A 144,179-nucleotide genomic window follows, 5' to 3' on the forward strand; every position below is an offset into this window, starting at 1 on the left:
CAGGTGGCGGCCATCCAGCTGAGTTGCGCCCACTCTTGCGGCTACAGCGTCTCGCTCACCATGTTGTTGAGTTGCTCCCACTCTTGCAGTGCAGCGATAGGCGGCTGCCACATGACTCTTAAAATGGCGGACGGCTCTTCGGTTTTGGGCCTGGTCCACTGAAATGGCCCTGGGACACCTTGGAACTCGGACGCTTGCCTGCTAGGGCTTGGGCTCCATTCTCGAAAAGCGTCCCCTAAGCCGTGAAGATTCTACAAAAGTCTTGGGGGCCCCCGACTCCCGCAGGCTTCCGGTGGGGAGCGGCTGCCATGATTGCTCACGGAATGACCACGACGGAGCCACGAGATGGTGGTGCTCTCATGCTGACGCCAGCTTCAGTCTGAATGATCCAGAAACAAGGTGGGGCTTTCATCGTTTGGGAAAAAAAATGTTCTAAACCAATGAAAAGTGTTATTTTTAGGTCATATGACCAAGCCTTCCATCTTTAGGAAACCAAAAGTAAAATGAACCAATGAAAAGTTTTATAAACAAGTCACATGACCTGTTATGCGGCATAGGGCTACAAAAAGCGTAGAAAATCCGTTGGCACGTGAGGCGGCGTCAGTAGCGGACCGATGTGCAAATAGGCCGAAGGCAGCACAACGCGTCGAGATCCGGATGGCACCGAGGTGGTGTCCAGCAAGTTGCCGCACTGGTGTGGCCATCCTACAATGCTGCGCCGAAAGACGGCGTGTCCAGCTGAGTTGCGGTCACTCTTGCGGTACAGTGACTCGAACGCGCCGAGATCCGGATGGCACCGAGGTGGTGTCCAGCAAGTTGCCGCACTGGTGTGGCCATCCTACAATGCTGCGCCGAAAGACGGCGTGTCCAGCTGAGTTCCGGTCACTCTTGCGGTACAGTGAGTCGAACGCGCCGAGATCCGGATGGCACCGAGGTTGTGTCCAGCAAGTTGCCGCACTGGTGTGGCCATACTACAATGCTGCGCCGAAAGTCGGCGTGGGGTGCCCCGTTGGCTTATGAGGTAATGTCAGTAGTGGACCGATGTGTGAATAGGTCGGAACCAGCACAAGGCGCCAAGATCCGAATGGCAAGTCCTGGATGTTGAGTGCCATAGTTGAGAGTTCTGAGCAGTGCTTGTAAGACTGTCTGAAGCTTATTTGCACCTGCTGCAGCTTCACTATTGCCCTGGTGTGGCCAAAGGTCGCACATGACATAGGCGGCCGGCTCCCGAGGTCCGGCGGAACTTTTTTCCTTTTCCTTTCTGCTTCTTTTCCTACAATCCGTTTCATCTGAAGACACGACCAGGTCCCTGAATGTGTGCAGGGGGACGCTATTGATTGAATGAAAATGGCGGCTTGACACAAAGCTGACTCAAGCGTTGCCTTTGATGCTATACAGACAAAAATTGGTTTTCAGTTTGTACATTCTTCAGGATTTTTTTTCCATCCAAGTCTGATTGAGAGTTTGTAGAAAAATGGCTTCAGATTTTCCACATACTACTCTTCAACATTCTTCCTAAATGTAACAATGTGAAACTCACTAGGAGAACGGCTGTTTCTGTTTCCTTTCAAAATGCTGCCAACAATATTTTCTGAATGGAAGACACCATCTTGTAGCATAAAGGGCCGAAAGGGGTTCTGGTCTGGCCGATGGTTGGTGGAGACATTTTGACTATATCTTGGACCTGCCCGGACTCGCCCAAAATGGCGCCGGTATAAATGGGACTCGTAACTCATTGTTGTGTACTAGTTGAACAACCTTGATATCATGAGATATGAATGCAGTTTTGATGCTCATGGCGGGCGGGGACGAGAATTGATTGAATATTTCGACATCCCTATTGATATTAAGTTCTGATGTGTTATTGATTACTGTACTATTGAAAGTTCGAATTAACGTCCCCCATGGTACTTGCACGCAAATGTATATCTAGATAACTTTTTGTAAGTGGCCCTGTCGTATTTTAATTACAAAATGTACGTCCACCGATTCCGCAACTGTTACACACCTTAGTTCTTGCAACCTAATGGCCCGCTCGTTACGTTCCTCTACAATGTAAATGTCTCCTCATCATATACGATTCCAGTTTGCTCCGTGGCCGGCCCACGTGGTTATAGGCCCGTATTTGTATACTGACATTTTCACAATAAAGGTTTTTAAAACAAAACATGGTAGTAGTATTTACATTGGTAAAGTTTTTACTTTTAGTCACTGTTTTCGAATCAGTAAAAGGCAAGTGAAATAAAGTAGTCCAATTACATGACGGATAAAAGGTATAATATGTAGGAACGCAGTAAAGATAAATGGTCAAGGGCAGTTGTGTTTTTCACTCCTGCAACATAAAGTGATCGATAAGAATCTGATATTCAGGCGTTTCAGCGACTAAGACAGCAGGCCGAGCCTCTTTTGCTCAACGGCTCCGTCATGGGACGAAGAAACGCCCTTTTTCTCGAAAAAGGAATATATTTTACTTGCAGGACAGTTGTAAATTTTCCGGGAAAGTACATTAGCCTGGAATATTATAACCTATATGTTTAAAAAAAATAATGTTCGAAAACAATAAAAAGCGTAATTTTTAGGTCATATGACCAAGCTTTTCATCATTAAAATAACAAAAGTAAAATGAACCAATGAAAAGTTTTATTAACAAGTCACATGACCTGTTATGCTTACGTTACGCGCTGCGCGCCGCGCCTCGGATCACTTCCGGGTGCGCTAACGCGGCGTGTCATATAACGCATTACGCGACAACGTAGGTCAAGAATATAGTCAAAATGTCTCCACCAACCAGCGTTCGGAACACAACCCCTTTCAGCAGTCCAAAAAGTTCTGTTAAATGACAACAGAGGGGACAGGCAACAAGAACCATCAGTCAAAGAGGGGAGGGCAAGTTCTTCTCTTCCGGGTCATGTTGGGGCGCTACCGGAACTGATCGAATTGGTAGTCTACAGTGTTTCTGGATGTTTCAGACTAAAGCTGGCGTCAGCATGAGAGCACTACCATCTCGTAGCTCCGTCGTGGCCATTCCACGAGCATACATGGCAGCCGCTCCCCACCAGAAGCCTGCGGGAGTCGGGGGCCCCCAAGACTTTTGTAGAATCTTCACGGCTGAGGGGACGCTTTCGAGAATGGGACCCAAGCCCTATCAGGGAAGCGTCCGAGTTCAAAGGTGTCCCAGGGCCATTTTAGTGGACCAGGCCCAAAAGCGAAGAGCCGGCCGCCATTTTGAGAGTCCTGTGGCAGCCGCCTATCGCTGCACCGCAAGAGCGGGAGCAACTCAACTACATGATGAGCGAGACGCTGTAGTCGCAAGAGCGGGCGGTAAACAGCTGAATGGCGGAAGAGGCACAGTGTAGCAAAAGCGGGCGGAATGGCAACTGAAATGGTAAAGGGGCGCCCCACTACAGCGTGTCTTCAGGTCAAATGGATTGTGGGACAAAGTCCAGAATTGAAGAGTCATCAAAAGGCAAAAAGTTCCGCCGGACCCCGGGAGCCGCCGCCTATGTCGGGGGCGATCTCAGGCTACACCAGTGCTATAAGACTTGGGGAGGGGGTCGGAGCCAAGCGTCTTCTCCGAGTCCGTGCCATCACACCGTCCCTCGGGGGCCTCCGTCAAGCGGTTTAGGGAGGTACCATATAACATTGTTTTCAAATGCAGTCAGGTCCACAAACGACCCTCACTTACTTTGAGAATAGTGAAGCTGCAGTAGGTGGAAATAAGCTTCAGACAGTCTTACAAGCACTGCTTTTGTAAACATTTTTTGTTTTTTTGGTATTTTTGCACAGTTTTATATATTTTTTTTGTTTTTGATGGAGGGGAAACAACAAAGCACAGGCATTGAAAAAGGCTCAAACTCAGAACTCTGAACTATGGCACCCAACATCCAGGACTTGCCATCCGGATCTTGGCGCCTTGTGCTGCTTTCGACCTATTCACACATCGGTCCACTACTGACATCATCTTATAAACCAACGTTATGTAAATAGTTATTTAATAAAATGTTTTACCCTGTTTCTTTGCTGGTGTGTTGTCTATATTTTTAATATTTGCATAGGGTTTGTCGTTATTTTGGGCGGGATGGGTGATGGAGCCGAGCTGTCTTGCAGCCCTCATGGTGTGGAGCTCAGTTCATCTCACTATTTTCGTATTTCTCATGAAGGGTTGTTTATAATATTTCTATTTTAGCGAGGTCAAAAAAAGATCCAATTAGTGGCGTACTGATTTTGCTCGATTACTTTTATTTTTTTACACGATTTTTCCCGATCTGCAAAGACTAAACAGAGTATTGCGACTTTGTGCTTGTTTGTAAACAGAGAATGAACCAAAGAGAATCAATTGTAAAACAGTAAATGCTTGGATAATAATCAATCAAATGGAGAGACAAGCAGGCAGGACGGATTACAACGGGGGTAAAGGCCTGCGTTAACTACTCTTCAGTATCTGCAAAGAGAGAGTACTACTAAGAGAAAAGAGGGGAGGGGGGCAGCGTTCAAAGCACATCAGCGTGCATAAACACGAAAAAGTTTTTATCTATCACGTACTTGACATTTTAAAGCTTTTCATATTTGCTATTAAAAAACCATTGAAATTCACTGAAAAAACCATAGGTTATAGTCGATATATAGTTAGGAATTTGCATTTACAAAACCTTGAAAATTCAATGAAAAAACCATTGGTTTTAGGCCATATATAGTTAGGGATTTGCATTTACAAAACCTTATTTTACTCGCATAAAACCATTGAAATTCCATATATAGTTAGATGCGCTAACTATATATCGCGCACCCGCAATCCACTGCTGATGATGTCACATATTACATCATTCATGACATGGTCAGTGACATCACTGATGACATCACTGATGACATCTCAAATGACATCACTGATGACATCACTGATGACATCTCAAATGACATCACTGATGACATCTCATTTGACATTACTGATCACATCACTGATGACATTATTCATATGATAATTTGATGAACCTCTTCAGACTCTAATAAAACCTTAGATACAATCACTGTAAACAGACTCTCACAGACTGTCACTCATCCATGGAGTTACTCACACACCTAGTCAGTCATGCAAAGAATCAATCACACCTTCATTTCCTCAACTATACAGTTATACAAACTTTACTTATTCAAACATATACTAACACATATTTACTCTCTTATACAATCCCTGATACAAGTTCACAATGATCCATACAGCCACTCACACATTCACTGGCTCTTATGCACAGTTATTTATATATGTCAACTCTCACATGTACTGTGTTTTACATATGTACTTACTTTGACATGTAGCACTGAGATATCCATTCACTCACCAATACACTCATGCACACAGTCAACCGCCCATACAGCTGTTTCCACATGCACTTTTGAAACCATACATCTAGTGAATCAACTGCTCACACATCTATGCACAGAGTCATACACCTCCCAGCCACCCACACACACACTCAGTCTCCCATACAAATACTTGGGCAACCAATCAATAACCCATATAGTTACTCATATAGCTACTTATCAACACATGCAACCGTTTACAGAACAACAGACATAATGATGCACAAATTAAGACAGTTTAGTCACTAACCCATGCACTCAGTGAGACAGATTTAATCACTCACTCACTCATACAGTCAGTCATGCACCTACTAAATCCTTCATCCAGACACTTATACATCCACTCATTCTTCAATATGTAAAACATATTTAAACTTTACAGAAACAGACAGTCACTGGATGATGTCATCAGTGATGTCATCGGTGATGTCATTTGAGATGTCATCAGTGATGTCATCAGTGATGTCACTGACCATGTCATGAATGATGTAATATGTGACATCATCAGCAGTGGATTGCGGGTGCGATATATATAGTTAGCGCATCTAACTATATATGGAATTTCAATGGTTTTATGCGAGTAAAATAAGGTTTTGTAAATGCTAATTCCATATCTATATATGGCCTAAAACCAATTGTTTTTTCATTGAATTTTCAAGGTTTTGTAAATGCAAATTCCTAACTATATATCGACTATAACCTATGGTTTTTTCAGTGAATATATCTATATATATATATATATATATATATATTGTTTTTGTCTTTGTCCTTTTGTTTTTGATTTAGAATCCTACATTAAGGATAGTACTGATTTTATCGAACAGATACCAAATACAGGCTGGGATAATACATATCTATTGGTAACTCTTGATATTACCAGCCTGTATACAAGTATCAATCATGGTCAGGGTGAGGCGGCTCTCAAATCCTTCTTAAGAACTAGACCACTTAGATATACTGAGCATAACCAGATGATCTTACAATTTCTTTCATTCTGTTTGAATAATATAAATGTTTTCTTTGGTGAACAACTGTATATCCAGAGGCAGGGTACCGCGATGGGCAAGTGCTTTGCCCCAGCTACGCAAATTTATTTGTGGGCTTGTGGGGGAAGCACGTGGTCTGGGCGGGGACCAATGAGGCGTGGTCTTAGAAAATAGGTATCTGGACCCGCTTTATTGATGACATTTTCTTTACCTGGACAGGGGATAGACAAGAACTAGAGGAATATATTGACAATTTAAACAGGAATTATATGAACCTCCACTTCACTAGTACTATCAGTGATCGAGAAGTACCATATCTGGACTTATTAGTGTACGCTGATGGTGGAACTGTAAAAACTAAATTGTTCGGAAAATCAACGGTGGGAAATGCGACTTCGCATTTTTGAAGTCAACACCCGCGTTGTCTAGTGAACAGCATCCCCTATGGGGAATGTCTTGATTTGAAGAGGAACAGTACCACTGATAAAGATTACCAAGAAGCCAGAATAGAATCAATGACGCGATTCAAACAAAGGGGGTACTCAAAGCAGATCTTAAAAACAGCAGTGACAAGAGCAGAAGGACGAAGGAGAAAAGATCTTTTAAGCAAACCTCCGAAAGGAGAAAGTGAAGACAGAACTAGATTGGTCTTAACCTTCTTCTCAGACTCAAGGGCCATATGTCAGATTTTAAACAACCATTGAAAGTTACTCCAAATGGATGTAACCATAGGTAAGAAAATAGGCAAGCCACCAAGCATTACCTATAGAAAAAATGTTTCACTTAAGGATTTATTGGTCCATAGTCATTTCATTAAACGGGAGGTAACCCAACATGAAGTTAAAGGCTCCTATCCGTGTTTAAAATGTAAGGCATGTAAGAACAGTGCCACCATAACAAATTATACAATTCCGGGGAAGGAACAAGCGAAAGTCATAACAAAGTTACTAAACTGCAATTTAGACAACTCGGTTTATTGTCTTGTGTGCCCTTGCAAACTACAGGTTATGGGAAGCATGATAGACCAGACAACGAACAGGGTCTTGGAGCACATGCAAGCTATAACCAAGAAGTATAGCATCTACCACCTTGGGGGGTATTTTGCAGTAATGCATAAAAGCAATTGCATTTTACTGAGATTCTTTTGCCTAGATCGAGTACCACCATTGAGAAGAGAGAGTGACAGGATAAGAGCGCTAAGGCAGTTAGAATCCATATATATAATAGAACTCCCCACCCTGGCACTGAATGTTCTGAACTGTGAGGAAGAAATGTGGGTACATGTAGGTTAAAATGAAGCCCATTCTCTTTCTTAGTGTGGGGGGAGAAGGGTAAAGGAATGTTGGTATGATAAAGATCATGTATGTCTAAGAAATTTCTTGGGATTAGAAGTAATGAAATTGTCTGTTTTCCTCTAGGAAAAGACTAAAAGAAATGAGATGATAACTGATCTAAAGGTAATTGGGAAGAAAAATTTGTTTTTACTTTTGCAAATAGTGACATTTAGATTTCAAGAGATGAATAATTGTTGATTGATGTATCCATTGCATCTGGGACCAGAACTGGATAGATGTTATGTAATCCTCATGAACAGTTAGTTTTTAACTTTTCGTGCATAAAATCAAGGATGGTTTTATGCATGAGAACATCAGGAAAAACCTCTAGGTTTCTGAATAGAACAGATGTGAAGTTGAGATGTTGTGGCATTGCCCATTCAGGGCTGTATACAGGAAAGTGTGAAATGAAATGAAGTATCATAGCAAGTCTGAAAGGTTGAATATTGCCAATACATGACTAAAATGTGTACTATATATACATTTTAAATAATTGTTATTTTGAATATATTTATATAGGAAATGGCATAGGATGGATGAGCATCTACATGAATTTAAGATGGCTGCCATATAAACACTTGTGGGACACCCCCGCGCCGCACGGCCACCAGCTGCTGCGTGTGTTCCCCTCTGCCTGCCTTCTGCCTCGCTGACGCCGTGGTCGCTCCCCTCTGGTTTCCCAGTTGTTTTGCCCTAAATTTGTGCTTGTCTGTTTCTGCCGTCTGCTCGCGTATTTTGCTGTTTTTCCTTGTTTTGCCCTAAATTTGTGCTTGTCTGTTTCTGCCGTCTGCTCGCGTATTTTGCTGTTTTTCCTTGTTTTGCCCGTAATTTGTGCTTGTCTGTTTCTGCCGTCTGCTCGCGTATTTTGCTGTTTTTCCTTGTTTTGCCCGTAATTTGTGCTTGTCTGTTTCTGCCGTCTGCTCGCGTATTTTGCTGTTTTTCCTCGTTTTGCCCGTAATTTGTGCTTGTCTGTTTCTGCCGTCTGCTCGCGTATTTTGCTGTTTTTATTTGTTTTGCCCTAAATTTGTGCCTGTTAATTTCTTTGTATCCCCTGTGCCGTGTCCAGTTTCCTTCCTGATTGGCCGCCTACCTCGCCGCCCTCCGCTCTCGCTTCCCGCCACCGACATTGGCCCCGCCCCTTTTTCTCTTCTGTTCCCTCCCCGCTCCCGCCTCCCAGCTGCTCCGCCCACCCGCGCACTTCGCCTTAAATGGCGACCGTGCGGACGCGCAGCGGTCACGCGCAGCGGGCGCGCCGATTGTGCGCCGAAGGCGCGCCAAAGGTAAGCCCGTCTACGCCCGTCCGCGACCGGATCACGACCAGCGCCAGGACCCCTGGCCCACGAAGACCCCGACCGACCCGCCTGACGTACTCCGCCGCCACCCTCACCGCTCTCAACACCGGCCGACTCCCAGAATGCCATCAAGCCTCTCCACGACGTACCCACGGACCCTTCAGCTGCCACGCCTGCAAGTTCACCTGCATCCGGACCTGCCTCGCACCAGCACCCACCAAGCCGAACACCAGCAGTACCCACCTCAAGTGCATCCTGCTCAACACCCGCTCCATCCACAGACATGCCATCGAACTCTGGAACCTCCTCGACACCACAGCTCCAGACGTTGCCTTCCTCACGGAGACCTGGATGAACGCCTCTTCAGCTCCCGACATCGCCATCGCCATCCCAGAGGGCTACAAGATCGTCCGGAGGGACCGAAACGCCAACCAGATGGGAGGAGGCATCGCCATCATCCACAGGAGCACCATCCGTCTCACGACCAGCACCGACAACTCCCTGACCACCGCCGAACACCTGCATTTCCAGATCCACACCAACCCGAACACCACCTTCAGAGGCACCCTGATCTACCGACCCCCTGGACCACGCACACAATTCAGCGAGGACATCGCCGACTTCGTCAGCCCACATGCCCTCCCCTCCGCTGACTACATCCTCCTGGGAGACCTCAACTTCCATCTGGAGAACAACAACGACCGCAACACCAGCACCCTGCTCGACAACCTCACCAACCTGGGACTCAAGCAACTGGTGTCCACCCCCACCCACCTCGCCGGACACACACTCGACGCTGTCTTCTCATCCAGCAAGGACATCAACTTCAGCCACACCACAGAGCTTCAATGGACGGACCACAGCTGCGTCCACTTCACCTTCAAGAAAACAACGACCCACCACCACCAGCAACAGGCCGCCCGCAGAAGCTGGAACAAGATCACAGCAGACCAGCTCGCCACCTCCCTGAGCCAGCACCCTCCTGCCAGCTCAGCGAACCCCAGCCAGGCCGCCGACAACCTCACGAAGTGGATCAGCAACTGCGCGGACGAACTCGCCCCACTGAGGACCCCGCCCAGCAGACCCGGCAGCAAGAAAGCCCCATGGTTCACCGACGAACTCAAGAGCTCCAAGAAGAACTGCCGAGCCCTCGAGAAAGTCTGGAGAAGGGAACCGACACCGGACAACAGGACCTCCTTCAAACTTGCCACCCGGAAACACCACCAGCTGATCCGCGCCGCCAAGAAAACAGCATTCAAGGACCGGTTGGACAACAACGCACACAACTGCAAGGAACTCTTCAACATCGTCAAAGAGCTTTCCAACCCCAGCGCAGGAAACAACGACATCACCCCATCGCAAGACCTCTGCAACTCCCTGGCTTCATACTTCCACAACAAGATCGCGGACATACACAACAGCTTCAACAACCAACCAACGCACACCATGACCGAACAACCACCCCCCACCACCACCCTCCGCGCCTGGACCCCGATCAGCACCGAAGACACCATCCGCACGATGAACTCCATCCACTCCGGATCACCGACCGACCCCTGCCCTCACCACGTCTTCAACAAAGCCGACGCTGTCATCGCACCCCACCTGCGAGACATCATCAACACATCCCTCGACACCACCATCTTCCCCGAGAGCTGGAAACACGCCGAACTCAGCGCCCTACTCAAGAAACCAACAGCGGACCCCACCGACCTCAAGAATTACCGCCCCATCTCGCTCCTCCCGTTTCCAGCCAAAGTCATCGAGAAGACCGTCAACAAGCAGATGGCCGCTTTCCTCGAGACGAACGGATCCCTCGACCCCTCACAGTCCGGCTTCCGAGCCAACCACAGCACCGAGACCGCCCTCATCGCCGCCACCGACGACATCCGAGCCCTGATGGACAATGGAGAAACAGCGGCCCTCATCCTCCTAGACCTCTCCGCGGCATTCGACACGGTCTGCCACCGCACCCTAGTACGGCGCCTCAGCAACGTCGGAATCCAGGACAAGGCGCTGGAGTGGATCACCTCCTTCCTCGACGGGAGAACACAGAGAGTCCGCCTACCACCGTACAAGTCAGAGGCCACCGAAGTCATCTGCGGCGTCCCCCAAGGATCATCTCTGAGCCCCACCCTCTTCAACGTCTACATGAGCCCCCTCGCGGCCATCGTACGCAAACACAACCTCAGCATAATCTCCTACGCCGACGACACCCAGCTGATCCTCTCCCTGACCAACGACCCCGCCGCCGCCAGAGCCAACCTGCACGAAGGGATGAAAGAGGTAGCCGAGTGGATGACGACCAGCCGCCTGAAACTGAACTCGGACAAGACGGAGGTCCTCATCCTGGGCTCCTCTCCCTCCGCCTGGGACGACTCCTGGTGGCCTCCCGCCCTGGGCACCGCACCCAAACCGACAGACCATGCACGCAACCTGGGCTTCATCCTGGACTCCTCCCTCTCCATGACCAGGCAAGTCAACAACGTCTCCTCGGCATGCTTCAACATCCTACGCATGCTACGGAAGATCTTCTGGTGGATCCCCACCGAGACCAGGAAGACCGTCACCCAGGCCCTCGTCACCAGCCGACTGGACTACGGCAACGCCCTCTACGCCGGGACCACCGCCAAGCTCCAGAAGAGACTCCAGCGGATCCAGAACGCCTCAGCCAGACTCATCCTCGACATCCCACGAACCAGCCACATCTCCGGACATCTGCGAGACCTTCACTGGCTCCCCGTCAACAAAAGAATCACCTTCCGCCTCCTCACCCACGCACACAAAGCCCTACACGACCAAGGCCCGAGCTACCTCAACAGCCGAGTCAACTTCTACGCTCCCAAACGCCACCTCCGATCAGCTAACCACGCCCTCGCCGCCGTCCCCCGCATCCGAAGAGCGACTACAGGAGGAAGGTCCTTCTCCCACCTGGCCGCCAAGACCTGGAACTCCCTCCCGACCGACCTGCGCCTGACCCAAGACCACCTCTCCTTCAGGAAGAAGCTGAAGACCTGGCTGTTCGAGCAGTAGCGGCTCCCCCCCCCCCCCAGCGCCTTGAGACCCCACGGGTATGTAGCGCGCTTTATAAGTGTCACTGATTGATTGATTGATAAACCTATGAGACATGTGAAGAGAGATACACTATACTCCTCTTTCTGTCACAATGGAATGATTACGCAGAGGAAATGATGCATATAAATTTATAAAAAAACATTGTTTGCTTTGACATTGATGAAGGCCAGCATGGCCGAAGCGCGTTTGTCTGTTGAGGGAGCGGAATAAAAGCAAATTTGAAAACCACGGAGAAGTGTGCGCCACGCCTTTTTTGCTAGGAATGTGCTTTTGGAGTAATATATATATATATATATATATATATATATATATATAAATATATATATATATATATATATATATATATATATATATATATATTCACTCTGCCAATTCCGTCAAGTCTAAACAGAAATATATATATAACAAAGCACTCCTCACAAAAAAGAGCAGAGGCCGCAGTAGGGGAAAAACTTTGGAGGCGTCTTTATTCAGTTATTCTGTATGGCGAATGCATTTCGGCTTCATAAGCCTTCCTCAGTGCCCAGAGTAGTCAGGAACTTTAAAGGTGATTGTGGTTATGAATGTCCTGCCACAAGCCGATAGGTTGCGGTCCGCTACTCCCCTCAGCCTGTGATTACGCTCACCTGTTGCCGATCACATGATGTATAGTGAACTGCAAGTCCCAGACTGCCTTGTTCCATCCAGGTAGGTAATGCGGGGGGGGGGGGGAATAATGCAAGCGCGGCAACCAGGACACCACAAGTCGATAACACCAATGTCCTGTGTGATGTTCAAACTCCGAGGCCCCCTTGGGTCCCCAGACGGCATCAACCAGCGGGGATCAAGGATTCCTTTGGCGGGGGCAAGAGTAGCAATCCATCTCGCCCAGCGTTGAGCTGTCAGCTCCAACACCACCCGATCTCCTCTTGAACTTGTTGGTGGGCCATGGCTCTTCCAATCCCTAGGAAACGTGAAAAATCCGCCGCAGCAGAAACCAGAGTCAGCCAGGCCAGCTTAGCGATGCGAGGGCCTCTGATGCATGCCTCTGGCTGGCATGCGAAATATAACAAAGCACTCCTCACAAAAAAGAGGAGAGGCCGCAGTAGGGGAAAACCTTTGGAGGCGTCTTTATTCAGTTATTCTGTATGGTGAATGCATTTCAGCTTCATAAGCCTTCCTCAGCGCCCAGAGTAGTCAGGAGGTTTAAACGTGATTGTGGTTATTAATCTCCTGCCACAAGCTGATAGGTTGCGGTCCGCTTCGCCCCCCAGCCTGTGATTATGCTCACCTGTTGCCGATCACATGATGTTTAGTGAACTTCAAGTCCCAGACTGCCTTGTTCCATTTAGGTAGGTAATGCGGGGGGAAATAATGCAAGTGCGGCAATCAGGACACCACAAGTCGATAACACTAATGTCCTGTGTGATGTTCGAACTCCGACGCCCCCTTTGGTCCCCAGACCGCATCAACCATTGGGGATCAAGAAATCCTTCGGCGGGGGCAAGAGTAGCAATCCATCTCACCCAGCGTGGAGCTGTCAGCTCCAACACCGTCCGATCTCCTCTCAAACCCATTGGTAGGCCATGGCTCTTCCAATCCCTAGGAAACGTGAAAAATCTGCCGCAGCAGAAACCAGAGTCAGCCAGGCCAGTTTAGCGATGCGGGGGCCTCTGATGCGGCCTCTGGCTGGCAGGCTAAATATAACAAAGCATTCCTCACAAAAAAGAGCAGAGGCCGCAGTAGGGGAAAACCTTTTGAGGAGTCTTTATTCTGTTATTCTGCATGGCGAATGCATTTCGGCTTCATAAGCCTTCCTCAGCGCCCAGAGTAGTTAGGAGGTTTAAACGTGATTGTGGTTATGAATATCCTGACACAAGCGATAGGTTGCAATCCGCTACGCCCCCAGCCTGTGATTACGCCCCCCTGTTGCCGATCACATGATGTTTAGTGAACTGCAAGTCCCAGACTGCCTCGTTCCATCCAGATAGGTAATGCGGGGGGGAAATAAAAAATGCAAGGCCGGCAACCAGGACACCACAAGTCGATAACACCAATGTCCTGTGTGATGTTCGAACTCCGATGCCCCCTTGCGTCCCCAGATCGCATCAACCAGCGGGGATCAAGAATTCCTTCCGCAGGGGCAAGAGTAGCAATCCATCTCGCCCAGCGTGGAGCTGTCAGCTCCAACACCGCCCGATCTCCTCTCGAACCCGTTGGTGGGCCATGGCTCTTCCAATCCCTAGGAAACGTGAAAAATCCGCTGCAGCAGAAACCAGAGTCAGCCAGGCCAGCTTAGTAATGCGGGGGCCTCTGATGCGTGCCTCTGGCTGGCACCCTAAATATAACAAAGCACTCCTCACAAAAAAGAGCAGAGGCCGCAGTAGGGGAAAACCTTTTGGAGGCGTCTTTATTCAGTTGTTTTCTATGGCGAATGCATTTCGGCTTCATAAGCCTTTCCCAGCGCCCAGAGTAGTCAGGAGGTTTAAACGTGATTGTGGTTATGAATGTCCTGCCACAAGCCGATAGGTTGCGGTCCGCTACACCCCCCCCAGCCTGTGATTACGCTCACTTGTTGCCGATCACATGATGTTTAGTGAACTGCAAGCCCCAGACTGCCGTGTTCCATCCAGGTAGGTAATGCGGGGGGGGGAAATAATGCAAGTGCGGCAACCAGAACACCACAAGTCGATAACACCGATGTCCTGTGTGATGTTCGAACTCCGACGCCCTATATATATATATATATATATATATATATATATATATATATATATATATATATATATATATATATATTGTCACCAAACCAAACTTCCCATCAAAATAAGGCGCTGACTCCGTGAATCATAATCCAAACGATATTTAATGGCTCATTTGCTGCATAGACGTGTTTCTGCGGCTTGCTCCCGCCTTGTTCACTACCTACTTTTTATGGACAGTTCCTTTAGGTCTTTTATCACACATTCCGAAAACATGTCCAGTCCATCTTTGGGCATTATTGGCATGAACACTGATTTTGGTTTGAAACCAGTTTTGATTGTTTGGCAGATGTCTATTTCTGAGTTTGCCGCTACTCCACTGGGGGTAATTAGGACAGTTTCGTTTTCTTGTTCAAGATCCATCAAATCCTGCAGTGCCTCCATATTTGCCACACTCAGGATGTGCTCTTGTTGTTCCCGTTCTGGAACTTCATTTGCTTGTTGGTTTTGATAAAAAAAATTTGAAGTTTTAACTTTCGGACATACATGAACAAGTCTATGCGGGTTTGGGCGTAGTCAAAGTTGGTTTTACTACAGTACGATAGACCCAAAGATAAAATGCCAAGTTCTTGCTGTGAAAGCTCTAGGTTCGTTAAATTGATTACAGTGTTGTCTCCTGCCATTATCGTCGTCGGTTGCGTCTGTATGGCTGTTTTGTTTGCTTTCCTGTTTGTTTTTCCCCAGCGTCTGTTTTTTCTCCGCCTGCTTTTTGTTGTTTCTTCCGATTTGATTGGCCACCTCCTTCCTTATATATGACACCAACTTCCTTCGTGGATACCTTTGCGAAGAAAGAGCGAAAGAGCCGAGGCCAAACTCTGTTTTTGCATGTGAAATGGATTTATTCAGTCATAAATCGGCAGTCCTGCCCGACGCGCTTCGGAGTCCAGCTCCTTGGTCTCGGGCAACACAAGTCCAACAATGTCAATCACTCACTCGTGATATAACTAATTGAGCCCACAGATGGACAAACCACACGAACAAAATGTTCCAAACTTCCAGATGCACTATCCTGGCAATAAAACAACATTCATAGAAGCGGTTCACGCTATACATAATCAGTATAATCAATTTTCATAATTCATTTTTTTATTTTCATTTTACATATTTCATATTTCTAGGGAAGGAAAATATACAAAAAGTTTTGCTTTCTATTTATCAAGCACACGAGGATTACCCACATCTATTTACATTTATTTAGTATTATGATGTATTAGGCATGTTAAGATGGTGTTCATGCTTCCCACTCCATTTGAGTCATTGATTGTCCTTTGTTGATTTCCATGCACACTGGTTAAAATTATGATTTGCGTGACGTTTCGGTAAACATAGAAGAAGGTTACGACCGAAACGCGTCTGTTTGCTGTGTTTTTTTCGCAATAAACTGATTCAAATGGACCCCGCGAGTGCTTTATTCCTGTGGATGATAATCTACTTTGGAGTTGGGAGCGGCAAAATATATATATATATATACATATATATATATATATATATATATATACATATATATATATATATATATATATATATATATATATATATATATATATATATATATATATATATATATATATATATATATATATATATATATATATATATATATACATGATTGCTTCGTGGTACCCAGTTTTCTAGTGACCTAAGGAGTTCCAGCTCTCGGGATCAACAGTATTATTGTTGTCGCTTGGGTATAGTACCCATGTTCTCTGTCTAAATAATTAGCTGGGTATAGTACCCTCACTAGTAGTAAATTACTGAGCCATTCGTACTACAGATTGTAGCCAACAATTACTATTTCTCTTGTATCAACATAATCTCTGTCTATCAATTGCATAAATACTTGTATGTTAACCTACTTCAAAAAAGTTTTGGAAGGTGTCATTATTATATCACCTATTGATAGTTATTTCTAATCAGCATTTCGACGAGTTTCAAAACAATTGAATACTATAAACTTTAGAGAGGAGAGAAAATTGCAAAAGATATTACCAAACTTATATAATATACAATAAAGAAAGGAGGGGGCCGTGCATTTTAGAGTGATTATGCCCCTTGCTTCGTGCTCATAATTCATATAATGGTGTCAGTCCTTTGGTGTTTTGCTTTTGCTTAAAGAAGGCAATTCCTTCACCATACCGGAATATCTACAATCATAAGAAGAGAGATATATAGGGTTATTAGTTTATCATTTCATACAATTTGGCCTATATACAGTAAAAACTTGTTCAATTCTTTCTTTAATTCCAAAATCATTGGCTTACAGAGCCATTCTAATATTCTGCAAAATACTATTGACACCTCCCTTTTAAACTGTTGATACCACAATGTCAGTTAACACTTGAATATTCCTAGAGAATTTGGCATGGTCTGGTTCTAAAAAAATTTCTTTATAAGTAGTTTAAAAACAGATGGACCGAGTTCGTAGGGTTTAGGAAGCTATATTCTCATCATCATAATTTTTACAAGTGTATGTACATCTCTTCATCGATGTTCAATCCCATTGGCGCTACGGTCCCTGCCTGGAGGATGACTCTAGATTCTGCTCTTTGCAATGCCATCTTTCTGTTCCCTCCTCTAGGATTTTTGGGGACTGAATCCAGGGCAAAATACTTTGCCTGGGTCCAGTCTCCGTCATGGTGTGTGTCGAAATGCCTTGCTGTGCTATATGAAAAATCCTTATTCGTGATGGCACGCCAGTGCTCCAATATCCGTTTTTTAATGGGAAACGTGGTCGACCCAATATACCATTTGTTGCATGGGCATGTCACCACGTATATCACATAGTCTGTACTGACTGGATGTTTTTGTAAATTTTTCATCTCTTGTTGATTCTGTTAAGATTCACCTCTCTTACATTTGTGCTATAGCTACAAGCTGTACACTTTCCACATTTGTGGAAACCTCCCCTTGCTGTCAACCATGAATATATATATATTTTACCTACTGGTGGTTGCCAGTAGGTAGTTATGGTTAGGACCTATTTGAAAATCGCAACATTCTAATCCCAATAACTTTGGCGCCAGTTGACGAATCTTCGCGAAATTTTCAAAACTTATGGTTCACTCCTATCTTTAAAGTTCCAGGGTGATTCGGCAAGTGGGGGCCAAGTAAAAGGGGGGGTACCAAAATGTGTTTTCACCATGCAATTTCCCATAGGAAACTTTAAACACGGCTATAGCCCGAACTGCTGAACGGAATTACATCAAATTTGGCAAAGAGGTAGTTCTTGGTTCAGAAAGAACCCTTTTTGTTAAATGGTGTAAATCCGTTCAGTAGTTGCTGATAAAATCAAAAGTAAAAAAGTTTCGATATCTATGGCTACGCAGGATCGACGCACCCTCCCAATCACAAGCTTTATGCTAATTGGCTGTCAACACTCCAAACCAGGAAGTGTTGGCAGCCATCTTGTGCCTCAGTAGTACCGAGGCACAGGAATACTAAAAACAAAATGCACAAACCACGAAAAGGAGGCAGGGTAGAAACACCCTGACTCCTTAGGCCTGCTCCCGGGGTCGCACAAGGACTGATTACGTCTATCTTAGTGAATACCTAGGTTAGTGAGTAATGTTTAAATATGTAAATATCTGTTTCAGTTTCTCACTTTGTGTATAAGTGACTGCATGGGTTGGTGAGTAGCTACATGAGTGTCTATATGTGTTATTACCTGGTTTTTGAAGTATCAGTATGAGTGTCTGAGTGTCTGTATGGTTCCATGGGGGGTATTACTTAGTGCATTGATTCATGACTGAGTGAGTCACTGTTTGTATGTATTGAAGACAGTATGTGTGCAGGACTGTATGGATGGATGAGTGTGTGTATGGGTGTGTTAGTGAGTGAATGACTGTCTCAATAGTGTCTTTATAAATACCTGCATATATTTCGAACTAGTATTGGTGTATATAAATGAGTATATGTGAGAGTGAGAGATTGGAGGAGTTCCTGTATGAATAAGTATGTGTTTCTATAAGTGATTGTTTAAAAGAGTAAGTATGTGTAAGTTTCTGTAGAAGCAAGTGTGGTGGTGTGTATATAACTGTATATGCAAGTAAATGGATGTTTGATTCTTTATTAGGATGAGTGACTATGTGTGTGAGTAACTCTATGGATGAGTGGTGGTGTGTAACAGGATGTATAGGTGTGTGAGTACATATGATGAGTGAGTACATGTATAAGTGACTATATAGGACTGTTGGTGAATGAGTGGATGTGTATGTACATCTTGGAATTACTGAATAGGTTGTTGTAACTGGTATTGGTATGTCCATTTTTTTTGAAAATTTTAGTTTCTATTTTTGAATGTGTGTATCATGGTTATTTTAGGGTGAGAGGTCTGCCACTCTATCACAAGGATGATGTCATCACTGATGTCATTTGAAATGTCATCAGTGATGTCAAGAGTGATGTCACTGACCATGTCATGAGTGATGTAATAGGTGACGTCATCAGCAGTGCATTGCGGGCGCACAAGTTATAGTTCGCTGAACTAACTATAACGGGGGAATTTCAATGGTTTTGTACGAGTGAAATGTCGAGCTAACTATACCACCTCCGAAACCTATGGTTTTTTCAGTGAATTTCTAATGCTTTTCAAATGCTAATTTCTTACTTTAACGTGACTGACATCTATGATTTTTGAAGTGAATTTCAAAGGTTTTTTAAATGCTAGTTTCTAACTATGCCTACAGAGGTAGGACATGTGAAGAAAGAAGAAAAAACACATGGAAGGAAAAAAAAAGAAATGAAGAAAGAAGTAACAGAAGTCCTCAAAGACGAAGAAAAGTGCAGGAAGAAGGAAAACGTGCTGAAAGAACAAATAGAGGAGCAGAAAGAAGCCTTGTTGCAAATGTTGTGTAAATGCGCCCTGTGGCCGTTTTAAGTTGGGAAATTAAGTCCCCTTGAATCCTGACGGTCCCTAGGGTAAAACTAGCCCACTCTGTACCTCCAGTAAGCACCACAGACCTACGTTGCATAGAGGTGTAAAAAGGGGAGTGGCATCTGAACACCTATCTGCAACGCAGCTCCCCTGGAGCATACTGGATGTACCTGGTGGGGTTTCTGGCCCTCAGGGACCCTCAGTATTGAGGGGGAATTAATTCCCCAGCTTTCAACTCAGCAGGGGGTGCGTTTGCACAATTGTGAAATGTTAGACCTGGCACCATTGGCGTGTGTCTCCCTTCCATTTTTACTGTTGCCTCATGTGTTTTTGCTGGTGTTAGATGCTTTGGGCACTGTACCACTGCTGTCCAGTGCCACAGTGCGAGTGCTTCCCACTGTAAATTGATGTATTGATTAGTGGGTCCATGATAGGATATTTGGTTTACCTGTCAGACCCTAGTACAGTGCACTGAGTGTGCCCAGGGCGTGTAAATCCAAATTCTGCTAGTGGGCTTGCAGCAATGGTTGTGCCACCCACAGAAGCGGCCTTGTAAAACATGTCTAAGGTCTGCCATTGCAGAGCCTGCGTGCAGTCTGGTACTGTCATGCTGACTGGGCAAGTGCACCCACTTGCCAGTCCCTAAACCTTCCCTTGACTTCATATTAGTCACCCCTATGGTAGGCCCATGGGCAGGGTGCATGTAAGTATAAGGTAGGACAAGCCCTGATGTGTGTTGCATGTCCTAATAGTGAATTACAGCAATTTTCGTTTTTCACTATTGCAAGGCTACCTGTTCTTCATAGGCCCGAAAGGGCTGCTGGTTTATCATATGTTTATAATCCTAGCAGACTCAGAGAACATGGTAGAAATTCGAGTTTGTATGCCTAGACTCAGAATAATAAAATACATCTTGTAGTGAAGTTTATTTTAATATTCTGCAAATCTCACTTTTAGATAGTAGGTGTTTGCGTGCCTAACCAATTGAGCCTGCCACAGCGAGGTTGTCTATTCCTTTGTCTGGTTTTGTGAGTGACAGGGCTGGGGGATTACAAGAGACAGGCTGGGGCAGCCCGGTGGTGAATAGGGAGATCTGTATCTAGATGGGAGGGAGGAGTTGCACCTGGGACCTGAATAGGGCTGGGCCTTCCCTCTACAATGTTGGTGTCACCTCCTGTGGTGCGTCTGATGTCTCTGCCCTGCACACTGAAAGAAGAGAAGGAAGACTGTCAACAAAGTGCTCCAGGACTGAACTTGCCTTCCACAATGCTGCCTCCACCTCCTGTGGGGCGTCTGATGTGCCTGTCCTGCGCTGTGAAAGGAAAAGAGAAGTCTGGTAAACAGAGTGCTTCAAAACCAGCTTGAACTGGGCACTGGCCCCCCTCCCCTCAAAGAACAAAGGATATAGAGGTATAAGTATTGGGGCCCTTATCCCATGAAATTAGATCACTTCTGGACTTACAAGATGAAACCTCTGCTGAGGAGAAGAAACATGAAGAAACTGAGGAGAGACTATTCCCAAGCTGAAGTGTTGCTTGGGGGATTGGCCTGCAGTGGTTGCCTGACTGCCAAAGAGAGGAGAAAGAACTCTGTGGACTTTTCTTTCAACTTGTGCAAAAGATCTCCAAGGGCTTGGAAGAGAGCTTGCACCCTGACCGAAGTCCCAGGACCAGTGGACTTCACCAGCCTTTGTGAATTGCTCCTGGAAACGCTGTTTCAGTGGCTGCAGAGGCAGGGAGCTGTGACCAAGTTTCATGACCGGCCCTGTGTCCTGTAGGTACCGCATCAAGCAATGTCCACTTTGAACAACGCAAGCTCTGCTCTTGCTTTCTCCGTCATGACGACGTCACCGAGCAGTAGCCTGCACCGCGACTGGTGGACACCGCGACGTGCAACTCCTCGCTACACCGCCTCATACTGGTCTGACCGAAGAGGTCCCTGCTTCTGATTCCGAGTCCTGTGACCGCACCAGATTTGAGCACCGCCTCACACGCTTTGAATCGCCCAACGCGCACCACTGTCCGGACTGATCGACGCCAGCTCCCGAACTTCGGCTCTGTCGCCGCAACGCAAGCTGCAAGCACCGTATCGAAGCACCGTCTCGCCCTGCAACGCAAGCCTTGGATCCCCCGACTCTGTCAATGGGCTGCTGCCTGCACCACATCGAGGGTCAGAGCGTCCTGCAACGCTTTGTTTCAGCACCGCAACGAACACCGGAACCGGATCGCACATCTGTGCCGGCCGCCTCAAGTAAAAGGTACTGTGACTGAGTCTGTCGACTTTTGAGTGGGCCCATACCGATGCGGTCTGCTGGATTTGCTAGACACTATGTTATTTTCAACAACGCTGTAGCCAGACCAGGCTACCGACTCACACAGAACCTTGATTTAAACCCTTTTTACAAGAACTCTTGAAATCTAATAATACTGTGGATTCTTTTTGTCGTTTATTGGTCTTGTGGTAACTCTATATAAAATATACTTATTTTTGATATAAAACCTTGTGTGGTGTCCATTTGTAGTGTTGTCACTGGGTTACTGTATGTGGTCACAAATGCTTAACTTACAACGCCTCCGAAATAAAGCCTTGCTGCTCTTGCCTAGCTACCAAGGGGGTGAGCATGGGTTATTTTAGGAGTGTAATCCCCTTATCCTGACTAGAGGAGAGGGTCCCTATTTGTCACAAGTACCTACCTGTGCCAACCAGAGACCCCCAATTCTAACATGAAGGAAGGGCGCGGGCCAGAGATGACATGTCTGCAAACACACAGGGAGAACCCCCCTCCCACCATTGACAAAGCCCCGGGGGTGGTAGTCCCCGGGGCTTTTGGATCCATCACAGACCACCCAATTTTAATATTTAGAGCCCTTGGGAGGTGGCAGTCCTCAGGGCATGTGGGGGGTTGAAGCCCCCCCACAGGTTTTTTAATTGTTTTTAAAAGAAAAACAAGCCCCCGGGCTGGTGGTCCCAGGGGCTGAAGGGGGGCTGTGAGCCCCCTGCAAATATTTTAGATAAGCCCCGGGCGGTGGCGCTCCCCGGGGCTTGGGGGGCCTTTGAGCCACCTGCCCATTTCATTCAAAAGCCCTGGGGTGGCTGGGGGGGCTGTGAGACAACCCACAAATATGTTTAAGAAGCCCTGGGGGTTGTGGTCCCCAGGGTCCCTTTGAGCCCCCAATTGCAATAAAAGATTTCCCCCAGGATTTATCCCAACCCAGGGGCTAAATATTAACGAAGCGCGGGAGCCCACACTTTGTTTTTTTTTTTCACGACTGGATCTGCTGATTTAAAAAAAATAATAATAATTGGGCCCTGGGGGTCCTTGTGGGACCCCTAAGCAGGCTTAGGGGGTCAGGGTGTTTTCACCCTGCCCCCTTTTTATGTTTTGCGCATTTGTTTTACTGATTCGGGAGGGTGATTGGATCCTGCGCGTCCATAGATATCACTATTTTTTTCAATTTGATTTTCTGAGCAGCTACTGAACGGATTTACAACATTTAACAAAAAGAGTACTTTCTGAACAAAGGGCTACCTTTTTGCCAAAATAGGTGTAATTCCGTTCAGCAGTTCGGGCTCTAGCCGCGGCTAAAACTTCCTATGAAAAATTGCATGGGGCAAACTCGTTTTGAGACTGCCTTTTTTCTCAGCCCCTGCTTGATGAATCACCCTGAAACTTTTAAGACAGGAGCGGACCGGAGCGGGCCACGAGTTTTGAAAATTTTGCAAAGATTCATCAACCGGCGTCAAAGTTATTGGGAATAGAATGTTGTGATTTTCCTATGGCAACTAGGTTCTAACTATAACTACCTACTGGCGACCGCAATAGGTAAGATATATATATATATATATATATATATATATATATATATATATATATATATATATCACCACAGCTTCTTCTTTTCTACGGGTTCGTAGACAAAGACACGGCACAGCAACAGATGGTTTCGTCATGTTTTTTATTTACACACCATGTGCAAAAGAAAGTGCATCAAATGGACGGTCTACGCGTTTCGGCTCCTGCCTTCAACTGGACCATGATATATATATATATATATATATATATATATATATATATATATATATATATATATATATATATATATATATATATATATATATATACATATATTCACTGAAAAAACCATAGGTTTCCACATGTTGTAGTTAGCTGGACATTTCACTCATACAAAACCATTGAAATTCCCCCGTTATAGTTAATTCAGCTAACTATAACTTGCGCGCCCGCAATGCACTGCTGATGACGTCACATATTACATCACTCATGACATGGTCAGTGACATCGCCCATGACATTCCTGATGACATCTCAAATGACATCACTGATGACATCACTGATGACATCATCCAGTAAATGTATGTCTTTCTGAAAAATAAATATTTTTTATATATGTATTTCGAAAGGCCGACGGAAGAATAAATGGGTAAATAAGTGTCGAAATTGATGTTTTTTTATAAAAATGATTGCATAAGTGACTTATTAAGTGTACCTTAGTGAATACATGTATTAGCGAGTATTGTTTAAATATGCAAATATCTGTACCAGTGTCTCAGTTTGTGTATAAGTGGCTGCATGGGTTGGTGACGAGCTACATGAGTGTCGATATGGGTTATTAATGGTTTTTTGAGTTTCAGTATGAGTGTCTGTATGGTTTGGTGGGGAGTATTACTTACCGCATAGATGCATGAAAAGGTGACTCACTGTTTGTATGTGTTTTGAAGACAGCATGTGTGCAGGACTGTATGGGTGGAAGAGTGTGTGTATGGGTGTGTTAGTGAGTGAATGACTGTCTCAATTTTATCTCTATGAGTAACTACATATGTTTTAAATAAGTATATGTGAGTATTGATGTATAAGAGTGAGTATATGTGAGAGCGAGAGATTGTAAGAGTTCCTGTATAAATAAGTATGTGTTTATATAAGTAATTGTTTAAGAGAGTAAGTATGTGTATGTTTCTGTAGAAGTAAGTGTAGTGGTGGGTGTATAGCTGTATGTGCAAGTAAATGGATGTTTGATAGTTTATTTGCATGTGTGAGTATGTGTGTGAGTAACTTTATAGATGAGTGTTAGTGTGTAATAAGATGTAAAGGTGTATGAGTACATATGATGAGTGAGTACATGTATAAGTGCCTATATAGAACTGTTGGTGAATGAGTGGATGTGTATGTAGATTTTGGAATTACTGAATAGGTTGTTCTAACTGGTATTGGTATCTCAATTTTTTTGAAAATTTTAGGTTCTATTTTTGAATGTGTGTATCAAGGGTTATATTACGCTGAGAGGAGGTCTGCCACTCTTTCACAAGGATGATGTCATCAGTGATGTCACGAGTGATGTCACTGACCATGTCATGAGTGATGTAATATGTGACGTCAACAGCAGTGCATTGCAGGCACGCGAGTTATAGTTAGCTGAATTAACTATAACGGGGGAATTTCAATGGTTTTGTATGAGTGAAATGTCCAGCTAACTATAAAATGTGTGAAACCTATGGTTTTTTCAGTGAATTTCTAAGGTTTTTTAAATGAGAATTTCTAACTATAAGCTGTGTGAAACCTAAGGATTTTTCAGTGAATTTCTAAGGTTGGTTAAATGCAAACTTTTAACTATAACATGGCTGAAACCTATTGTTTTTCCAGTGAATTTCTAAGGTTTTTTGAATGCTAATTTTTAACAATAACGTGGCTGAAACCTATGTTTTTTTCAGTGGATTCAAAAGGTTTTGCAAATGATAATTTTTAAATGTATTAATTGTTATATTTTTTATACTAATTTACTACATTATTTTAAACTATTTATTTTTAGATATTTCTTTTTAAAAATTTTATTACACATTTTTATTATAAGTATGCGCAAGGCAGCTGTTGCGGGGAGTCATTCAAAGAGCACGCCCCTTTTTACAACACTCTGCAACACAGCTCCGTGGCACTTACTGGAGATACCTGTTGGACTAGTTGCCCCCTAGGGGACCTCTGGATTGAACAGGAATTAATTCCCCAACTTAAAACGAGCCTCAGGGCATGTTTGCACTCACATCACCTCAAGCCCCGCCCCCTATCTTCACCACGGTGCTAACGCGCCCTGTAGAGTGTTCTAAATTGGGGGATTAAGTCCCCTTGCATACTGGGGTCCCTGGGGGCCAACTATCGCACTGGGAACCTCCAGTATGTGCCAGGAGGCTGCGTTGCAAAGACGTGTAATGAGGCCACACCCCTTTTTACACCTCTCTGCAACGCAGCTCCCAGGCGTGTTTGCAGAGGGGGAACAAATTCCCCTTGCAGACTGGGGGTCCCTGGGGGCCAACTAGCCCACCAGGAATCTCCAGTATGTGCCAGGGGGCTGCATTGCAGAGAGGTGTAATGAGGCCACACCCCTTTTTACACCTCTCTGCAACACAGCTCCCGGGAGCGTTTGCAGAGGGGGAACTAATTCCCCTCGCATACTGGGGGTCCATGGGGGCCAACTAGCCCACCAGGAACCTCCAGTATGCTCCAGGGGCTGTGTTGCTTTGCCCCAGGGGGTGGTGGTCCCCGGGGCAGTGTGGGGGGATTGGCCCCCCCACACTTCTTTTTCACTATGCCCCCGGGATTTGGTCCCCATGGGGAGTAATTTGAAAAAAAGCAGGCCAGGTTTTTAAAAAAATGTTGGGGGGCCTTGGTGGTCCTTGTGGGACCACCTGAGCAGACCTAGGGGGTCAAGCTGTTTCTACCATGCTCCCTTTTGCGTTCTACACGTTTGTTTTTCTGCTTTCTTGTGTCTCGGTCTACCGAGCACAAGTTGGCTACCAACACTTCCTGGTTTGGAGTGTTCACAGCCAATGAGCATGCAGCTCGTACTCGGAAAGGTACTCGTACGGTACTCGTACCCCACGATTTTTTTCAAAAATAAATAAATTCGTGGGGGGGGGCCTTGGGGATCCTTGTGGGACCCCCTGAGCAGGCCTAGGGGGTCAGGGTGTTTCTACCCTGCCCCCTTTTTGCATTCTACATGTTTGTTTTTCTGCTTTCTTGTGCCAACACTTTCTGGTTTGGAGTGTTGACAGACAGTTGACAGCCAATTAGCATTCAGCTTGTGCTCGGGAAGGTGCAGAGTACAGTAAGCTTACAGTAAGCTTACTATATGCACCTCTATATATACTTAGGATTTTACGTTTGATTTTCTCAAGAACTACTGAACAGATTTACACCATTTAACAAAAAGGCCCATCTGCGAACAGAACTCTACCTTTTTGCCAAGTTTGGTGTAATTCCGTTGAGTCGTTCGGGCTAAAGGTCCTATGGAAAATTGCATGGGGAAAACACGTTTTGGGAACCCCTTTTTTCTCAGCCCCCGCTTCATGAATCACCCCCAAACTTTCAGGGAAGGAGCGGAGCGGAGCAGGTCATTTTCTTGGAGAAATTTGTGAATATTCGTCCACCGGCGCCAAAGTTATTCCAAATAGAATGTTGTGGATTTCCTATGGAAACTAGGTTTTAACTATAACTACCTACTGGCGACCGCCAGTAGGTAATATATAAGCTACTGGCCAGTAGATAGTTATAGTTAGGAACCATTATCCATAGGAAATCTGCAACATTCTATTTGGAATAACTTTGGCGCCGGTTGATGAATGTGCATGAATTTTTCTAAACTTTTGGCCAGCTCAGTTCCGCTCCTTCCCTGAAAGTTTGGGAATGATTGGTCAAGTGGGGGCCGAGAAAAAAGGGAGTTCCACAAACGTGTTTTCCCAACGCAATTTCCCATTTGACCTTTAGCCTCGGCTACAGCCTGAATGGCTGAACAGAATTTCACCAAATTTGGAAGAGAGGTAGCCCTCAGTTCAGACTTGTGCCTTTTGCTTATTGGGTGTAAATCTGTTCAGTAGTTTCTGAGAAAATGACATTTAAAAGTACATATATATCTATGGGCGCTGATGATCCGCGGATTGTGCGAGGATTGGCATCGTAGCATAAACCCACCGTCCCGATCACGCGCTCAATGCTAATTAGCTGTCAAGCGGGTTGTAAACGTTCGAAACGAGGAACTGTTGGCTGCTATTTTGTGCCTCGGTAGAAGTGAGGCTGAGGAAGTCAGTGGAATATGTGTTCAAAACGAGAAAGGGGGTAGGGCAGAAATAATTATACCCTCTAGACCTGCTTATGGGGTCCCAGAAGGACCCCAGGGGCCCACATTTTTTTAAACCGGGATGCGTGTAAGGTGCGTGGACTGTGCCATAAAATAAATAAAATAAAAAGGAGGTTTTTTTAATAATTTATCTCGGAGGGGTCAAATACCGGGGGCAAAATTATAAAATTTTATTTGGGGGCCAGAGGGGCTCCCCAGCCTCGGGTATCGTCAGCGCCCAGGGCTAAAAAGAAAAAAAATGGTGGAGGAGGGGTCGAAGGTCCTGCAAGCCATGGGGACCGTCACCCGTCCGGGTTTATGTATTGTGGAAGGGGGACTACGTGGCTCCACTCCTAGAGCACTCGAGGGCCCGTTACCCACCGGGGCTACAAAAAAAAGTATGGCTAGAGAGGAGTTCCCCTCCAAAGCCCCGGGGAACTACACTCCCCAGGGCTTTTTGTACCATGGGAGGGCCAGTTCCTGCAGTGTTCCGGGGTGTTCGTCCCACCCTCCCATAGCAAGGAAATCTGTTCTCTCTTTCAAAATCAAAATCAGATTGCTTTTCCACATGGGGAGTTGTATGTTAGTAGCTCGTGATGTGGAAAAGTAATGCCGACTCCCAAATGCATAGAAGTTGTGCAGCAAAGGCACTGGAGTCGCGCTCCCTACAGATTATAAGTCTTTCATCCAGCATGTGCACATCAGAGGGCCACGCTGAGAGCAGCACTGGGTGCGCGACTTGTAATTTTACCGTAAAAAATAGCCTCTATCAGTAATTTCTAATGTCTCCGGGGACCCTATCACCCAGGTCTTATAAAAAATGTTGGGGACCGTGAGGGGAGCTACAATGCCACCATGGTCCCGCCAGCATACCGCGTTCTTCGGGAGTCATCATTGCTTTTCCGCAAGGGAAGATGCTAACTTGTATGTGGAAATGCAATCTGCTTTTTATTTTGAAAGTGAGAAAAGATTTCTATGCTCTGTCTTTCAAAATGCAAACAAAGTTTGCTATGGGAGGGCGGGAGCTGTGAGACTCCCGCCCTCTAAAAGCAAACAGCAGTGTCCCGGGGGGTAGGTACCCCGGGACACTGCATGAGCCGGCCGGCCGGCGTTGCGGTCTCGAGGGTTCTCGAGGGCTCTAGGCATTTGGCCACACAGTCTGTCTCTCACAATACCCAAATTTCCGGGAGTGGTGGTTCCCGGGGCTTGAGGGGGATTGTTGAGGACCACACACTTCTAATTTTGTAGGGGGGATTGGACACGGAAGTGGTGCAAGGGGGTTGTAAATCTGGCACACAGTGTTTTGTTTTACTTTGCTTTCCTTTCTAGTCTTGTAGAGGATCCAGGGTTAATATAACGGTTTTTGTACAGCCAGTACCTTTCAACTCTACCCCAAACGGCTTTCTGCCTGTTTCCATAGTAACAGTTCATGGAACACTTAAATGAGCACTGAAGTTAGAGGTTCACCACACTATGTTGGAAATGGAAAAAAGTTGCTGTGCTGGAGTTTTTAAACTTTTCCATAGGAACCAGTAGTCGTAGGTATAGACTCTGGTAAAGATCTGGTAAAGAGTTAGCCTCAGAATTATACTTCAAATTATAAATATCATTTTTATTGGGGACTGCTATCCCCCCCCAAAAAAGACGTATATACTTTTTTTAATTAACTTTTATTAAAACAATAAATAACTAGAAACATAACTTTAACAAAACAATATAATAAACAAAATGTGATATGGACTCCAATAGAAGTACTGTAGGTAATCTGCAAAACAAAAAAATAAATGAGTGTTTAAAATTAGATCGATGTGACTAAATGAGGTCAAACATTACAAGTCAAATTAACAGTTGAAGATATTTTCTTCTTTTAACGTGTGCAGTGTGCCTGATACATTTCACTTGTCTTATAGGCTTGTGTTCAAGCGGTGTCTGTATGGAAGTGCCTACTACGTCTGATTTACATTACAGATCAACAGGTCTTTAAAACGATTCAGAGATGAGACAGAAATAGGTGAGAGATCAAGTCATTTTGCAGGACAATATTCTTTAGGGCTTATTTACAAGACTCTTGCGCCAGTTATGGGTTACTTTTCTCATGTTGAAAGTGACGCAAAAGTGGCGCAAGAGGCTTGTAAATAAGGTCTTTCATTTGTAATGCATTTATTCAGAGGCATTGTATATCTAGGTCGCTCTGCTTACCTTGTGTAAACACTGTGACCAACAGAGTTCACAACTTGAACTAAGCTTTAGTTCTACACGTCAGAGTGGACAGCTGAGTCCATAACTTTAAAAGAAGAAGAGAAATGATGTGAGAAAGAGAGAAAGAAAATGAAATCAAAACTGTGAGAAAGTGAAAGTTATAAATGGAGCAGTTAATAGTGGAGAAAATACTCGTAGCTCACCTTTTGCCTTGGTTGTGTTTCCAAGCACTTACTCGTTCATAATGCACCCTTCAGTTTAGTGATCTGAAATATAGTACATAGATTTAGTCATAGTATAGTACATACAAACGTGGCATAAGGGCTTGTAGATTTGCCTCTCAGACTGTTGTAATCTATCTATTGTCACTGCTCGGAGGTAATTGTACATTCCTACACAGTGAAGCTGCTGCACACTACACACTCTCTCCTTTCACAGATGACTTGTCGTTGTTTCGGAAAGAAGCTTTTTTGCTCACCTTGTGCCATTGGCGTGATTCAAAGAGGGTGCACCACGTGTCGTAGCAGCCTTCTCAAATGTTGTTACGATGGCCACGCATCATCGCAGAATCCTCGAACGTTGAGTTTTAGAGGTGTTGGAGGGTGGATGCCAATTTGTGAAACACAACCTGTAAGATAAAAAGGAAGTTAACTTTGTATGTAATTTTTTTTATCAAAGGAGAGAGGAAGTGAGAGAGTTACTGCTAAGAATATTCGCAGCTCAACTTTCTGTCCCTGGTGTGTTTTTCACCACATGCTGGGACATAATGCACCCTGAAGCTCTATATCTAAAAGATAATAAAAGAAAGATGTCATGCTTGGTATTTGTTACTATCTTAATGTGGAGTTGAATAACATCGGCCTTTCACACACGTTCCCTCTCACATTTAAAAGGAACTATTTATATAGTTTATATTCCCGACATTTGAGCGATTATAAAAACATTCCTGCTATCTGAAAAAAACAATATACATATAATTTGATACACTATATAGGACTGTGTTTGTCTAAATCGCTGCGTCGCTTTTTTGTATCCAGTCTGCTACAGCCCTTCGACTCCCTCTGAGGTGCACCCAGGCCTCACTGCTCACTTTTTCGTGGACAGGACACCTACTCCATCATGTAGTCCCGATCTGCCCCTAAGAAGTCTCATATGTGGTGCGGGTCTTAATATCGGTATGGCTAAAGACATATTTGTGCTCCCATCATTATAGCATCTTCTTCACCCGCTCATTGCTTCTTATACCACTAACTCTGTGACCAAAGAGGCCACACATGTAGTGGTGGGCCCCCTACTCGGTGGTTCGGGCCTACATGAGGCGTTTGAACCACTAGGACGGGCCATCACAGCGCTTGGGATGGGAGCAACTGTAAAATGGCGTAGAGCACGTGCGCCCCGTCTTTTTTATTTGTACGGTCACATGTGTAGTGACAGATGCTCTGGATGGGTGTTGTGTGGGTGTTTACCAGCCATGAGGGAGTGTGTGTGGGCCGTTCTGACAACTAGACCTTGAACTAAGAAATCACTACAATTAAATCTGGGCAATGTTTCATTGTTGTGTTTTCCTGGAAGCGTAAGTGGAGTGGGCTGGCCAGTTGTATGCCAGTGCTGCTAAAGGCTCTGAACCATGATTCCGGAGCTATGGGCGTGGTCCCGTCGTGAGCTATATGAGAAATCAAGTGATTTGAGTGTCCGTTTTGTAGTGCTGACGTCAACCGGGTCCTAGAAACAAATGTGTCATTATATCTGTAAAGTCCCACAACTTAGCCACCCTGGAAGGTACGGGGTATCACTGACTCTATATCCGTTCATAGTTGCACACATAAAAGATGGTGGACATGACGTATTTCTGCGATTATGAATGTTTATTGTACATTCAGTGGAGTGTTGTAGCTGTAGTAATACAGTGCTGTGAAAGGTTTAAGTTGTAGTTTTTGGCACACGAAGGGCAGCTAATATATACATATGTGGTTATTCAGGTACACTGTAGAACTTTGTGCTGGAAATCAGTATTTGAATCTCGGAGTTGCATCTACATCCAGTTATTGTAGAGTAATGACGTAATGTACGCGTGTCTGAAAATGTATTGTAAATACGGTGCTCATGTAAATAGCTGATATAGTTTTGGGTTGATTTTCCACTATATAAATATGTTTTTTTTTTTAAAAGAAGGAATAGCCTACACTTACTGTCACAGGTAAGGCATATGCTATTTATAGCACAATATAATGTGGTAAAGCGGAGGAGCAGCAGTTGTGCAAACAAAATAAATACACAGACACAGATAGATAGTTGAAGTGGGTAAGGGAACGTGTGCTTGACTCCATTTTATTACGTTGTTGTTGGTAACAAGTAGAATAGTAATCATGATGTCATATACAGATATTTAATCATAAACAGTTTATGACTTCTTCTGTACAAAGGTAGGAGCATTGTATGTGAAATAATACACAGAAGATTCTACTGTAAAGAGTTCATGAGTTGTGGTGCACTGAGGTAGGGGCGGTTTGTGTGGAGCCTGCGATGATGCGTGGTCCAGGCAGATCGCACTGGTAAAAATGTGTTTTGACTATTGAATTTTGCCTTAACAAGGGCATGTAGCGATTATTTACGGTGTACTGAGTTAGTGGTACCCCTGCGATGATGCGTGGTCTGAACGGGCTGTACTGAAATCATTCACTGTTGCATACTGGACTATATGAACTTTGAGGGGGGGGGGGAAACTACCATTGATGGTTATCAATTTGCTGTGCAAACTTCGTGTACTGATTGCTCCCCATAACAAATTAAGCAATTACACTTCAAGCAGTGCATTATCACTTTCACAAATTGGGGGGCTTATGTCTGGTGGCGATGTTGAAGGTGATATCCCAGAGGTACTTGGTATTGCCGGTGGTGGAGGTACATTTTAGCGCAATCTTCTACATTCTTTGTTATCATAGTTCACAGGATGCAACGATTGAAGGTGCTTGCACATACTAGCAGTGCAACAGCACTATTTCTTTCTCTGCTTTAAAGAAATCGAGGCTGAATTTAAGGCTGTCTGTAGTGTCGATGAAAAGGTAATTTCAAGTTGTGGAATCTACTGTGCATAGTGTACATGGAAGCTAGTAGTTAGTACAGTTAACAACAATGGTTTTTTTCACTAATTTTAACAAAATCTGAATACATACAGTGTAATTGTGTCTGCATTAAATAAATCAAGGTTGAGTTCCCTACTGTCTATATTGTAGATGCAAAGGTGAATTCAAGTAGTAAACCCTGCTGTCCACAGTGTACATCTTAGGGTGGAGTGCATCATCTGCAATCATAGTGGAAGTGGAAGATCGAACATGTATGCAGTGCACATTTTATTATTCAACTAAATCTATAAGTGATATAATAAAATTTGAAGGAAGTATACTAAAGGGATATTGTGTAGGGTTTGATAGGTGTTATACTTAGTTTGTTTTCCGCTGAGTTAGTGGTACCTAAAACAACAAGGTTCTGTAGAGCCGGTGATGATGTGTGGACTGGGCAGGCCGTACTGATAGTAATGTTTTTTGTCTTGTGAATTCTGGCTTAGTAAGGCCAAGTGGCGATTTTGTGTAGGTTTGAGGAACGTTACTTTATTTGGTACTGCACTTTATACATAAGTAGCTTACCCGTCTGCGTTGCTGCGATCTCAGAAGAAAGGAAATTTAAGGAAACTTGTTATGATAACATTCAATTTACATTGTGTCATTTTTATTGAAACTTATTCATTTTAATATGGAAAACATTTTAAAGCGTTGTTTTAATTCTGTTTATTTGTTCCAGTGCTTGTGGATACACGGTATTTTTTGTTTTTCCGTCTGGTGCGTACACAAATAAATCAGAAGGTTTTCCGATGCGTGAGCTGGCCACATACAGGTGTCCATGTGAGAAGCATGGATTCTCCAAATCTAGTCCACACACTTGCACTTGCAGCGATTGTCCTTGTGCTTTGTTGATGGTCATTGCAAAAGCAAGTCGCACCATAAACTGTAAAAGTTTAGTATTGGAAATATTATGAGGGCCCTGGGGGGCCGGGGGCCAATATTTTTCAAATGTTTCTTTTCTTTTTTTGCCAGAAACCTTCGCAGGAGTTTACTCAACAACTTCCCAAAGTTTCATGGCGATCGGATGAATGGTGTAGTAATGCATAAAGGACAAACAGACATACTTTCATTTTTATAAATATAGATAGATAGATGAATGAAGAATCAGTATAATTCTGCCTGAATACGGCCATGTCACAATGAATTATGGTGCGCTGAGTTAGTAGTATCTTTGGAACTGAGCGTGTACATAACCTGCGATGATGCGTCGTCTGGATAGGGTGCACTGGGGATAATGTTTTTGGACTACAGAATTTTGCTTAATAAAGCCTTGTGGTGATTGTTTATGGTGTACTGAGTTAGTGGTACGTCTGGTGTTTAGCGTGTGCTCACCCTGCGATGATTTGTGGTCTGAACGGGCTGCACTCAAAACATTGACTGTTGCATACTGGACTGTATGGGCCTCATTTATGAGCCCTTTCATCACTTTTACGCCGCCGGTATGTCACTTTTTGTGACCCACCAGTGGTGTAAAAAATGCACCTTGTTGCGCCATATTTACAAAGTGACGCATCTAGGTGGATGTGTCACTTTGTAAATCCCTGCGCCACATTATACCTGCGCCAGGTATAATTTATGCAAGGGGGGCATATTGACGCAAGAAAGAGTCGTAGAAGTGACGCAGTGAAATCTACGAGAAATAGCTGCGTCACTTCTAGGACGCCATTGCATCAAAATCTTGCGCATGCCTCACAGCAGGCGTAAGACTGATGCAGGCCCTTTCGAATGGGGCTTGCCACATGTGAAAGGACGCATTGCTGGAGTTGTGTCACTTTTGTGACACACTCCAGCAGTGCGTCACTTTTGCGCTTACAGATACGTCAGAAAAACTGACGTATCTGTAACTCCTTACGCAATGATGCGTCATAATGTAAATATGACGCATCATTGGTGTCGCAAGGAGGGCGCAATGAAAAGTGACTTTGTAAACCCCTCTGCCACATTATACCAGTGCCAGGTATAATGTATGCAAGCGGGTGCGTATTGACGCAAGAAAGGGTCGTAGAAGTGATGCAGTGAAATCTACGAGAATTCACTGCATCACTTCTAGGACGCCATTGCGCCAAAATCTTGCGCCTGCCTCACAGCAGGCATAAGACTGACGCAGGCCCTTTCACATGGGGCTTGCCCCATGTGAAAGGACGCATTGCTGGAGTTGCGTCACTTTTGTGACACACTCCAGCAATGCGTCACTTTTGCGCTTACATATACGTCAGAAATACTGACGTATCTGTAACTGCTTACGCAATGATGTGTCATAATGTAAATATGACGCATCATTGGTGTCACAAGGAAGGCGCAATGAAAAGTGACGCATCGCTGTTTTCACCCAGCGATGCGTCACTTTTCATAAATGAGGCCCTATGTACTTTGAGTGGGAAAAAAATTGCCATTGATGGTTATGAATTCTTCAGCAACAAAATTATCAGAATCAGATGATTCTTCTAGTAATGTAGACATTTTTGTCTCCAAAAAAGAAATTCAGGTTTACAATGAAGAAAAAGTGAGGTTCAAATTGTGACCTATGCTATCCACAGTGTAGGCTATCATTAAGTGTACCTTTGCACTTGCAGAGTAAAATGTATTATTCAAGAAAATCTATATGTGATATAAAAAAAGTTGTGAAAGGAAGCATAATAAAGGGATATTGTATAGGTTTTGATAAATGTTATACTTAGTTTGGTATTGCAGTCTGCAAATAATAAATCAACAGTGTAATTAATTGTAAGCTCTGATGACCGCAGTTTAGGCAGGAGGCAGCGGTTAGCAAGAGCCCACGACTATGTGACATTGATTAGAGCTGCACAGTATTGGTAATTTAGTGTGTGTGCACATGCAGCGATGATAAGTGGTGGAAAGAGTTAGTGGCACCTGAAGCAACAAAGTTCTGTGGATGATGTGTGGTCCAAGCAGGATAGACTGGTAGCAAAGTCTTTAAAATCAAGTTTTCTAATAAAAATTGGTTGTCCATTCACAGAAGTAAGTTGAAGTATATCTCCAAAAATACGGTCACGGGGTGATGATTTCTGGTGCACTGACTTAGTAGTACTTTCAGGCGCTGAGCTTGTATGTACCCTGTGATGATGCGTGGTCGGGGGGGAGGCACAGTGATTGAAGTAATGTCTTTTGTCGATTAAATTCTGCATGAATTCCATTTAAAAGTGACAGTATGCCTCACTGTGATATAAAACTGTTCACCCTTCTTTGCAATGATTTATGGTGCACTGAGTTAGTAGTATCTTTGGCGCTGAGCTTGTATGTACCCTGCGATAATGAGTAGTGAAAGGGGGGGCCGCATTCTGACCAATGTCTTTTCTCTATTGAATTCTGCTTAAATATGGCCATGTGGCGATGAATTATGGTGCACTGAGTTAGTAGTACATTTGGGACTGAGCGTATACGTAACCTGCGATGATGCGTAGTCCGGGGAGGCCGCACTGGGAGCAATGTTTTTTGCCTAGTGAATTCTGCCTTAATAAGTCCATGTGAAGATGACCTGTGGTGCAGTGAGTTAGTGGTACCTGAAGAACTCAGCGTGTGTGCACCCTGCAATGATTTGTGGTTTGGACGGGTCACACTGATACAATGTCTCTTGGCTATTGGAATGCGTCATGTGCAATCGCCATTCCACCTGAATCGTGAGCCCTCACAATGTAGATCGAAGGCTGTTGTCAGCATAGATATCGACGAATGATTTTTGTGACTTATGTAAAAAAAATCAGAACATATACAGTGGAATTGTCTCTACATTAAATACATCACGGCTGAATTCCCTACTGTTCATAGTGTAGATGGAAAGTTCAATTCAAGTTGTGGACCCTGCTGTCAGCAGAGTAAATTTTGGCAAGAGTCCACAGAAACATCGGCGAATGCTTTTTTGACACATACGTTAACAAAATCTGATGACACAGTAGAATTGTCTCTGTCTTCAATAAATCGAGAATGAATTCAATGTTGATTGTAGTGCTTCAGCGCTTCTGGTATCAAGTGGTGAACTCTGTTGATCGCAGTGTACATTTGAAGGCAGTACTTAGTAAAGACATAGATGAACATTTTTTGTGGCATTCATTAATAAAATTGACTCTTCCTTTCATAAATCAAGGTTAACTTGCATGCTGTCCATAATTGTCTCTGTATTAAATCAATGAAGGCTGAATTTCCTACTGTTCAAACTTTAACAAAGTCTGAGGACATAGTGCAATTGTCTCTGTTAAAAATAAATCAAGACTGAATTCAATGCTTTCTGTAGAGCTGATGCACATCTGATCTGATATCAAGTTGTCAACTCTACTGACCGCAGAATAGATTGAAGGCAGTTCTCAGCACAGATACTGAAGACAAATTTAGATCCAAAGTTGAATTCAAGTTGTGAACGCTGCTGTCCGCAGTGTTGATGGAAACCACTAGTCAATACAGACATAAGTCTGCAGTGGTGTGGCGCTGAGTTTGCAATCGGCCTGTATTGAGGAAGCACGCGGTCATGACAGCAGCCACGTGGCAGGGTGGGGACCTTCGCTGCCGCGCAGTCTCTTCTCTTTGCAGAAGTGAACCACGCCCAAGGCGTAGCATAATTATTTATAGTCTTATGTTGCCGTTGTTTACGTTGGACTAGCCCACTCTGCTTCTGTTTCAAAGGAGGGGGATGAACACAGGTACATGACCGTAATATTCCCCAGTGTCTGAGATAATATGGTTGCGTCCACTATTCAGTACACTACACGTACCAATGGTATATGTACAAACTGAAAAGTTTTTGATTTTTACAGTGAATTGTGAATAGTATTTCACCGGTAGTCTTAGCATTGTGTACATTATTGTTGATGTTCGAGTTCTTTCTCTTATACATACTTGGTTGTCACATCTCTGTAGATTGAGCTAGTGTACTGTTGAGGAGATATATTATTTTGGAAAGGTTCGAAGTACTGTTTTGCGCTGCCTCTGAGGTAGTAGGGGGGAGGGGTCCGTGGGTATGGTTGTGGTGATTGTGGCGCTGGGTATTTTGATTTTTTTGGGTGTGCGAAGTGTATAATTAGAAACTCTATCACATATTGCTCTTTAAACATGAGTTTGAGTTGATTGTAACTCACGCAGTATATATTCGACGTTCTTACAGAACTTAAATGTTGATGTTAATTTGTTAGTGGTAAGTGGAACTATTGCCTGATTTTTAGGTAGCATTGCAGATGTGGTTACTTGTTGAAAATATGGGAAAGAGGTCAACATTATAAGTAGGAATTGTCATTTAAAAAACCTTTGAAATTCACTGGAAAAAAACATTGGTTTCAGACAAGTTATAGTTGGGAATTACCATTTAAAAAACGTTAGAAATTCACTGAAAAAACAATAGGTTTTAGGGGTGTTATAGTTAGTTGGACATTTCACTCGTACAAAACCATTGAAATTCCCACGTTATAGTTAGTTGTACTAACTATAACTCATGCGCTTGCAATCCACTGCTGAGGATGTCACATATTACATCATTCATGACAATGTCAGTGACATCACTGATGACATCACTGATGACATCTCAAATAATATCACTGATGACATCACCGATTATATCATCCATGTGACAATCTGATACATCTTATCATACACCAGCATAACCTTTCAACACTACTCCTACTCCTACTCACTTATGCAAATAATTGATCATACTTACATTTACTAAGCTACACACTTACACAAACACCACTGTAATTATTCATATAGTTAGAAAGTCATACTTAGTGTATTATAAAATCACTATTACAAGTATATAGTTATCCATACAGTCACTCATACAGTCACTGAGTCTTAGGATTATTTCTTTATATACAACTGTCACATACGCTGCCTTTTATCTAGTTTGTTGAACATGTATCATTGAGAAATATATTTACTCATCACCACACTCATAAAGAGATTCACTCACCCAAACAACTGTTTCCATATACAGTCTTAACCTCATATACCTACTAAATCAACTATTTACACATCTTTGGACAGTCACATACCTCCCACCCAACCACACACACATTCATTCACTATCCCATACAAATACTCACTTAACTAATTAATAACTAATATAGACTTTCACATGGCTAGTAACCAAGGTATGTAGTAGTTTACACAACAAGAGATAGAGTGATACAGGTATTCACACAGTTTAATCACTATCCCATATATTTAGTGAGACAGTTTAAATGTGTCACTTAGACAAACACTTTCCTACTAAATCCTCCATTCAGACACCTATACTTCCACTCACTCTTCAATGAAGATTGATATATATATATATATATATATAATACTTATTTATATATAGAAGCAAACCACATTCACTGGATGATGTCATCAGGATGTCATCAGTGATGTCATTTAAGATGTCATCAGTGATGTCACTGACAATGTTATGAATGATATAATATATGACATCATCAGCAGTGGATTGAGGGGTGCACGAGTTATAGTTAACTAACTATAACTGTGAATTTCAAAGGTTTTGTACGAGTGAAATGTTCAACTAACTATAACACCCCTAAAATCTATGTTTTTTTCACTGAATTTCTAAGGTTTTTCCAATGGTAATTCCTAACTATAGCTTGCCTGAAACCTATGTTTTTTTCAATGAATTTCAAATGTTTTTTAAATGCCAACTCCTAACCATAACCTACCTGAAACCTATGTTTTTTTTCCAGTGAATATATATATATACTGGGGAAATACTGAAAAAAAAGTCTACTAGACTCTGTTTGTTGTTGTTATTCCACACTATAATATTGAGAATGCAATTTAGCGTTGAGTGGAATGGGAGAACAAAATTTTATTCCTTGTGAATATAAAAACATCTTTGCTATTTAAGCATGCATTTGCACATTTATATGATAATGTAATGAGTACATGGAGAAGGTTAGATGTTATAGCCCATTTGGGCTCGACTGCTGTTAAGAATAGGCTACAATTAACCTTTTTCCCAGAATATTGTGCCTTAATGATGATCGCGACTATTGCGTTCTATTTATAAATATTCTCTGTTGGAATTTAAAAATACTCCTTATTCAGCTATAAATGGTCATGCAATCATTCACCAAATTAGCGTTCTTAATGCAAATGAATTTTGTTTGTATTGTGGAATTTTACATCACGAACATTGCTAATAAGTCTGTTGTTCAGTTCTATAGTTTTTACGGGCCATGTGATGAGTCACGTGACACCTTTGCACTTTAAATGTTGTTTGTCATTTAAAAACTTTATTCGTGATCAAGCCTGCTGGGTCAGGCGAAACGCGTTGAAAAGCGGCGATAAAGGAAAATAAAAAAAGTTTCACCACATTTGATGTTGTCACCTCTTCGTACTCTTCGTATCCCGTGTTGAGGCTGAGTTTGGAATATATATATATATATATATATATATATATATATATATATATATATATATATATATATATATATATATATATATATATATATATATATATATATATATATATATATATATATATATATATCAGTCTCCAGAAACGCGTCGGCATTTTGGGCTTTGAAATCTGCAATCACTTCTGTGCTGGGCTCCTTGCTGCCAAATTGACAAAAATAAAGGTGTAGTGTAAAACGCTGTGTGGGCGCTTCAATGCAAGAGCAAACTGTGTGAAATATATATATATCTCATGCATTGTTACTTACCTTAAATGTTAGCTGTGAATATTAACATGCTACATGACAAACAAGGTTGCTAATATTATTTTTAACACATGTTTTGGTGATTTTATGAATTTAAATCATGTTTAAAATATATTTCTGAAGTAAAACGTGTCAAATGTGCAAAAACTGAAGAAAGACCTTTCTAACACACAGGTGAGCCTCAATGTAACCATGGCAACATCTGGTTTGAACCTGTATGTTAATTAATAGACACGCCCATGACTCTCTTCTTGTATATATGTAGAAACGAAATGTAAATGCAGATGTAGTGAACAAGGCGGCAACGCCGAAACGCGTCTAAGCAGATACTGATCGAATAAATCGAGTTTGGATTCAGATTCATGGTGTCAGCGCCTTCTTCAAAATGTACAAGTTTGGCAAGACTGGATATATATATATATATATATATATATATATATTACCTACTGGCGGTCACCAGTAGGTAGTTATAGTTAGGATTTTTTTCAATGTTAAATCTCAAAATTCTATTTGGAATAACTTTGGCACTGGTTGACGAATCTGCCTGAAAATTTCCTGAAAATGGCCTCGTCGAGCTCCGGTTCTTCCTTGAAAGTTTGGGGGGGATACGTCAAGCGGGGGCCGAGATAAAAGGGGGGTCCCAAAACGCGTTTTCCCCATGTTAATTTCCATAGGGCGGTCGATTTCACTTTTAGCTCGAACGGCTGAATGGATATACAGCAAACTTGGCAAAATTGTAGGGACTGGTAGCCCGATGTGCCTTTGCTATGTCTCAAGATATGTGCTCCAGTGGATTTTGAGTAATTTAGGTTCAAAAAAATATATATATCTATAGGCGCTCTCCGGTGCGCGCACCGGAGAGCGCTCCAGGCGGGACACGCGACTTGCGCGCAGAAAGCTGATTGGCTCTTGGGTGTCTGTAAACATTCTAAACAGTCTGGAGCGGCCGCCATCTTGTGTCTCGGTAAAATCGAGACACAAGGGGTTTTAGGCGCTTCTGCGTGCGTTTACGCGGCGCGAACGTAGGCGCTTCCGAGGGCACTTACGTTGCGCGCCGAAGTGACGTCATCAAACTTTTACAGAAATGCATAATCATTTTCCTTATAAAAAAAACCCTGATTTTATTTGTATGGTACGAAATGTTTTGCATTATTATTAACTTTTCATTCATATTTTTTTTCACGAACGACAGTAGCGCTCTGGGTGCGCTTTCAGGTGAGCTCACCGGAAAGCTTACCTGAGAGCTTAGCTGAAAGCTTCCCGGAGCGCGCACCCAGAGCGCAAAAGAAAAAAATTATATAAAAAAATGAATACTTAAAAAAAAACAGCAAATTGTAAAAAAAAAAAGGTTAGAAACTCGATATAGAAAGGAATTAGCATTTAAAAAACCTATGAAATTCACTGAAAAAACCATAGGTTTAACACCAGTTATAGTTAGCTGGAAATTTTACTGACATAAAACCATTGAAATTCCCACGTTATAGTTAGTTGGACTCACTATAACTTGCACGTGTAATGCACTGCTGATGACATCACATATTACATCACTCATGACATGGTCAGTGACATCACTCATGACATCACTGATGACAGAGAGACTGACCTACTTTCACTCGCTAATATATGTATTCACTAAGATACACTTAATAAGGCAGATATCCAATTATTTTTTTTAAAAAAAACATCCATTAAGACAATAATTTAAACAAATATTCTTCCATCGACCTTAACATACATATATAAAACATATTTATTTATCTGAAAGACACACATTCACTGGATAGTGTCATCAGTGCATTACACGTGCAAGTTATAGTGAGTCCAACTAACTATAACGTGGGAATTTCAATGGTTTTATGTCAGTAAAATTTCCAGCTAACTATAACTGGTGTTAAACCTATGGTTTTTTCAGTGAATTCGATAGGTTTTTTAAATGCTAATTCCTAACTATAACTGGTGTGAAACCTATGGTTTTTTCAGTGAATATATATATATATATATATATATATATATATATATATATATATATATATATATATATATATATATATATATATATATATATATAAAGCTTCAAAGTTCCTCACCAGAACAAAGACGCACTCAGACTAGGCTCTTAAAGGGTAAGAACGGAACCGGCATGCCGATGCAAATAACAGCTTTCGTGTCGAGATATGCATGTCTGACGCATTTCTGTGCTGCCGCACTTCTTCAGAGGCTTCAACAGTCTCTCGTGCTGTTCTGACCCATACACACAAGGAAAAATATCACCCTTCGATTGGCTGCTCTGTTGAGCATATTGACTTGTGGGTGTTGTAGTCTGGATCAGCGAACTCTACCCTAATGGGTGCACGTAAATATTGCTGTTGCCAAAAAAGTCGGAGCCCCGCATGTGGGTGCCGTTCAATATCCCAAGCAAATGTCCCACATAGTGGCTCTGTGAACTACTGTCTGAGTGCGTCTTTGTTCCGTTGGGAAACTTTGGAGCTTTCATTATACGCGGCGTCCCCAGCCGCAAAAGATGCACCACCCTACTAAGGTTGGAGGCCACGGGCTCTGTAGTTCACAGAGCCACCACGTGGGACATTTGCTTGGGATATTGAATGGCACCCACATGCGGAGGCCCATCTGTGGGCTCTGAACTGTTTGGCAACAGCAATATTTATATATGTATATATTTTTTTTCACTGCAAAAACTACAGGTTTCAGGGAAGATATAGTTAGTAATTAACATTTAAAAAACCTTAAAAATTCACTGAAATATTCACAGGTTTCAGGGATGTTATAGTTAGGAATTAGCATTAGAAAAACCTTAACTATTCACAGAAAAACCACAGATTTCAGGAACATTACTGTTATGCTGATATTTCACTCGAACAAAACCAGAGAAATTCAGCTGTTATAGTAGGCTGAGCTAACTATAACTCGCACACCCATAATGCACTGCTGATGACGTCACATATTACATCACTGATGACATGGTTCAGTGACATCATTGATGACATCTCAAATGACATCACTGAAGAGATCATCCAGTGACTGTCAGTGTTTCTAAAATGTTAAAATTATTACGTATATATGCCAAGGTGTATTTGAAGATTGAGTGGCTGTATAAGTGTCTGTATAGATGATTTGTTGGGTCATTGACTGACTGTATGAGTGAGTGATTAAATGTTGTATATGTGGGTATCAGTCTGTCAGTTGGTGTGTAATTGGCTGCATGGGTTGGTGAGTAGGTACATGAATGCCTAAATGGATAATTGATGAATTGTCTGAGTACCTGTATGGGTGTTTGAGTATATGTGTGGGTACATGAGGGGCTGTTTGACTCCCTGCATGGATGTATAAGTGGGTGAATCCCTGGGTGTATGGGTTCATGAGTGTGTCTGTGACGGACTGTATAGCTGAGTTAGAGTGTGTTTGGCTGTGTCAGTGAGTGTATGGATGTCTCAGTTGGATTTGAGTGAGTTACTGCATATGTGAAAGGCAGTATATGTTAGTGTTAGAGTATATAAGTGACTGTATGTGTGAGTGAGTGAGTGAGTGTGAGAGTAGCTTTATGGGTGAGTGTGTGATTGTGTCAGTGAATGTAAAAGAGAGTAAGTAGGTGTTACTATCTGTATGAATAAGTTAGGCGGTGTGTCTATAAATGTATTGGTGAGTAAATGGCAGTGTGATTGACTCTTTGGGTGACTGACTAAGTGTGTGAATAACTGTATGGGTGAGTAGAAGTGTGTGAGTGTCTGTATGGGTGTATGAGTGCATATATATCTGGGGCTGGGCGTAGTTCGCAAAGTAGTGCTACACGTAGCTACGCAAAGTGCACTTCGCACTATGCGAGCTATGCATAGCACTACGCGAACTGCGTAGTAGCATGTTTGCACTGTGCATGATGTTGTTTTCAATGATTGCACAGTGCGGACAAGCTTCCGGCACTGTGCAATCATTGAAAACGGCATCTTGTACAGTGTGAGCTGTAATTTTCTGCTGCTTGAGTAGATTTTTACTCGAGCTGCTGCTTTCTCAACGTGGACTGGTAGTTTCTCATTGTGAGCGGTCACGAGCATGCGAGACCACTTGCAATGATAAACATGACCTTCCCGCATTGAGAATCTCCCCGGGAGGTTTATTTTCCAAGCTCGCGATTGGCAACTTGATTTTGCTGATCGCGAACAAGGAAAAAGTCTTGCCAGGATGTCATTTTGCTTGCTCGCAGTCGCCAACTTGACGTTGAGGACCGCGAGGAAGCAAACAATGATCACTGCACTATGCTATGCTACTCTACGCATGTTTGCCCTGTGCTACGTGCAGTTCGCGTAGTGTGAAGTTGCACAAACTTCGTAAACTACGCGAGCGTAGTATAGTGCTTTGCCCAGGGTTACATATATCATCGGCTGTGTTGAAGAGTGACTGTGTGTATGAATAACTGTATGGGTGAGGGAGTGGATGTGTGTGTAGACCTATGAATCAGTGAATGGGTATGTACTAACTTGTATTGGTATATCTATGGTTTCAAAAATGGTAGTCTGTATTTTAGAGTGGGGGTATGAAATGTTGCATTAGGGTATGAGGAGGTATATCAGATATTTAGTGGATTATGTCATCAGTGATGTCATCAGTGATGTCATTTGAGATGTCATCAGTGATGTCACTGACCATTTCATGAGTGATGTAATATGTGACGTCATCAGCAGTGAATTGCAGGGACGCAATTTATAGTTAGCTGAGCAGAATATCTCTGGTTTTGTATGATTAAAATGTCAGCCTATCTATAACGTCCCTGAAATTTGTATTTTATTCAGTGAATTTCTAGTTTTTAAAAAAAATGTTAATTACTAACTATTACGTCTCTGAAACCTGTGGTTGTTTGAAGTGAATTTCTAAGGTTTTTTCATTACTCATTTTTAACTATGCCTACATATGTAGAACATGTACAGAAAGAGGAAGAAAGACATAAAAAAAATCAAGAGAAGTGCAGGAAGAGGGAAGACAGGTGCAAAAAGAGGCAGAACGGTACAGAAAGAAGCAAGAAAAAGCAGAAAGAGGCAACAGAAGTCCAGAAAGAGGAAGGTGGAGAAAAATGCAAGAGAAGTGCAGAAAGAAGCAACAGAGATGTCACGTCCCAGTGTGTAGTGGAGACCGAATGTTTTGTGGTTGACGGTCTAGCTCTCCACAAGAGCACAGTACCGCAGGTCACCTCCTGAGCACTTCTGGGTAACGCCGTCAAAACCACACAATGCCCTAACATGAGTGCTTCTGATTCTGAATTGAACGCTATCCGGACCACTGTTGATGCAAGAAGAGTTGGTGCGGGTGCACTCACTCTTCCTTGTGATCATACTCGGTGAATGCTAGGCCTGTCACCATTCACCACTGTGGACACTTGACGGTGAGCGCAGGAGCGCTGCTCCGTACCCTTCCTTGTTGAGCTTCGCGGTAAGTGCTGGAGCATGTTACCACTTTTCTTCCTTTCACGTGAGTGCAGGAGTGCGTCACTGTACCCTTCCTTGAAGAGCTTCACGGTGAGTGCAAGAGTGCATAACCGCTCATTTCCTTCTGCAGTGAACACAGGAACATTTCACCGCTCACTCCCAGCTGTGGTAAGTGCCAGTGCGCGTTACAAATGCATGGGTATGTGTGTATCCTGGTTAAGGCAGTAAGTGACCTATTGTTGGTTATCCTTCCAGGAAAGACATTAAACTCCACGGAGGGTCCCTTATCGTTTCGCCATACCCTCAGGCACATCCCTTTCCAGGATTCCTTCCCCCGGTCTTCACCACACCCCAGTCTGGTACTGATTAAGGTAGGACAAGGGAGCAGGTGGGAGACGGTAAAGGTTATCCATATCATCCCTCCGAGACTACTCGACAGGCAGACGGTAAGGCTTGTGATGTCCCTGACAAGAGGTGCAGAAAAGGCCTACTTTGTCTGTATCTTTCCACAGCCTCATATAAAGTAGCCTAATCACTAATCCTTCTCCCAAGATGTCTTAAACATCGCATTTCTCTCGAAGGTATACTATTCATCGACTGCTCAGAATGCTAGGCCTACCAAATATAAAACAGCAATCCTAAACCTATCACTATTGTAAGTCTCACCAAGCTTGTGAAGGCATGCATGTGTTTGTCTCTGCTTTTACCAAGTGATGTTACATAGAAATAAACATGCAAATACTTGATTACCTGTGTTTCAAACAGCATACTCTGTACATTTTTGTTCCAAAGGTGTATGCATTTCTTTCTGCTCAAAATACAGTGCACATAGGTATTCAATATTACATTTGAGGGGCTTTATAACTCCTATATACATAAGACATGTCTGCCTGTGCAACTGAATGACAGGACAGACCTGAGGAGATTTAACCACCTATAAGAGAAGTTACCTGCTTTTTAAGCTACCATCTTCAGATGCATAAAACATGTAAGACGACTACATCTACAAGTAGACATATACCTCAGTCATGAGAGCATGCAGACCTTTAAACTTGAGAGCTTGCACTTACCATTTGATTACAGAAAGAGGTGAGAGAAGTTCAGAAAGAAGCAAGAGAATTGCAGAAACAGGCAACAGGGGTGCAGACTTTGGCAAGATAGGTACAGAAAGAGGAAAGAGGTGTACATAAAGAGGCAAGAGGGCTACAGACATTTGCAAGAGAGGTGCAGTAAGAAGCAGGAGCAGTGCAGAAAGAACCAACAGAGGTGCAGAAAAAGGCAAAAGGAGTGCAAAAAGCTGCAACAGAAGAGTAGAAAGAAGAACAAGAGATGGAGAAAGAGGCAAGAGGGTGTAGACAGAGGCAAGCAAGGTGATGAACGAGGGAAGGGTGGTACAGAAAGAGGTAGGAGGGTTTCAAAAACTGTCAAGAGAGGTGCAGAAAGAAGCAACAGCAGTGCAGAAAGAACAAACAGAGGTGCAGAAAGAGGCAAGAGTGGTGCAGAAAGAGGTAATAGAAGTGCAGAAAGAAGTAACAGAGGGGCAGAAGGATGCAAGAGAACTGCATAAAGAGGCAAGATAGTTGTAGAATCAGGCAAGAGAGGCACAGAAAAAGGTAACAGTGATACAGAAAGAGGCAAGGGAAGTATGGAAAGAGGGAAATGGGATGCAGAAAGAGGCAAGAGGGGTACAAAAAGAAGCAAGAGAGGTTCAGAAAGAAGCAAGAGAAGTGCAGAAAGAAGCAACAGAGGTGAAGAAGGATGCAAGAGAAGTGCAGAAAGAGGCAAGAGAGTTAGAGAAACAGGCAAAACAGGTGCAGAAAGAAGCAAGAGCAGTGCAGAAAGATCCAACAGCAGTGCAGAAGGAGGCGAGAAGGGGGCAGAAAGAGGCAAGAGGGTTGCTGACATTTGAAAGATAGGTGCAGAAAGAAGCAAGAGCAGTGCAGAAAGACCAACAGAGGTGTATAAATAGACAAGAAGAAAGAAAAGTGCAGAAAGAAGCAACAGTGGTGCCGACATAGGCAAGAGAACTGCAGAAAAAGGCAATCGAGTTGCAGGAAAAGGAAAGAGAGGTGTAGAAAAAGGGAACAGGGGTACAGAAAGAGGGAAGAGAGGTGCAGAAAGAGGAAAGAAGCGTGCAGAAAGAGGCAAGAGGGGTGTAGAAATAAGCAAGAGAGATGCAAAAAGAAGCAATAGAGGTGCAGAAAGAGGCAAGGGGTTAAGAAAATGGTAAGAGAAGTAGTTCCATGTTAAAATATAGATTACAAAAATATAGACAAAAAAGTATCGATGTAAACATATTGATTACAAAAATATCGAATCCCTATACATAAACAGGTAAGTACAGTAATATCGACTCAAAAATATCGATGTAAAAAATATAGATGCAAAAAATATCGACTTTAAAAAATAACATAAATTAAAATACATTTTTTAAATAATATCAATTTTATAAACAAAAATTAATTAAATGTAATATATATTTGACTAATTATAACAAATAAACTGAATTTGTTAAATATAAATACAAAAAAGTGTACGTATACATATATTTACTTAAATACATTTTTTTAACTATTATCTTTATTTACTTTATTCACTTTTTTAATTTTATAAAAATAAAATAAACAGATATATAAATAATTTGAAATTGGATATTCTATATTTAATTAACTCATTAAACTATTTAAAAACATAAAACATATATTTAATAGCAAAATAAAAACCTTAGTAGTTAAAAAATTGGATAGCAAAGGGGTAAAAATTACTATTCCCACTCCAGTGAGTGCGACAGTAGGGAAAGCGCTGGATAGCGTAGGGGTAAAAGTTACTATTCCCACTCCAATGAGTGCAACAGTACGGAAAGAGCTGGATAGCGGAGGGGTAAAAACTACTATTCCCACTCCAGTGAGTGCCACAGTAGGGAAAGCACTGGATAGTGTAGGGGTATAAATTACTATTCCCACTCCAATGAGTGCAACAGTAGGGAGTGTGCTGGATAGCATAGGGGTAAACATTTCTATTCCCACTCTAGTGAGAGCAACAGTAGGGAAAGTACTGGATAGCAGAGGGATACATATTACTATTCCCACTCCAGTGAGTGCCACAGTATGGAAAGCATTAAATAGCGGAGGGGTAAAAATTACTATTCCCACTCCAGTAAGTGCAATAGTGGGAAAGCTTTGGATAGCGAAGGGGTAAAAATTACTATTCCCACTCCAATGAGTGCAACAGTAGGGAAAGCGCTGCATCCCAAAACAATAAAAAACCAAAACAAATTTAATTTACAATATTAACATAAATAATACATACATTTAAATATATTATTATTAACAAAGATAATAAAAAATAACCATTATTTAACACTATAAAATCCACAACACGCACCTACAATTAATTACACAATTAAATTTAATAATTACTAATTAGTTAATGAAAATGTATTTATTATTATTTATTAATTCATCAATAAAAGATTAACTACTTACACCTTTCACACCATTTACACATATTAACACCAAAACACACATCTAAAAGTAATTACACAATTAGAATTAATAATTACTAATTAATACAGAAAGAAGCACGAGAAGTACAGAAGGAAGCAACAGTGATGCGGAAAGGGGGAAGTGGGGTGGAAAAAGAGGCAAGAGGGATAGAGAAAAAAGCAAGAGAACTGCAGAAATAAATAAAAGCAGTGCAGAAAGTAGCAGAAAGAGGCAAGCTGGGTCCAGAAAGAGGCAAAAGAAGTGCAGAAAGCAGCAACAGCGATCCAGAAAGCCAGAAGAGGGATGGAGAGAGACAAGAGGGGTGCAGAAAGAAGCAAGAGAGGTACAGAAAGAAGCAGAAGAAGTGCAGAAAAAAGAAACAGGTGCAGAAAGAGGCAAGAGGGGTGCAGAAAGAGGCACAAGGGTTGCAGAAAAAAGCAAGAGAGGTGTAGAAAGAAGCAAGAGAAGTGCAGAAAGAAGCAACAGAGGTTCAGAAAGAGGGATGAGGGGTGGAAAAAGAGGCAAGAAAAGTACAGAAAGAAGCAACAGAGATGCAAAAAGTGGGAACAGGAGTAAAATAAAGAGGGATGCAGGGTGCAGAAAAAAGCATGATGGGTGCAGAAGGAGGCAAGAGGTGCAGAAAGAAGCAAAATGAGTATAAAAAGAAGCAGCAGAGGTGCCAAAAGAGGCAAGAGGAATGAAGAATGATGGAAGAGGGGTAGAGAAAGAGGCAATGGGGTACCAAAAGAAGCAAGAGAGCTGCAGAAAGAAACAAAAGAGGTGCAGAAAGAAGGAACAGACATCTATAAAGAAGGAAGAGAGATACAGAAAGAGGCAAAAGGGGTAAAGAAAGGAGCAAGAGAGGGGCAAAAAGAAAAGAAGTACAGAAAGAAGGTACACAGGTGCAGAAAGAGGCAAGCGGGATTCAGAAAGAGGGAAGAGGGGTGTGAAAGCGGCACGAGGGGTGCAGAAAGAAGCACACAGGTACAGAAAGAAGCAACAGGGATGCATAAAGAGGGAAGAGGGTTATAGAAAGACTCAAGAGAAGTGCAGAAAGAAGCAAAAGAGATGCAGATAGGGGTAAAAGGGCTGGAGAAAGAGGCAAGAAGGGTGCAGAAAGATGGAAGAAGACTGCAGAAAGTAGCAAGAGAAGTGCCAAAAGAAGAAAGAGAAGTACAAAAAGAAGCAACAGAGGTGCAAAAAGAGAAGGGTGGAAAAAGAGGCAAAAAAAGTAAAGAAAGAAGCAAGAGAGGTGGCCAAAGAAGCAATGGAAGTACAGAAAGGTGCAAAAAAAAAGATGGATGAGAGGAGGAAAAGAGAAAAGTGACGTGCAGAAAGAAGCAAAGGAGAAGAAAAAGGGGGAAGAGGGGTGGAGAAAGAAGCAAGAGATGGACAGAAAGAAACAAAAGAAGTGCAAAAAGAAGGAACAGAGGTGTAGAACGAGGCAAGAGGATTGCAGAAAGAGAAAAGAGCTGTGCAGAAAGAGGCACCAGGAGTTCAGAAAGAAGTAAGAGACGTTCAGAAAGAAGCAACAGAGATGCAGAAAGAGGGATGAGGGGTGGAGAAGGAGGCAAGAGAAGTGCAGAAAGAAGCAATAGAGATACAAAAGGGAGAAACAGGAGTGGGGCGAGAAAGGTGCAAAAAAAGCAAGAGAGGTACAGAAGGAAACAAAAGAAGTGCAGAAAGAAGGAACAAAGGTGCAGAAAAAGTCAGGAAGGGTACACAAAGAGGCGAGTTAGGTGCAGAAAGAGTCAATAGAAGTCAAGAAAGAAGAAACAGAGATGCAGAAAGGGGGTAGAGGGGTAGAGAAAGTGGCATGAGGGGTGCATAAAAAAGCAAAAGCGGTGCAGAAAGAAAGAGAAGTGTAGAAAGAAGCAACAGAGGTACAGAAAGAGACAAGAGATGTGTAGAAAGAGGTGTGCAGAAAGAGGCATAAGGGCTACAAAAATAAGAAAGAGAGGTGCAGAAAGAAGCAGGAGAAATACAGAAAGAAGCAACAGCAATGCAGAAAGGGGGAAGTGGGGTGGAGAAAGAGCCAAGAGGGATAGAGAAAAAAGTAAGAGAGGTGCAGAAAGAAAAAAAAACAGTGCAGAAATAAGCAACAGGGATCCAGAAAGGTGGAAGAGGGATGGAGAAAGAGGCAAAAGGGTGCAGAAAGAAGCAAGAGAGGTACAGAAAGTAGCAAAAGAAGTGCCAAAATACGGAACAGAGGTGCAGAAAGAGGCAATAGGGGTGCAGAAAGAGGGAAGAGGGGTGCAGAAAGAGGCATAAGAGGTGCAGAAAAAAGCAAGAGAGGTACAGAAAAAAGCAAGAGAAGTGCAGAATGAAGCAAAAGAGGTGTAAAACAGGGATGGGGTATAGAACGAGGCAAGAGAAGTGCAGAAAGAAACAACTGATATGCAAAAAGGGGGAACAGGGTAGAGAAAGAAGGATGAGGTGTACAGAAAGAAGCATGATGGGTGCAGAAAGAAGCAATAGGAGTGCAGAAAGAAGCAACAGAGGTAAAAGGAGAGGCAGGAGAGATGCAGAACAAGGAAAGATAGGTGGAGAAAGAGGCAAGAGAGCTGAAGAAAGAAACAAAAGAGGTGCAGAAAGAAGGAACAGAGGTGCAGAAAGAGGGAAGAGGGGTGCAGAAAGAGGGAAACGGGGTATAGAAAGAAGCAAAAGAGATGCAGAAAGAAAGAAAAGAAGTGCAGAAAGAAGGAACAGAGGTGCAGAAAGAGGGAAGAGGGGTGCAGAAAGAGGGAAACAGGTTATAGAAAGAAGCAAGAGGGATGCAGAAAGAGGGAAGAGGAGTATAGAAAGACTCATGAGAAGTGCAGAAATAAGCAATAGAGATGTAGAAAGGGGTAAGAGGGGTAGAGAAGGGCAAGAGGAATGCAGAAAGAAGCAAGAGAGGTGCAGAAAGAAAAAAGAAGTGCATAAAGAATGAACAGAGGTGCAAAAAGAGGGGAAAATGGTCCCGAAAGAGGCAACAGGGGTGTAGAAATAAGCAAAAGAGGTACAGGAAAAAGAAAAGAAGTGCAGAAAAAAGTAACAGAGGTGCTGAAAGAGGCACGAGGGGTGCAGAAAGAGGGAAGGGGGTGTGAAAGAGCACAATGGGTGCAGAAAGAAGCAAGAGAGGTGTAGAAAGACGCAACTGGGGTGCAAAGAGGGAGGAGAGGTACAGAAAGAGGCAGGAGAGATACAAAAAGAGGGAGCAGGGGTGCAGTAAGAGGCAGGCGAGTTGCAGAAATTGGGAAGAAGGGTGCAGAGAGACCCAAGAGGGGTGCAGAAAGAAGCAAGAGAGGTACAGAAAGAAGCTAGGGAAGTACAGAAAGAAGCAACAGAGGTGTAGAAAGAGGCAAAAGGGGTGCAGAAAGAGGCAAGAGAAGTGCAGAAAGAAGCAACAGAGGTGCAAAAGGAGGCAAGAGATGTGCAGAAAGAGGCAAGAGAGGTGAAGAAAAAGCAGGAGAGTTGCAGAAAGAGGGAACAGGGGTTCAGAAAGAGGCAAGAGAGGTGCAGAAAGAGGGAAAAGGGTGCAGAAAGAGACAAGAGGGGTGCAAAAAGAAGCAAGTGAGTTGCAGAAAGGGGAAACATAGGTGCAGAAAGAGGGAAGAGAGGTGCAGAAAGTGGAAGAGATGTACAGAAAGAGGCAAGAGAAGTACAGAAACAGAAAGGAAGGTGCAGAAAGACGTAACAGAAATGTAGAAAGAGGCAAGCGAGGCACAGAAATAAGCAATGTGCACTCATTATTACCAATTTAACACCCACACCTAGCAATTAATAACAGGTGACCATTCTAGGCTTGCAAAGGGCCTTCCACTATGTTGTAATACTTGTTGCTGCATGTTTGTTAATGTTTGAGCCGTTTGAGCTTGAAACAACTTTTTTTTTGTTCAAATCTGCATATTATGCAGCAAATAATGGATTATGTGGCAAAAGCAGAAAATGTATAAGTGTGCGAAGGTTGGTGCAGACAAACAGTTGCATAATTCCAGTGGCCATGCTCAAACCTCTGACTAGGTCTAGAAGTGCTCCTCAGTGGTTTCTTCTTTTTTGTCTCATTGAGATTATAGTTTAGCTTCTTTGGAAAATAGGAAGACTAAACCTGAGGTTACCACTCCACAACACAGACTTCCATATCACATAATTACGCCACATAACACATAATCCCACTCTACATAATTCCTATACATTAAATACCACATACTTTCTATCCACATAATTTCACTGCACAACATACCACATAATTACACTACACGGATGTATGACGGAACAACGCGTACCATCACAACGCATCCCTTTACACCGCATCCCTTACAACGCAAGTCGTTACCATGACTTGCGTTGGGGGGCAGATTTTGAATAGTATAATTTACTATTCTAACACCAGTCCCCATTTGACCCTAGGGAAGGTGTTGGGATAGTAAATTTACTATTTTTAATCCTTTAGCGCCCTCCAGCGCAAGTCGTGGTAACGACTTGCGTTGTAACAGCCGCGTGGTAAAGGTACCGCGTGGTAAAAACTTCGTGGTAAAGGATGTTTACCACACTACACACAACGTACATCCACTCCACTCAAAAAAACATTAGTAAAAAACTTTTACATTTACAACACCAATAGCTCTAACTCTTGCAAATGCGAAACCTATTACATTGCAAATGCAGAGTGGTGGAGAAATTCTGCTGCATAGGACTTACAGGAGGTACCAGGAGGCTTCTTGGCCCCAAAGTCCCTCAGGAGTAATGTGGACTTCATCTCCCAACCATTAGTGTGCCATGTGGCGTGTTTGCGGAATGGTGGAGAAAGGGAACGTGGCCTCTGAAGACCTCTCATAAATCCCACTGTGTGGGACGTACTGGAGGTAACAGGAGGGGTAGTTGGCCCCCAAGGACATCTTTGGGGGCCAGCTACCCCATCTATTACCTCTGGTAAGTCCAACAGAGTAGAATTGCTAAGTTCTCAAAGCAGGCCACTTGACCCTTTGCCTACCACTCTGCAAACATGCCTCCTGGCATGCTCAATGATGAGGAGTGAAGTCCCCTTTGCAGCTGGGGGTCCTTAGGGGCCAACAAGCCTACCTGTGTCCTCCACTAAGCCCCACACAGTGGGATTGCTGAGAGGTGGACACAGGCCATGCCCCCTTTCTCAACTACTCTACAAACATGCTTCCTGGCACACTCTTGATTGGGGATGAAATACCCCTGCCTCCTGAGGGTCGCAGGGGACCAACTAGTCCACCTGTTACCTCTAGTAATCCCCACAGAACTGGATTGCTGAGAGGGGTCAGAGGCTGCACCCCCTTTTTACACCACTCTGCAAACACCCCTTCTGGTGCACTGCGGCTTGGGGGATGAAGTCCTCTTAATTCCTGATGTCCTCAAGACACTAGGGGACCTCATTTCCCCACCAGCAGTGCGCCAAGAGGTGCCTTTGTAGTGTGGTGTAAAAAGGGGCTTGCCTCGGACCCCCTCTCAGCAATTCCACTGTGTGGGGCTTACTGGAGGTACCTGGTGGGCTGGTTGGCCCCTAAGGTTTCTTAGGATAGAAGATGACTTAATCCTTCAACCCAGAGCACACCAGGAGGTGCATTTGCAGAGCTGTGCAGGGAGGGGGCGGGGCCTCCAGCAGTTGCAGTTTCTTTTTTCCTTTACGAAGGGGGTCTGTATCTCCCCGTTCTCTTGTCTCTTTTGGACCCCTGGGTCCCCATCTCCCAGAGCCTGCCCATTTTTCACTTTTTTTTAAATACAAAGAGAGGGGTTGCACTGCCCCCCAGTGCTAGGCCTTTCCTTATGATTTGATATTTAAGGGGAGGGGGGCTGTGAGGCTGCCCTCCCAGGCCAATTTCAGCCCCGGGGACCCCATTCCTGGGGCCTGGCCATTTTCTTTATTTTTTAAAAATCTTTTATGGAAGTGAGGCCACATGGCCCCCTTCCTGAGGCCAATTTTGGCCCCGGGACTGCATCCCTTGGAGCCTTATATTAAAAAGGGGAGAGGACACTCAGCCCCCCTCCTGGGCCATTTTTGGCCACAGGGAAAATATCCCCCAGGCCATGGCCTCACTGTTGGGGGCCTCAGGGCCCCAATGCCCCTGCAGTCCCTGCCTGCTCCCCACCTCCTGCGGGAGCCAGAATTGCTTTTGGTCAAAGGGAGCTGCTGACATACAGCTCCCTTTGTCCAAAAGCAATTCTGCTTCGCTTCATGGAAGCAAGAGCAGTTTTTCTGCTCTAGCTTCCATGAAGCGAAGAGGAGTTTGTTATGACAGGGCGGGAGCAGGGCTCCTGCCCTTCTAAAGCAAACTGCAATGTCCCAGGTGTGGGCACCTCGGGACATTGCTGGAGCCGACGCTTGGGGGTGGTGGCCCCCACACCCATCTAGGACTCCAGGAGGGGAGCCGTACTGCAGGAGCCCCCTCTGTGCATTTTTTTTAAAAGCCCTGGGGTGGGAGCAGTCCCTGGGGCCCCATCACAATTGAGCATTGCCGCTGGAAGTGGCCCACCCGGGGGCTTCAAGAAAACAAAGTGCACGAGTTTGCACTTCATTTAAAAAAAAAATATTCAAACAGATTCACTGACCCAACGTGAATCCCACTGAAAATTAAAAAACAAATGCTTTTATGGGCCCTCAGGGTCCCTGTGGGGGTTAGGGTGTTCCTACCCTGCCCCCTTTTCTTGTTTTGTTCACCTTTTTCTTGTGACACTTCGAGTCACAAATGGCTGCCAACACTTCCTGGTTTGGAGTGTTGGCAGCCAATCAGAAGTCAGTATACTTTTCTCAGGAACTAATGAATAGATTTATACCATTTAAAAAAAGGTTACTTTCTGAACCAAGACCTACCTTTTTGCCAAATTTGGTGTAATTCCCTTCAGCAGTTCGGGCTGTAGCCTTGTCTAAAGTTTCATATGGAAATTAACATGGAGAAAATGTGTTTTGGGACCCCTCTTTTTTCTCGGCCCCCGCTTGACAGATCATCCCGAAACTTTCAAGACAGGAGCTGACTGGAGTGCCCCATTAGTTTTGAAAATTTCACGAAGATTCGTCAAATGGCACCAAAGATATTGCAAAAGAAAACATGTTTTTTTAATAGAAATAAGGTCATAACTATAGTAGGCAATAATAAATGAATATATATATATATATATATATATATATATATATATATATATATATATATATATATATATATATATATATATATATATATATATATATATATATATATTCCACAGATAATCTTCTTCTGTTGAAGTAGATTGAGGTGACACAGCGGGGCTTGTGAATCCACCATTTATTTCAATTGGGCATGATGCGTTTCGGAATGTATCCTTTCTCAAATGCCCTTTAGTGTTCAAAGTGCCTCTCAAGCTTTGCAGTTCCCACGTGAGTCTTTTATCATCTCCAATATCAGTGAATATATATTCACTGAAAAAACCATAGGTTTCAGACATGTTATAGTTAGGAATAAGCATTTAAAAAACCTTAGAATTTCACTGAAAAAACATAGGTTTTAGGGGTGTTATAGTTAGTTGGACATTTCACTCGTACAAAACCATTGCAATTCCTCCTTTATAGTTAGTTGTTCTAACTATAACTCACACGCCCGCAATCCACTGCTGATGATGTCACATATTACATCATTCATGACATGGTCAGTGACATCACTGATGACATCACTGATGACATCTCAAATGACATCACTGATGACATCATCCAGTGAATGCGGTTTGGTTCTATATTTCAATAAGTATTATATATATAGCAATCCGCCCTGAAGACTGAGTGGATGTATAAGTGTCTGAATGGAGGATTTAGTAGCAATGTGATTGACTGTCTGAGGGACAAATTTAAAGTGTCTCGCTAAATATAGGGGTGCCGCTCGCAGCAGAGGACTTTGTTTGGGCGTTTTTCTGCCGCTGTTGGGACTCCAAGGTCCAGTTGCCCTGGGATTACTCACACCTGTGCCCGCCCACCACAACCGCTACATTACTCCTTGTGGCCCCCGCTTCGTGGGAGCCACCCGCAGCAGAGGACTTTGTTTGTGCGTTTTTCTGCCGCTGTTGGGACTCTAAGGTCCAGGAGCCCTTGGATGGCTCACATCTGTGCCCGCCCGCCCACAACCGCTACATCACTCCTCGCGGCCCCTGCTTCCCGGGAGCCGGTCACAGCAGAGGACTTTGTTTTGGCATTTTTCTGCCGCTGTTGGGACTCCGAGGTCCAGGAGCCCTGGGATTGCTCACACCTGTGCCTGCCCGCCCGCCCACAACCGCTGCATTATTCCTCACGGCCCCCGCTTCCCGGGAGCCGCTTGCAGCAGAGGACTTGTTTGGGCGTTTTTCTGCCGCTGTTGGGACTCCAAGGTCCTGGAGCCCTGGGATTGCTCACACCTGTGCCCGTCCGTTCACAACCGCTACATTACTCCTCGCGGTACCCGCTTTGCGGGATGCGCGTGGGTGCGTGCCAGGCCAAGCCCGGGCCAAGGGTGGGCCCGTTTGAGCCTGTTGGAGACCGGTGGGGGCTGGGCTGGGCCCCCTTCTAACGTTTGTAACATAAGGTTAGTCACCAGCAATATAATTTTTACCACGAACTAACATCACTCACCTGATTTTAAATATAGCAATCATTTTTGTCGCAATGCCTGGTCATGAGGGAAATAGTAGGAAAGTGGCTACAGGTGGACATGTAGCTGGGACACTGGATCAGTTTATTACAATGGCGACCTCGGTCTTGGCTCACGAAATTGCACCGACTGAGCGTCGAGTTTGCCAGGAACTTGAATTTGCTAAACGCTCATCGATGGGTGACTTGATCATGGCACGAACTCCAGAGAGAGCTAATCGTAGGCCCACAGTCTGTGGAGCACCACTTTTAAGCAGTAATTTTGCCTTGGAAAAGAAGGTGCTTGTCTCCACTGAGGGGGAGCTTGATCAGTCAAGTAGAATAGAGTGTAAGAACATTCAAGCTTCCACTATTGATGTACAGGCATCCATCAGTGTACCAGTGGGGGCAGCTCTGCAAGTTTTGCGTAAACAGTCTGCTCAGAACCTGGGGGCAATCCCAAAGAGGAAGCGAGGAGGGGGCACACTGAGGGGTAAAAACCCTAAAATCCCTAAATTGAACAAACATTGAGACCTATCCGGTGCTAACCATCCAAGCCCAGGCTCACTAGATGAGAATACACCCTCTGTTGTTCCTCTTGCTGGCCCTTCATTGCCAATAGACAACAAACTTTTTTTAAAGATTGGTGGCCTTATTACTTCTTGCTTACAACCCCTACTTTATAGGCTTTCAGTGATTGAGGAGAGGTTGGTGAAATTTGAACATCTGGCAATGACCAACCTTGATGGTATCCAGAAGAATCTCCCAGTAAATAGCCTGGATAAGAACGCAACCATCGAAGGATCTAGGGTTGTGAGTGGTACTAATTTGACCTCTAAAACCCATCCCATAGAACCAAAGGAAGGTACAATATGTGGGAACATCGCACCAAGTGCATCACTGACAATGACAGAATAACTATGGAAATTCGAGACTCTATTAGGAGTGGGAGAGAACAACCTCAATCTTTTGAATTGGGCCAGGCAATACGGCCACAGGGGGCCCCAAAGGGACTTGACAACCATGTGAACACATTATCACACATTAATTTGCCCCCTGAGTCAGTGCCCTATGTGGTTGTTTTGGCAGGGATCTCTGGTCTAGCCTAGGTTAGGTCTGAATCATATACTGAGCTAAAGAACAAAACTATCCATTGGCTGAATACTAAGAGGCCCCTTCCTCCAAATATATATAGCCAAATCCTGTTTGCACGCAGAGTAAACTGGGTTGGCCGGAGGAAGAAAGATATCCCAGATAACTGTATAGTAGTCAACTTTGGAGATAGGTGGGCAGCACCTCATATCAGTGAGGGATCATATCAAAACTCAAAAACTTCCATACAGTCACTGGATCTTAGCTATTTTTATACAACTACACCAACAGGGAAGCAGTTAGGCCACCAGGAAAGGATTTGGGAGGGGCAACCTATTCCAGAAAATGTTACCATGAGTTCCGGGTTGGTTGGTCCTGGCTCTGCCTTTAGTATCCCCGTAAGAAACAGATACAGTGTCCTGGACATGGTTGATTGACTGGCACCAAATTGTATACATTATTCAATCAGCCCTAATTATTTGAGTGATTCTAATTTGGCCTCGGTGGTTGAGCTCCCGGGACAACTGCCAGAGCAAAGGTGTGATAACGGGTGTAAAGGAAGCGAGAAGAAAAGCATCTCTGGCATTTGTGAGGATGTGTGCAATTTGGTGGCTGGGTTTAAACTTAATAGTGTAATATCTGCTGAGGAGGGTATACTCCCCCAAACTTCTGAAACTATTTGTAACTATTTAGGAATGGCAGAAAACCCATATAGGCAAGAAGTTGAGCTGAATCCCAAGGGTGAGACGGAAGAAAGTCCTAATGGCACCAAGGTTATGCCATGGAACATAGCAGGACTTTTGGGCAAATTAGAGCAGCCGGATTGGGGAATTTTGTGGATGACCATGAGATATGTTTCTTTGAGGATACCTGGGCTCTAAAAACCCTACACAGAGTAGGTTTTGTATCTTATAGTGAGCCAGCAGTGAAAGGCTCAAGAGGTAGACCATCAAGGGGTCTATGTATATGGGTGGGCACACATCTAGGGTACACTGTAAAGCGTTTAGATACCCATACGCCAGATATTTTATGCATTCTCCTCTCTAATGATGATACACCCGATCTGGCGGTTATCAATGTTTATTCTAGGCCAGTAAAATATGGGTATACATCACCAACTCTGGATGATCTGGCAGCCCTATTGGATTCACTTTCGGGGAAAGCCTCTCTTATCATAGGTGGCGATTTTAACTGTCACTTTGAGCCCCTTAATAGATTGCCATCTTCGATTACGTCTGAGGAGGATGCAATACTATCAATCCCTGTGGCTAATGCTTACCCAATAAGGGGATGGACCCCTTTGGTCCTTCAATTGACCTCCTTAACCCTTACATATTCACTGAGGGCTTGCAACGGCCGGTTCACCAACGATAATCCGGGCCATTATACTTACAATAAACTAGCTCAGGAATCTATAATAGATTATATTCTAATAAATACCGAAATCTGGCATAAGGCAATAAAGTTTTGTGTCTTTTCTCGGCCACAAAGCGACCACAATCCTCTGGTCCTGACGATGGAAGTACAAGTATTAGAACCTGGGCAGGCTTTGGATCATAATCAACCAGATAATATAACAGTGGTTGATGGTGGTCAGCGTATCCGTTGGGGTTTAATATCCCAATCCCAGGATACAATAATGGAAATGTATTCATGTGTTATTCCCATGTTGGAAAAGGCAAACCTTCTTACTGGCATTGTAACCTGTGACCCTGACAATGCAGAGCTAGGAATTGTCCATCAGGATCTGGTCGCAACTTTGGCACCTTTCTTTTACAAGCAATAAATCAACTGTGAGTAGTCAACTTAGGGGAAAAAGTCTTTGGTTTAATACGGCATGCAGAGATGCGAAAAGTGCACTTTTGACATCCCTTAAAAAGGGTGATAGCGTAACTATTAGGGAAAGTAGGTCTATTATTAAAAAAGTGATTTTATGTGCAAAATCAGAATGGGAAATGGAAAGATGGCAGGCAATAAAAAATGCTTTAGATCACAATGATATTAGGGGCTTCTGGAACTTAGTCCATACTGAACGAGTTGAGGATAAGACTACCATTGAGCCCAATATCAGTGAGGAAGCCGGGGGTCTTCATTTTAAGGATTGATATTCGAGCCCAAAACTAGAGCAATGTATGAACGGGGACATATCCAATACCCGAACACATGCTGTTTTTAGTGATACGCCTATCTGTACCTTGGGCGAGGTGTCCGCTGCAATTACGAAGGTACTACCAAACAAGGCTAAATTTTGCATATGAAATTGCAACTGCTAACAAAAGTCACTTTATATAAATGCTGCTATACTAGTTCTTGGGGTATTTAGAAGGCATTTTTAGTAAATCATATGAATGTTATCTATTGTGTAATGTATTAATGCTGCGTTTCATTATCGATCTTACATGAATACAGCTAAAATTGGTATCTGTAGTTGAAACTGCCAACACAAGTCACTTTATGTAAATGCTGCTATAATAGTTTTTGGGGCAATTATAAGGCATTTTAGTAAGTCTTATGTATTTTAATTATTTGCGTAATGTATGAATGTTTTGATGGAATGGTCATCTACCAAAGTATATGCTTGTTTTACTTGGTTGTTTTTATCTTTCCTTGCTTGTAATGATTTTAATTAATCAACAAATAAATAAATACTACTACTATTACTACCAAACAAGGCCCCCGGGTTAGATAGAATTCCCGGGGACCTGTATAGAAGCGAACAGGCAGTGTTTGGCACCATACCTTCAATTGCGATCCTTAACGGGATGTCGCCCCCCCTTGCGTTAGCTGGGGCAGAGATCATCCCAATTTACAAAAAGGGGTCTCCAATTGACCCTGTAAATTACAGGCTGATAAGTTTCATAGATATGTCCCAAAAAATATATTCTAGAGTCCTACTAGCTAGATTACATGAATGGATGGAGGACCACAATATTTTAACTACCCTCCAAGTTGGCTTTAGAAGTAAGACATCGACAATAGCCCTGTTGTCCACGTTACAACTGATATACTGGAAGCATATAGTCTTGGATGGCGGATGTTTGTATCTCACATCTCACATTCGTGGATTTAAAATCTGCCTTTGATATGGTGGACCACGAACAGTTGTGGGGCATTTTGTTAGCTATGGGAGCCCCACAGTATTTATGCCATCAGTTTAGGCGCCTCCACGAGGGAACTTTTGCAAGGATTAGGTTTGGCAAGAATGGCAAACTGACTTCTCTTTTTCCTATTGAAAAGGGGGTAAGACAGGGCTGTGTGCTTGCACCAACTCTTTTCTCCCTCTTTCTCAACGGGCTAATCGAAGACCTTCTTGCTGTTAAAGACATTGACCCCCAAAACTAGCGAGCCTCAAATTCCCAGCACTAATGTTCGTGGGCGACACTCTGCTCCTCTCAAAATCACCTATGGGATGCAGTGTGTCCTAGAGGAATTTAGCCAGTTTTGCAAGAGGAGGGATTTGGTGGTTAATATCACAAAGACAAAATATATGGTTTTTAACGAAAACTACAGCTATTGCCCCCACCCTATAATGGATGGTAGACCTTTAGATAGAGTTTCTATCTTTGATTATCTAGGACTCTCTCTAAATGACAAAATGGGGTGGGGCTCACAAATTAATAAGGCCAATCTAAAATTGACTCAGGCCATCGGAGGGATTTTAAAACTCCACAAAACTTTGGCTCTAAAGGCCATAAGTCCCCCAGTAGAAATTTTTAAAATACAAGCCAGAGGATCCGCTCTATATGGGGCAGAATTGTGGGGGCACTGTGCAGTGAATGACCTTACAGTAACTGAAAATAGTTTTATGGGACAGATTTTAAGTCTGCCCAAAAACACGCCCCTAGTACCACTTAGAATGGACCTGGGCATTTGCCCCAAAGCGGATTTAATTTAATCGCATCCATTGATGTATTGGCGACGTCTGTGGAGCACCCCAGAATTGGTCCGTTATAGGGATGAACTAAAAGCGGTACTGTTCACATTGGGGGCAGGTAGCATTCCCTGGCTGGTTTTTATTAGGGACACACTTAGAGCATTGGGCATCAGAAATCTATGGACTGCACCGGAAGTTTCATGTCCGGAAACTTCAAAAAAATCCCTAGCATGTGCTTTGAAGGATTGTAATCTGTCATGTATCATACAGATGTCTAATACCTCCGGCCTAACCTATGGATTCCTCATTTCAAACCTATGGTTTTTTCAGTGAATTTCAAAGGTTTTGTAAATGACAATTTTTAAATGTATTAATTCTTATATTTGTTTTTTTGATACTGATGTACTAATTTTTTTTAAACTATTTATTTTTAGATATTTTATTTTTTAAATTACATTATAATTACATGATACATTATATTACAAAATATACTTTCTCAGAATGAATTTCTTTAGTTTAAATACTTTGCAAAGAGGCAATAGAGCTTTAAGTACAGTAGTTACACTTGTTGCAATGGGCAACACAATTTCAAACACAATGCAACATTGAGCTGAATGGGAATTTATAGTTAAATGCAATTAGTTACTTTATGGATTACTTTTCTAACCACAGGACTGGATCCTAGATTCAGTCCTGGGACATCTCCTGTAAACAGTTGAGTAAAAGCGTTTTGGTTACAGTAGTGATTTTTAAGGAATATTATTGTATTTTAAAAGTTGACACTTGAAAACGTTTTCATATAGAATCACCAATGTTATCCTATGGGAGGAAATTCACTTAGCAAGTAAGTAGTGTTATTGTTACTTTTTCTTACTCAGTGGTGGATCCTGGATCCAGTACTGGCGAGTCTCCTGTAAACAGTTGAAAGAATGCGTTTAAGTCATACAGGCGATTTTTAAGGAGCATTTGTAGTTTGTGAAATAGACAGAAACTTTTCTGGTGAAAACCAGACAATGGATTCCTATGGAAGGAAATATAAGTTACTTGTAAGTATGGTTAGAATTACTTTTCAGGGTCACTGCTGGGCTAAAAGATGCAGCACTGAGTTCTCTCCTGATAACAGGTGAGTAAATCGGAATTCGTTGTTCGGATAATTTTAGGTGAATATTTAAATGTTCCAAAACTCCACACTTTGAAGAATTTCCAAGTGAAATCAGTCAATGTTAGCCTACGGAAGGAAATTCAAGTTAAAGGTAAGTATGGTTAGAATTACTTCTTAGGATCAGTACTGAGCTCAAAGATGCAGCACTGAGGTCTCTCCTGATAACAAGTGAGTAAATCGGAATTAGTTCTTCGGCTGATTTCAGGTGAATATTTTAAAGTTCCAAAACTCCACACTTAGAAGAATTTCTAAGTGAAACCAGTCAATGTTACCCTATGGAAGGAAATTCACTTAGCAAGTAAGTAGTGTTATCGGTACTTTTTCTTACTCAGTGGTGGATCTTGGATCCAGCACTGGTGCATCTCCTGTAAACAGTTGAATGAATGTGTTTAAGTCATAAAGGTGATTTTTTAGGAATATTTGTAGTTTGTAAAAATAGACACTTAGAAACTTTTCAGGGGAAAACCAGACAATGGATTCCTATGGAAGGAAATACAAGTTACTGGTATGTATGGTTAGATTTACTTTTCAGGGTCAGTGCTGGGCTAAAAGATGCAGCAGTGGGTTCTCTCCTGATTACAGGTGAGTAAATCGTAGTTTATTGTTCGGATGATTTTAGGTGAATATTTAAAACTTCCAAACTCCATACTTGGAAAAATTTCCAAGTGAAACCAGTTAATGTTAGCCTATGGAAGGAAATTCAATGTATTTTATTATTTATTTAGTATTTTATAGAGCGCACAGCTACCTCCGACGGAGGTGTCCCGGCGCTGAAGACCTTATCTCAGAAGGGGAAGGGGGGAAGGAGGGAAAGGGAAAGTTTAGATCTGGGAGAAGAACCAGGTCTTTAATTTTTTTCGGAAAAGGGGTTCTGAGGTGGCGAATCTTAACTGTGTGGGTAGCTGGTTCCAGAGTTTAGAGGTGACAACGGCAAAAGCCCTTCCACCCGTGCGTGTGAGATGAAATCGGGGGGTTATGATTAAGCGTAGATTATTGGATCTGAGGTTACGCTGTGAGTGAGAGAGCCTCAGTCTGCGTCGGAGGTATGCAGGGCCACGGTCATTGAGGGCTCTGAAAGCCAGGGTTAGGGCTTTGAATTGGATCCGCATTTTTATTGGGAGCCAGTGGAGTTTGATAAGGTGGGGTGAGATGGAGTGACGAAAAGGGATATTGTTGATTAACCTGGCCGCTGCATTCTGGACTCTCTGTAGCTGGTTGATGAGATAGGAAGGGGACCCTACATACAGGCTATTCGCGTAGTCTAGATGGGAGGTTATCAGGGCATGGACTACTGTTTTTCGGGAGTCAAGTGGTAGGTAGGGAATGATTTTTTTTAACATGCGCAGCTTCCCAAAGCAGGAAGAGGTTACTTTGCTGATTTGGGTTTTACAGGAGAGAGAAGTGTCGAATTGAAATCCTAGGTTTCGGGCCGCTGGGACTGGCACTGGGGGGGGGTTTAGTTTGGATGGCCACCAGATATTGGGGGGTAAAGGAGATTTTTGATTAAAAAATAAGACTTCAGTCTTATCAGTGTTGAGTTTTAAATTGTTCTCAGCCATCCATGAGGCGATCTTTAACATGCAGTGTCGTAAGTTGTCAAATGATTTTTCAGCGTGGTCTTTGAAGGAGAACACCAGTTGGGTGTCGTCGGCGTAGAAAGTCACCTTGACTCCACACGATTCGACAATCTTTGCTAGTGGTTTAAGGTACACATTGAAGAGGAGAGGGCTTAAGGCGGAGCCCTGTGGGACTCCCCAGGTCAGTGGTTTTTTGGCAGAGAGAAACGATCCCAGCATCACTTGTTGGGTTCTGTTATTTAAAAATGATTTTACCCACAGGAGGGTAGGGCCGCCAATCCCTGTCTCTTGTAAGCGAGTCATTAGTGTGTCGTAGGAGATGGTGTCAAATGCAGCGGACAGTTCAAGGAGGCCCAGCAGGGACTCCTCTCCCCTGTCCGTGCATTCTCTAATTGACTCAGAGACTTCAAGTAGTGCAGACTCGGTACTAAAGTCCGGTCTGAAGCCAGACTGGGTGTCATGAAACAAGGAGTTAGATTCCAGATAGTCTGATAGTTGAAGTTGAACTGCCTTCTCTAGTACTTTGGCGGGTTTGGGCAAAAGTGAAATCGGACGGTAGTTACTCAGACAAAGAGGGTCCATACCTACTTTTTTTTGGATAGGGATAAGTAATGCATGTTTCCAGGCTGCAGGGACAACACTGGTGGAAAGGGAGGAATTCCAGATTTCGAGAAGAGAGCCGATAATTAAAGGAGCAATATCATTCAGGATTAAGGCTGGAGCAGGGTCTAGGGGAGAGCCTGATTTGCAATCCAGAAATACTTTCGTGGCTTGTTCCTTAGTAAGAGGTTGGAAAGCTGTAAAGGCCAGATTATGATTCGTGTCAGGATCTTTAGTGTTGACCTTACCATTTTGTTGGATAGTGGCTGCAATGTTGATAATTTTCTCTTCAAAGAAATTTGAGAGGTTGTCGCATAATGTTTGCGACATGGGGATTGGGGCAGCGAGAGCAGTGGGCTGAGTGAAGTCTTTGACTATGTTGAAGAGGGTCCTAGTGGAATTCTTTGCTTTGGCAATGGTATCAGAGCAGTAAGTGCTCATGGAGTTTTGTTTAAGTTTACAAAACTCTTTAAAGCCTTGTTTATAAAGCGCCTTGGCTGCTGGGTCATAGCTCTGTCTCCAGAGTCATTCAAGCTTCTTGCACATGCTTCTATGTGCCCTGAGTTCTTGTGTGAACCAAGGGGCAGAAGGTTTTTGTCTGTGGGAGGTGAGAGGACGCAATGGGGCTATTTTTTCTATAGCAGAAGTGAGGTCATTGTTTAGTGTGCATACTGCGGCGTCCAGGTCATCCAGAGGAGGGTTGCGACTCGTAGCGTATGTTTGCTCTAAGGCCGTTAGAGAGAGTTTGTGCCATTTTCTGCCTTGAGTTCTTATGGCGGAATTTTTGTTTAATAATTTTGGGTAGAGAAATCTCAAAAGGTACTAAGTAGTGGTCAGACCATGTCAGGGGTAAAGGGGGAAAGGTTATAAGTTTCTCATGATTAGAGAATATGAGGTCGAGAGTATGCCCAGCGACATGAGTAGGGCCAGTTACCCTTTGTGATAGATTAAGATTTTGCATTGAATCCAGGAGAAGGGCAGCGCAATTGCAGCTGCTGACGTCTACATGATGGTTGAAGTCTCCCAGAACAATGAGATACTGGTAAGTATGGTTAAAATTACTTTTCAGGATCAGTACTGGGCTCAAAGATGCTGCACTGAGGTCTCTCCTGATAACAAGTGAGTAAATCGGAATTCGTAGTACATTCGTAGCTCACCAGGTACCTCCAGTAAGCGTCACAAGGCTGCATTGCAGAGAGGTGTAAAAAGGGGCGTGGCCTGGAGCACCTCTCTGCAACACAGCCCTGTGGCGCTTACTGGAGGTACCTGGTGTGCTAGTTGGCCCCTAGGGACCGCCAGTATTGAAGAGGAATTAATTCCTCAATTTAAAATGCGCCACAGAGTGTGTTTGTGAGAAGAAGGGGCCTAGGAACGATCGCGTCTTTTTAAAAATATATATATATTTGAAAGGGGGGGCTGTATGGCCCCCCTTCGTTTTACTTTTTTTGGGCCCTGGGAACCCCATCCCCCAGGCCTGACCCCTAAATATAAATATTTACAATTTTTTTATGGGAAGGGGGCCACGTGGCCCCCCTCCCGTGGCCAATTCTGGGCCCCGGGGAACCCATCCCCCGGGGCATGGCCAATTAATTTTATTTTTTATGGAGGGGGGCTGCATAGCCCCCCTCCTCAGGCCACTTCAAGGCCCCATTTTTTTTTTTTATTAATGGGGAGGGGGCTGCGTGGGCCACTGGTAGCCCCGGGAACCCCATCCCCAGGGTCTGGCCCTCACCGTTGGGGACCATGGGGGGGACCCAAACCCCCCACGGTCCCGCCGGCTCCCCGCCTCCTGTGGGAGCCGGCATTGCTCTTTCATATGGGGAGCAGCATACATGCTGCTCCCAATATGGAAATGTAATCTGCTTTGCTTCATTGACGCGAGAGCAGGTGTCCCTGCTCTCGCTTCCACCCATTTTAAACAAGCCCGTGCTTCGTTTTTTTTTTCCAGCAGCGGGATGCGCGGATCCGAACGCGCATTCCGTGATATAAAAAAAATCGCGTGAGCAAGAGACTCACGTCTGAGTATACCAGTCCCACTCGGGGTGACAAATGCAAAAACCATTGTGCAACATTCCGTCCATCAATTTGTGTGTTTTGCTGTTCACCCTATGTGTGGAAGGGTATGCCCAGACGTGGGTCCCGTGCTCACTACGCCACTGGAGTCAAGCTATCCTGGCTGAAGACGGCTGATAGACAGAAACCGGTCCTAGGACGCTTGATTCTGGTCCAGGGAAGATATGTCTTGGCAGTTCAGGTTGGACTGTTCCCATGAGGCAAAGGGCCAAGACTGATTTGCATATGGCTATGCCTGATTTAGGGTGGCTTGGTGAGCAAAATAACGATGGATTAAAGTCAGATCTGTGACTGGGGGTGAATGTTTTGCCATTGTGCAACATTCCGTTCATCATCTTGTTTGTTTTGCTGTTCACCCTCTGTGGGAAGGGTATGCCCAGACGTGGGTCCGGTGCTCACTACGCCACTGGAGTCAAGCTATCCTGGCTGAAGACGGGTGATAGCCAGAAACCGGTCCTAGGATGCTTGATTCCGGTCCAGGGAAGACATGGCTTGGCAGTTCAGGCTGGGCTGTTCCCATGAGGCACACGGCCAAGACTGATTTGCATATGGCCCTGTCTGAACTGGGGTGGCTTGGTGAGCAAAATAACAATGGATTAAACCCAGATCTGTGACTTGGGGTGAATTTTTGGCATTGTGCAACATTCCGTCCATCATCCTGTGTGTTTTGCTGTTCACCCTATGTGGGAAGGGTATGCCCAGACGTGGGTCCTGTGCTCTCTATGCCATTGGAGTCAAGCTATCCTGGCTAAAGATGGCTGATAGCCGGAAACCGATCCTAGGATGCTTGATTCCGGTCCAGGGAAGACATGGCTTGGCAGTTCAGGCTGGACTGTTCCCATGAGGCACAGGGCCAAGACTGATTTGCATGGATGTATGTCATTACAACGCATGCTTTTACAACGCATGCCATTACAACGCAACTTTTACAACGCACGTCGTTACAACAACTTGCGTTGGGGGCCGCTGGATAGTCAATAGTTTAATTTACTATTCCAACTCGAGTCCTCGTGGATAGTAGGGAAGGTGTTGGATAGTAATTAAACTATTCTTTAGCCTAGAGCACCCTACAGCGCAATTTGTTGTAATGACTTGCATTGTAAAAGTTGCGTCGTAACGGTAGTGCGTTGTAAAAGTTGCCTTGTAAAGGATGTTTCCCATTTGCATATGGTCATATCTGAACTGGGGTGGCTCGGTGAGCAAAAAACCGATGGATTAAACCCAGATCTGTGACTGGGGTGAATGTTTTGCCATTGTGCAACATTCCGTCCATCATCTTGTGTATTTTGCTGTTCACCCTATGTGTGAAGGGTATGCCTAGACGTTGGTCTCATGCTCACTACGCCACTGGAGTCAAGATATCCTGGCTGAAGACAGCTGATAGCCAGAAACCGGTCCTAGGATGTTTAATTCTGATCCAGGGAAGACATGGCTTGGTAGTTCAGGCAGGACTGTTTTCATGAGGTGCAGGGCCAAGACTGACTTGCATATGGCCATGTCGGAACTGGGGTGGCTTGGTGACCAAAATAACAATGGAATAAACCCAGATCTGTGACTGGGGGTGAATGTTTTGCCATTTTTGCAACATTCCGTCCATCATCTTGTGTGTTTTGCTGTTCACCCTATGTGGGAAGGGTATGCCCAGACGTGGGTCCGGTGCTCACTACGCCACTGGAGTCAAGCTATCCTGGCTGAAGACGACTGATAGCCAGAAACCGGTCATAGGATGCTTGATTCCAGTCCAGGGAAGACATGGCTTGGTAGTTCAGGCTGGACTGTTCCCATGAGGCACAGGACCAAGACTGATTTGTATATGGCCATGTCTGAACTGGGGTGGCTTGGTGAGCAAAATAACGATGGATTAAACCCAGATCTGTGACTGGGGGTGAATGTTTTGCACTTGTGCAACATTCCGTCCATCATCTTGTGTGTTTTGCAGCTGGGAAAATGCAGCAGACTCCATCAGTACATGGACGTTAACCCTATGCAAATGATGAAAGTCCCCTTTGTGACTGAACGAGTACATATTTAATGCTCTACGATAGCCCTCAGCCCCATCTGTAATATCAAAGTCCCTCAGGCTTGCAAAAAGCTGGCGCACATGCTTGTTGCACCCCCCTCCACCCCCCAACCCATAGCACTTTTTATAAAACAGCCCCAGTGTTTTCCCTGCATCCTAACTACCCAGTCCAGCACTGATATCAATGAGTAATAGTTGTTTCCCCACAGACCAATGTTTCCTGTATAAGGACATACATTTCATGAACATTTATTAGGGACAATAACTAACAAAGAGGCATGTTTCCAAAAACAATTACATCTTAAAATCCTGCAAATGCTCTATCTTTGTTTATGCATTTTAATTAACTTTTAATTCTCTGTACTACAAGTTATACACAAGTGAATTGTTTATTATTTTTCATAAACATTGCTATTTTATGGCATTGCAGAAAAGTCAACTTTAAAAAATATGTGTCTTGCCCTGATACGTTTTGCAGTGCAGGCTGTGTGCTAATATTTACTTTACAGCATACTTTATGATTTAGGGCCTACTCACATATTGTCATAAAGCTGTTCAACTGAAGAAATTTACATCGTATATAATTTTGAAACAGAGTAATTTAATACATAAATAACCTCTGAACATGAAACGAAGAATGTAATGCAAAAACACTGTAACCACGTGCCATTTGCATCTGTGAAGGCATTATGCGGCTATAAATGTCCATGGCATTTTTCATCAGGTGGTTCAAAATTAACTTCTTAAATGTCTCAATACATGTGATTGTTTTCTGCATGCTGTGGCAAAGAAGCTTCTGCGGTCCTTAACGTTAAGAGCAGAATTATCCACAGCGGATGGCTTTTGCTTATAATGTTATATGTGTTATAGTTGAAAGAAATAGTCGAAATATCTTGGGTGTTGATGCTTGCTCGTCAGAATGCATCATAGTGTGTGACAACATTGCTTGTATTGGGAATCACTATTTATCTGTGTATAGTGGGTTATTTCCTATGGTATAGTTGCTTTGAAGAACTGGTTGCAACGGAGAACACGCTTGGACATTATCAAAGGTTTTGCCTTTGGAGTAAGTAACATGCAGGCATTTCCCAGAAAGCATTTTGAGCACCTTAGACCTATCAATGGCACATACAGTCGCATATAGGATTTGTGGACCACAGTGTAATTTGGTGGGGCTCCCTCACTGTGCTTTGTGTATGGCTGGCTTCAAACTGAGGTGGCATTATGTGCAAAATAACAATGTACACGGATGCGGCCACAAGTAATACCTGTGACTGAGATTAATGGAAACATTCCATCCATCACTTTTGTATACTTCAATGTAATTAAGGCTCTCTGTTTTCCGTTTCTACTGATAAATACAGACAAACAAATATGTATTTTCTTGTCTGTATTTATTTTTAAATGTGCATAAAAACGGAAATTGGGTGCATTTTGAGTGATTCTAATTACACTTTGCCATGACTGCCAGGACAATAACTGTGTATTGTTAGATAAGGTGGTTAAAAAAGAAAGAAATTTTAGTAAAGAGGCTTAACCAGCAGTAGATATGCACAAAGTTAACACCAAAATGTGCATATTGTCATATGAGTGCATTGATTTATCTTCTGCTGGTGTACATATCACTGAAACTTGGCAGGCATTCAAGAATGACTGCATATTTAATGGTTAAATAAATGTGGAAATATACCAGTTTCAGCTTTATTTTTTTCCACAAAACCCATAATAAATATGGATAAATACAGATAAAGTTGACAAACTATATGGATAAATGCAGACGGAAATTAAAAAAAAAATGAATACAATAAAACTGGGAACCCTAATTATAATCTGTACTCAGCAAAATTGTAGTTCTCATTGTGGCCCAGGCTACGGAAGTTTACACCGTCTACGAATGCTGTCAGGCCGATCTTCAGCAATCAGTGGTGTGGACCACTCATTCTTGGTGTATCATATGTCCTTGATGTCCCTGTTCAATGGGCAATCGCTGGAGTGTTTGCAGTCTTTTTTTGTCGGCTGAGCAGAATGTTAGGGTGGTCTCTTTTTTATCTAGCTTATATATAGTGGGCATAGAAATTCCTCAGGGGCCTTGAGTCTCACACCTCTCTTTAACATTTAGCTTGGATCACCAGTGGCTTTCCAGTTCACTTTGGGCATTCTCATTTCTCCTCCAGGGATGCAATGCAGACTTATTTCTGTGTCAGTTGAAAAATGAAGTTCATTGGGAGCAGAAAACTAATGAATTCTCCCCAACAAAGACCAACAACCCAAACTAACTCTTTTGGCCATAGTCACAACTTCTCTTACAAGACAGATAATTTATGTGTAGATATCATACACAAGTGTGTATAGGTGCACATTCAAAAAGCTAAGCTGGTCTATGCATTTGAGCAGATTAGAATTCCGTCTAATCTGTCCACAAAGCGTTTCCATATTGATTCTGAACGTCCTGTCCCAAACACCCATAGAGCCATTATTCAACCTTCTCAGGGGTTTTGTGACATCAATGAAAAATAAAAAAATAAATAGAACACTATTGATTCAGAAACAGTATTCAAACTGGCTAATATGTTGGCCCCTAGAAGGCTGTTCGTACTGGAACATCAAGGTCTCTTTGGGGGCATATTATCAAGAAACAGCGTTAACATTATCGCCGTTTAACGGCAGAAAACTGCTGCTAAAGCGGTGATAATGGGCTTGATAATACGCCCTTGTTGTGAATTCCCATAGAAGCCCATGTTCTGGTGTGTACATGGGCTTCTATGGGAATTCTCTACGGCGTATTATCAAGCCCATTATCACCGCTTTAGCAGCCGTTTTCTGCCGCTAAAGTGGCGATAATGTTAACGCTGTGCTTGATAATATGCCCCTTTGTCCTTTGCAGATGAGAAAGCAGTGCAAGTTGTAAAGAACAATCACCCTTCAGGCTACCCCATAGATCCACTCTGGTTCAATTGAAAAGGCCACTTCTGCTCATTAGAGGAAACCTCTTTTCCCTTTTAACAGCTCACTAAGGGGATTGTTCCGTATTTGAGGAAATTGGTGATAGTGAAGCCTTTGCTACAGTAGGCACCACCAAGAAGACGCCACTCAGTCTAAACAATCTCTGCACTTTCTCTCTAATTCCCTACCTGGACTAGCTGCAGGAAAATATGTTTTGTCTCAACTACAAAAATTCTCAGGACTAAATGGCCAACTTAACAATCAACAGGCCAATTTTCAGCCAGGCCATGGCATTGAACTTGTGGTGTTATCTGTCTTGGATGATCTTTGATTGCTAATTGACAAAGGTGGCTTTGAAATGGTGATCTTATTAGATCCGTCAGACACTTTACCATTGACAGTAGCATTTTGAATTACAGCTTGGCCAAGTTGAAGTTTTCTGACATGGTTCTTGATTGAATCAAATCCTTTTCAAATGAAATACAGCAAGCTGTGTTCCTCCCCCCTTTTTTCTTTCAAAGAACACTTTCTAAAATAGTTACAGATACGTCAGTATTTCTGATGTATCTGTAAGCGCAAAAGTGACGCATTGCTGGAGTGTGTCACAAAAGTGACGCAACTCCAGCAATGCGTCCTTTCACATGGGGCAAGCCCCATGTGAAAGGGCCTATGTCAGGCTTACGCCTGCTGTGAGGCAGGCGCAAGATTTTGACGCACTGGCGTCCTTAAAGTGACGCAGTGAAATCTCATCTACGACCCTTCCTTGCGTCAATACGCCCCCCTTGCATACATTATACCTGGCGCAGGTATAATGTGGCGCAGGGGTTTACAAAGTGACGCATCTACCTAGATGCGTCACTTTGTAAATATGGCACAACAAGGTGCATTTTTTACGCCACTGGTGCGTAACAGAAAGTAACGCACCGGCAGCATAAAAGTGATGGACAATCTCATAAATGAGGCCCAAGAACTTTGACAGACGTTTTATCAATCACCTAGTGGTGGAAAGCCACCAATCCACTTTTGTTCAATTCAGCAAGGACTAGGATGTTATTTGCCTCTCTAAGCAACAGAGGGTGAGAAGTGTCTCTGTGGCCCGAAAATATGGGGCTGCAATCCGAACTTTCTAAAGTAGTGTAGTGTATTGGGGTTTTGCTAGATCACTCCATTTGTTTGATGGCCCAGGCAATTAAAGTTGCTGAAACTTGATTCGCTCAACTAAGAATCATTAAGAAAATCCTGACTGTCATTGATTCTATCCTATATATTAATGTGATCAATGCTCCCATGGATTCGAGACTGGACTTACCCAGCGCTACCTGTCTGGTCTTCTCTAGAAAATGTCTTCTATAAGCTTGACTTTGTTCAAACTTTAGCTACTACTCTCCAGGGAAAGGACACCCAACATTAGTACTAAGATGTCTTTGTTGTATGCAATACACTCTGGAATTGTTTTCAATGCATTAACCATTCCAAACTTTTGTTCCTTTTTGTGCTCCAAATGTACCCATATTTTACACACCACCTTCTATTCCTAATAGACCAAGAACAGCAACCTTGGGATTTCTGGTTTTCTGCAGATGCACCAAAACTCTAGAACTCTTACTCATAAACTGCTACATTGAGCATAAAAGGCAGAGTGTAAGGCAACACTTAAAAATGTGGCTTTATAGCATGTAATCCTACCCCCATATACTTCCAGACAAGGTCTAACTGTCTTATGAGTTCCTTTAGCACCAAGTATCTTCTGCATTAGCGCGCTTTATAAATAAATAAACAAAACATAGCATTACAATGTCGAAATAAATCTCAAGTTAGGGATTGTTAAGAAGAGTGTGTTTCTAAAATTAATCTAGGCCCTACAGTGCGCCTATGTCCACCTAAAGAACATCATGAAATTGTGGTGTGGCCAACCATTAATGCCAACATCATTTATAAAAATCTATATGGGCCTACCAGACATTCAGACTCAGAAAATGTGGAGAAATGTCAATGTGGTATCTTGTGTCACCTTTTGGAAAAAACAAAGGGGATTTCCTTACTCCCTTCTTAGAGAATCTGCACTGGGTCCATGTAATTTGACCTATAGATTTTTGCATGCCTTTTTCTATGGAAAACATTGTCTAAAAGAACTGGCCCCAATCTATCTCATTAACTGTAATTGTAATTGCATTTATATCGCGCTTTCTACCCCTGACAAAGAAAAGTGTGCTGTATATACTAGCACTGCCCTCAGCTGACTAGTGCCAGATGCCTAGTCCTACATCTAAATGCAAAAGATAAGAAGGCAAGAAATTTGCCATGAATGGACTCCACTTTACAAGTCACTTCCAATGGAAATGAAGAAAAACTTCAATTTTTTACATTGCAAAATCTATGAAAGATCTTTTTGCTTCGTAAGTCTATACATTTTTGTCACATTCACAGTGATAGTGAGTTTGGTATAGGCATGCTCCAAACTAAATTAAGTGCAGTGAGAAGGCACATACACTAATATTTGTCTGTATTCCTTTTGGTCTGTTTTGAGTCATGACTGTATTTCGTGTTGGCCTATCTAGATAGGAGACTATATGTTTTTGGGTCTGTCTGTTCCTCTCTGTGCGTGTATGAGTGCTCAGCAGATGTGACTGAACTTAGTCTATTTCTGCATACATTGTAAACAAGCACAGGCAAAGCCTGTAGGCCTTGCCTTTGGCTACTGATGCATAGTGGTGATCAGAGCTGGGCAAAAATCAGCTCTTTTCTTGCCTTGATGTTGCCTTGCAGGATGAAATGGGCAACCTTCTACATTCTCCACCATGCCTAATCTCAAAATAAAGCGCAAGTAAGAGAATGAAAAGGGTAGATGTCAACTTTAGATTTTTTAAAGTAGCTGGAGAAGAAGCGAGGAAGAAGTTAACACCTTCATTACAAACCAGAATCTTTAATCTGGATAGCGGAAAAAATGCCAAATCGAATGGGGAAAAAACTTACAGCTAAGTCACAAATATAATTGAAGCACTAACACCCCAGACAGAGAAGCAAAATAATGAAATGCAACGGGGGAATGAAAGCGATGATGGTGGCTTGCTCAAGAAGTTGCAATGCACACTTTGCAACTTTGGGAAATTATTAAAATATCAAACGAGATCATGATACAAAAATATCCTGATAAAAACAGGAACAGCTCACAAATATCATGAAACTGAATATAGAAGGTAAACATTTTGATTTCTGGGTATATGATATTGTTTTTTTTAATATAGTTGTTTACAACATTGTTTACTTTAATATAAATAGAGGATTTAGCCATGTTTGTGTGGTGTACCCCTAGATTTTTGCTCTATCTGTTTTTGCTGGCTGTGGAATTCTGTGTACTTTACCCCTGCTAACCAGAGGTAAAGTGCCTGGGCACCTTCTTTCAGCATGAGGAAATTGATATACCCTTACTTGTCCTATTTAACTTTCCTCTAAATCCCTATGTACAAAAAAAGAGGTTTCACTCACCTGATTATTAACTTACATTTGTATTGTAAAGGTACGCGTGGTAAAGACTTGAGTGGTAAAGGCAATGCGTGGTAAAAACACTGCATGGTAAAGAACACACGGTAAAGGCATGCGTGACAATGGCATGCATGGTTCCATCATATATTTGTCACACAAATAGTGGCAATCTTATCGTTAAAGGAGTATAGGAGTTCATCTGCCAATTCCTGGGTATTCTCAATGGAGCCCACTGCACATTTTGGAGCAAAAACATTGCAGAAAGTTAAAAATATCTCCCTAGCACAATTTTCTATTCACATGACCTTCTTTTGGGTATAAAAGTCAGTTTTTGCAGAGGCCACTACATTTGTTATATTCCTTTAATCACCCTTCATTGCGTATCAAGCAGATATAGAATAGTCACATGGCCTGAGTTGCTCTTACTTTATGTCCGATGGTGCACCAAGCAAAAATGTGAGTAGCCCAGTAGTGGTACACTGCTGCTAGTACTTGCTGCATTAATGTAATAATGATAAAATATAGCAAAAGCCGGATAGGAAGAGGGCCCTACTATAAGTGGGGAAGAAAATGGTGTAGTAAAAGCATCAAGCTGCTGAGCCTTCACAAAATGCTTTATCAAAAAATATTATCAAAAAACAATGAATCCCGAGTGGAAAGGCACAAGGGAGCAAGAGATGAACAGTGGGATGATGGGTATTTGTTAGTCAGCCTATGGGAAAAGAGAGGGTATGGAGAGTGTTAGACTTGGCACCATTGGCGTGAGTCTCCCTTCCATTTTTCGCTGTTTTCTCCTCTGTTTTTTATGTTTTGCTGGTTTAGATGTTTCGGGCACTGTGCCACTGCTGTTCAGTGCCACAGTGCAAGTGCTCCCTATGTTAAATTGATGTAAGGGATTAGTGACTCCATAATTGGCTTATTTGATTTACTTGTCAGACCCTAGTACAGTGCACCATGTGTGCCTAGGGACTGTAAATCAAATGCTGCTGGTGGGCTTGCAGAACTGATTGTGCCACCCGTCAGAAGCAGCTTGTAAAGTGTATTTCAGACCTGCCATTGTAGAGCCTGTGTGCAATCTAGTACTGCCATGTCGACTTGGTAAGTGCACCCACTTGCCAGTCCCTAAACCTTCCCTTTTCTACATGTTAGCCACCCCTAAGGTAGGCCCAAGGGCAGGGTGCATTGTAAATAAACGGTAGGACATGCACTTGGGTGTGTGGCATGTCCTGATAGTGAATTACAGTCAATGTTATTTTTCACTATTGCAAAGCTACCTGTCCTAAAGGGCAGACTGGGCAGTATGATTATCACATCTTATAATTCAACTATCCCAGGCGACATGGTAGAAAAACGAATTCCGTATGCCTGAACTCAGAATAATAAAATACACCTTTTTGTGAGCGATAAGAGGGCTTGGGCTATAGTAGTCTGATGAGTAAGGGCTGGACTGAATAGGACCTTGACTGACTAGAGAGTGGGGGGGCGGAGATTTCCTTTCACTCCCCTAAGCCCTCTTAGAATAGAGAGTAGTGGGAGGAGATTTCCTTTCAGCTACCTAGGCCAGGTCTGCTTTCAACAATACTGTCTCCACCTCCTGCCAGGAAGCTGCATCAGTATGGACAGAAATGGTTTTGGCACTCTCTGCCTTCATAGAACAAAGAAATTAGTAGTATAAATATTGGGGCCCAGACCCCAAGACTTAAGATCACTTCTGGGACTCAAGATGAACCTTTGCCAAGGAGAGGAACCATAAGAAGCTGAAGGAGATGACTGCCCCTGTGTCAGTGTGCTATTTTCTGGGGGTGGCCTGCAGTGGTTGCTTATTTGCCAAGGAACTTTCATCATCTTGAAGAAGAATTTCCAAGGGCTTGAACTATGCTTGCCTCCCGCAAGACTTCACCACCAGCTCAGCCCTGAATTTCCTTGCTGGGAATTCTGTCTGCAGAAGCCTGCTTGTTGGGAGCTGGAAGCACAACTCAACAAGAAGAGTGTTGCATCCGCAGCTGTTTCCGTTGCATCATCGGAGAAATGTGTCGCAACCGCAAGGGTCACCATTGCATCACCGGACAAGCGTGTATCCATCGCAGCTGTTTGCCACTGCATCATCGGAGAAATGTGTCGCAACCGCAAGGGTCGCTGTTGCATCACCAGAGAAGCGCCTGTCACTGCTCAGAAGTTCCATAGTCGCCGCATGGCCGTCACGCGTGCATGCATCGCCTTCACATCGTTGTATCACATCAAAGACGCCATCTTGTCGCATCACACCGGATTGTCACACCACATTGAGGCACCATCTTGTCGCATCGCAATCGGAACGCAACCCAAGATCGACGCATCACCTCTACTCTGGTAAGGAACAGACGCATCGCCTACTTTGCGCAAGCACTGAGGAATAGACGCATCAACTGCCTCAAAGCAAGGAACCGACGCATCGTTTACCCTGAAAGCCTTTTGTTTAGCTTGCATTCCGCATCCAAAGGTACTTTGTGAGAAACGTGTCACATTTACCATCTAAAGTGAACTAAGCTATTTCTACCATTTAAAAGTCATTTTCTTAATACTGTATTGTGGACTTTTGTCATTTGGGTCTTGTTTTAAGTCTATATAAAGAATACTTATTTTTATAAAACTTGTGTGGTGTCCATCTGTAGTGTTTTCACTGTATTACAGTATTACAGTATGTGTTCACAAATGCTTTATACACTGCCTCCGAGATAAGCCTTCCTGCTCGTGTCAAGCTACCACAGGAGGTAGGGTGTTAAAATATCGATTACAAAAATATAGCTGACATAAATATAGTTGTAAAAATATCGTTTACAAAAATATCGACACCCTATACTTAAACAGGTAAGTACATAAATATCTACTCAAAAATATTGTTGTAATTAATATAGATGTAAAAAATATCGACTTTTTAAATTAATTAAAATTACATTAAATAATAAATAAATATAAGTACTATTAACAAAATACATTACATTACTTTTATTTTTTAACTATTTAAAACAAATTAACTACACTTTTTAATTATAAACTTAATAAATGTGTACATATACATATATTTTACACATTACTTTATATAACAACAATAATACATACATATAATTAAAATATACAATATATTATTAGTTAAAACATTTGATAGCGTAGGTGTAAAAATTACTATTCCCACTCCAGAGGGTGCAACAGTAGGGAAAGCGTTGGATAGCGTAGGGGTAAAAATTACTATTCCCACTCCAGGGGGTGCAACAGTAGGGAAAGCGTTGGATAGCGTAGGAGTAAAAATTACTATTCCCACTCCAGGGGGTGCAACAGTAGGGAAAGCGTTGGATAGCGTAGGGGTAAAAATTACTATTCCCACTCCAGAGGGTGCAACAGTAGGGAAAACGTTGGATAGCGTAGGGGTAAAAATTACTATTCCCACTCCAGAGGGTGCAACAGTAGGGAAAGCGTTGGATAGCGTAGAGGTAAAAATTACTATTCCCACTCCAGGGGGTGCAACAGTAGGGAAAGCGTTGAATAGCGTAGGAGTAAAAATTACTATTCCCACTCCAGAGGGTGCAACAGTAGGGAAAGCGTTGGATAGCGTAGGGGTAAAAATTACTATTCCCACTCCAGAGGGTGCAACAGTAGGGAAAGCGTTAGATAGCGTAGGGGTAAAAATTACTATTCCCACTCCAGAGGGTGCAACAGTAGGGAAAGCGTTGGATAGCGTAGGGGTAAAAATTACTATTCCCACTCCAGGGGGTGCAACAGTAGGGAAAGCGTTGGATAGCGTAGGAGTAAAAATTACTATTCCCACTCCAGAGGGTGCAACAGTAGGGAAAACGTTGGATAGCGTAGGGGTAAAAATGACTATTCCCACTCCAGAGGGTGCAATAGTAGGGAAAGCGTTGGATAGCGTAGGGGTAAAAATTACTATTCCCACTCCAGGGGGTGCAACAGTAGGGAAAGCGTTGGATAGCGTAGGAGTAAAAATTACTATTCCCACTCCAGAGGGTGCAACAGTAGGGAAACCGTTGGATAACGTAGGGGTAAAAATTTATAAATGTATTTAGTCATTTATAAAATAACAAATATTTATTTTTATTTATTTAATCATTAATTAAATAATTAATCAATTAAAATGTAATTAATTTACTACATTTTCACTAAAAAATTCCAGTACACACACCTAAAATTAATTAAAAAATTAACATAATTAATTACATAATTATTATTCAATTAACTAATTGAAATTAATTAACTATTATTTATTACACTATTTATATTCACTTAAAACATTAATTAATCTATTATTTTATTATATTTAAATTACTTCCCACCCTACTCCCCTATAAACCCACAACCCGCTACGGAACTATTAATACTAAATTCAACATAAAATACATTATTACCTAATAAAATACTACAAAATATACTACTTTGACTACAAATACTCATTAAAAGAACTACATTACTTATAATTATTTAAAAAACGATATTTTTGTAAACTATGTTTTTGTAAACGATATTTATTACAACTATATTAATGTAATCGATATTACTTACATGTCTGTCGATATTCTGGTCAGACTATATTTTTGTCTTCGATATTTCTTCCTGTAGATATTTTTGCAGCGATATTTAGGTAAGTCGATATTTTTGCAACGATATTCCCGTTCTGTACCACCACAGGATTGAGCAGGGGTTATTTTAGGAGTGTAGCCCCCTTACCCAGGCTAGAAGCAAGGGTCCCTATTTGGACAAAGGTGCAAACCATTGCCAACTAGAGACCCCCAGTTCTAACACTGGTGGTCAGCGGCGAGGGGTCTGGACTTGCATTTGTGACTCATATACAGTGAATGGTGTACACTGCTAGTGAGTGCAGACTAAACGCAACCACATACATTTTTAGTAGAATTGTTTTTCTATGGAACTGTTAATTTTTTCTAAAGACTGCCAGTTCTTTTTGCCGTCAGAAAACCAGCATCTATTGCATCTATGGATCTAGAGTTTGAGGAAGAGAAGGTATACACTGTGAAACAGCTTAAGCACTTCTGTAGAAAATGTAAAGTTGCTACTACAGGTCACACAAAAAAGGAGGAATTCCAAAAGGCACTGAGGGCCTGGATGGAAGCAAGAAAGGCCGATGGAGCACGTGGAAGTGCCTGCAGAGGAGGCTGAATATGCAGAAGGGCAGCTAGATGGGCCATTGGGTCCAGCCGGGAAGAGAGTGTCTTCCCCCATAGGCAGCAGTGTTTCTTCCAAGGGCCTGTTCCCAGGAAAGATGTAGGACATGGAGAGGAATGGATTGCACAAAATGTAGCTGGCCAAGATCAAGATGGAGGGTCAAAAGGACCTAGATAGTAAGAAGCTGGAGCGCTTGAGAATAACAGGATAGCTTTTGAAAGGGAAAAAGAGAGATTAGCACATGAGAGATTTTTGAGGGAATTGGAACATAAAGCTAAAAGCGTATAAATGAGTCCGTCTGGTGGCAGTGCACCATCTGTACCTGCAGAAGGCAGAGTATATTTCCCCAAGAATGTCATCAAGGATTTTCATAATCATGAGGCTATTGGTGAGTGCTTTGCAGCCTATGAAATGGCAATGTTAACTCACTGGGTCCCTGAGAAGGGTTGAGGAGTTGGGTTGTGGGGCCGCTTTGTTAGTGATGTGAGGGATACTTTGTTAGTCCTGCTCAGTGAGAGTAGGATGCTTTATGTCCACATGAAGGAAGCCCTGATGACCAGGTATGGGTTGACCCCAGATCTCTTTAGACAGAAGTTCCTAAATTGTAAGAAGCTGAAGGCAACCACCTGGGTAGATTATGTGTCTTTCTTTTGCAGAGCTATGGATGGTTGGGTGAAGGGGAGCAAAGTGAGTACTTTTGAGGAGCTCTATGATTTTTTTGCATTGGAGCACTTGTTGTGGTAATTGTTTTTCAGAGCTACGCCAGCACCTTAGGAAGCTTGCTGAGGAGGCAGACCGCCGGATGAGTTACCAGGTCCACAAGGGTCATGTGGGAGACTCTGCCAAGGGTCAGCAGTGTCCCCAGAAGAATAGTGGGGGGACAAGGGTAAACAGAGAGATTTCCATAAAGGGCCCCAAAGTAATCCCCAAGGGAACTAAGGTAAGGGTTCCCACCCTCCCCCTGAGAAGAAGCAGAGCCCCCGACAGGTAATCCTGTTCACAAGGGGGTCTCCTACATACTTTTAGTGTAAGCAAGTGGGCCACCACTGGTATGATCCTCAGTGTTCCCAGAAGGATTGCAATGTGCAATGCACCACCCCGTGCACCACCCCATCAGATGGCAAGTGTAGCCTTGGGAGGAGAGCAGATTGGTGCCCAAAGTGGGTGGGGTCCCACAGAAATATGTCCCTTATCTCTTTATGAGATTGTGAGGTGGTCCCCAGGACCCAGCTGCTTGATAACACTAAAAAATACAGGCAGTCGAGAGACACCGGGGCCAGTGTGACAGCTGTCAGTTGTCGGCTGGTATCTCAGGAGCGGGTGAACCCCTGTGCATTCTTCCATGTAGTTGCAGCGGACAACTCAGAGATCCAGTGTGAAGTAGCTCAAGTTCCCTTTGAGTGGGGGGGCTCTGACGGTACTCTCCAAGTAGCTGTGAGGCCAGCCATGCGTGCAGGCTCAAGACTGATTTGCATATGGCTGGGTCCAAGCTGGAATGGCATGGTGAGCAAAAGAATAAGGATTTAGACCCAGATCTCTGTACTGGGGTGAATGTATGACATTGATATGCATTCTATCCATCAGTTTTTGAAACTATCGCCCCCATATCCCTACTACCAAAACCAGCCAAAGTTCTTGAAAAACTAGTCCAGGAGAAAATATCCACCCATCTTGAATCAGGCTGCCTCTTACACAACTCACAATCTGGGTGCAGATCCGGCTACAGCACGGAGACGGCACTGCTGGAGGTTTCTGAACCTATCCATAAATGCATGGACACAGGTGAAGCAGCAATGTTAGTGCTCCCCGACTGGTCTGTGGGATTTGATATAGTCTCTCATGTTATTTTGATTGAGAGACTACTCAGCCTTGGGATCCAGGGCACCCCTCTATCCTGGTTCAGATCCTTTTTTAAAAATCGGACTCAACAGGTCTTCTTTTAGCCTTTTGTGCCTGGGGAAAAACCACTGAACGGCGGTGTCCCTCAGGGCTCTGCACAAAGCCCTCGGTTTTTTTTAATATATATCTCTCCCCTTTGGCCACTGTAGTAGAATCCTGTGGAGTCAGAGCGATCTCCTAGGCTGACAACACCCAATTGTTTTCATTCAGTGACCACTTCGAAGCAACATTCTCCAATTTTAGAAGCTGCTTGCTCAATATTTCCTCCCGGATAGCCCTCAACACACTTAACCTCAATTCAGATAAAACTGAGGTGCTATTATTTAATCAAGCAAGCCCTCCGCTCCTCCACTCTGGTGTCCATCAGAACTGAACCCCCCTCCGGAACCAGTGATGTCAGCCAGGAATCTGAGATTCTGGATCAAAAATGAACTCTCATGCAAATATCATATCGCTCAGGTATCTGCGGCCTGTTTTGGAAAAATTCATATGATACCAAAAAAATTCCCCTTTCTCCCTTCGGAATCTCGGACGATTGTCCATGCACTGATCACCTCACATCTGGACTACGCTAATAGTCTGTACCCTGGGGCACTGGCGTAACTGATAAGATGCTTACAGACTGTTCAGAATGCGGCAGCTAGGCTGATATATAACATTCCTTATCGCCACCCGATCTCCCCATATCTGAAGAAGCTTCCCTGGCTCCCAGTGACCAAACGCATCCAATTCCAGTCAATGGTTCTGTTGAGTGTACTCACATCCCTCGCCTGTCCAAGCACTAGGACACCCCCGTTGGGGGTAGCTGCGCGCTTTATAAGCTTCTAAATAAATGAAAAAATTGTTCTTTTTGCACCGGGTGCCAAGCCATAACTGTGGACTACCGAATGCTTAATTCAGTCACCAGGACTGACGCGCACCCCATCCCTAGAGCTGATGAGCTCATTGATCGGTTAGGGGCTGCCCGGTACCTCAGCACATTTGATCTAACGTCTGGGTACTTGCAGATCGCCTTAACTGATGGGGCAAAAGAGAGGTCAGCAATCAGCATTCTCCACACCAGATGGGCACTATTAATTCCGGGTTATTCCCTTTATTATGAAGAATGCCCCTGCCATCTTTTAGAGTAAGGTCAACCAGGTGTTGGCTGGACTGGAAGATTTCAGTGCTGCCTACTTGGATGACGCTGCAGTGTTCAGCACCAGTTGGGAAGGACATCTGCACCACCTCTGGGAAGTGTTGATGGTGCTGCAAAGAGCAGGCCTCACGATCAAGGCGAGTAAGTGCAGGGTTCCATGGTGTACTTGGGGCCCCTGGTAGGAAGCAGCCAGGTGGCACCCCTACAACCCAAGATTGATACCATCCTGGCATGGGTACCCCCCACAACCCAGACACAGCTGAGAGCCTTTTTAGGACTCACGTGGTACTACAGGAGGTTTGTCAAGGGGTATGGCAACATCGGTGTACCATGGACTGAACTGACTTCCAGGAAGCAGCCCAAGAAAGTGAACTGGACTGACACCTGTCAGAAAGCTTTTGTTGCCCTGAAGACTGCCATGTGCAGAGCACCCTCAGATGGTTGATGCAGATGAGGGGTGGGAATCCAAAGTTGTTGAGGTGTTCTATTTCCCTACAGGGGATGGACTTCACAGTGGAACACCGCCCTGGTACAGAGCACGCCAATGCTGATGGTCTGTCCAGATTTTTCCGCCATAGTGAAGAGAACTCCCAAGAGGAAGGGTAGTTCTCCTCATATTTCAGCTGGAGGGGACAAGTGTTAGACCTGGTACCATTGGTGTGAGTCTCCCTTCCTTCCATTTTTCGCTGTTGTCTCCTCTGTTTTTTATATGTTTTGCTGGTTTAGATGCTTTGAGCACTTTGCCACTTCTATTCAGTGCCACAGTGCACGTGCTCCCTATGTTAAATTAATGTGTAAGGGCTTTGTGACTCCATGATTGGCTTATTTTATTTACTTGTCAGACCCTAGTACAGTGTACCATGTGTGCCCAGGGCCTGTAAATCAAATGCTGCTGGTGGGCTTCCAGCACTGATTGTGCCACCCACAGAAGCAGCTTGTAAAGGGTATCTCAGGCCTGCCATTTCAGAGCATGTGTGCATTCTAGTACTGCCATGTCGACTTGGTAAGTGCACTGACTTACCAGTCCCTAAACCTTCCCTTTTCTACATGTTAGCCACCCCTAAGGTAGGCCCAAGGGCAGGGTGCATTGTAAGTAAAAGGTAGCATATGCCCTGGTGTGTGGCATGTCCTGATAGTGAATCATAGCCAATTTCATTTTTCACTATTGCAAGGCTAAATGTCCTCATAGGCCAGAATGGGCAGTTGGATTATAACATTTTATAATCCAACTATCTCAGTGGACATGGTAGAAAAACAAATTCAGTATGCCTGAACTCCGAATGATAAAATACATATTTTTGTGAAGTTAGTTTTAACATTCCGTGTTTGAAAGTACCACTTTTAGAAAGTGGGTATTTTCTTGCTTAACCCCTTCGCTGCAGCGGCTATTCTGCCACAGCGCTAAGGGGGTGGGGGGCCCCGCGGCGCGCCCATACTGGTGACGGAACCGCTCCGTCACCAGCCTCGGTTGAGCTGTGCTCATGACGAAGCTGTTCCGTCATTGCCTGCCCGCTCAATAGATCGCGCCGCGCAGGCGCGAAATCAGCGCTGTGCAGGCGCGTCAAGCGGGCCATGACGGAACCGCTCTGTCATCAGCACAGCGCTACCGCAGCTGATGACGGAGCGGTTCCGTCATCTGCACAGAAGTGCTTAACCATCCAGCCTGCCACCGCTAAGTTGTGTATTGCATGTCTGGTTTATGAGTGACAGGAGGGCTTGGGCTCCAGCAGTCTGATGAGACAGAGCTGGGCTGAATAGGACCTTGGCTGACCAGAGAGTGGGGGCAGAGATTTCCTTTCACTCCTCTGACCCCTCATAGAATAGAGAGTAGGGGGAGGAGATTTCCTTTCAGCTACCTAGGTCAGGTCTGTTTTCAACAATGCTGTCTCCACCTCCTGCCTGGAAGCTGCACCTGTGTGGACAGAACTGGTTGTGGCCAGGGACAGACACTCTCCGCCTTCAGTTAACAAAGTCATTAGTAGTATAAATATTGGGGCCCAGACCCCAAGATTTTAGATCACTTCTCGGAATCAAGACAGACCTTTGCAAAGGAGAGGAACCATATGAAGCTGATGGAGTTGACTGCTCCTGTGCCAGTGTGCTATTTTCTGGGGTTGTCCTGCAGTGGTTTCTTATTTGCCAAAAATAGGAGAAGGAACTTTTTTGGAACTTTCATAATCTTGAAGAAGAATATCCAAGGGTTTGAACTGTGCTTGCCTCCTGCTGAACTCTCAGGAATATAAATCTTCACCACCAACTCCCCCCTGAATTTCCTTGCTGGAATTCTGTCTGCAGAAGCCTGCGTATTGTTGGGAGCTGGAAGCACGACTCAGCTAGAAGAAGCGTGTCGCATCTGCAGCTGTTGCCGTCGCATCATTGGAGAAGCGTGTCGCCACTGCAAGGGTCACAGTCGCATCACCAGAGAAGCATGTCTCCGTCTCAGCTGTTTGCTGTTGCATTACCGGAGAAGCGTGCCGCCCCCTCAAGGGTCGCCGTCTCCCCACCTGAAAAGCGTGTCACAGGGCCTGTCACAGCTCAAAAGTTCCAGGTCATCACATCAAAGATGCCATATTGTCGCATCGCACTGGATCGTCGCACCGCATCGAGGCGCCATCTTGTCACATTGCAACCGAAACCTAACCCAAGATCGATTCATCACCTCCTCTCCAGTAAGTAACAGACGTATTGTCTACATTGCTCAAGCACTGAGGAACAGACGCATCGCCTCCCCCGAAATAAGGAACCAACACATCGTTTTCCCTGCGAGCCTTTTGTTTAACTTGCATTACGCATCCAAGGGTACTTTGTGAGAAACGTGTTGCATTTACCATCTAAAGTGAAGTAAGCTATTTCTAACATTTAAAAGTCATTTTCTAAATACTGTATTGTGGATTTTTGTTGTTTGGGTCTTGTGTTAATTCTATATAAAGAACACGTATCTTTATAAAACCTGTGTGGTGTCCATCTGTAGTGTTTTCACTGTATTACAGTATGTGTTCACAAATGCTTTACACACTGCTTTTGAGATATGCCTTCCTGCTCATGCCAAGCTACCACAGTGTTGAGCAGGGATTATTTTAAGAGTGTAGCCCCCTTACCCTGACTAGAAGCAAGTTTCCCTATTTGGTCAAAGGTGCAAACCATTGCCAACTATAGACCCCCAGTTCCAACAGAGAGGTATGCGCCTCCACACTACCATAACAAGCTAAAAGGCAAATAAAAATATCAGCCATGGAACCATACAATGCATCCAATTAAAAGGATGGGAAAACAGAAATGGAGCATCTAAAATGGGCAAAGTAAGTAATCCATTTGTAAGCAAGGAGTTGACTGAAAGCCTACTCCATGTATTTTTGAGTTGAGGTTTACTGGTTTGCTAAAGACATCTTGGGGACATTCAGAAAGCTTCCCAGGAAATGTATACCGCACGTTCCTTACCATTGGCTCTTGGTTTGTAATTCACATTTTCTGACTTTCTGTTCAAATTGCTTTATTTGTTTGAGGCTTTCCAGCATGAGTTTGTCCCTCCCAAGGTTGAAAACCTTTTCACACTACCTCTTCTGGTACTTATTGATGAGTGCTCCTTCCTATAAAAAGGCCTGTAAATCTTGGGCCAGATCTATCAAACTTTCACACAGCTCAATGCCGCAGCAAGACACCTTGCTGAGCTGCACTGCATGAAAGGGAGAGGGGAGGAATGTACCATATTTAACATTATAGGGCACATTCTTGTCCTTTCCTTCTGCCGATGCACTATGTGATCTTTTGACCCAATGCAAGCGCCCTTGCACCATGGGCAAACAGGATTGTGTTTTGTGCTGGAAGGTTCACCTTTCCTTTTTCCTCTTTCTATGTGTGATGTGGAAAGAGGAACAAATTAGGAGAAATAAAGATATTTCTTCTTGTTGAGCCTCCCAAAGGAAGGGGCAGCATTTTGATGCATGCCCATGTCTACCACTAACTGTAAATATGAATGTGCCAACATTCATTTGTCAATGCTTGTTTGATTCTAGACAATAGGCATTCGACAGAGGCAAGACCTAAAAAGCAAACCCTCACAAATTAGAGAAAGCAGCACCAGCACAATCACCAGCAGTATGTTCTCTATTTACATAGAAAAACATAGGCAGTAGCAGCACCCAGACCTTACACCGGACAGACTCAGCACGAACAGCAGCACCTCAAGCCACACCCAGACACACACACACATACTTGAAGAGAGGGAGAAAGAGAGACACAAGAGGCAGGGAGAGATAGAGAGAGCAAGCACTTGATGGACAACATAGAAAATAAGACAGAGGGTGCTGGCAGCCTAAGCTATAAACAAGCACACACAAAAAAGGCAAACCATTGAAATATGCTGCAAATAAATCCATTCACACATGCAAAACAGATATGGACAACAGCAGTGCTCTGAATTGTCTCATTGCACACAAACACATAGGCACACACAAACACACACACACACATGGAGCCAGCCTCGGGTGGTTTGGGGTAAAAAATGCACCCTGAAGAAAGACAGAAGAGGAGCAATGAAAACAGAGTTAAAGAGAGCAGTGAAAACGGAGTTAAAGAGGGTAGTGCGTGAGGGGACTCAGATTAGCCAGTTTTGCAATAAATCAGTTTGCCTATCACATCATTTCTAACTTACATTTTGGGAGATAACTAAAATGCTTGATCCTGTTCCTGTCTGTCTATCAGACGAACGCTCCTTCGGCTGAAAGGGATAAAAGAAAACAAATGTATCTGCGCGTCAGAGGGCAATTTCCGTTCTGGTTTTGGGCTATGTATAAAGGAGCTCTGACCCAAAACAGGAAAATGCCTAAAGATCTGAGATTACCATTTGGTATGACTTCCACCAATGATATTAAAGATCAGCGATACCGAAAGCATGCGAGTCTCGCCACTGGGCACTTTGTGGTTAGAGTGATGAAATACTTGGATTTGTTATTGTAGCCTATGCATCTTACAGAGGGTGATTTAAAATGCTACTGAATGAAATGCGGGCTTTTTATTGATGGAAGCATATACATTTCATTCCGTGCAGCGTATGTATCTCACTTTCTGGAGTGTGTGTGTGTATCTCACTGAAGACATGACCTTCCGGAAAGCAATCAAAACGTATCTGTTTTAACTGTTCCTTTTAGTCTTCTTTTCCCTGTTGTGTTATGTTCTCCTTGTCTATGCGCCAGGACGCTCCTTGGCTGGAGTAGCTGTGCGCACAATAAAAAACTTTAAAATAACATAGCATAACATCTTGTGGAGGAGGAGAGTGGGTGTATTTCAGGGAGTAGAACTTGCGCTTTCAGGCAGCCTTTGTATCAACACTGAGGGAGTCTGGGCAGCCAATAAAGGAAGCTTAGCTACCTCACTGGCAGAGGTATAGCCATGGCACCAATGACAGCGTGCATTCACTATGTCAACGAGAGGTGTTTATGCATCTTAGTGAGGGCAAACAAGGCTTCTCACTTAAAGGAATGTCTGCATCTCACTAAACGAATGGAGTATGGGTACCTCACTGAAGACAGCAGGGTATTTTTCGGAAGGAGCAGCTTATTAGCGGGACAAATACACCTGAGAGAAAATGAATGTGTGCTGTTCACTCAGTAAAATGATTGTTTCACTGAGGGGAAGTTGTATACTTATGCAGCGGCTGCGACATGTACTTATGGTTTCTTCTGCATCCCAAATCACAAAATATTAGAAAATAATGATGTTTGCCATACTTTTATAATCAGGGAAAACGCAGTCAGAGAAAGGTATTGTTCATTGTTTCAGCAGTCAGTGTCTCCTTGCTTCTAAGTTTGTGAACAGAGTCCACATCTGTTGTTGAAAGTGATGCGCAAAAGCACCACATTTGAAATCCTGCCCTTCTTTATTATAGGTTATGTGAGCAAAAGGTTGCTTTTACCCCAGTTACTTTTGCATTAGGATTTAAAGTGTCGAATGTTGCAGTCTCATTTAAAACAAGCATTGGCATAGGTCTTGCTTTTGGGACCTTATAAGTATTTAATTATGCAGCACAATATCCTTGGTGCAACAACATCAACTGTTGCATGGATAAACAATTATAAGCTCCCAAAGGCGAGACCTATTGACTATGCCAATGCTTGTTGTTCTCTGAAGACAGACCAAAAAAGGGGAGCTTCCCTCTGGAAAGCAAACAAAGTAATGTCCATCAATGTATGCATGTGTTTTTTATTTCAATATTGCATGTTCTGAGCGGCCATGGTGTACATTCTGGATATGGATGAGGAAAAAGCCGGTGGACATGATATCATAATGCCCATCCTAAATAGGCTTGGGATGTCTATGTCCATAGGCGGATGATAATGGTGAGGGATTTCCTACTGGCAGAGCGGTGACAGCTTCACCATGAAGAAACCTGCCAACCATGACATCTAGATGAGGTGGGGGATACCAAGGATGGGCAAAAGAGACAAGTGTCTATTTATGGTGGCAGCCCTATTATTGCCCATATCTAACTCAGGCCCTTGCCCTTCTTGGGATAACTTCCACCTTTTTCTCAAAGAAAAAGGAAGAATGGATGGGAAAAGGTGTCTAAAGACGTCAGCACCAAACATGCCAAAGGATCCAAGCCTGAACACTCAAGGGATGCTGTATGGTCCAACAGTCATCATAATATTTCTTAATGTACATGATTTTGGAATGGACACTAAGAACAGACTATAGTGATTTCCGGCATGACATAACAGGCAAGACTATAATACTTTGCTTCTTTGATTTGGAAGGAAGGGTGTGCACTTTTACCAGTTCCCAGACAGCGTGCAGCCTGCAAAGCTGCGAGTTGGCTCAATATGCTCAGCTAATGTCCTTTCTTAACTATTTCTCTTATTGTGGTCTTTAAATAAATGTGTTAATATTTGAGTATATTATTCTTAATTACTTTGTCTCAAATTTCAATTCATCAGAATATACTCAACCACATATCCATGTAATACATTATTACAAGCTTTAGAGGTAGGCAAGCATCTTAGGGACGAATGAACTACTCGCTTCACTAACACAGAGGAAAGTTGACCTAAACGGGGCCCTACCGTGTGCTCACCCCATTAGCGCCTACTGACTTGTATTTTTTCAAACCATTGACATTGATTCTGATGACGTTCAGGGCCCATGACATCAATTGGGGGAGGGTTGGGCCGACAAGGTTCACAAAGGAGGGTAGCGGTATAAAAGAAAAGGGGGTCAGGAAATTTCAATTAGTGGGCCCAGTATGTGGCAAGTATAGGGTGTGGAGCCAAGAAGAGGGGGCAGTTAGGGAGGATGGATAGGGATGGGGCAGGGGAGTTGGGGGGGGGGGGGAGAGCGAGCACTAGGAGAGGCCCATGCACCAATAATGTTGTATGACTGAGATGGGGCCGGTCGAGTGGGGGCCCTACAGATGCTATTGGGGGTGCCAGTGGACAGTGTAGAAGGGAGAAGGCTGTAAGTACTGGTGGTATTACAGCAACTATCGCCAGCGGGTCAGAACTGTACGAAGATACAGAGGAGTCTGGGGTTTTACACACAATGGTCTGCTGTGAAGGTGATACGTGCAGCCACCTGCTATTGGATAAGACAGGGGATGATATGTGTAAAGATGCAGGGAGGGGACCCAGCTGCTGAAGGGTTGCAAGTGATGCACTGCACAGGATGTCATTAGAAAATAACAATGTGGGGGTAGTCGGACTGGGTTCTGGTCTACCATAATAAATTTGCCTGTATCACTTATCTTAATGTGAGGTGGTCTGATATAGTGGCCATATCAGTGGCTTTCCCACCCAAGACAGTCACCCATCCTGTTGAACCAGAGGATATGGTGTGTGAAGGAGAAGGAGGACCCAAATCATGGGGAGACAGGAACAGAGCACAGAGTGGGTGTGGGAGCTGCACAATCTGACAGGCTGGAGGGATTGGGAGTCAGGGGCGAATGTGGTGCGGTCCCCCTGGCGAAGAACATTGCTCCATACAGTACTATAACAAAGTGTGGGAAGTCACTGAAACATGAATATAGAAACATAATCCACATCTACGGAGTACCTAAAAGCAATTCTACTGGTCATTCAATTGAGCCTGTCCTCCATAGAGACCAAGATGGACGCTATGAATGCTTGTATGGACTAGGGGTGGGTGGAATTTGCGTAGGCGTAAAACTCAACCTTCAGCGAAACGGTAAAAAATCTCCACATGCCACGCAGAATTCCGTGAGCATGTGGTATTGCTTGTTTTCCACGTTTGCAATGCATTTTTCCTGTTTGGGGACGCTGTTTGCGTGTTCAGGGGGAAATATTTTGCTAACTTGCCCATGCGGTCGCAGCCATCTTGTTTCACTTGTCCCACCCACTCACGATGCGTGTTTCCTGTTCACGAATGCGGATGTCCGATGGCGCATCTGAATGACGTGTTCGCGATTGCACACTCTCGCGGGATCGCGTGGCCGGACGCAAACCGATAGGAGAACTCGTCATCGCTCCTACACACATGAACACACATTTTGAAAGCGCAAACAAGGAAAAATTCCGCTGCGTCATGGATCGCGGAATTTTTGGCAATTCCGCGCTCTGATTATAAAGTCACGCTAACTCACCCAAATGAAATCACCAAGGATGAGAACCAATCGACCATGTTTAAACAAACACAAAACAATGGAAAAAATATGAACAGCAAAAAAACATACACACTAAGTAAAGTGCTGGATATCCCAGGAGAGGAGAATGGGGAAAACAAAATGAATGCAAAACAAAGACACGCATAAAAACGGAAAGGACGGAATCAAAAACAAATTTGTTATAAGAACAGATTTTTGCGCCTCTTTGGGGCAACATCAACACTGAAAGAAATAAAGCAACAGAATTCATCCACACCAGAAATAACAAATACAAAAAGTACAAAAATAAAGGTGGGATTAAGTCAAATGTCTCCAACTAGAATCCAACAAAGTTAGAAAGATAGATCAATCAGGGGAGGCAGTGGATATAGAATCTACACAGCCACCTTTGGAAAGGAATAGCACTATAAATCATTTCAAAAATACTGAAGTAGAAACTACGAAGGGAACCCAGCTGCAAGACTCGAACCAGGATGACACACCATCTGGAATTCCTCAAAATCCTAGTACAAATGGTCAATCCTCTGGAGGAAGCAAGGTGAGTTTGGAAAGCCAGAAAATTAAATGTATGGAACCAAGGAACACAAGGATGAGCCATTTTTTCAATAAGGTCATGGTTCATAGTGAAATGGAAAATACAAGGACCAGTCATTTTCTCCATAGGGATAGGAATGACACACAACCATCTTCCTCTACAAATAGAGAGCATCGCCGGGGACAGCATCCTGAGGCCCTCCCAGAGCCTAACCGAATTAGTTGGAAATTAAATCAGAGAGAATCTGCAGGACGATTGACAGAAGCTGAACAAAAGGCACAACTGAAAAGAGCAGAAGGGAACCTGGGGGAAATAGAAATATGTCACAACAATGCTGTCCTTCAAATTACAAAGCAAAAAACTGGCCCTAAAGGGATAAATGGGAAGGAAACAAGTTCCCTATGGTTTATGCCAGAATATACCACTAAAGGAAGGTATGATATCTTGAAACGAGGCAACATACTACGTCTTCTATCCCACATTCCATCCTTGACTGAGATCAAGACAACTGACCTAGACTTGATAGAATTCATCAAATGCAAGGACTCATTGGCAGGAAAAAAAATGAGAGCAGCATGGAGTTCATCTACAATTGCACAAAAAATACTTCTAGAACGCGAAATTTTTAAGACCAGGGGGATAACTTTTAGCCCATACATCAAGCCAGGATACCCCGACCTGTTAAGGCCTAAGTACACAAGGGGAAACTAGGTGACCGCAAACAGGCCTAATGTTTTGGTACACTGTAAAATAAGCAGGGAACTCCCTTCAGCAGAACCTGAAACCAATCATGACTCTATTACATTGCAGAATTGGGATTCTGATATAAGATGAATCTTAAAAACAATAAATAAAGAAAGAAAAATGAATGACAACTTCCTGGCCCACTAAAAATGTTAGGCACAAAAGGGTCTATATGGATATGCTCATGGAATGTGAATGAACTGGCAAATAAATGATCAGATCTGGATTTTATCACCCATATCAGGGCGTTTGATATTGTGGCTCTACAAGACACCTGGCTGATTGATCCTCCTCATATTCAAGGATTCTTGCATTTCCTCACAAGTGCACTAGCAGGGGTAAAGTACGGGCACCTCCAGGGAGTTCTGGTCATATATGTTGCAAGTACAATCAATCTTATTGCTCTTGAATTTGGTCCTACATCACCAGCAACTCTGGCTGTAAGCTTATTCTCTCCAACATCAACACATCTAATGGACACCAACATCATAATAATAAATGTTTATATTCAACCAAAACGAAAAAGCAAATTAGAAAAAGAAATGTGTAATTTTGTAGAAACATGTTTTAGAGAAGGGCCTACAACTGAAATGATTCTTACACTTAAATCTAATGGGCTCCTCCTTGAATGAAGAAGTGTCCTAACAAAATACAATTTGGGACATCCCAATGCAAGGGAAACGGCAGCCTTGCAAACAAACTAAGGCTGGTGAGCTGGCCCTGGAGGAACTGGAACATCTAAACTTAAGAGCACTAAATGGCAGATCAAGAGGAGACAATCCCCCTGAAACAACACAGAACTCAACAAGAACGAACATGATACTGGACTACACTTTTGTCTCCCTAAAGTTGTTTCATCGAATGTTCTCATTTCAACTGGGTGACGAAGGAAATAGCGATCACCGGACACAAGAATTCGAGCTCAGAGCAATTGCTCCTATGTTCGAGTGGTGTTGGACCCCTCGAGGATCAGATTTCACCATTGACCTTAAAAAAATTAAATGTGGGACTGTTGCATATTGCAGAATGATGGAAAATGCAAAAGAACACTTTGACTTGAGGGCTGGACAAGATGAAGTCAGGAAGTGGGAAAACTTCACTGAAACTATGGCAGTATAAGCGACTAAGATCAAACCCCAAACCCAGCTGAGATTTGGAGAAGTAAAATCCATATCACAAACCGCAAAGAAAGAAATCAAGATGACTAAGAATTGCATCTACTGCTCATTGAGACAGCTTCGGTGTAAGCCACACAATACAATACAATCAAACTTACTGCAAAAGAACAAGGCACTATTGAAAAAATAAAAACAGGGATGCAAACAGAGAAGCAGAGAACGACCTTTGCGCAAAATTACATGCCAACATCAAACAAAATAACAGCACAAGTTTTTGGAGAACCATACATCAATTTATTCAACCTAACCATGATGGGATCTCTTCGAATATTTCAGAGGAAGTATGAGTAAAATATCTTAGGTCTCATTTCCATCAAGACATAGTGTTTAGTGCAAAGGGAAAGAATTCTCATATGTATCAGAAGGTCATACAATCAGCATGGCGTATGCAAAAAGCAACCAGTCCGCACCTGGGAAATCGGAAGAAGAGCTCTTAACTGAGGATTTGCCAACAAACCAAATTAAGATCATTAAAAGGCAAATAGGCAAGGGCAGGAGAGAAGGGGCACCCGGCCCAAATGGAATATCACCAGAATTCTACAAACAAGAGTCAACTTTTTGGGCTGAAGCGCTAGAACCACTGTTCAGGGAAATAAGGATGACAAACATCTTGCCATACTCTTGGAGATGATCTATTATTTCACCAATTCACAAGTCAAGGGAAAGGTCAACTCCACAGAACTATCAGCTAGTGGTATTAATGGACAACGAGGCAACATTTTTGCAGGAATGCTACTAGAGAAGTTCCAGGCATGGACAGAAAAGAAATCCGCAATCCCATTAAATCAGACTGGATTTGCCAAAGCAGTGGGGACATCTACAAACATAATAACAATGGCGAAGCTTTTTGATAAGGCTGAAACTGCTAGGAGACCCCTGCATCTATGTTATTTTGATTATAAAGCAGCCTTTGATCCTGTCAATAGCAACAGACTATGGTCCAAACTGCATAGCTGCCCCCCCAATCCCTTTGAAACTTGCTGATAAATTGGCATAGCGACACTTGGGTTCAGATCAAGTTGGGTGAGGGAAACAACCTTTACAACGCAACCATTACATAGCACTACACTTACAATGCAGGAATTACATCGCAACATCCTTTACAACACATGACACTACAACGCAGGCAATACAATGCATACCACTACAACGCATGACACTACATTGCATATCACTATAACACAGGCATTACAATGCATACCATTACAAAGCATACCATTGGAGTTAGAATAGTAATTTTTAACCCCTACACTATCCAACGCTTACCCTAGTGTTGCAACCCCTGGAGTTAGAATAGTAATTTTTACCCCTACACTATCCAACACTTACCCTACTGTTGCAACCCTTGGTGTTAGAATAGTAATTCTTACCCCTATACTATCCAATACTTACCTAAAATGCAATGTAATTGTATGTGTTGCAATGGTATACATTGTAAAGGTAGTATGCGGTGTAATGGAATGCGTTGGTAGCTTTTTAAAATGCGATGTCGTGTCATGTGATGTAATGGAATGCGTTATAGTGGATGGTGCGATGTAAAAACCGCATTGTAAGTGCCTGCGTTGTAAATGTATGTGTTATAACGTCATACATTCGTTGGGCGATGGATCATTCCTGTCGAGACGCATACCAACGGACAAAGGGCTTAAACAAGGATGTGTTTAGCACCTACACTCTTTAACTTGTTTATGGCTGATCTTGAACTGATATTAAATGCCTGTAACTCACACGCTCCAAAATTGGGAGACATCGTATTGCCATGTCTCCTATATGCCACGATATAGTCCTGATTAGCCAAATGAAAGTAGGACTTCAACATATTATAAACGCTACATAGGACTATTCCAAAGAAAGTGGCCTAACGATAAATCTGGACAAAACAAGAACCATGACAGTCAGCAATAAAAGGGAAAAATGTGCAGCATGGTTCTGGGGGGAGACCTGTATTGAGGACACTTTGGAATATAAATATCTTGGCGTGAAGGTGGACAAAGGAGGCCAATTTTTTGCACAGAGGAACAGCATCAGGCATAAAGACCCAGCCCTGGCAACTTCTTTAAAAGCTTTGAACTCTAAACTAAACTGTCCATCGATTCTACCTATAGTGTAGGTGGTTCGTGCAACGCTACTGCCAACAATTACTTATGGCAGTGAACCGCAGAAAGGAAGAGATGCCAAAGTATCTGACTTCACATTATCAATTGCTTATAGGGTCATATTTGGGCTGCCTAAATATACTTCAGCCTTGCAAATCAGACTCACAAGACAAGGGTATACATCATTACCTGGGATAAAGTATGGAAAGCCCCTCCGGGAACTTTAATGAACAGCTATGGAAAGAGATACAACGCCATACCGCTTCTCCCGCAGCAAGATATCTTAAAAATGGCTTGCTCAAATTGGGATTGAACCAACTCTGGGAAACACCTGCAAATACCAGCATGCTCAAGAAACTGGTTTGGAAAACAGTCAAATATCTTTTATGTCTAGAGGATAAAGCCTCACTCTCAGAAAGGACTCACAGGTGAATTAATCTGAAAACCTACTGCGAGCCAGTTGCTCAAAAGTACTTCAATTTGGGCTATGCCAAGCATATAAAAATTGGCTTTATGAAGAATAGATTTGGTCTGCTACCCTGCATACAGCATCTCCTACCCTGGCTAAATGAGAAGGCAGGCCACATGTGCCGCTAATGCAGTTCAGCACCGGAAGATCTGCTGCATCTACTATGCTCCTGCAAAGAAGTATTACAAGAACGGAAACAACTACTGAAAGGTAAATTTAATCAGCGAGGTGTTTGAATCAGGAGGCAGGCAGTTCTGGCATGTTTTACACCTAGCCAACCATAACTGAACTGTTCCTTGGTAAAGTTCTTGAGGATATGCGAAAAGAAAAGGCCGGAAACATAGTTATTGAAAACAAATTAAACCGCATACTCAACCCAGTCACATGGGAAAAATGCAGGAACAGGAGGAGCTCGATGTTAAGCACTAATGAGCCCTATTTTGAGTTGTAAGCACCTCATTTTGTACATAATAATTTTTTATATATACAGACTCAAATCAGATACCTTGGATAATAAATGCAATGTGCACAGTCGGACATAATGTGGCTAAGAATTTCACACTGGATTTGTACATTTGTACAATAGCACAAATTTGTAAAATAATGTTAAATGTAATGCTTTTAGAAGTATGGAGTGTATTTGTATATATTGTTTTGAATTAAATATTTTTGTATTGCAATGGTTTTAACGAATTATGCAAATAAATGAACTTGAAACTTCAGCTGCTGGCGGTAGAGCCTGAAAATTTCTCTCGCTTTCCCCAGAGACCCTTCCAAAAGCTTCTGGCCCTTTCTGGCAGGTGGGGTGAGGGGTGTATAGAGGAGCTGAGACTCCATGTGGCAGCTGCTGGCTTGGACTTTTATTTGGAGGGGACACTCTGCTAGGAGTTACCGCTGCAAGGGCCTGCGTGCTGGCCCCTGAGCCCAGCTGTACCCCTCTGCGGTCCAGAGGGCCAGGGAGAAACCTTTGCTAGAGCCAAAACTGCTGTGCCAGGAGGAGTGCCACATTACGGGGGTTGACTGTTCTAAGGAACTGCAGTCATGTTCTGGTGAGCTGCCCACTGCCTGCTGATCTTGCCCAACATTGCCTGTCTGCTCTTCCTGGCCCCTAGCACCTCGTGGGTGCTACTCCATTGTGTGGGGTCCTGAAGTATTGCCAGCTACATAGAGCCTCGTGAGCGCTGCATCTAGCACCTTCCAAGGAGGTGAGGAGCGTGACGAGCGGATTCCCCTAGACTGGTTGGCCATCTTCAGGGAGAGTCCCGGTGTGGGGACTCCCCTGGGCTGCTATTATGAAGCGGGAGCCTACCCCGCTTTTGTGCCACCCTTTTGCTTGCTCCAACCGTTGGGAGCCCACCCAGTGGTCTTTATGCCAATTTGGGAGGGAGGGCCCGAGGGCCCAACCCTCATGTATATTTATTAACAAGCAGGTGCCCTGACATCATTGCCCCGTCGAGGAATATTGAAGCCGCCTGAAATCACTGCCACAGGCCCTAGGACATGGGAAGTATACCCTAATTCACCGCTGCCGGGCCGGGAGCAGTGAGAAGGACAACAAGGGCTTCCCCTCCCCTGTGACATCAGGGAAGCCGCGCTAGGTTTGGTGCCGGCGGGAGAGGTGCCCTAGCAAAGGGGAGCGTCGTCAGGAAGTCATGCAGAAGTGAGGAGATGCGCCGGAAAGCAGGAGGTACTGCCTCGCTCCTCCCCCGTGCAGCACCAGCCGAGCTCGAGGGCCCCTGAGTGAGAGGAGACCCAGAAAAGACAGGTGAGTGGGGCTGCCTGGGGAGGAAGAGCCAGAGCGAGGCCCCGGACCAGTTCCTGAATGCTTGAGCGGCCCCACAGAAATAGCAGGCCGCTCCAACAGTGGGGGCAAATTTTTCCCTATGAAAGGCCCAGAGCGGGCCCCCAGGAGTGCCAGCATAATTTTTGACTCCTCAGCCCAGCAAGTTAGCCAGAGGTACATCTGGGGATTATTTTGCTGAGATCGGGAAGCGGTACTCCCACCCTGTTTGTGCATGACACAGTGCCCCGGGGGCTACAGAGTGGTGCCGCAGTTGTGGGCCACTGCGAAGGTTTCTGTTCATTTTGGGCATAATTTTACTTTAGAGCCCCAGGGAGAGAGAGCTCCAACTCTTCCGCAGACCGGTCTGCGTTGCTTCAGGCTGAGTGGTCGCTCCCCAGTGTCCCCTCGTGACACTCGGTATCGTTGTGCTGCCTCTGCCATTGTTTTTGTGCATTATTTCATTTGCCTGCTGTGTGCCTGCCTGCCGAGCTGCTATTTAAATTATTTAATTAATTAAGCGTGCCGCTTTCACCGCACTCGGTATCGTTGTGCTGCCTCTGCCATTGTTTTAGTGCATTATTTCATTTGCCTGCTGTGTGCCCGCCTCTCTCTCGCTATTTAATTATTCTTAGTGCCGCTTTTCACTTTATTTAAGCGCTCTGACTAGCGCGACGCTGTGCTCCCCCCCCGCCTCCATTTTGTTGTTGTTGTGATCCCTAGAGCCCGCCCCGCCTCCCAGCTGAGCAGCCCTCGCCCCTCCCCCTCCACCTTCCATATATGACAGCAGTTCCCGCGCGCAGCGTTCACGCGCAGCGACCGCGCCCAATCCGCGCCGAAGGTGCGCCAAAGGTAAGCCCGTCTACGCCCGTCCGCGCCTGGCCCGCGCCCAGCGCCAGACCCCCTGGCCCTCGCGCTGCCCAGCCCCCCCGCATTACCTACGATGCCGCCACTCTCCTAGCCCTTAACCCTGGTCGCGCCCCCAACTGCGTCCAAGCCGCTCCTGGACGCACCCATGGACCGTTCTCCTGCCTCTCCTGCAAATTCAGCGGCACCGTCAACGTCTCCGCTCCGACCACACCACAGATTCCCGACCCCAACCACCTAGAATGCATCCTTCTCAACACCCGCTCGGTCCACAGGCACGCCATTGACCTTTGGAACCTACTAGACACCATCTCTCCTGACGTCGCCTTCCTAACGGAAACTTGGATGAACGCTTCCTCCGCCCCTGACATCGCCATCGCTATCCCTGATGACTATAAGATCACACGCAAGGACCGCACCGACCATACAGGAGGTGGAATCGCTATCGTCCATAAGAAAACAATCCGCATCTCAACCAGCTCTGATGCCAACCTCGCCAACTCCGAACACCTTCACTTCCAGATCCACATCGACCCCAAGACCACACTCAGAGGCACCCTCCTCTACAGACCACCAGGACCCCGCGCAAAATTCAGTGAAGACATCACGGACTTCATCACCCCACACGCGCTACCCTCCAAAGACTACATCCTTCTGGGAGACCTCAACTTCCACCTTGAAAAGATCAACGACCGCAACACCGCCACCCTCTTGGACAACCTCACCAACCTCGGACTTAAACAACTGGTCACTTCCCCCACCCACATCGCAGGTCACACTCTCGACCCCATCTTCACCTCCAGCAACCATGTCTCCTTCAGCCACACTACGGATCTCCTCTGGACTGACCACAGCTGCGTTCACTTCACCTATAACAAGCCGAAACCCATCAACCACCCCCAACCAACTCTACAAAGAAACTGGAACAAAATCACCACAGAGCAGATCTCCACTTCACTCCTTCTAACCTCCCCAGCCCTCTCTTCTAACGCCAACGAAGCCGCCTCCAACCTCACCCTTTGGTTATCCAACACCGCCGACACCTTAGCACCACTGAAAAAACGTCAACACAAACTTGGCAACAAGAAGGCCTCATGGTTCAACGATGATCTCAAGAAATCCAAGAAACTGTGCCGCTCCCTTGAAAAGGCCTGGAAAAAAGACCCATCCACCAGCACCAAGGACGCCTTCAAAAGCGCCACCCGCACTCACCACCAACTGATCCGAAAAGCCAAGAAAACAGCATTCAAGGATCGACTTGACAACAACGCCCACAACAGCAAGGAACTATTCAACATCGTCAAGGAATTTTCCAACCCCGCGGCCAACTCCAACGACATCACCCCATCTCAAACCCTCTGCGACTCCCTAGCCTCTTTTTTCCACAACAAGATTGCTGACATCCACAACAGCTTTGACAACCAACCCGGAAGCCAACCCACCCTACCATCTGCTGACCATCTTCCCCCCGTAAACACCCTTAACGCCTGGAACCTAATCTCCACTGAGGACACCATCCGCCTGATGAATTCCATCCACTCCGGATCCCCCACAGACCCATGCCCTCACCACATCTTCAACAAAGCAGACTCCGTCATAGCCCCGCACCTCCGAGACGTCATCAACTGCTCCTTCAACTCCGCTACCTTCCCAGAAGACTGGAAACACGCTGAACTCACCGCCCTTCTGAAAAAACCAACAGCAGACCCCACCGAACTCAAAAACTACCGCCCCATCTCGCTTCTTCCATTCCCGGCCAAAGTCATCGAAAAAGCCGTCAACAACCAGCTCGCCGCCTTCCTCGAAGCCAACAAATCCCTCGACCCCTCACAGTCCGGCTTCCGAGCCAAACACAGCACTGAGACCGCCCTCATCGCAGCAACAGACGACATTCGAACTCTACTGGACAATGGAGACACAGTCGCCCTCATCCTCCTCGACCTCTCCGCAGCCTTCGACACTGTCTGCCACAGCACCCTTTTACAACGCCTCAGAAACATCGGAATCCAAGGAAAAGCACTGGAATGGATCACCTCGTTCCTCACCGGAAGAACCCAGAGAGTCCGCCTCCCACCATTCAAGTCCGAGGCCTCTGAAATCATTTGTGGCGTACCTCAAGGATCCTCACTCAGTCCCACCCTCTTCAACGTATACATGAGCCCCCTCGCGACCATCGCCCGCCAACACAACCTGAACATCATCTCCTATGCGGACGACACTCAACTGATCCTCTCTCTCACCAATGACCCCAGCACCGCCAAAACTAACCTACACGAAGGAATGAAAGAAGTCGCCGAATGGATGAAACAAAGCCGTCTGAAACTGAATTCAGACAAAACAGAAGTCCTCATCTTAGGTACATCCCCCTCTGCATGGGACGACTCCTGGTGGCCGGAAGCCCTCGGAAAAGCACCCATCCCGACAGACCACGCACGGAACCTTGGCGTCATCCTAGACTCCTCACTCTCCATGAACAGACAAGTCAACGCCGTATCCTCCTCCTGCTTTAACATTCTTCGCATGCTCAGAAAAACATTTCGCTGGATCCCCTCTGAAACAAGAAAAACAGTCACACACGCTCTAGTCACGAGCCGACTGGACTACGGAAACACCCTATACGCAGGCACCACCGCTAAACTCCAGAAGAAACTACAACGAATCCAAAACGCCTCAGCCAGGCTCATACTGGACATCCCACGCAACGAACACATTTCGAGTCACCTTAAAGACCTCCACTGGCTACCCGTCAATAAGAGGATCACTTTCCGACTGCTTACCCACGCACACAAATCACTCTACGACATCGGACCAGATTGCCTCAACTCTCGACTGTCCTTCTACACCCCCTCCCGCCAACTTCGCTCCTCCAGTCAAGCCTTCGCCACTGTACCTCGCATCAACAAGACCACCATGGGAGGCAGATCCTTTTCATACCTGGCTGCCAAAACATGGAACTCACTCCCCGCCTACCTTCGCCTCACCCAGAATCACCTAGCGTTCAGAAAGCAGCTTAAAACGTGGATATTTGACAAATAATCCCCCTCCCCTTCCTAAGCGCCTTGAAACCCTCTGGGTATGTAGTGCGCTATACAAATTTTATGACTTGACTTGACTTGACACAGCAGTTGCTGCAGCTACACCATTTGGGGCATTGTTAATTTGAGAACCCCAGAAGAGGGGCTCCACAGGCACGGTGGTGCCAAGGACTAATCTGCAACATTGGGCCTGTTTATTTGGGGTGCCCGGTTGTGCCTTATACCGGTACCCTGAGGACGATAATCTACTGGGTGCACTGCTAATAATGTATGTAGTGTATGCATGTAAATTGTGACATCAATAAGATATAGTTACAGAAAGAAAACAAATGGATTTACAAATTAGATACCATGAAGCCCAATGGGCTTAATGACCGTCTGGAATTCTCGTGTTATCTGAGATTTGATTACATACTGTATGAACTGTGTCTTTCTAATTGACGTTTTTTTGCTCTACGCACATAATGCTTAATTTAAATATGCATTCTCTTATTAACTTCGAGCCTTATGTTTTGTCAATCCATCGTGTTACTACAATTTTGTGTGAGATATCTTCTAAACACATCTTCATATTCTTTTTATCCCTTTCACTTTTTTACTTTTTGCGCTTATACACACGCTTTTTTTATTTTCATTTTTATGTATCACTTTGTTTGCACCACTTTGAGATGGCGTCTAAAATCCGGCTGTTTCACACCCAATGTTAACCCTTCATCGATGTCTGGTACTCATAGATGTCAATCACAACCCGGCGCCACTCACGAACACACTCTGAAGCTCGCTGCTTGAGCAGCAGAACTTGAGACAAGCGGTAAGACTACTACAGGCGATTAATATGTTTGTAATTTGCCATTTGGAGATATGCTTACATGTTTTAAAATCTTGGGAGCACTTTTATTTTCATTATATCTTTACGGACACCGAACTCGTTGTTTCCCCGACACGTAATTTGCATGCTCTATCAAGCCTTCGCTCGCACTTGCTTCATTTCCGCGTTTTGTTTTGTGAGAGTTTCAGTTACACCAAGAGAGGACTGGTTTCTAACCATTCCGGACTTCATTATGCACGATTGTTACAGCTATGGTGAGACGCATTCTTCCCTGTACTTTTACGTTGTTGAACAAGTCACACATGTTTTGATGATTCACTAGCACAACTTTGTTCCGTTACTCAATATAGATGATTCAATAGCACTACACCGTTCTGGAATGCATGCATAATTTTTTAACCTTATACATACTCAATTTAATCGTGTGGGTCCTCATACACACTTACTATCATTTTTTCTAGATTCCCCTGATGAAGTGCCCTATGGGCACGAAATGCATTGGGACCATTGTACAATGATTATTATAATACAATGAACGGGTGAAACAACTGTATATGTGATTCACAACATTTACAGAAGGATATAGACATGTTTGGAATAAAATTATCACCATTGAAGAAACACATTCTTTTTGCCTTCAACCTTCTTCTTCACCTTAATTTTGGAATAATTTTGGAATATTGAGAACATTTATTTTATCGCAGTTAGCGATTCCAAAGCAGCGCCCAGAGGGTCGTGCTCGAAGTTCAGAACACGCATTTACTACATTTATAATTGAACACTTTTTGGTCCACATGGTGATACCTCCGTGGCACGCTACAGACTGTACAATTATTTACACTAAGCTTGTGCGCAATCATACCTCTTTTTATTCTGATTTACTTTGATTTATGACCAATGTGATGATCTCTTATGTGTATGCCTAATGCTTGTTGCAATGTTGCTAAGCACATGGTTCGGCCAGTAGGTACTGGCTGTCACACATTTCTTGCGGATGGTCTTACATTTATCACTTGTAATGGTTCTGGCAGCGGCCCGATTGGCCCTGCCCTGTACATAATCCCTCTGTAAATTGCTACCTGGTGCCGGTTGGCACAATGCATATGTACCTGTGATGGTTCTACAATGTGTTTTACCTAATACAACCTGGTGTGGAGTCTCTTCTGAAGTGTGCCTAGTATGTCAGCTGTGAGTGTGGGATGCACAGGTGCTTTACACATTGCTTCGGAGTTTAGCCTACCCGCTCCATGCCAAGTTACCCCATTTCTAACACCACTCATAATCACAAAATACATAGGGCGCACTTGCACTTTGACATTAATCATCTATGGTAAAGTGCCCAAAGTATGTAAGCCAACAAAAACAAAATCCAGTAGCTAGTCAAAAATGCAGGAGGCAGAGGCAAAATGTCTGGGGAAACCACGCCAAGGATGTAAAGTCTAACAGGAAGACTTTACAATTTCAAAACTTATATATGACTGCTGCATTCTTAGTTTCAAGTTAGGGACAAAACCTTGGGACTAACCTTGGCATATCTACAGACTCTAAAAAATGTGCACTTTGTCCAGGAGAAGTTGAAATTGCTTGTCATACTCTGCATCAATGACCACAAAATCACTATGAGATATGTACTAGTGAATTGATTATAAAAATGGTTGCAGGATCTCTTATTAAAAGTATTAAATTGCTGTTAAGTATTTACCTATTTCATGATCATGTCAGGCTAAAAATGTGCCTATGGGTTGGACCTCCTCTTATACTTTCTTTTCAAAGGTGCATTCATTACCTTCTTTGCATCAAAAATAGAAATCATTCAGTGTCTACTTGGTTATATTCACTGCTACCTGAAATCAAATAATTATGTTCAGAGTCTTCTAGCTCCACCTGACATTACCTAATATTCATAAATGAAAATGTAAATGTAAATCGAGAACTACTCACCTTTACGGGTCTCAACAGGCTGGGGGCCATTGTGGAAATTAAGGAAGATATTGCCCAGAGTCACATGGTGTTGAGCTGAGCTGCAGCCGGAGATCGAACCATGAACCCTGTGCTCCAAAGTCAGCTGTCCTGGCCACTGCACCACACCTCTGCATTCATACACCCTGTCATGAATCTATATGACCTAAATATAATCAGCTGGCGTTCTAGGGCATAGCAGGGTCTGTCTTGCTTTTATGGACTCAATAAAATCCAGTACACAAGCATAGATGTTATTTACTGAGTCTTTAGATGCAGCAATCGACCTATCCAACCACCATCGTGCACACATTTGTGGTAGACAACATGGCAGTTGAATCTCTAGGATTATTGCAACATGTCCACAGATGCTAGCACAAAGGAAGTTGGCCTCCTGTAATCTGAATGGCACAAGGAAGTAGTCTATATTTAAAGCTGATGCCTACCCCTCTGAAAATAGATATTACTCCTGGCTCTAAAATTATCACAGTGTGGTGGATCAATCACTCATAATTTTGAAGTAATATTGGTTAAATCACAGAAGGTGCAAAGTTACCTGTCGGTCTGCTGAGGATCAGAGGCCTCTAAACAAATTGATGGCATAGAGTTGAAGTCACCCGCTTCAGAGGCGTAGGAAGCTCTGGTGGTACGCAGTGCAGACATTTTTTTGTCACCCCCACCTTGACAAAATGGCAAAAATATGTGTTTAAAAAACATATTTTTGCCATTATATCACCCCTCTCAGTGATGACACCCGGGGCAGCCCCCACCCACTGCACCCCTCTTCCTACGCCACTGACCCCCTCAGTATGATCTGACCATATGTTACAGGAAGCTGCCAGCACAGTGTATTTTACAGATCATATGTTACAGGTAAGGATAATGTCCTTCAGGAGATTCTCCCTACAATAAATGGTTAGTATGGTTAATCAATCGTAAAAATGACAACTATCCACCTTCTGTGAAGCTCTTAGGAGCAGCAAATTAACATGAACAATAAATGTCTCCAGCGCTTTACAGCTAAATTTGTATCCATTGCCCATCTGCCCAAAAAGTTTCCTGACTTAAGAGCATGGATGTATGTTTTAAGCAAACTTGGTATGGAAATGCATAATCTTGTGACTGTTCACGCTTTTCACACTACAGCATGCCTCAAACCACCTTCTCTTTGAACCCAATCATGGATTTATGCATCTAATTAGTGGCTTTTTACCCAACCCCAGCTTCCAATACAGTACCCTCGCCCACCGTTTATCTTAAGTGTTGCTTCTGCAGAAGACTCCTGCTGAGAATTTTGCAACCTTATTGAGCCATGGAAAAGCACCCTTGTCCCTAGTACGATGGCAACTCAGGCCACCCTTCACAAACCCCTGCTCAAGCTGCAGTTACAAAAAATAAATAACAATAAAAGGGAATAACCAATATGCATACATGGAGCACACTACTTGACTGGGGTATTATAATTTTACCCTTAACAAGAAGTAGAAACACCCCAGGAGGATGTTGTGTAATTTTGCTCAGTTTAATACTGCTTATAATTTCCTGTAAAGCTATTGTTAGATCTGGGGCTCTCTAGTTGGCAGAGGTAGGTACCAATGTCCAAATAGGGACCCTTGCTTGTAGTCAGGGTAAGGGGGATACACTCTTTAGATAACCCCCTTGATAGCTTGGCACGAGCAGACAGGCTTATCAAAGGCAATCTGTAAAGTATTTGTACCAACACTCACAGTAACACAGTGAACACACCACAAATGGAATCCACGCCAGTTTAGAATAATAAAGTATTTTATCTAGACTACACAAGACCAAAAGAACAAAAATCAAATATACACTGTTCCAAAACAATGCTTTAAAAAGAGTTCAAGGGTTTGCACCAAAATAATCCACAGTTGCGTCACTTTTGGCCCAAAGTACCTGTAGATGCAACAAAAGTTCTAAGCGGTAGCTCCAGCATCAGAAAATAAGCAATGTGTCACTCCTGAGACCCTGGGGAGGTGATGCGACAACCCCGCTGCACGCAGCGGGCGGCTTGCGTCGAATCCGGTCTATATGACGGGCGATACGATACCATGTATGGATTCCGGTTTGCAGGTTCTCCGGTGGTAAGAAGGTACAGGTACGATGGGACGATCTCCGGGGCGGCGATAATCTTCAGTGCAGCGGCGATGCACAGCGCAGTGTTAATACTCTTCTGTCACGACCCCTCGATGCATTGGTGCTGGACTCTGCGACGATGTTTGCAGCGACGGGATACGTTCTGCAGACAAACGGTGCGCCGGGTCTCACAGAGACGTCAGGACCTGCGACTATGTTTGCAGCAAAAGGAATCTTCCCACAACAGGGCGATGCACTCCACAAGCGAGCGATGCGTCGGGTCTTGCAGAGGCAACAAGCGCTGCGACGATCTTCCCGGTGACGGGAATCTTCTCGCACTGTCGACAATGCGCACCCCAAGCGAGCGATGCATGTCAATTGTAGATTTTCTCCTCTTCTTCTTTTCCCGCTCCCCAAACAGCAGGGAAACAATTTCCAGAGGCCCCACAACTGGATAAAGCACTCTCGGCAGGTCAGAACGCTCACAGCAGAGTTCAGGGAGGAAGCTGGGGGTGAAGTCCTTTTGTTCCTGGGACTTCTTAACCCCTTCCATGCTGATGACAGAACGGTTCCGTCATCAGCTACGGGTGAGCTGTGCTGATGACGGAACCGTTCCGTCATGAGCCCGTTAGAACCTTAGAACCCTCAGCACAGCGCGAAAATTCGCGCCGCGCTGAAGGGGTTAACATGAGGCCAACTCTCCTTAGACCCTTGGAGATCTCTTCAAGCAGGGGGCACAGCAACAGCAAAGTCCTACCCCTCTCCTTGGCAGAATAGCAACTGCAGGTCAGCCTTACAGCAGGTCAGTCCTTCCTCTTCTGTCTTCCAGCTTTTCTCCTTGCCAGAGGTTCCTTCTTGATTCCGGGAAGATCTAAAGTTCATGGGTTTGGGGTCCTGTAGTTATCCCCCCAAAAGTATTTTATCCCTTTGTGCAGGAGGACTCTGAGCCCGGTCCAAACCAGTTCTGGGTGTCTCCTGCCAGTGGACACCTTCTTCCTTTGACAGAGAGGGGCAGGGTCGTCAGCCGCCCAGTAGGAGGTGGAGCCACCATTGTGGAAGGCAGGCACAGCCCTATTCAGGCCCAAGGGCTATCCCCTCCCACCACTCAAGTTGCAGATGAAGCTATTCAGCCTAGTGCTGACTCTCCCAGCCTCCTGGAGCCACCCTAGCCCCTGTCACTCACAAACTAGACAGTCAATTCACAAACAGGCAGAGGCACACAGAAAGGTTAGACAAGAAACCAGCCACTTTCTAAAAGTGCTGTTCTCAAACACAGGATTTAAAAACCATCCTTCCTAAAAGATGGGTTATTAAATTCTGACTTTAGGGATACCAGACTTCAATTTTCCATCTTGCTCCTATGGGAAGATATGCAGGTAAACATTAGACACAGCATTCCCCATTCTAGCCTATGGGCAAGATGGACTTTCAATAGTGAAAAACGAAATTGGGAGTATTTCTTTATCAGAGCATGTCACCCACGCTAGTACATGCTTTACCTTTCACATATACTGCACACTGCCCAGGGGGGTAGCGTGGGCCTTCCAGAGGGGTGTCCAATGTATACAGAAAGGAAGAAAACTGGCCAGTGGGGACACGGGCCAGGTCAGCATGGCAGTTAGCAACTGCACACAGGCACTGCAGTGGCAGGCCTGAGACACTATTTTTGGGCTACTCATGTGGGTGGCACAATCAGTCCTGCAGGCCCACTAGTAGAATTTGAATCATCACGAGCCCTGGCACACACATTGCACTTTACTAGGGACCTACTGATGAAACAAATCTGCCAATCATGGATAATCTATCATAATAACAGTTTATACAGAGATCATATGCACTTTAGCACTGATCAGCAGTGGTAAAGTGCCCAGAGTCCTATAGCCAACAACCACAGGTCAGGAAAAATAAAGGAGGAAAAAGCAAAAAAATTGGGGATAACCCTGCAAAAAGGGCCATTTCCCACAGGTATCATAGAATGTGGATCCAGCTGGGACATGACACGCTATATTTTGATTGTTCCATCTGAGCACCTTGCACCCCACACTCTTCCTACATTGGTTACAAGATATTTTATTCCTTATTACCTATTTTCTATGAGAAAACAAAAAGAATTCAAAATCATTACCAACCTCAGATTTCAATTTGATTGTTGATTGTTTTGACAACATTTTGCCTATGATTCTAATGTCAGAGCACTGTTTGAGGCCTTGTATCCTCCTTGGAACAGAGTACAATACACAGTATCCAGGAAAAATATATAAATTACCCTGAACATCAACTGAAACCAACAAACATTGTATTTGCTTTTAACTTACTTACTAAGTTTATCATTATAAAGTCCATTCTCTTTTTTTCATTGCTAAAATGTGTTAACTGGAGTGGTAAATGATTATAATTTAGCATCACTTTGCTGTACCTTTTGATTTGAAGGGTGTTTAAAAAGGTCATTGAGCATTTGGGCCTCACAAGGGGTAATCAAGGACTATATGAATGCCAGCACAATACAATGTAATATAATTGCAAGTTGTGAAACCTTGAGTACCTGCATTTGTGAGAGTACATGTTGAAGTAGTTGTGATACCAGCTGCTGAGCTTCACACCCTCATCTGAGCCAGGAACATTATCTGTTGCTAAAGACTGAAAAGGCAGGGGGCTTAGACCAGGGTACCATTTGAAGATAATATTGATGGGATGCTCCACATTGTCTAGAAGAAACCTTGCTTGATCAATAGTGCCAGAGCAAGAACTATGCCTCCTCAGTCTGGACCCAGCTATATGCAAATCAGTCTTGACCCTGCTCCAATCAGAACAGTCCATTCCAAACTGCCATGCCAGATTCTCCCTGAAGTGAAACACAAGACACTCAGGACCTGGTTTGCCCTTGTTATGGGCTCATCAGCTGAGGTGGCATGGAGTGCAAAATATTTTCAGCCCCTGGTAATCACTTGGGACTGCATCACAATCCATCATTAGTTCAAGCATTCTACCCATTACAGTTCTGTATACTTACTGTGTTGCCCTGCTTTGCATGGGTATGCCCATGCGTAGGTCCTGTGAACTCTGTGTCACTGAAACCAAGCTGCACACGGCTGATGAGCCCATAACCAGGGCAAAACCGCTCCTGGGTTGCTTGTGTTCTGGTTCATGGAGGCATAATGGGATAATTTGTGGAATTTTATGTAGCAAGTGTCAAGACGAAATTCATAGGTCTAGTTTATAAAGAAAAGGGTCCTATTTGGTGCTTTGATTTGCTCATACATTTACAGAGAGACTGTGAAAGAACCTATAATCACTGAACAAACATTTTTAAATTTGGAACATTTTACAATTTCCTTCCAAAGAGAGGAGTTGCTGGAATAGTCTGACATGAACTAGAGATTAGAAATGAGTTTGTGCCAGACTGTCAACCCTTATCATTGGTTCCCAAGATAAATTCATTATTATTTATACTGGGTGTATCTTGTAGTGCCTTATCAAGCAAGGTCAGTTAAAAATAGGTTGATAAACTACTGCATCCCAAGCAGTAATGAAGAACTAAATAGTTTAATACCATCTGGCTGGAATGCAGCTTTCAAGTGCTTTTTGCTGTGTATGAAGCAAGTAAAGGGTCTGTTGTATGCTTTAGTTTACTTTCTAAAGACAGAGAGCCCAGGCAGAGTTGTACAGCCCCTGTACTTAATAACTTCAAAGAGATTCACATTATTTTTCACAGATGTTTTTATAACTTGGGAAAAGAATCATTAAGTTTCTTGTGTTGTAGCATTTCACTAACTATATATTGTAGTGTGTGTGCTGATAATAATAGAATTAGCAATTCTAGTATTAGTACTAACAATACTGGAACTTTATAGTAGTTTCATTATGTAACACAGCAGTATTAAGGGCTGTGAAACTTTGAACCCCAGTACTAGTTAAGCTAGTAGTACAGAGCAGAGCTAAAGCGACCCCCTGTGATGGTATCGATGTATGACTGCTTTCAGGTGAGGTAATAATTCATGTATACCTTTTATTGAATGAATTGGTATGCCTTTTTCCAAGCCCAAGTTCCATTTTAAAAAGTAGATGAAGGTGGACTTAAATTAGAGAACTTCTGACATCCTTAGGGTGGTATTTCCCGAGACCTTTTGCCTTTTTCCTCCATGTATTGGTGATTCTCTTTGTTGGCCTTAGTACTCTGAGCGCTTTGCCTCTGTGATGTCATGAGTGATGCAAAAACAAGAAAAGAGAGGTCAGATCAGGCTATTGATCAATCTAAACGCAAACTTTACAGACCACAGTTCATGGAGTTAACACAAGATTCGACTATCACAACCGATTTGGGTGATAAAGAAAGCCCTCACACACTGACCTAGTCAGTATCATGCTTCATCATCGGGCCCCACCGACAGAGGCCGAATGCCTCTGTGGTGTGCTACGACGCCAGAAAGACTGCGGAGCAGGTTTTGTGTTTGGAGGGCGTGCTCTTGTTTACAGTGAAAGGTTTAAAAGTGCCTGAAAAAGGGTATCGAAAAAAATATATTTAATAAATGATCCCTGAGGCCCAAAATAAGGAGTATTATGTGTCTGTATTTACATGCCAAGGTTTAAGGTTGGTAAAATACAGAATATACTCAATTTTTTAGTCAACATGTTTCAGCCATAAGGGTGGTATATTACCGTGGCATTCTTCAGGACTACACCCCGGCGGTATGGGCTCTCTAATCACCCACCCTAACCTGGGGACGTGAAAGTGAAAAATAAGAAGTGAAAAAAGTGCATAAAAATAATGGAAGAGTGAATTACTCAATTCCAAAAAATACTCCGTAAATTTGGAGTGTCACTGCACCTGTAAAGTGAAAAAAACACATAGACAAACAGAAGACAAACATGAACATTGTTAATATGAGCCTTCCTGAATGATCATAGTGCTCCATGATGTGTGGCTCAAGTGATTTTCCCAAAGTAAACATAGATTTTATGCACCATCCAAATAGCCCCTAGAGGATGCTAGCAAATATCTCTGGGAAGTGATGTGCTAGAGGTGTGCTATTTACAAGACAAACGATTAAAATGGGGGATTAAAAACGCGATTGCGTGTACTCCTTATGAAGGGATCAATGGACCTAAAAGGTCTGTGCCCCTTCAAGTAAGTAATAGAAGGTTCAGTTCTCACTTTCAAAAGGGGCGCTACTAGCACCATGGGTCTCGGGAGGGGATCGGAGCGACCTGGCACATCCTAAAAGTAGAGAGAAATAGTACATTTGCAAGGCATGTACATAAGCGGTTACTTAGCTCTGTTGGCAGAAGCAGCAGCGGATCAGGTATCGTAGTTACTCACGCCCTCAGCGCTCTCGACCCACTGTTAAACCTGTTTGTGGCCTCAAATCCGGACCCCGAGGATAGAAAGACGGGGCCGGTAAACTTGTTTTTAACCAGAGCGGTCGCGTGTGCGACCTGTTTCCGGGTGGGCGTGTCTGGCCGAAAACGAGGCTTGGAACGCATACGCCCTCCTCGGGGGCCTCGCCTGGATCAATGTGAGGCTTGGATGTCGGCTGGGGACGACCACGCCCACTTTTGCTGTTGGAAAAGAGGCTTAGAAGTCGTCTAAGCTATTAAGGGCGAGTAGCGCAGTAGCGCTAGTGCTGATAAAAGGATAATGGTAGAATTTACGCTTGTGCTGCTTATCATTATCTCAGTATTAATGATAATTAATGAAAGTATGATCTACATCAAAGGCAATAGGCTGTACTTAAGAGCATACATTAAAGATGAGGATTAATCTGTGTAGATTACAGAAAGAAGGGGGGGTGACTGTTTACAAACAGGCAGAATGATACAATTTTAGATGGGACTGTGTTTCAGAGAAACTTGATTTAGGATAACACTGAGCTCCACGGAATGTCATCATTGAGCCCATTAACGTTGGTGCCTAAACGATACACCCAACGTTGCTCTTTTTCAAAAAGTCTACTGGTGATGTTGGTTGTACCCTTCACTTCCTCGATTACCGTCCACCTCATGTCATTAGTAGTATGGTTGCTATCCAAAAAGTGACGGCTCAGTTTGGTGGTTAGTTTTTTGCATCGGACATTACTCCGATGCTCACAGATACGTTGTTTTATTCTCCGCGTTGTCATGCCAACATACCGTAGCTGGCAAGGACATGTGATCAAATACACCACATTCATGGTGTTACAGTTAGTATGTTCCCTTTGGGTCCATATTTTGCCTGCTTCAAGTGAAAGGGTTTTAGTTGCCTCTGTCAAATGACAGACACTGCAATTCGAGCACGGAAAATGTCCCACAACCTTGGGCATACCCCAAGCCCTGGTGACTGTCGGTGAGGGTTCAGAGACTTTTTCTTTAGGACGGGTGTGTACCAGAGCGTCCTTTAGACTACGACCTTTTTTAAAAGAAAAAAGAGGTTTTTCCCAATTCTCTCTGTAAGAGGTCAGAATATTCCAATGTTTGTTGATGGATTTTTTCATTATGTTGGACAGACTACTGTATGTTGTCACACACGTAAGAGGTATTGTCCTCTGGTTGGTGACTTTCTCCTCTAGTAGTGCCTCTCTTGGTTGGTTCCTCGCTCGCTTGAAACCTTTGCTCAGGATGGATGCCGGATATCCTCTGTCTTTTAATTTCCCAGTGAGGTTTAGGGACTGTTCTTTGAAGTCCGAGAGGGAGGTGCAGTTGCGCCTAAGTCTCAAAAATTGCCCATAGGGGAGGTTTTCCTTCAAAGGGCGCGGATGGAAGCTACTGAACTCTAGGAGGTTGTTTCTTGCAGTAGGCTTATGATGTGTCTTAGTCCTAAGGCCAGTTCCTTGTACCGAGATCTCAACATCAAGGAAGACAATCTCAGACCTACTCTTGGTGTATGTAAACCGCAGGTTCCGGTCTAGAGTGTTGATCCAGTTAAGAAATAGATCGAGATCAGTGTCATTCCCAGTCCATAGTAACAAAATGTCATCTATGTAGCGCTTCCACAGGAGCATTGAAGATGCAAAAGATTGGGAGGTGGGTAGAATGTATTTGGCTTCAAAATCCGCTACATATAACCCCGCCACGCTTGGCGCAAAAATACTGCCCATGCTGGTACCTGAGCATTGAAGGTAAAGCTTGTCTTTAAAGGAGAAGTAATTTTCTTTAAGGGCAATTGTTGCACACTCAATGATGAAGTTTTTCGGTGTTTGATAGTCCCATTCAGTAGAGTCTAGTGATTCTCCCAGGACTCTGATCGTATCGTCCTGGGGGATACTTGTATACAGACTTTCAACGTCCAGGGTAACGAGAGTGACTGAATTTGCAGGGAAAGTTACATCTGACAATAGACATAGGAGACTTTTGGTATCCTTCAAGTAGGTTGGAGTGGATTGGACCAAAGGTTTCAGGAAGTAGTCACAGAATTCGGATAGGGGCTCAAGAAGGGAACCAATACCCGAGACAATGGGGCGACCTGGTGGAGGAAGCCTATTTTTGTGCATTTTTGGTAATGCGTAAAAATATGGAATTACATGTTTAGAATTCCTCAGAAACGCCGCCTCGTTTTTTGACACATGTCCCTCCTCTTCAGCATGTTGAACAAGGGTCGTGATCCTACTTATCAGGGCTGTGGTGGGGTCTATTGTCAGTGGGGTGTAGTTCCGGATGTCCCCAAGCAGTTGGTAGCAAGTGTTCTCATAGTCAACAGTGTCTTGGATTACAATACCCCCACCTTTATCGGCCGGCTTGATGGTGATCGTACTGTCATTTTGCAATTGTTGCAATGCTTTGTACTCAGCAGTGCTAAAGTTGCCGAAAACCACGGGGTTCTCACAGGACTCTAGGTCTTTAAACACAGCCTGCTCGAAGGTAGTAATCGCTGCAGGTGTGGTGTGGGGAGGAGGAGTAAAGGTTGAATTTGGTCTCAAGCCTGTATCTCCTTTTCTTGTAGCCTCGTTGGGGTCATCCTTTCCTTCGAAAAAAGCTTTCAGTTTAAGTTTTCTGAAAAAGCTGGCAAGTTCGCAATGAAGCTTAAATTTGTCAGGTCTTGCTTTAGGAACAAAACCCAGGCCTTTCTCAAGCACCTGTATTTCCGTGGGTGTTAGTACTCTTGTAGAGAGGTTGGTCACTAGGCTTATGTCCCGCTCGTTCCTGGTTGTTGGTTGCTGCGAGTGTGATTCGCTACAGAGTCGTCCTCCTCCCAGGTGACTCGGCTGTTGCCTCTCCGCTTGCCCCTTCCTCTCCGGCCGCTCTCTAAAAAAGGCTGCCTTTGTTGGTTCTGGAAATTTTGTGGGGGCATGAAACCTGGATTCCAGCCCATGAAAGGGAAATGAGGTTGGTGGAAGGCGAAGGGATTATGGCCCATCATCATTTGTGGTGGTTGTTGCCATTGCTGATGTTGACCCTGGTACCCTTGCCTGCCCCTTGCGTTTCTATTCCCACGATTACCTCTACCCCTTGTCTGCTTGAATGAACCATTACTCGATCCACTGCTGTTAGAGGATTCATCATCAGAAAGGTCAGATTTGCTGTTGTTTCGAGTGGGAGGGGTGAAAGTTGGGGCTGAATAAGGGTACACCTTTTCAAACTCAAACTTTTTTTGGTCTTTTTGTAATTTGGTTGCTTTGGACTGCATCAAATTATCTTTATACTCGTTCATTTCCTTGTTCAGTTCGTCTAACCGTTTTTTAAAACCAGTGATTGTGGTTTTAAAGTTTCACAATCACTGGTTTTAAAAAACGGTTAGACGAACTGAACAAGGAAATGAACGAGTATAAAGATAATTTGATGCAGTCCAAAGCAACCAAATTACAAAAAGACCAAAAAAAGTTTGAGTTTGAAAAGGTGTACCCTTATTCAGCCCCAACTTTCACCCCTCCCACTCGAAACAACAGCAAATCTGACCTTTCTGATGATGAATCCTCTAACAGCAGTGGATCGAGTAATGGTTCATTCAAGCAGACAAGGGGTAGAGGTAATCGTGGGAATAGAAACGCAAGGGGCAGGCAAGGGTACCAGGGTCAACATCAGCAATGGCAACAACCACCACAAATGATGATGGGCCATAATCCCTTCGCCTTCCACCAACCTCATTTCCCTTTCATGGGCTGGAATCCAGGTTTCATGCCCCCACAAAATTTCCAGAACCAACAAAGGCAGCCTTTTTTAGAGAGCGGCCGGAGAGGAAGGGGCAAGCGGAGAGGCAACAGCCGAGTCACCTGGGAGGAGGACGACTCTGTAGCGAATCACACTCGCAGCAACCAACAACCAGGAACGAGCGGGACATAAGCCTAGTGACCAACCTCTCTACAAGAGTACTAACACCCACGGAAATACAGGTGCTTGAGAAAGGCCTGGGTTTTGTTCCTAAAGCAAGACCTGACAAATTTAAGCTTCATTGCGAACTTGCCAGCTTTTTCAGAAAACTTAAACTGAAAGCTTTTTTCGAAGGAAAGGATGACCCCAACGAGGCTACAAGAAAAGGAGATACAGGCTTGAGACCAAATTCAACCTTTACTCCTCCTCCCCACACCACACCTGCAGCGATTACTACCTTCGAGCAGGCTGTGTTTAAAGACCTAGAGTCCTGTGAGAACCCCGTGGTTTTCGGCAACTTTAGCACTGCTGAGTACAAAGCATTGCAACAATTGCAAAATGACAGTACGATCACCATCAAGCCGGCCGATAAAGGTGGGGGTATTGTAATCCAAGACACTGTTGACTATGAGAACACTTGCTACCAACTGCTTGGGGACATCCGGAACTACACCCCACTGACAATAGACCCCACCACAGCCCTGATAAGTAGGATCACGACCCTTGTTCAACATGCTGAAGAGGAGGGACATGTGTCAAAAAACGAGGCGGCGTTTCTGAGGAATTCTAAACATGTAATTCCATATTTTTACGCATTACCAAAAATGCACAAAAATAGGCTTCCTCCACCAGGTCGCCCCATTGTCTCGGGTATTGGTTCCCTTCTTGAGCCCCTATCCGAATTCTGTGACTACTTCCTGAAACCTTTGGTCCAATCCACTCCAACCTACTTGAAGGATACCAAAAGTCTCCTATGTCTATTGTCAGATGTAACTTTCCCTGCAAATTCAGTCACTCTCGTTACCCTGGACGTTGAAAGTCTGTATACAAGTATCCCCCAGGACGATACGATCAGAGTCCTGGGAGAATCACTAGACTCTACTGAATGGGACCATCAAACACCGAAAAACTTCATCATTGAGTGTGCAACAATTGCCCTTAAAGAAAATTACTTTTCCTTTAAAGACAAGCTTTACCTTCAATGCTCAGGTACCAGCATGGGCAGTATTTTTGCGCCAAGCGTGGCGGGGTTATATGTAGCGGATTTTGAAGCCAAATACATTCTACCCACCTCCCAATCTTTTGCATCTTCAATGCTCCTGTGGAAGCGCTACATAGATGACATTTTGTTACTATGGACTGGGAATGACACTGATCTCGATCTATTTCTTAACTGGATCAACACTCTAGACCGGAACCTGCGGTTTACATACACCAAGAGTAGGTCTGAGATTGTCTTCCTTGATGTTGAGATCTCGGTACAAGGAACTGGCCTTAGGACTAAGACACATCATAAGCCTACTGCAAGAAACAACCTCCTAGAGTTCAGTAGCTTCCATCCGCGCCCTTTGAAGGAAAACCTCCCCTATGGGCAATTTTTGAGACTTAGGCGCAACTGCACCTCCCTCTCGGACTTCAAAGAACAGTCCCTAAACCTCACTGGGAAATTAAAAGACAGAGGATATCCGGCATCCATCCTGAGCAAAGGTTTCAAGCGAGCGAGGAACCAACCAAGAGAGGCACTACTAGAGGAGAAAGTCACCAACCAGAGGACAATACCTCTTACGTGTGTGACAACATACAGTAGTCTGTCCAACATAATGAAAAAATCCATCAACAAACATTGGAATATTCTGACCTCTTACAGAGAGAATTGGGAAAAACCTCTTTTTTCTTTTAAAAAAGGTCGTAGTCTAAAGGACGCTCTGGTACACACCCGTCCTAAAGAAAAAGTCTCTGAACCCTCACCGACAGTCACCAGGGCTTGGGGTATGCCCAAGGTTGTGGGACATTTTCCGTGCTCGAATTGCAGTGTCTGTCATTTGACAGAGGCAACTAAAACCCTTTCACTTGAAGCAGGCAAAATATGGACCCAAAGGGAACATACTAACTGTAACACCATGAATGTGGTGTATTTGATCACATGTCCTTGCCAGCTACGGTATGTTGGCATGACAACGCGGAGAATAAAACAACGTATCTGCGAGCATCGGAGTAATGTCCGATGCAAAAAACTAACCACCAAACTGAGCCGTCACTTTTTGGATAGCAACCATACTACTAATGACATGAGGTGGACGGTAATCGAGGAAGTGAAGGGTACAACCAACATCACCAGTAAACTTTTTGAAAAAGAGCAACGTTGGGTGTATCGTTTAGGCACCAACGTTAATGGGCTCAACGATGACATTCCGTGGAGCTCAGTGTTTTCCTAAATCAAGTTTCTCTGAAACACAGTCCCATCTAAAATTGTATCATTCTGCCTGTTTGTAAACAGTCACCCCCCCCCTTCTTTCTGTAATCTACACAGATTAATCCTCATCTTTAATGTATGCTCTTAAGTACAGCCTATTGCCTTTGATGTAGATCATACTTTCATTAATTATCATTAATACTGAGATAATGATAAGCAGCACAAGCGTAAATTCTACCATTATCCTTTTATCAGCACTAGCGCTACTGCGCTACTCGCCCTTAATAGCTTAGACGACTTCTAAGCCTCTTTTCCAACAGCAAAAGTGGGCGTGGTCGTCCCCAGCCGACATCCAAGCCTCACATTGATCCAGGCGAGGCCCCCGAGGAGGGCGTATGCGTTCCAAGCCTCGTTTTCGGCCAGACACGCCCACCCGGAAACAGGTCGCACACGCGACCGCTCTGGTTAAAAACAAGTTTACCGGCCCCGTCTTTCTATCCTCGGGGTCCGGATTTGAGGCCACAAACAGGTTTAACAGTGGGTCGAGAGCGCTGAGGGCGTGAGTAACTACGATACCTGATCCGCTGCTGCTTCTGCCAACAGAGCTAAGTAACCGCTTATGTACATGCCTTGCAAATGTACCATTTCTCTCTACTTTTAGGATGTGCCAGGTCGCTCCGATCCCCTCCCGAGACCCATGGTGCTAGTAGCGCCCCTTTTGAAAGTGAGAACTGAACCTTCTATTACTTACTTGAAGGGGCACAGACCTTTTAGGTCCATTGATCCCTTCATAAGGAGTACACGCAATCGCGTTTTTAATCCCCCATTTTAATCGTTTGTCTTGTAAATAGCACACCTCTAGCACATCACTTCCCAGAGATATTTGCTATCATCCTCTAGGGGCTATTTGGATGGTGCATAAAATCTATGTTTACTTTGGGAAAATCACTTGAGCCACACATCATGGAGCACTATGATCATTCAGGAAGGCTCATATTAACAATGTTCATGTTTGTCTTCTGTTTGTCTATGTGTTTTTTTCACTTTACAGGTGCAGTGACACTCCAAATTTACGGAGTATTTTTTGGAATTGAGTAATTCACTCTTCCATTATTTTTATGCACTTTTTTCACTTCTTATTTTTCACTTTCACGTCCCCAGGTTAGGGTGGGTGATTAGAGAGCCCATACCGCCGGGGTGTAGTCCTGAAGAATGCCACGGTAATATACCACCCTTATGGCTGAAACATGTTGACTAAAAAATTGAGTATATTCTGTATTTTACCAACCTTAAACCTTGGCATGTAAATACAGACACATAATACTCCTTATTTTGTGCCTCAGGGATCATTTATTAAATATATTTTTTTCGATACCCTTTTTCAGGCACTTTTAAACCTTTCACTGTAAACAAGAGCACGCCCTCCAAACACAAAACCTGCTCCGCAGTCTTTCTGGCGTCGTAGCACACCACAGAGGCATTCGGCCTCTGTCGGTGGGGCCCGATGATGAAGCATGACACTGACTAGGTCAGTGTGTGAGGGCTTTCTTTATCACCCAAATCGGTTGTGATAGTCGAATCTTGTGTTAACTCCATGAACTGTGGTCTGTAAAGTTTGCGTTTAGATTGATCAATAGCCTGATCTGACCTCTCTTTTCTTGTTTTTGCATAATTAACCGGGGACTAAGAGAGTGTCCTCATTCTCCCTACCTCTCCTTTTGTTGTTGAATGTCATGAGTGATGTCACTGACCATGTCATGAGTGATGTAATATTTGACGTCATCAGCAGTGCATTGCGGGCGCGCGAGTTGTAGTTAGCTGAACTAACTATAACAGGGGAATTTCAATGGTTTTGTATGAGCGAAATGTCCAGCTAACTATAACATGTGTGAAACCTATGTTTTTTTTTGTGAATTTCTAATGTTTTTTAAATGCTATTTCCTAACTATAATGTGGCTGAAACCTATGGTTTTTTCAGTAAATTTCAAAGGTTTTGTAAATGATAATTTATAAATGTATTAATTGTTATATTTTTATACTGATTTACTACATTGTTTTAAAATATTTATTTCTAGATATTTCATTTTTTAACTTACATTACATATGTTTAATATAAATTGAAAAAAAGTTGAAAAAAATTGAAATTGTAATTATTTTTTATTTGATATATTTTTTAATTTATATATATTTTATATAGCAGGCAATGATATCCTATGGAAGGAAATTCAAGTTACTGGCAAGTACGGTTGAAATTACTTTTCAGGATCAGTACTGGGCTGAAAGATGCAGCACTGAGGTCTCTCCTGATAACAGGTGAGTAAATAGGAATTCGTAGTTCGACTGATTTTAGGGGAATATTTCAAAATTCCAAAACTCCACACTTAGAAGAATTTCCAAGTGAAACCAGTCAATGTTAGCCTATGGAAGAAAATTCAAGTTACTGTAAGTACAGTTAGAATTTACTTTTCAGGATCAGTAGTGGGCTGAAAGATGCAGCACTGAGGTCTCTCCTGATAACAGGTGAGTAAATCGGAATTCGTATTTCTGCTGATTTGAGAGGAATTTTTTAAAGTTCCAAAACTCCACACTGAGGAATTTCTAAGTGAAACCAGTCAATGTTAGCCTATTGTAGGAAATTCAAGATACTGTAAGTATGGTTAGAATTACTTTTCAGGATCAGTAGTGGGCTGAAAAATGCAGCACTGAGGTCTCTCCTGATATCAGCTGAGTAAATCATAATTTGTTGTTCGGCTGATTTTAGGTGAATTTCCAAAACTCCACACCAAGAAGAATTTTCAAGTGAAACCAGTCAAGGTTAGTCTATGGAAGGAAATTCAAGTTACTGGTAAGTATGGTTAGAATTACTTTTCAGGATCACTACTGGGCTCAAAGATGCTGCACTGAGGTCTCTCCTGATAACAGGTGAGTAAATTGGAATTCGTAGTACATCCAGTAAGCGCCACAGAGCTGCGTAGCAGAAAGATGTAAAAAGGAGCACGGCCTGCACCACCTCTCTGCAACGCAGCACAGTGGCCCTTCCTAGAAGCACCTGGTGCGCTAGTTGACCCCCAGGGACCCTCAGTATTGACAAGGAATTAATTTCCCAACTTAAACCGCATCACAGGGCGTGTTTACAAACATCTGACCTCAGGCCCTGCCCCCTCCCTTCACCACTGTGCAAATGTGCCCCGTGGTGTGTTTTAAGTTGGGGAATTAAGTCCCTTTGAATACTGGGGGTCCCTGGGGTCCAACTAGCCCATCAGGTACCTCCAGTAAGCGCCACAAGGCTGTGTTGCAGAGAGGTATAAAAAGGGGCATGGCCTCAGAACATCTCTCTGCAATGCAGCCCCCTGGCGCATACTGGAGGTTTCTGGTGAGCTAGTTGGCCCCCAGGGACCCCCAGTCTTCAAGGGGATTTCTTTTCCCCTCTGCAAACGAGCCAGGGGGGCGCGTTTGCAGAGTGGTGAAAGGAGGGGTTGTGGCCTCCGGCGCAATGCCGGTCTTTTTTTTATTTTATGTTTTTTAAGAAGGGGGGTGTGTAGCCCGCTTACTTTTTCAATTTTTTGGGCCCTGGGGACCTCATTCCCCAGGGCCTGCCCCCAATTTTTAATTAAAAAAAAAATGTGGGAAGGGGGCTGCGTGGCCCCCCTCCCAAGGCCATAGTAAGCCCAGGGACCCCATCCCCGTGGCATGGGCCTTTTTTAAAATATTTTTTTTATTAGGAGGGGGCTGCCTTGCCCCCCTCCTGTGGCCACTTGTAGCCCCAGGGACCCCATCCCCCGGGGTTGGCCCACTACGTTGGGGACCGTGGGGGGGTCCCCAATCCCCCCACGGTCCCTGCCGGCTCCCCGCCGGTATTGCTTTTCTACATGGGTAGCAGCTAACATGCTGCTCCCCATGTAGAAAGGCAATCGTCTTTGGTTTTTGGAATTGAGAGCAGGCATCCTGCTCTCTCTTCCAAAAACCAAAGCAGTTTGCTATGGTAGGGCGGGAGCTGCGAGGCTCCCGCCCTACCATAGCAAACTACTGTGTCCAGTGGGTAGGCACCCCAGGACACTGCAGAAGCCAGCCTTTGGGGCTGGCAGTCCCCAGGGCCACCACAAGGCTCCAGGAGGGGGGCCGCATGGCCCCCTCCCTTCCACATTGCCTCAGGTGATATGGCCGCATCCACCTCGCATATCACAATGCGCAATAAAAAAAAGGGATCCATGAGGTGTACACATCCTGGCAATCAACACTGGATATGAATTATGAACACTGCTGCCCGTCGTGTTCGGATGAACAGGGGCTGCAATTGAGCGTGGTGCTGCAGGAGGGGTGGGGTGTATCAGCCTGGGTGCGCAGGTGTGAACAAGCGATGTTACTGTGCATAATGATGTGATTTCTGACCTCATTTGGTCACATCTCTGTCTCATTTTAAGGACCTGCTAGACCGTACTGTAGGACAGAGCCAGGACAGAGCCAGCGGGCACCGCTGCCCTACAGACATGTTGCGTTGGCTTTGGGAACACTGTAGTGAGCTGATGACTAAGTGTACATGCTCACAGACTTGCACCACTCCATTACACGTGCACATTATGCGTCTAGCATGTGCTCTGCTCCTTTGTATGTAAACGTTGGCATAACATTATATTATTTAACCTTGTCTATTCTCGTGCACTCCAACTCCTCTTTGAACTATGATTACCACTTACAGTTGGTAGATAATACTTCAAGAAGGAAGGATGCACTCTACTGGCGTTCTTTATTAAGCTTGAAATAAACCTTCATTTACCTCAAGACGTTTCAAGCATTATATTATTTCTCCCTTTTCAGACACGGAGTTGCTTGCGCCAAAATGGGCGGAGCGGGTGCTCACCCCATGATGATGCCCTGGGCATTCTGATGCCTTCCATCGTCTTATCAAGACACCGTCCACGCCCGGAGACCTGCTGTGCCACCCAGACAGATAATAGTAAATAGAGTGAGCAACCCAGTAAACCTTTGGGGGCTTGTGTAAAAACGTAATAAGAATGGGTAAAGTGGCCTCCAAAGGAGTTTGTTGATTAGATTGAGTCAATTATTTAACTGTGTTGTATACAGGTAACTTAATCGTCCTGAGTGAAATTAATTCCAAGAAATTGAATGAACACACATACACTTAGGACTAACTAAACATAACAATACTTAACGTTGAAACAATACAATTAAAACAATAACCAATGGACATGTGTATAGGCAAAAATGGTAGATTTTATCAAACTTCAATCATAAAGGGAAAAATACAATACAAAAGGAATATGTAAAACAGGGATACAGGATGAATATCAGACAGCAAATCAAAATCTCTGTAAAGCCTGTAAATCGCCTATCCAAAATAAAGATGCAAACAATTCTCCTTTGGATAAAGCTGGGAGTCGACGTTTCGGTCTTTATGGGCAACTCTTTAAGACCATCATCAGGACGGAAGAAAGTTAATATTGTAACTCCCTATTAAAAATAGAATAAAGCAATTTCACTATGGTATGAAAACTCAATTCAGCATTCATAGTTGCGTTATACACATGGATACAGACAATAAACATCAGACCTAACTAAAATATGACATAAGTCCTATGCTAAACTATATGCATGATGACAACAAAAAACATTTACACGGTATTTACAATGAAGACAAAGCAAGACAAGAAATACTATTTGATTATTGCATAGAAAAATTATTTAAAGTGCATGTACTCATTGTGAAATATAATAGCCCTTTGAAACCTATTTCAATCAAACATTAGTAGGATACCTAAACTGTTACAGGAATAACAATGATTTGACACTAGTCAAGTATGGCCATGCCGGCAGTTGCACTGTGGTATAAAGGTTCCCAAACTCATGTGTTTTCAACTCTCTAAGCGTTAGTGCAATTACATACTGGGTTCAAACATATGTTAACCTCAGGTCTACTGATCATTTTAGTATTACCAAGATGGAATAAGTACCTTAGATCGAAAAAACCTCACTCCATAGGATGAAAAGAGATGATATATAAAGCCAGGGCAGAGGTTAATCTGTAACATTAACAAATGAGGGATTGTCAATATCCACTTCTATATCCTTTTCTAAGGTGATTTAGCATTAGTGTGGTTATATTATTACCTCAGCAATAGCGAGGAAGTAAGCAATTAGGACTTTGCTATTGATTTGTCGCACCTCGCATACTTGTTAAAAGGATCGTAAAAGGTTTCAGAAACTAAAGCGTATGAGCAGAGAACATTTACCTGTTAAAATAACAACTTGCAAATTTGTCAAGGGACTCGCAATTGATAGCGGGGTCAATCAGGAATGAACGATCTAAAGATAAAAAATGGGTGAAGAGTTACAACCCATATGTAAGATAGCGAGGTATAGCTGAGTCAAAAGACTCAGGAAGTGGACACGGAGCATTTACCTGTATAAATCACGAAAGTTCAATTGCGAGTCCCTTGACAAATTTGCAAGTTGTGACTAACTAAGAGGAGAGCCTGATTTGCTCATTTCCTCGTTTTTTCCAGACATTTTAACAGGTAAATGTTCTCTGCTCATACGCTTTAGTTTCTGGACTCACTTGTTATTTTCGAAATGGGTTTTAATTTCCCACCCATTTTACTCCAACAGATCGCTCATTCGTGACGACGTTGAAACCTTTTATGATCCTTTTAACAAGTATGCGAGGTGCGACAAATCAATAGCAAAGTCCTAATTGCTTACTTCCTCGCTATTGCTGAGGTAATAATATAACCACACTAATGCTAAATCACCTTAGAAAAGGATATATAAGTGGATATTGACAATCCCTCATTTGTTAATGTTACCGATTAACCTCTGCCCTGGCTTTATATATCATCTCTTTTCATCCTATGGAGTAAGGTTTTTTCGATCTAAGGTACTTATTCCATCTTGGTAATACTAAAATGATCAGTAGACCTGAGGTTAACATATGTTTGAACCCAGTATGTAATTGCACTAACGCTTAGAGAGTTGAAAACACATGAGTTTGGGAACCTTTATACCACAGTGCAACTGCCGGCATGGCCATACTTGACTAGTGTCAAATCATTGTTATTCCTGTAACAGTTTAGGTATCCTACTAATGTTTGATTGAAATCGGTTTCAAAGGGCTATTATATTCCACAATGAGTACATGCACTTTAAATAATTTTTCTATGCAATAATCAAATAGTATTTCTTGTCTTGCTTTGTCTTCATTGTAAATACCGTGTAAATGGTTTTTGTTGTCATCATGCATATAGTTTAGCATAGGCCTTATGTCATATTTTAGTTAGGTCTGATGTTTATTGTCTGTATCCATGTGTATAACGCAACTATGAATGCTGAATTGAGTTTTCATACCATAGTGAAATTGTTTTATTCTATTTTTAATAGGGAGTTACAATATTAACTTTCTTCCGTCCTGATGATGGTCTTAAAGAGTTGCCCATAAAGACCGAAACGTCGACTCCCAGCTTTATCCAAAGGAGAATTGTTTGCATCTTTATTTTGGATAGGCGATTTACAGGCTTTACAGAGATTTTGATTTGCTGTCTGATATTCATCCTGTATCCCTGTTTTACATATTCCTTTTGTATTGTATTTTTCCCTTTATGATTGAAGTTTGATAAAATCTACCATTTTTGCCTATACACATGTCCATTGGTTATTGTTTTAATTGGATTGTTTCAACGTTAAGTATTGTTATGTTTAGTTAGTCCAAAGTGTATGTGTGTTCATTCAATTTCTTGGAATTAATTTCACTCAGGACGATTAAGTTACCTGTATACAACACAGTTAAATAATTGACTCAATCTAATCAACAAACTCCTTTGGAGGCCACTTTACCCATTCTTATTCCACCCAGACAGAGGCACCCCGGAGTCGAAGCTTGCACCGGCACGTCGTTGGACACACCAATGGAGGCAGGTGAGCAGTGAAGCCTCGGTGCGCAGGAGCTGCAATTGAGCAAAGTACGAGGGAAGGGACTTGGGTGCAGCAGCCGATTTTGCCGTAGATAATAATGTAATCTCTGGCCTCATTTATATCTGTTTCATTTTAAGGACTTGCTGGACTGCACTCTTTCTCGTGGACCCCAGCGTCCTAGACACACAGGTGACAGGACGGTAAACAGTGAGGGCTGGGTGCAGTAGACCGACGCTCTGTCGCCTCCTCCCTCTATTTTAACTCTCCCTCCCCTTCTCCCTTCCACCTACTCCCTCCCTGTCCCACTCTCACTATCTTCCTTTCATTCTGACTACCTTTCTTTTTCTCTTGGACATGGCACACATACTTATGTTTCTTTTTTGTCTTGCAGGTTTTGTACGCTGCTTCCGGAGGAGTCCAACCACTTATTTCATGTTATACTGTTGTTTGTTCGAATAAAGTTGCGTGTCCATTTATTTGTGTTGTTTTAACAAAGGTTATTTTTTTTTACCAAGAAATAAGTAAGTGACAGTATGCTATAGCGCCCAGAGCCCATCACTTTACAGCAATCAGCTCGGTTTGAGCCCGGACTCTTCACACCAGCAGGCTTGAAATCTTCACTTCCTGTATAATATAAATGCACAGTAGCGGTCAGTAGTTCGCTTTCCACTCCCTGTATGGTATAAACGCCTACTAACACTACTTGCACATGTATGCTACTAAGACCAGAGCACATCACTTTACAGCAATGAGCTCACAGTTTAGGCTCTCGGTTTCATACACGAGTGGAGCAGCATTTCATCTCAGCACCATGTCACTCTGAGCAACACCGCACTTTCAGACTTTGCTTCGCTATCCCCCACAGAGGTTTAAATGCTCCTATCTTCCTCTTTCCCACTCTTTTTCCCCTTACTCGTTTAAATGAAATCACAAAATGGCCGCCAACTCTTCCTAGTTGCAACCGCTCGCAGCGCTCGCAACTAAAAGTTGCAAGCTCGTAATGCCTCAGCCAATCGGATGGCAGAATTCCCAAATATCAATATCTTTAAATGTCAATATTTCTCCAAAACTACTGAACCGATTTAACCAAATAAACAGAAGTGTGCTTTCTAGACCAAGACCCTTGTCCCTACCAAATTTGGGGTAATTCCTTTCACCCCTTGGACCTGTAGCCTTGTCCAAAGTTTCCTATGGAAATTGCATGTTTTGGGAGTCCCCTTTTTTTCTGCTCCCCCTTGATGAATCACCCTCAAACTTTCAACATAGGAGCTGATATTAACAAAGAATTTGTTTAGACAATTTCATGAAGATTCATCAAACAACCCCAAAGTTATAACCAAAACTAAATATTTTCTTCCCATGGAAACTTGGTCCTACTCCTAACTATAACTACCTACTGGCGACTGCCAGTAGGTAATATGTATATTTAAATATATATGTAGGTATATTACCTACTGGCAGTCGCCAGTTGGTAGTTATCGTTAGGACCTTGTTTCTATTCAAAAAGCGTTTTTTCTTTTCCCAATAACTTTGGCGCCGGTTGAGGAATCTTCGCAAAATTCTCAAAACTAGTGGGGCACTCTGGTTAGCTCCTGTCTTGAAAGTTTCGGGGTGATTTGTCAAGCCGGGCCTGAGAAAAAAGGGGGATCCCAAAACAGGTTTCCCCCATGTTAATTTCCATAGGAAACTTAAGACAAAGCTACAGCCCAAACTACTGGACGGAATTACACCAAATTTGGCAAAAAGGTAGGTTTTGGTTCAGAAAGAGCCCTTTTTTGTAAATAGTGTTAATCCATTCAGTAGTTCCTGAGAAATTATAAAAAGAAAAGGTTTCAAGAGCTATGGCCGTGGTGGGTTCGCAAACTCTCCCAGGCACCAGGTTCACTCTGATTGGCGGCTAACACTCCATACCAGGAAGTGTTGCCAGCCATCTTGTGACTCAGTAGAATCGAGTCACAAGAAACAGTGAAAAAAAGATGAAAAACAAGAAAAGGGGGCAGACTAGAAACACCCTGAACCCCTAGGCCTGCTCAGAGGGTCCACAAGGAAAGCCAGGGACAAGAAAACCATTTTTTTAAAATAATTTCAGCAGAATTCACTCTGGGCTCACCAATCCCAGCGAAATAATTTTAAAAAATGAAGTACAGGTTCTGTGCTTCATTTTAATGAGGCCCCCGTGTAGGCCAGGTCCCGGGGTCATTGCCAAAAACTAGTAGTGGGGCCCCTGCAGCCCTGGGGACTGCTACCTCTCCGGAGCTATGCTCAATATGTGCGGGGAATGCGGATCCCCGCAATCCCGGGGCCCACCACCTTCCTGGGGCTTTTTTAAACAAATAATGCATGGGGGTCCAACCCCCCTATGCTGCCCCGGGGACCACCACCTCCCTGGGGCTTCATGAAATAGGGGGGGGACTTCCTGAGTCCCCAAGCCCAGGGACTGCCACCTCCGCGGGGCTGTGATAATTAATGAGTGTGCGCGGGGACTCAAGCCCCCCACACTGCCCCAGGGACCACCACCTCCCAGGGGTACTTTGTATTGGAATGTGGTGGTCCTTTACGAACCCCCGGTCCGTGGGGACCACCACCTCCCCAGGGTTTTCCAAATGTTGAGAGGGGGGTCACATGGCCCCCCTCCTGAGCCCTTGATGTCCCTGGGGACCGCAACCCCTGGGCCGGTACCTGCAGTGGAAATTCACCTAGGAGACAGCAGATCGTTGTACTTTTGAAATGTCCCCCTTCCATTTTCATCATTATGTGTACTGACTTGCATGTGTAGGCACTGTTTGCCCTCCCATATTGTCCCAGCATGTGACATTCCTGATGCCCCATATTGAACCTCAGTGTGAGGCTCCCTGGCCTACACAGTCACTGCCCAATTTGACAAAGACAGGTCACCGAATGGACAGAGTGAGATATATGAGTTGTCTTCTACCCTAGCCATCAAAGAGCTATCTCAGGTCTGTGGATTGCACAAGATAGACCTTGTTCGAAGGGTTTGAGATTGTAATATCATTTCCCTAGATGTGACCTCCATGACACAGTGAGCCATTCACAGGGCAAGGACATTGAGGGGTGTGCAGTGTTGAAAACAGTGAGTCTGCCCGACACATCACTTCCAATGTAATGTATGTCTTGCTCACCCACAAACTGAATAGAAGATGTGTGCCTCCTTCACATTGCTTTCTGTGCTGGCATTCTGCATGTTTATGAGATAGGCAGGTCCTGTGTCCATCCTCATACCTGCATGCATTTCGGTATAATTATCCCATGCGTATGTACTACATGTCATGCTGTATTGTCTCTTCTAAACATATCTGTGATGGTGTGCTGAGTTTGTACATGCTCCTGAACTGAGAGATAGTGGTACATACCCAAATGTCACTGAAATGTCCTCCTCTTGTCTCCCATGCCTACAGCCTAAAGTCCACCAGCGAAAGGCCATATGGAGGGCCATTGCACGCAAGGTGCCGGCTCTGGGTGTCTCCAAACAACGGCACACACACTGTTGCAAGAGGTGGGATGACATCTGCCGGCTGAACAAAAACATGGCAGAGATGACGTTGGGGCTGCTCTCTCGGACTGGCAGGTTGGTGCGCCAGAGCATGACACCACTAATGGCACGCATCTTGGCAGTGACACAGCCAGAGCTGGATGCACATTTGTAGGAATATCAGCAGCAAGCTAGGGTTGAGTATTCTGGGAAGGGTGACTTTGGTTGTGAGTGACTTCATGTATTCCAATCCTGAGCCAGTGCTGAGCTCTGTGATGTTGCTAGTGTGATGCAATGGCTTGTAAGTTGCGTCTGTGTTGGGAGCAGCTGTCATGCATTTTCGCTACATGTACTTTCCTATGTCATTGATGTAATGGCCCTTGACGCTGCCTTCTGAGTTGTGGCCTTATGGCATCGGCTGCATTGGAGGAGTCAGGGACATCCCATGGCACTGAACAGCAGTGTGCCTCATCTGAGTGTGCTTTCATCAATATGTGCACTACCTTCCTCAAAATTGTGAGAACTTCACATCTGACACAAAATGTGCAACTGTAGTTGTGCCCCAAAGTACAACATGGTGGATGGCATGAGCTCATGGCCATTGCAAACTGTTATTTAGGAGTCTGTATCTGTGTTGTCCCCTTACGGTGACTCCATATGTGACTGTGACAACATGTTGGGAGGTACATCTTTTTCAGTCACAGAGACCTAGGTATGCTCAGAGGGATCTATATGTCTGGTTACATGGAGGCACGGTCAAGCTATTTGGCTGTGTGGCCATCACATGGGTCAATTATGCCATGTTTGCATGATACCATGCAATTCTTTACTTTGGAATTAAGCTTGCACAATGTGACTGCACAGGGTGGTGTGCAACATGGGGGTATCATCATCTTGTTTTGTGCTTTACTTGCATATGATGTTTGTGTGAATGGCACTAAACTGAACCCACGTCTCTGTCTCTTGCAGCATCTACCAAGGGCACAGTAGGATAGGGGACGGGCACCAGTGGTGAGGCATCCGGCACGACTGCTACAAATGAGCACACTGATGTGACCAGCGTCTCGGAGGGGGCAGGAGTTTGCTTGAGGAATCACAGCCAGCGACACCAACCTCAATGGCATCTGATGCCAGCGGTGACTCCTCTATGTTGGTGGGCGCAGGGAGTGGGAAATCTGCCTCTTTTTCCACCACATATTGTCCAGTGCCTGCCCTCCCAGCTACTTCCACTAGTGCTGCACTTGCTCGCAACAGTAAGAAGGGAAGAGTGTCCTTCCCCCCCAGGCACCGCTGCCCCTACCTCTGTCTCCCCTGCTGCCCTCAGTGTTAATGCGGTGGACCTTTGCGCCAGCTGTGTGTGCATCTGACAACTATCCTGAATGCCTTCCTAGACCATGACAAGAAGTTGGCACAGGTAGTTGCCTTCATGGATGGCATTCCTTCAGACGTGGGTGGTCTACACAGGACTGTCCAGTCTTTGTCCTCCACAGTGATGACAGCCATTCAGCTGTCACATGTTCAGAGTCCAGCTCCAGTTCGGCCACTCCCCTGACAGTGGCTACATCTGACAAGAGTGACCACACACCACAGCTCTCAGCTTCAAGATACACCACATGCAGCACAAAACAGCTGCACCCCAAGCGGGCCAGAGTGCAGACACCATCCCCTAAACAAACCAAAGTCACCCCAGAGCGCAAAGACAAACGCCCCTCAGGCTCACAAGCCTCATCCAAGGGCACTCCCATCCCAAAAGCGTCTCCCAAAGACAAGCAGACTGTTGCTGTGCCTGCTGTGAAGCTGGTGCCTGCTAAGAGTCTGCAGAAAAAAAATACTAGATAATCCACTGACGGATGAAGACTGGGTCTCCTGTTGCACACTTATCATGTTGCTCACGCCTAATGGCAATCTCTGCATCATCCTTTTTAAATACCTACATCAAACATATCAAACCCCAGCTAAATTGTGTAAATTTGGGCTACAAGATTATGCACACTGTAAAAGGTGTGGTACTGACCAAGCAGACTTTATACACCTTGCATGGAATTGTAATAAGGTACAGAAATTCTGGGAGGATGTGATTTACCATTTGGGGATGCTGGTGTTCTGTACACTGTCATGCACACCCCAGTTCTGCTTGTTAGGCCTTGGCATACCTGCGAGATCAATGAAAAGGAAGCTGATAGACATAATGTTATTGCTTGCGAAACACAGGGTTGGGATGCACTGGGACAGCAAAATGTCCCCAACTCTTACAAGCTGGATTATAGATGATGTCTATTGTAGAGATAACTTTCTGCTCTATGCAGAAGAACTACCAACTAACTCTAAGCCATTGGACATTTGGGAACCTCTGACAAGTCATTTGCGTAAACATCCGGACATACTTAAATCTAATTGCTAAGCCAAATGCTTCATTATTAAGAACGATATTGATGTACTGTGTGCATTATTCCACTATGCATTATTGGATACTTTGTTATATTGATTCCCTCACTGTAATGTAACCCAAGTGAACACATAGCTGTGATCACCAATGTGTAGAATTGTCAGAACTTTCAATAAAATCTTTTTTAAAAAAAAAAGAAAAAAAGAGTCCGCAGAAAAAGCCCTCTAAGGCAGATTCACCCACATCCTCAACTCAGATCCACACCCCTGTGAAGCTGGGAAAGGAGGGCATTGTAGGGAGTTCACTTGGTTAACAGAGGATGGAGAGGAAAAGGCAATGCCAGGCCAAGCACACCCCCAAACCAGCAGATCCCGAGAGGGAGGGCCACCACCTGCACCTGATGCACCTTTGGTGGAGATTGAGTCTGTTGTGCCCACCCCACTGCCCACTGCGCCCAAGACATAATTACCTAGTGAGTCCCCAAGAAGTGGAAAGGCACCCCTCCACATTCCCCCTCCCAAAGTGTCTCACAACATCATGACTCCACCTCCATGTGCCAATACACCACCCATTCCAAGTAGCCCTCCAGCTCCCAAGCTAGTGACCTTGGGAGCTGGAGGGCAGTGGTGCCTCTACCTCAACTGTTCCTCTCTCTTCCAGGTCCAGTCCTCCAACTGGCCCGACACTCAGCCACCTCTCAGTCCGACTGACAGCCATGTCTGAGTCAAAGCCCCCCTCACACACCTGTCTCTCCCACAGCCGTGCCTGGACTGCCCATTGTTATCCCCCTAGCTGTCTTGCTGACCATGGTAGTGTACATTCTCACCCATTCCCTGTGCAGCTTCTCATGCACACATGTACCTACTTTGAACTGTGGACTGGCCACTGGCCTTGCTGTTCATTCCTGTGTTTGCCCATTCCCTGTGCAGCTTCTCATGCATACATGTGTCTACTTTGAACTGTGGAATGGCCACTGGCCCTGCTGTTCATTCCTGTGTTTGCCCATTCCCTGTGCAGCTTATCATGCACACATGTGCCTACTTTGAACAGTGGTCTGGCCACTGGCCTTGCTGTTCATTCAGTGTTTGCCCATTCCCTGTGCATCTTCTCATGCACACATGTGCCTACTTTGAACTGTGGTCTGGCCAATGGCCTTGCTATTTATTACTGTGTTTGCCCATTCCCTGTGCAGTTTCTCCTGTACCTACTTTGCACTTTGTACTAGCCAATGGCCTTGCAGTTCATCACTGTTGATGGTCATTCCCTGTGCAGGTTCTCATGTACTTGCTTTGCACTTTGTCCTGGCCAATGGCCTTGCTGTTCATCACTGTTGATCCCCATTCCCTGCGCAGGTTCTCATGTACCTACTTTGCACTTTGTACCGGCCAATGGCCCTGCTGTTTATCACTGTTGATGCCCATGCCCTGTGCAGGTTCTCATGCACACATGTGCCTACTTTGCACTTTTACTGGCCAATGGCCTTGTTGTTCATCACCGTTGATGACCATTCCCCGTGCAGCTTCTCATGCACACATGTGCCTACTTTGAACTGTGGACTGGTCACTGGCCTTGCTCCTGTCTACTTTTGATGCCTATCTGGGTAATATGTAATAAAGACAGTTACTCCTGTTGTCTGCTTTGTCAGTTTCCTTGCTAAATAAATGGTTTTCTGTATGGGTATGGTTTAATATGACACATGCTCTGTATGCCAGCTTTACCATTGCCAATGGCTTGTTTCACTTTTTCAGAGTTTGGCAGAGGTGACAGGCACTTCAGTTCTTTTTGACTCCGAGGCTTGGGGATGCAATGATGGTTGTTTGTGATCGCCTACTGCCATCCTAATCATTCTATGGTCAGGTTTGCTAAATTGTACACATGTCATGTTTGGATGCACTTTCAGCACAGAGGGGGATTCTATCCACAGGATTGCAGGCAGGCTGGCCAGGGTCCATCACATCTCTGTAATCTTTCTTGATGTGTGAACAGCAGTGTTGGAGTATGGTCATCTTGTGATGGCCTGTCTTCCTAGTCACATGGGTAAATTTGAATGTGTGCCCTTGAGTGGTCATGAAGTGTGCAGTGTGAAGGGTAAAAAAAAATTAAAAATTCGAAAAATTGCGGGGTACGCGCTACGTGCGCGCACGGGGCTGCGCATGGTGCCGTACCCCGCGATTTTACGAAAACATTTTTTTACATTTTTGTTTGCCCTGGGGGTACTTCTGGGACCCCCTGATAAGGGCTAGGGGGTCAGGGGGTCTCTACCCTGCCCCCTTTTTGCATTTTCCACTCTTGTTTTGGGCTCTCTTGTGCCTCAGTTCCCCTGAGAAAGAAGCATGGTGTAAAAAGGGGCATGGTCTCAGTACTTCCGACGACTGCCAGCCAATCAGGAGAGCGCGCAGACCTTTCTGAGCATGGGCTGCATAAATTGGCTGTGAACACTCCAAACCAGGAAGTGTGGGCAGCCATCTTGTGCTCAGTAGACCGAGACAAAAAAGAAGCAGAAAAACAAACATGTAGAGTGCAAAAAGGGGGGCAGGGTAGAAACACCCTGACCCCCTAGGGCTGCTCAGGTGGTCCCACAAGGATATTAACATATTTAAACGTTATCCGCTAATAGAATTAACATTTAGAAAACCTTTGAAATTCATTGAAAAAACCATAGGTTTCACGCCTGATATAGTTAGGAATTAGCATTTAAAAAACCTTGCAAATTCACTGAACAAACTATAGGTTTCAACCCTTATATAGTTAGGAATTAGCATTTAAAAACCTTGCAAATTCACTGAAAAAAACATAGGTTTCAGGTCTTATATAGTTAGGAATTAGCATTTAAAAAACCTTGCAAATTCACTGAAAAAACATAGGTTTCAGGCCTTATATAGTTAGGAATTAGCATTTAAAAAACCTTGCAAATTCACTGAAAAAACCATAGGTTTCAGGCCTTATATAGTTAGGAATTAGCATTTAAGAAACCTTTGAAATTCACTGAAAAAAACATAGGTTTCAGGCCTTATATAGTTAGGAATTAGCATTTAAAAAAACATTGAAATTGCTCCTATATAGTTAGTTGTACTAACTATATTTTGCGCACCCGCAATCCACTGCTGATGATGTCACATATTACATCATTCATGACATGGTCAGTGACATCACTGATGACATCTCAAATGACATCACTGATGACATCATCTATGTGACAATCACATACACCTTTTCATACACTAGTAAAATCTTTCATCACTCTTTGTTACAGTACAGAGTATCATATTTGAACCGATTGACACAGCAATACAAGTATCTAAAAACCCACTCTGTGATTCCTAGATGTATACACACATCTAATCACTTAGCTATAGATTCATTCATACATGCTGTCAATGACAAATAGAACACTTATCAACTATTCACACATGTTTGAGCAGTCACACACCCCCCACTGAACCACACACACATTCACTCTCCCATACAAATACTCAGTTAACTAATCAATAACTAATATAGACTTTCACATAGCTAGTAACCAACTGCAGAACCAGTTTACACAACAACTGACAAAGTGATACAGATATTCACGCAGTTTAATCACTATGCACTATATTTAGAGAGACACTAAAACGAATGCGATCATGACGAGCTCAGCTGGTCATGATTGAGGCTGCACTTTGCCTCATGACGAGCTGAGCTCGTCATTAGCGTCGAAGGGGTTAAAGTAAACAGTCAATTACACTGCTACTAAATCCTCCATCCAAATATTTATTTCTATTTATCCACTCATTCTTCAATGAAATTGCTATATATATAATGCATATTTAAATAACAAAGCAAACCACACTCACTGGATGATGTCATCAGTGATGTCATCAGTGATGTCATTTGAGATGTCATCAGTGATGTCACTGACCATGTCATGAATGATGCAATATGTGACATCATCAGCAGTGGATTGCGGGTGCGCAAAATATAGTTAGTATAACTAACTATATAGGAGCAATTTCAATGGTTTTTTAAATGCTAATTCCTAACTATATAAGGCCTGAAACCTATGGTTTTTCAGTGAAATATATATATATATATATATATATATATATATATATATATATATATATATATATATTTATTTTATTGTTTTTACTGAAAAAAATAATGGTTACAGGGACGTTATAGTTAGGAAATGAAATTTTAAAAAACATAGAAATTCACTAAAAATACAAAGGTTACAAGGATGTCATAGTTAGGCTCAGGTTTAACTTACCATGACCTGAGGCATGCACCGTACCACTTATATAATATAAATAAAGAAATCTGATTTCTGCTAATTCTTGAGTCCGTGTTCCTGTTTTGTGCACCGAGGCACTGGGGAAGCGTGGAGTCGATCGATACCAGGAAGTTGGTTTGTTCCTGAATTACGGGGACCCCTCCCTTGCAAGCAGTCTGGCCACATTTCAAACCAGGCTGGATTGTTTGTTCAGTGAAGAGCAACGGTGGCCGGCCCGCTGTGGATCCTAGCAAGAGCATTGCAGAACTACATCGGGGGATTTTGGTTTGCAGTCGGAGGACCCAAACCAGCAACATCCGTATGCGGTGAGCATTCAAACGATATTTGAGCAGGTCGGGAGGTGCCAAATGAATCAGTACGGGGCATTTGTTTGGTGAAGAAACAGCCCCTTTATCTTCATAAGATTGGAACTGTAATTGTGGTGCTATGTCGGACGAACGGGAGAGAGGAATGGCAGCAGTTGAGCTTTTTCTTAATTTGCCAAAAGTGGTGCAGGGAGGAGGCGTTAGCAAAGCAGCGGAAAGTGGCAGCCATTGCGATGTGAAACACTTGATGAAAGCTTTGGAAAAGAACAGCCGCAGTGAATTAACAAAATGGTGGGAAATAAGATCTCTAGAAAAGTACCACGAAGTGGAAAGAGTCCCGTGGGGGCTGCGGATCATGTTGGCACCAAGTTTCGAAAGCCCGAACCCGCTCCTACTCAAGGAGTGGGCAGAAAGTAATTTGGAGGCATCTATGAGATTAGTATGCCTATTAGTGAAATACGCCAGAATAGATCGGGAAAAGGATTTGGAGGAAATCTTGCATATAAACAATGAACTGAGCAAACCTGAATTTGTCAATGATAAGGAATATATTGAGAAAAGTACGAAGGAAATTAAGGAGTGCTTGCGCAAACAAGAAGAAACGATCAAGACCAGGAAAGAGTACAAATTTGCCCGCGGCCAACAAGATTATGAGTGAGGGCAAATATTTACATTTGCACGGAAATTTTATCATTTCCGTAAACAAAAGGGCGGCGAAGCAGCAAAACAGTTCCTAGCTGCAAGAAATGTGGAGTCGGCAGTCAACGACTCAAATCTCGCTGCGTCTGATGCAAGCTTAGCCCCGAGTGAAACAGAGTCTGAGGACAGCATCCCTGGTTCAAAGCGAGGGGATTTGGGGCAACTCACATTAGCCGAGGAATTGGAGTACATAAGAATGTAGAGGAAATTATCATTACGCCCGAGGAGTCAAAACGCCGCAATAAACAGAGGAGAAATGCAAGGAGGCGACAGCGGCGCAAGTGCTCCAACAGGAAGAGGAAAGAAGCAGAAAAATCGGTTCTGGAATAAGAAAAACTAAGTCATGACAACACCATAGTGAATCTGACAGAAACCGTTTTAGACCAAGCTGAGAAACAATTATTGTCATTGGGACTGTCGTTTTGCCCCAAAAGTAATTTCAGTTACTGCAACACTCGCATATTTTTAAGTTTATATGAAAAATTAAGCTGAAGAAATACTATGCAATTAAGAACAACCTTGAGTCCAAGAAAGATCGAGAAAGTAGTAATCCCACTGAACAATGTGGGCTACAAGCAAAGGATGTTGTTCTTATGCAAACACTGCACGATCTAAAAGGCAATGCAACCAATGTAAGCAGTTCTCAAGAGGCAGCCGACAGTGAAGGGATCAATATCATGTACACTTCGAAAAGCCCTTTAAAGCCTGTGTCCACGTTCATTCCCAGTATGCCACGAGATGCCATTGATATCTATTCTGACCGCATCACGGACGAACTAAAAAAATTACAATTCACCACCAAGAAACACCATAAGCCATGAAGTAAACAAATGGAACAATATTCCAACCTTATGAAGAAATTAAAGGACAACAACACCATCGTAATAAACCAGTCTGATAAAGGCGGGAATGTTGTTCTCTGGGACAAGAAAGCCTATGTCAAAGAGGCCTACCGGCACCTGAATGATGCACAATGTTATACGAAAATAGATATGGCTACAGTGAGAAAGATACAGAAAGCATACAAGGACGATCTGAATGAGTGGAAAAGAGAGGGGCTCATCTCCAAGGACGAATATAAATTTCTCAACAATGAATTTCCAATCCTTCCCAACATTTACTTCATTCCGAAGGTACATAAAAACGAAACACCAGTACCGAGAAGACCCATTGTGTACTGATTTCAATGGGCAGGATTTACTCTGGTATGTGTCTCCATGCCAGTAAAACCATCTCAAACTCTCTGAAAGGGGCTTCTGTTACATGCAATTCTCAATTAGCCATTAGATCCTAAATCCATTACCAATACGTTTGATGGCAGGGAAATTATAATATGATAGACAATGGAGAGAAACCAACTTTACACATTCCCTAATATTTCTCAGACATTAGTAATGGATCAGATAACGTCTAGTGTGGCAGGGTATGCTCAGACGTGAGTCCCTTGCTCACTTTGCCACTGGATTCAAACAAGCCGGGCTGAAGACGGCTGGAATGCCAGAAACCGGTCCTCTGAAGCTTGTTTCCGGTCCAGGGAAGACATGGCTTGGCAGTTCGGGCTGGACTGTTCCCATGAGGCACAGGGTCAGACTGATTTGCATATAGCCATGTCTTAACTGGGGTGGCAGAGTGGGCTAAAGAACGGTGATGGATTAAATACAGATATTTTGACTGGGTGTGAGTGTTTGATTGGTTCAGATGCTCAGTCCATTACCACCCCCTTTTGTATCGCTTTTGGCTGCTATAAGTGTGGCAGGGTATGCTCAGACGTGAGTCCCTTGCTCACTTTGCCACTGGATTCAAGCAAGCCGGGCTGAAGACGGCTGGAATGCCAGAAACCGGTCCTCGGAAGCTTGTTTCCGGTCCAGGGAAGGCATGGCTTGGCAGTTCGGGCTGGACTGTTCCCATGAGGCACAGGGTCAGACTGATTTGCATATAGCCATGTCTGAACTGGGGTGGCACAGTGGGCTAAAGAACGGTGATGGATTAAACCCAGATCTTTTGACGGGTGTGAGTGTTTGATTGGGTCAGATGCTCCGTCCATTACCACCCCCTTTTGTACTGGTATTAAGTAGGACATGTACAGTTAATGTTTTACATGTCCTGAAATTGAAAACCTCTAAAGTTGCTTTCACTGTGGCAAAGCTAGCCTTTCAATAGGAAAACTCTGGATTACCTTATAACAACCTATAGTGCCCGAATCACAGAAGTAACTTAATACAAAATCCTAAACTTACTACCATTTTGGTATTCACAGAAGGCACTTACTCATTTTGGTATTCACAGCAGGCACTTACTCATTGATGATTAAGTGCCTTCTGTTAATACCAAAATGAGTGCGTTACTCATTTTGAGTAACTTACTCATTTTGAGTACCTTACTCATTTTGGTATTCACAGAAGGCACTTACTCGATGATGAGTAAGTGCCTTCTGTGAATACCAAAATGAGTAAGTGCCTTCTGTGAATACCAAAATGGTTGTAGCTTTAGGATTGTGTCTTAAGTTAGTTCTGTGAATTGGGCCCACCATGCTTTACTTCACCTCTGGAGTGAATAGAACCATGATTCAAGTACTGATTTCAATGGGCAGGATTTACTCTGGTGTGTGTCTCCATGCCAGTAAAACCATCTCAAACTCTCTGAAAGGGGCTTCTGTTACATGCAACTCTCAATTAGCCATTAGATCCTAAATCCATTACCAATACATTTGATGGCAGGGAAATTATATTATGATAGACAATGGAGAGAAACCAACTTTACACATTCCCTAATATTTCTCAGACATTAGTAATGGATCAGATAACGTCTTGCATCAGCCTTGGGGATTCATGGTATTTCTGTTTAACACACAAGTACACCTTTTCTGCTCCTAAATACAACACTTTTACAAGAGCCATCAAATGTATTATAGCCCAGCGTACATAAATAAATACAGTTTGCTAAAAAAGCATGTAATTGATATAATAACAGGGTGCTTCTATTTCTCATATATTTGTAGCAGGCTCAAACCTACCTAACAATTGGGCTTGTGTTTCATAGAAAATTATTCAACTAACTTAAATCAGAATATGTTTAGATGAGGAACCAATGCTAAAAGGAATCTCTTTTTACAGCGCTGTGGTTAATTTTTGTCCCCAGAAAAGGCTGTCACTGCAATGTTGGCTGTCAGTTGAATGGCAGTCGCTGGGCATGGCTAGCTATCACACTCCCCACATATAAGAAATGGCAACTGGACATGATGGGTGCCCCTACAATGAAAGCACAGTGTATCCCTTTAGAACAGAGTGACCACACCAAACATTTATCGTCAATGATCTCAAAAATCTGCAGGCTTAGAGATTTCAAAATTAACTGTTCGTGACATGGCCAGTAAAGGGTCCACAGCTAAACTGATAAAATATAAAATAACACACTTACGGCCAGATTCATCAAGCTGAATTGCGTTCGCAAAGGGCCAGATCTGGCCCTTTGCGAGTGCAATTTTTGCATTTGGGATTCATCATTCCAAATGCAAAATTCGCTAATAAAGAATTCGCACATTTTCGAGGAATTGCATTTAAGGAATCTCTATTTGAGATTCCTTAAATGCAATTCATGAACCATTTTAAAATTGCGATATCGCAATTTTGGGCAGCTATTTACCACAAGGTCAAACCTTGTGGTAAATAGCAAAAACTAATACCCTGACTGCTGGCTTAACAACCCTTACTAACTCAATTGTGAAGGCCTGCGCGCCTCACAAAACTACTAACGTAAAAAGGCACAGCATATTACTGTCAAGACTACAATGTATAATTCTATTGTCGTGAAGATGATGCCTGGTATTTAATAGTGGCATCGAAACGTCGTCAACACTGATACACCTTATGCACCAAGATTAAGCTGTATTAGAATGTGCAATGGTGTTTAAAAGTTGATATATGTCTGTGTAAACTGAGTACAAGTATACAGACCCATTTTGGCTTGCCTTTTGGCCAATCCCTCTCGTTGTTTTGTCTTGTGTTTTGTGGGTCACGGCTGTGCCCACTTGTTATTGATTGTTTCTTAAACGCTACTTATTGAAAAATATTATGAAAATAAATTCTTGTCCGGCTGGACAAATGTCATACTTTCTATTTAGCGTATAATTATCTCTCCTTGTTTAT

Source organism: Lissotriton vulgaris, chromosome 11 (assembly GCF_964263255.1).
Source record: "Lissotriton vulgaris chromosome 11, aLisVul1.2, whole genome shotgun sequence".
In the NCBI taxonomy this organism is placed as follows: Eukaryota; Metazoa; Chordata; class Amphibia; order Caudata; family Salamandridae; genus Lissotriton; species Lissotriton vulgaris.